General features: G+C 42.3%; 1 protein-coding gene across 1 annotated transcript; it reads left to right on the top strand.

Moving 5' to 3' along the window:
- The first annotated feature begins 20,268 nt into the window (after positions 1-20,268).
- On the top strand, positions 20,269-70,842 carry LOC126200979 (odorant receptor 85c-like). The gene is made up of 5 exons (XM_049936754.1): positions 20,269-20,421; positions 35,377-35,828; positions 50,700-50,799; positions 64,190-64,303; positions 70,660-70,842. The coding sequence occupies exons 1-5, from the start codon at positions 20,269-20,271 to the stop codon at positions 70,840-70,842; spliced, it is 1,002 nt and encodes a 333-aa protein (XP_049792711.1).
- The last annotated feature ends 50,212 nt before the right edge of the window (positions 70,843-121,054 follow it).

Below are 121,054 nucleotides of genomic sequence, written 5' to 3'. Positions count from 1 at the left end.
AGTCCACCATTTCGCCAGGGGGCCACATATTGCTTCCTTCTTCAGCTAAGATCAGTATCAACTCGCCCAGAGAAAGTTGTGAGTTTTTTATATGTCATGTGGACACTCCAGATCACGCGGTTCCCCACATGTGCAATATCTCAGTCTGTTGATTGGAACACAGCCCGTGATATAAATCATCACAGTGGATGTGTGTCAATGTACTGGCATTGGAGGAACAGTTTCTTTCGTCTTATAGAGAGAGGCTGTATGGCACACAAAGTGATGGACAATTAGGACAGGAGTGTTTTATGACTTTCCAATTGTCAGTTTTAGTTTGTTGCAGAAACTCCACACGGATCTATTCCGGAGTTAGGCAGATAGTGTGAAGGTCAGATGATGCGGTTGCAATCCATGGAAGAGAGAGGATAAGATTCCGTGGCGTACGCCAGAGAAGTGCGGACTTCATCAGGTCACGTTCCCCAGAGGAGATTTGGTTTCTCTGGATTTGGTCTGGGAATGACAGTGCATCTGAAACAGACGAGGTGGTTCTGACGTGCAGTGGGTGTATGGGTAGTAATAGACGCTAGGGAGTCCAGTGCTATGGTGCAGAGCAAATTTGATAAATCAGACAATACAGAAGATATTATACAAGGATTTTCACTGTTAAATTTATGACAACTCTTTACCTAACACCAATTTACTGACAAATGCCGTTATCTAAGGAGTCTCATAAATAAACTGCAATTTACTTGCATAAAAAATTTACCAATAATGTGTTCTCACATTTGGGATAAACATTTCTGTCCCATTTTTGATCAGAGCATTGGACTCCATTCTGGGGATGTAGCTGAACTAAAAATTACTATACATGTGTATGGTACTTTAATAGGAACCAAAGATTAGGGAATCATTGTAGAGGTTTGAAAACAGCATTTCACGCATTGCAAAAAGATGACTTGACTTTGAAATTAAAAAAAAGGTGAGAATTTGTTGGGACAGAGTCAAAATTTCAAGGATATATTGTGACAACTGAAGGAACTGAAAATGGTAAAAGCAAAAACAAGGCTTGTATTGTGAAGTTACAGTATCATGAGAGCTTCGAGAAGCTGAAAGTTGCCTTGGGTGAGGAAAGGATTCTGTCACCCAAATGTAAGCCAACATTTTGTATGAGCACTGCCAGCAGTGTGTGCGGCATTGGATGTCAGTTTTTCGAACTAACAGAAACTAATCAAAGTGAACAGCACAGAATAATAGAATTTGCAAGTAGAAAATTAACTAAATGTTTAAAGAATTATTGCATTTCACATAAGACGCATTTGCCACCTTACGGGGTATTAAAAAGTTCCATAATTTTCTTTCAGTGCATAAAATGATTATTTTTATGTATCATAAGACTTCGACCTTGGTTATTTTATGTGAGCTGGTAGCCGGCCGCGGTGGTCTAGCGGTTCTAGGCGCTCAGGTCCGGAACCGCGCGACTGCTACGGTCGCAGGTTCGAATCCTTCCTCGGGCATGGATGTGTGTGATGTCCTTAGGTTAGTTAGGTTTAAATAGTTCTAAGTTATAGGGGACTGATGACCACAGATGTTAAGTCCCATAGTGCTCAGAGCCATTTGAACCATTTTTGTGAGCTGGTGCACAGTAGACTAACACATAGGATACTTTATTTACAGTTATATCTTTGAAATTAGACATATATTGGAAAAAAGATACAGTGCTGAATGCTTCATCTAGGCAACCCGTGAGAATGAAGGAGAACGATGGGAATGTAATTATGGAGGAAATGTTGAAAATGGTTTATGTAATGGGAGTGTCTTAACAGTAGGAAATAAACAGTAGTCTGAATATTTGTGTAGGGAACAAAATAATGATGAATGTTTAAAACTAATGAAAAAATGATTGGGGAAACTAGGGGATAATAATTTGCCTAAGTACTTTTGAGCATTTGAGGGATACCATTTAGGCAAAGATAAGAACACTGAATGGAAGCGTGCAGACCAGAAAAACATGTACGAGTACTTATTGAATGTGTATATTTACAGTATGGATATAGTGGAGGTGAAAACCTTTTGGGAAAATTAGTGTTGGTAGTAATTTATGACAGCATGACTAGGAAGTGCTGGAGTATATAAAAACACGTGACAAGTGTCAAAAGGTAAAAGTTCCAAATCTGGAAAATAAAGACCTAAGGGAACCCATTTTACTTAATGAAGTGTTAGAATTAGCTGTTATTGTCTTGTTTGGACAATTATCAAACACTTCAGGATATTTGTTTATATTCTCGTTGCAGAAGATGTTTCTTAATATATATTAAACTACAGTCTTTAAGAAAAGCCACTATTTTGGTAGTAAGATAGAAAATGCTTAAAAATTACTTTGTGCATGTAGGTAAGACTAAAACGATGTTACTGGGTAGCTAGTCCCAATTTCTGTCTAAAGTATGGCAAAATACACTGATGGAATCTGGTGTTGAACTAAAATACGTAGCTGTCTACCACCCAGCCTGCAATCCAACAGGATAGTATATAAGAGAGTGGAGAGGTCTGTAGACCATATTGCTACCAACATAACAGTTACTGAGGAATTACTGTACTTTTTGAAAGTATAATTATTCGTTTCAATCATGAGAGTATGAGGTTCACACATGATGAAATTATGATGGAAGTAAGAACAAAGAACTTCATTGAAGAAATCATTAAAATCCCACCCAAACAAGAGATGTGACATAAAAGGACAAACTAAGAGTCTGCAAGTGAAGAGTCACAGGTGAATTATTTAACAAGAAATTTCTGTTACACAAATCCGAAACATAATTCTCATGAACGGTGTCTGATACGAAAAAGTGATAAAATATATTTATTTGAACAATATGTGTTGATCAACACAAGATATTGTTTTTCATGAATATATTCCAAACATATTCACTTCAAATCTGACTGATCAGTTGCGCCGTTACTAGTATATTGTAGTGTCGTGCAGTTGCCAAACGAATTCGCACAATGGGCTTCGTTACGTTTTACCGACTGAAGAAAAAAAAATTCGTTTGTCCCAGTCACCGATACTTTAAGGGAGTCGATGGTATGCGCCATGATGCGATGGTCAAGTAAAGATGTCGGCGTCGCGAAACAGTAATTTAGATCATCAATAGCAAATAGGGGTTCAGCGGCACATTTAGGTTTGTCTGTTCCAAGATTCCACAGAACGGCAGCTCTGTGAAGTCCTTATTTAACGAGTGACCTTCGTTTTTGCAGATCTGACAGACATAGACGTAGCTAAGATGGACCACCACAGTTATATGCAGAAAGAGTAAATACATCGCACTAAATTATAGAGGATAATCTGGTGCATTTTTGGATATATGAAAGTAATTTTTAACGTATACACCTACCGAATTATACTTTGTAATAGAGCTATGTACGTTTTCTGTGAAATTGTAAAGATCCTTCGAAGGGTAGTTTAGTGACATAAGTTGTGTGAACCTTGATCAAATAACAACAAGACAATAGCTTCGTTAAGCACAGTCCCGCCATCTGTAGAGGCGCCCGTCAACCGGTGCTCTGCTATTGTAGAGACTACTTCTTCGTGTAGTTATTCATATTTAACAACGCATACGGCAGTCGAAAAATTAGACGTTGGTTTAGTTTATTTATTTTTATACGTCGTGTTTTGTAGAACTAAACTGAAGAGCAAGTCTCCATTATCATGCAACGAGCCTGTACATAAAATTATAACAGAAGAGTAATAAAAGATAAAATGAAACGTATACGAATTCTATGCCAACGGCAAGTCATAAGTTTAAATCAACATAACCAACAACGTAACACGAGAATTAGTTTAATTTTTTAAATTTCCCAAGAGATCGCCGACAGACAAGGAGTGAGCCATTAGGAAACTCTTCAGTTTAGACTTCAGAGTGCGTGCACTATTGCTACGACATTTGAATTCTTGTGGCAGCCTATTGAATACAGATACAGCCTTTCTGGACAAGAGTCACGGAAGTGCATCCCAAATGCAGACTCGATTTCTGACCGGTATTAACAGAGTGACAGCTGCTAACTCAGAAACAAGCTGATGTTGTCAACAACGACGTTAAAGAAATATGTACGGAGAGGCCAGTGTCAGAATTCACACACTACTGAATAGGTGTCGACAAGAGGTTTGCGAACCTACGCCAATTACTGCTCGAACTTTGCGTTTCTGAGCCATAAGAAACCCTTTTTGAACGAGAAGAGTTATACCAAAAAATAATACCATACATCATAAGCGGATGAAAATAAGCAAAGTAGACTACTTTTGGTGTTGAACTGTCATTTATTTCGGATACTGCTCTAGTGGTAAATAAATCAGGGTTTAGGTTTTGAACAAGATTTTCAACTTGGGCTTTCCGCGCCAGCTTATTATATATCTGAAACAATAAAAATTTGAACCATTCAGTCTCACTAATCATATGTCCATTCCGTGTAATCAGAATATCAGTTTTTGTTGCACTGTGTGTTAGAAACTATAAAAACTGAATCTTACTGTGATGTAGCATCAGTTTATTTTTTATGAGCCATGAGTCTTGAAAGGCATTATTTGAGACTGTGTCAATGTTGCACACAGCATCCTGCAGTACCAAGCTGTTGTCATCAGCAAACAGAAATATCTTAGAATCACTTGTATTACATAACACTAGAACGCGTATCATTTATATAAATAAGGAACAGTAGCGGACCCAGAACCGATCCCTTGTGCATCCCTCACTTCACTGTGCCCCACAGGGACTGCAAGTCGTAATCATTCTCAGTACTGTGGAGAATGCCATGCTGCTGTCTGTTCTTAAAGTAAGAGGTGAGCCAATTGTGGGCTACTACCCTAATCAACAATGGTCCAACTTCTACAGTCATATTTTGTGGTCAATATAATCAGACGCCTTAGTTGAATAAAAGAAGACGTCTACCATTTACAGCCTTTTAGTTAATCTGTCCAGAGCCTCAGAGAGAAAAGAGAATATACCATTTTCATTTGTTAAACTACTTCTAAAACCAAACTGCATATTTGGCAACAAGTTACGTGATCCGAAATGATCAGTTACCCTTACATGTACACCCTTTTCACCGAGCGAGGTGGCGCAGTAGTTAGCACACTGGACTCGCACTCGGGAGTAAGACGGTTGAAACCCGCGTCCTGCCATCCTCATTTAGGTTTTCCGTGATTTCCCTAAATCGCTTCAGGCAAATGCCACGATGGTTCCTTCGTAAGGGCATGGCTGACTTCCTTTCCCCATCCTTCCCTAACCCGATGCGACCGACGATCTTGGTGTTTGGTCCCCTCCCACCAAATCCACCAACCAATCAATACCCCTTCAATAAGTTTGGCAAACACTGATGGCATAGAAATAGGTTTGAAATTGTCTACATTATCTTTTTCTGCTTTATTATAGGGTGGATTCACCACTGAGTACTTTAATAGGTCAGGAAGCCATTCCGAAAGAAAAAGTTGCAGATACAGTTAAATACTTGGCTAACGTATGGAGAACATTGCTTTAGTATTCTGCTCAATTCCTCATCAAGTCCATAAGAGTCCTCAGTCTTTAGTAATTTAATTATTGACTCAGTCTGCGCGTTGTCAGTATCATGGAGGAGTTATTCAGATAATAGTATTTGCAAGCTACTTTCTAAGAGAGTTATAAGCTTCTATTTAGTCCACCTGCTATATTCAGAAAGTGATTATTAAATACTGCACATATGGCCTACTTATCAGTAACTGAAACATTTGCACTGGGCACTGACTTTATATCTTCAGTCCGGCGCTACTGACAGACACTTCCTTCACTGCTGACCATTTTTAATTTTATCCTGAGAATTAGCTATTTTATTTGCGTACCACATAGTTTTTGCCTTTCCAATAATATCTGTAAGTACGTTACAATAATGTCTGTAGTGGCCTACTAGAGCTCGATTCTGCCTGCTTCTAACTTTTTAACATAGTTCGCACTTTGTTCTACATGATACTCTTATCCTTCCAGTCAGCAACTCAGGCTCTGTGTATCCTGTTTTGAACGTTCTAATGGAAAGAAACTTTCAAATAGCACGAGAAATGTATTGAATAATGTATTATATTTATCGTCTGGGTTATTAGCACTGTGGACGCTCTACCATTCTTTTTCCTTAATGAGTTTTAAAAAGTTCTCTATTGGAACTGGATTACTTTTTATAAATAGTTTACAATTATATTTAAGATGTGATTGAGCACGAAAAGCTTTTAGCGTTAAGTTACGTGCATCATGTACTGAAGGGCGATTCACCTTTTTGCTAACAGAATGCCCCTCTAGTAATGAAGAATGAACAAAAATGTTGTCTATGGTTGTGCTACTGTTCCCTGTACTCACGTTGGAAAGAATAGTTTGCATCAGATGATATGAATTAAGGGTACCTACCAGCATCATCTTTTTTGCACACTCATTTACACAATTAATACTGAAGTCACCACAGACAACTAATTTTTGGTATTTCCTATAAAATGAACCTAGAACCCTCGCCAGCTTAAGCTGTTCTGAAATCAGTGTCAGGGGACCTATAAATAACAACAATCAGAAGTTTAGTACCACTAAATTCAATCATACCTGCACAACATTCAAATACCCGTTCCATGCAGTGGTTTAAAATGTCAATGGACTCAGATGAAATTCCGTTTTTCACGTACAATGCCACCTCTTACACCGCAAACAACTCCTAGAGCAACAGCCAGCTAACCTGTATCATCATAAAGGAAGCCTCTAAATTGTCACAATATTTAAGCAGTACACTGAAACACCAATAATGACAGGGTCAACATCTATAAGGATTTCACTAACTTTAATCTAATACCTTGTACACTGAAGTGCCAAAGAAACTGGTACAGACAAGCGCATTCAAATACAGAGATATGTAAACAGGCAGAATACGGCGCTGGTGTCGGCAATGTCTTAACAGGGTGGTCCATTGGTCGTGACCGGGCGAAATATCTCACGAAATAAGTGTTAAAACGGAAAAACGACAAAGAACGAAACTTGTCTAGCTTAAAGGGGGAAACCAGATGACGCTATGGTTGGCCCGCTAGATGGCGCTGCCATAGGTCAAACGAATATCAACCGCGTTTTTTTAAAATAGGAACCCCCATTTTTTATTACATATTCGTGTATTATGGAAAGGAATATGAATGTTTTAGTTGGACCACTTTTTTCGCTTTGTGACAGATGGCGCTGTAATAGTCACAAACACATGGCTCACAATTTTAGACGAACAGTTGGTGATAGGTAGGTTTTTTTAAATTAAAATACAGAAAGTAGGTACGTTTGAACCTTTTATTTCGGTTGTTCCAATGTGATACATGTGCCTTTGTGAACTTATCATTTCTGAGAACGCATGCTGTTACAGCGTGATTACCTGTAAATACCACATTAATGCAATAAATGCTCAAAATGATGTCCGTCAACCTCATTGCATTTGGCAATACGTGTAACGACATTCCTCTCAACAGCTAGTAGTTCGCCTTCTATAATGTTCGCACATGCATTGACAATGCGCTGACGCATGTTGTCAGGCGTTGTCGATGGATCACGATAGCAAATATCCAACTTTCCCCACAGAACGAAATCCCGGGACGTCAGATCCGGTGAACGGAGGGGGCCAGGTATGGTGCTTCGACGACCAATCCACCTGTAATGAAATATGCTATTCAGTACCGCTTCAACCGCACGCGAGCTATGTGCCGGACATCCATCATGTTGGAAGTACATCGCCATTCTGTTATGCAGTGAAACATCTTGTAGTAACATCGGTAGAACATTACGTAGGAAATCGGCATACATTGCACCATTTAGATTGTCATCGATAAAATGTGGGCCAATTATCCTTCCTCCCACAATGCCGCACCATGTATTAACCCGTCCAGGTCGCTGATGTTCCACTTGTCACAGCCATCGTGGATTTTCCGTTGACCAATAGTGCATATTACGCCGGATTATGTTACCGCTGTTGGTGAATGACACTTCGTCGCTAAATAGAACGCGTGCAAAAAATCTGTCATCGTCCCGTAATTTCTCTCGTGCCCAGTGGTGCATAGAAATATGATACGTGTGCAGTCGATGTTGATGTAGCATTCTCAACACCGACGTTTTTGAGATTCCCGATTCTCGCGCCATTTGTCTGCTACTGATGTGCGGATTAGCCGCGACAGCAGCTAAAACACCTACTTGGGCATCATCATTTGTTGCAGGTCGTGGTTGACGTTTCACATGTGGCTGAACACTTCCTGTTTCCTTAAATAACGTAACTATCCGGCGAACGATCCGGACACTTGGATGATGTCGTCCAGGATACCGAGCAGCATACATACCACACGCCCGTTGGACATTTTGATCACAATAGCCATACATCAACACGATATCGACCTTTTCCACAGTCGGTAAACGGTCCACTTTAACACGGGTGATGTATCACGAAGCAAATACCGTCCGCACTGGCGGAATGTTACGTGATACCACGTACTTACACGTTTGTAGTACAGCGCCATCTATCACAAAGCGAAAAAAATGGTCCAACTAAAACATTTATATTTCTTTACGTACTACACGAATATGTTATAAAAAATAGGGGTTCCTATTGAAAGAAACGAAGTTTGACCTATGGCAGCGCCATCTAGCGGGCCAACCATAGCACCATCTGGTTTCCCCCTTCAAGCTAGATGAGTTTCGTTCTTTGTAGCTTTTTCGTTTGATGCTTATTCCGTGAGATATTTGGCCCGGTCACTATCAACGGACCACCCTGTATAAGATAACAAGTGTCTGGCGCAGTTGTTATATCGGTTACTCCTGCTACAATGGGAGGTTATTAAGATTTAAGTGAATTTTTGCGTGATGTTATAATTGGCGTATGAGCGATGGGACTCAGCATCTCAGAGGTGGTGATGAAGTAGGGATTTTCTTTTACGACTATTTCACGAATGAACCGTGAATATCACGCATCCGGTAAAACATCGGATCTCCGACATCGCTGCGGCCGGAAAAAGATCCTGCAAGAACGGGACCATCGATGACTGAAGAAAATCGTTCAGCGTGACAGAAGCGCAACACCTCCGCAAATTTCTGCAGATTTCAATGCTGGGCCATCAACAAGTGTCAGCATACGAACCATTCAACGACACATCATCGATATGTGCTTTCGGAGCCGAGGGCCCACTCGTGTGCCTTTGATGACTGAACGACACCTAGCTTTACGCCTCGCTTGGGCTCGTCAACCCCGACATTGGACTGTTGATGACTGGGAACATTTTGCCGGGTCAGACGAGCCTCGTTTCAAATAGCATCGTGCGGATGGAAATGAACATGTATGGAGACAACTTCATGAATCCAAGGACCCTGCATGTCAACAGGGGTTTGTTGAAGCTGAGAGGGTCTGTAATGGCGTGGGGCGTGTGCAGTTGGAGTAATATAGAACCCATGATACGACCTGATACGACTCTGACAGATGCCATGTACGTAAGCATCCTGTCTGATCACTTGCATCAATTCATGTCCATTGTGCATTCCGACGGACTTAGTCAGTTCCAGCAGGACAATGCGACACTTTACACATCTAGAATTCCTACAGAGTGGCTCCAGGAACACTCATCTGAGTTTAAACACTTCCACTGGCCACTTAACTCCTCAGACATGAACATTATGGATCATATCTTGGATGCCTTACAACGTGCTGTTGAGAAAAGATCTCCACCTCCTCGTACTGTTACGAATTTACGGACAGACCTGAAGGATTCATGGTGTCAGTTCCGTGCAGCACTTCTTCAGACAAGAGTACATGCCAGGTCGAGTTGCGGCTCTTCTGCGTGCTGGCGAGAGCCCTACACGATATTAGGGGGGTGTGCCACTTTCTTTGGCTTTTCAGTGTATATTTTAATGAAATATGCTAAGTCTGTCATTACTTCGAAACCTAACATTTGTCGAAAGTGGTTCCTTTGTTAGAGAGACCTCCTTCAAGCAGGTTTACTACCAGCTGACTTCAGTCTGAAGAAGGTACAGCTCTATCATCAAATACTAAAGGAATTTTCCCATGAATGATCCCACCACCACCCACTATGCTGTCACCTACAAACTTAGCCTTCCACTCTATTGAGGTTCAGGCCATGCCTTGTGAAACCCGCCCTGTTGAGAGACTCAAGTTACATCACTACAGTGTGAGCTATGCCCTCCGCCATCAGTGCCTTCTCAAGCCTCATATCAATATTCCTGACATCTGTTAAGATGAGCCGATTATGATGCTGAAACAGCTGCACGAAATGTACTTTTGCGCCATCGATATGAGTAGCTATATTTTCGATGGAACGACCTATGTCATACTTCCCATCCCTATCAAGACTATTCCTACCTCCATCCACAGTAGTTACATGATCCTCTTTCGTAAAATTTCTGCATAACTCCTCTACGTCAAAAATCATCTGAGCCAATTCGGCACTAAGCTTCACAATGTTAGTGGCCTGGTACTCATTCCCCAACACTTCCTCGCAACTGCTGGCCTATACCTCTTTCACAAAAAGTATCTAACAAAAGAACCTTCTCCTTTCTATTAGAATTTGCAACTGACTCAGGCTCCCAACAGCTGAACACTGCTGCATGTTTCCTGCACCTGCAGCAACAAGCGGTTTTACGCTGAAATGATTTCTTATAGTGCGAAGCCCTACCGGTTTGTCTTTATAAACATTCTAAAAAATGAAGCAACTGGAACACTGAAGAATATAATGCGAAAATGTAAAAGAGCAGAAATTTGTTATACAAATGCTTCGATCTAACGTGAACTAATGTGTCCAGTTAGCACCAAGTCAGCTGCAACTGTGTTGGCCTGCTACATTTTTTGCTGTTAGTTGTTTAAGGTATCTGCCTCAAATGGCCACATTCTTTCCACTTAAGTGCTTGTAATGTCTGTGATAATTTAAATATATAGAAACAATGTAATCTATAACTCTAGACACCACCGGACAACTGTTACCGCACTTTAATATACGGTGTGTCCAACCTGCCACTTTAGGCTAGCTTCAACTCTGCTAGGAGCCCTTTAATTGAGGTGTATGATTGTCTGTGGGGAATAGCGGCCTATTCTTCCTCAGGAGCCGAAATTAGAGAAGGTAGTGATGTTGGAGTCTGGTGCGAATTCGAAGTATATAACACATGTGCTCCATTGGGTTTAGGTCTGAACTCTGGCAAGCGAATTCAGTCCAGGAACGTCATCGGTTAAAAACCGTTGCCTCACAGAAGACGCTTCAGGCTGCTGACACAAACAGTCATCATCCTTAACCGTTCCTCTACTGTTTAACTCTGCATCTTACTGGAGACCAGCTTTTTCTTCCATTTCGGCTACCAGTTTTTCTTATATCATGTTGCCAGACTATTTTTCCCCTTCATAGATGACTTCAGTTTGCAGTTTCCACTCACCGCTCTCGCCGAGCTCTGTAACTGCGCGGTCTCGGGCGCCTTGTCACGGCCCGCGCGGCTCCCCCCATCGGAGGTTCGAGTCCTCCCTCGGGTATGGGTGTGTGTGTTGTCCTTGTATTGTTATGTTATATTAAGTAGTGCGTAAGCTTAGCGACCGATGACCTCAGCAATTTTGCCCCATAAGATCTTATCACAAATTTCCAAATTTCCTCACCGTTCTCTCCTCCGTTTAACAACAGAATTCATCTTGGACGCTGACGTTGATCTCTTTGTTATTAATTTGTCGGAATATTGACTTGACACATCTGTATGCTTAATCAGTCCTCCTAACGACCAACATTTTTATCGATTTCTTGCCATTTTTCCACAGTTATTTCGCCTTTGTGTTTCTTGGCGTCTCATTACCTCTACTTAAATTGGAAATTTGTGGTAAGTTCTATGGGACCAGACTGCTTAGGTCATCGGTCCATAGCCTTACACAATACTTACTCTAACTTAAACTAACCTACGTTAAGGACAACACACACTCCCATGCCCGAGGGAGGACTCGAACCTCCGACGAAGGGAGCTGCGCGGACCGTGGCTAGACGCCAAGACAGCGCAGCTACCCCGTGCGGTTTACCTCTACTTGCTGTTTATGTCTCTTCATAAAACCTGATAATACTGGAAACTCTGGACTATCGAGGTTCAAGTTGGCTGGAGACTGCGCGGATAACCGAAAAACGTGGGTACTCCGAAATACACACGTTTTTAATGGAAACTGCTGTATAATTTGTTTAAGCATGCTACACTTCAAATTCGGATGACCACTGCCTTACCTACTCTTTATTCGACTGATATAATGGGCAGAAATTTACTGCCTTTATCTTCTAGAGATAGGGGAGACAAACACATAGTCAGGAATTAAGTGACGAACATATTAAAAGAGTACAATCCTCATGCAGAACCGCAGATAACATAGTACACAACAGAAGGGAAGTCCAGCAGTGGAATTGTGCTCCAGATTGACTTACAGCATTCAAACATTCTTCACATGCGTACCAAAGTATTCGAACATTATTCACATGCACACTAAAGTATTCGTCCTAATTTTAACCGAATACTTCTTGCTTCGTTTTTTTATTTCTTTCAATACTCCCCGAACTATGCATGGTATCTGTCAGGTACTACTGAATGGAACATAAAAAGATAATATTATTATGTGTGCGACAACTAAAAGTCTTCACAATAGTATCAATAATTGCTATTGCTGCAGAGCTCTGCTTACGAAAGAATTTCAGTTTTTAATACGTGATGATTTTTAATTAATGTTATAGTGATCCATGAATTGAGGATGAAGAAGAAAACAATTCCTCACTGCATTGCACACTCTCGCATAGTTCATTCGTAATCGACACGACGATTTTTATACTATTATATCCATGTGTATGTGTTAGGAAGCCAGACGTTTTTTATCTTGTTTTTGAAACAATGTCGAGTAACAGAGGTGTTAATCGAATTCAAGAAATAATTGCACTATCTGCCACGAAACGAAGATCACGGTTTAACGTTGCGTCGACGGCGAGTTCACTAGAGACAAAGTATATTTTCGGGCGGCGGAAGATGGGGGAGGAAATATGGCGTTTCCTCTTCAGAGGGGACATCCCGTCCATTGCCTTAATCTATTTAGGTAGACGACAGAAACACTAAATCGGGATTGCCGGACGTCGATTTAGACTGTCTTTTTCCTGTGTGAGAGGGTAGTATTGTACCACAATGCTACATCGTTTTGTGATACGTTACGAGGTTCTTCCTTCAGAATGAGGGCGACACAGAACGTTAGAATATCGACAGGAGATGCAACAAGATTTAAAAGTAACAATGACGAAATACCGCCCATGGAGGAACGAGAACTCATTTATTTATGCAAATGAGTAATTTACTGTCTTGTTATCACTTATAGCCAAATTAGTGAATATCAGTTGGCTGAACAGTTGCCGGAAGTTCCCTGTGTAGGAGATGCAGCCTTACTCGCTCTGCGACAGTATAACGCTGCGATTGGAAAAGAGAAACTTCAGAGATTCGAGATTATGTAAAACGCCATTAAATGGTATTATTCATCTGGCAGGATATTTATGAGACTCTTAACAGAAGACTGAACGACAGAAGAGAATCGAGAAGGAGAGAACCACAGGTAATAAATTTATTTTAAGACTGGGACATAATTGCTTATAATGGACAGATCGCGCGCAAAACTTTGATCGACGATTTGCAATGTTTGAAAATTGAGTTTATAGGATTGTAAACCTCTTAATTTCTTTTATGTCTCTAGCGAGTTATTTCACCTCGCTAACGTTTGCGAGAATTACAATACTAGCAGAAACTGTGTCGACATTAATACCAGAGGGACGCTGAAAACATTTTCGAATAATAGCGTAGCTCGCCAGGGACCAATAAACATGCAATATAAATGACGGAAGATTATATAATCGGCTCTCTTCCATTCTGACAAGTGTTATTCTCGAACATTAACGGTGGTTCTTCATGGAATCACTGTGTTTTTCCCCAGTTGCAGAATAGACGAACAATAACGACCTACAGCATTAAACGACGGTTGCTTCGCATGTTAAGAGCTTCGAACTCACTCAATACGTATTATGACGTTCAGTCTTACGATATTAGGCAGACGTTTTCACGGATACCAGAAGCTTGTGACAGCTACTTTAAAGCCCTGTTTGCAGATGACGAGATGTATTATAAATGTCACGAGTGTATTTTTTAGATAGTGATGCAGTAGACGAATTCTTAAAAAGATAGGCTGTAAGTTACGAATTGAAATGAGGCATCGCCAAAGGACTTAAATTTCTTCAGGGATTCCATAAATTATTTCCGTCCACGTGATCCTTGTGAAACAGCTTAAATTACGGAAGCAGATGCCCAGCCACTGCGTTGCTGGCAAAGATCTACACACAGCAGGTAAGAGAGGCGAGGTGTCGATGCTTCTGAGCTCATAGCGTATCAAGAGCTATGTTCGGTCTTTGACATGGAAACTGTCAGACTTGATCTCATAAGGCGCAAATAAAATTGGGAGCTTCACAGAATTCTAAGTTCGGCCAAGTGCACGCTCTTTCAACATAGTAGGATGCGAAAGGTTGGGAAGGACGTGTTGTCTTCCACTCGAGCTTCTCTACAGCTGTAGCTGCTTGTGGTGTAGGTACAAACGTCGTGCTTCGTAGACGCAAAGTAGCAAACTGAAGTTCACTCCTTACTTTAATTTGTAAACCGCAAAGGTACAAAAGTATCAGTCGGATACAGTCTCAAGGATAATCTGCTCCATTTTCCAGTCCACCAGTAAGATTAAAACCTTGCCGAAACATTTTGCGAAAGAGCTCGTAGGTCCGTAAAGATCAGAGCAATTTATGCTCTCGAGTGTCCTCGTCATGTAGCGGCCAAAGGCTACCCCACTATCTGCCACCGGCCACCAGCGACCTCGCATAACCGCTGTCCGCTCAGGTGACCGCGACGCCGCGCTCTTGGGGCAGGTTTCAGCTCTCGCATTGGCAAACATAAATTATTCTACTAGTGCACTTCGATTTTTCTGAGCGAAGTATGTATTAAACCGAGGACCTAGGAACGACGGGGAGGCTTCGTCCCGTCGTAGCCGTCAGTGATTCATAACCCCACAACAGATAACAGTAGTCCCCCCCCCACAGTGAACCGTGGGTAAATGTGCGGTTCGGCCCTCAGTGGACCTCCCCACGCTGCCCCCCTCCCGGGGAACGTCTCATACCAGACGAGTGTAAGCCTCAAATGTTTGCGTGGTAGAATAATTATGGTGTACGCGTGCGTGGAAACGGTGTTTGCGCAGCAATCGCCAACACAGTGAAACTGAGGCGGAATAGGGGAACCAGTCCGCATTCGCCTTGAAAACCACCCACAGGCTGCCCGGCACACCGGACCTCGACACTAATCCGCAGGGCGGATTCGCGCCAGGGACCAGCACGCCTTCCCGCTCGGGAAGCAGCGCGTTAGACCGCGCGGCTAGCCGGGAGGGCTGCGCGAAGTAACTTCGATAAATCTAGTGAATACCTTGCAGTAATTCAGTGGTCCGGCCGTTCCTCACGCGCATAGTACTAGCCGACCACAATATTACTGCACTTCGGAGTGAGGGCGCTTCTGCAGTATTTCACGAGGACACGCAGAACCACTTAATAGTATATGCGTAACTGTCTTGATGTCATTCATGATACGATACGTTTTCCTTGGTCACCACTGTGTTTGCTTACTGCAACATCATTGCATGTGTAGGTATGGGAAAAACAGACCGATTAAAGCTGATACCGGTACCTCAGTTCTGAATAACCGGTATATTTCGGTATTTCTTGGTCTCTGTTATAACATATGCTCTTTTGTACTAATAACCGGCCGGCCGCGGTGGTCTCGCGGTTCTAGGCGCGCAGTCCGGAACCGTGCGACTGCTACGGTCGTAGGTTCGAATCCTGCCTCGGGCATGGATGTGTGTGATGTCCTTAGGTTAGTTAGGTTTAAGTAGTTCTAAGTTCTAGGGGACTGATGACCACAGCAGTTGAGTCCCATAGTGCTCAGAGCCATTTGAACCATTTTGAACTAATAACCGGATTAAAAGTAGGTGTATCAATTAGCCATAGCAGCGGTGCTACGACTTTTCGTTTTCATATAAGCAGATCTTTTTTACAGGATGGGCAATTTTTATTCGTAAAATTTGCATTGCTATGAAATATTGGATTATTACAGAAAATCGAAAAAGCGATCAGTGTTATTTTAATAACAATGGCGACAGAGCCCGCATCTCGTGGTCGTGCGATAGCGTTCTCGCTTCCCACGCCCGGGTTCCCGGGTTCGATTCCCGGCGGGGTCAGGGGTTTTCTCTGCCTCGTGATGGCTGGGTGTTGTGTGCTGTCCTTAGGTTAGTTAGGTTTAAGTAGTTCTAAATTCTAGGGGACTGATGACCATAGATGTTAAGTCCCATAGTGCTCAGGGCCATTTGAACCATTTTTGAATGGCTACAGAAACAGCAACAACCAAATGGTATATGAAGGGGTACAACATTACTGCGGCAATAACGGATCTGTAACCGTGAGGCGTGGTCTACTAGATGGTACACGTGTACATGCAATGTGCAAGATATGCCCTATCTGGTCTGTATGGTACTTTCCCACCGTTATCACCGGACATCGGTTGTATTACAGAATGGCGCCATTCCTAGTCTGGAACTTTTTTACTGAAGTGCGGCGTTAGTGAAGTATGACGCTCCATTTGCTTTAAAAGATTAAATGCGGAAGAAGCCACAACTAACTTGTGACACCTTGTAAAGAGAAAACTTAAAACTTAACGGTTCATTGACAATTAAAATGAAAATGGAAAGCCGTTGATCTGATGGCTGTCTCCACATAACATGGCTTTGTCTGGTTGTAGCCCTCAAAAACGGAGTATAAGTAGGAGAATACCTCAGATATATTGTAGTAGTCAACCGCTTATCGCTGTTCGAAAAAGCAGCAAATGGTACACGGTCTAAATTTTACTTTAATTGCCTATTTTGATTTTATATATCTTGAAACTGAGGGAGCAAAATTTTTCCAATCTTTGATCGGTTTCTACGTTTATTACAGGAAGTAATGGGAATAAAAAATTGAAAATCGGTTTTCAGTGATAACCGCCATTCCTATCGTGTGTTTCTGATAACGTCCACGAGAGGCCAAGTGCAGTAATATCGGAATCGGGTAATATTTGCCGAATACCTAAGCGTGTAAACTAGTACCATATTTAATAATTACCTAAAACTAAATTAGGTCGATTTATGAATCTGAAACGTTTATGACTGGCGTGCTGGCGAGTATTTTACTATGAGTGCATTTATAAATTGTAATTTTTTCCTGAATTTCTGATATTTGTATGACAGTTACGTTTTGGATTTCGAATACTTTAATCTTATAACCATTTCTCAAGTGTTACAAAATAGAGTCTCAAGTGGAAAAAGTTCTATAATTTCCGACGTAATGTTCCCTTTGGATTTAGTAACATCTGAAGGCAGCATATGGCACTCGAAACATTTGTGCCATGTGTGGGTGAAAGCCATCGGAGAAATCACGTCAGAAAACGATTTTTTGGGTTGAAGAAATATTGTTAGCACATGAATGATTTCTCACATTAGAAAGTTCCGGTAACCTGGAAACGTGGTGAATTGTTACCATTTAACATTCGTGCGATTTTCTCAACCAGTGGACAAGATGCAGAAGTCGGGTGCAACAATACTGCATTGTGTAATACGAAAACAAAAAACACCCAAAGGGGTGACTATGTCCGAATTTTTCTTTGAATATCTTCAGTTCGTTCATCGAGCCTTCCTAAGCAGTACAGTTACTGGTGACGAATTATCATACCTTTAGTTTAACTTCAGAAGAAGAAATTTACGGCTGAGCCCCAACGAAACATTTTCGTAAGCAAAGGGCAATGTGAACAGATAACATTATGTATCTGGTGGCACAATAAGCGTATTATACACTTCGTATTGTTCCCCAAGTGTGCATCAGTCGCAAGTGGCATCTGTTGCCTATAACTGAGACGCTTTTTGGACGCAATGTGAGAAAGACGACAAAGAAAACTTCATCAGATATTCCTACTTCCCTGTGTTGATTTAAAAAAGAAGCTATGTAGGAGTTTTTTGTAAAGTCATTCATCCATGCACTTATTTTTCTGCTCTTGTGCACTCAAATCTGTACCTCTCCCTCCTTACCGAACAACCTCCAACAAAATTTCCTTTCAGCGCGAAAATCACTTTTAATCTTCAGCTTCGACTCATTAGGTTTCCAAAAGCATGGAATCGCTAAACTATCTGAGAACAGTGAGACTGTGTTAAATAATGTTAGATAATAAATAGCTGACTGTTAATTTATTTCTTACTTTGAGTGATGTTTTGAATAAACTAATGTACAGCACTGACATGAATTAATTACAGTTTACTTTCCAAAATCTAGGACAAAAGTTTATTGTAATAAAACTTAATGTAACATGATCGGGGCCAAATCATCACAAATTAGAAAGAAACTACATACAGTTAAAAAAAAAATCTGACAGTGTCTACGTGCTGTCCTGTGTAGGTCTCAAGTAGTACGGAAATGTGTCAGCTGCAGCAGATGCACAACGAAACCCACTTAACAAACTACTTTGCCACAGTTGTGCGTTCACAAAAACTAAAAGTTACCCTAGGGGAAGTAGAGAAGACAGCGTTGTCAAGAGTGCAATATTACAAGCTTTTCACCATTGGATTACAGGGTAATAAAAGTGACAAGAAGAGTTATAATGGATAAGTTTTCTTATGATTTCCTCATTAATGCGCTATCTACCTGCCTCTAGATCTGTCACAAAACAGCTAAAAATCTTTTCTTTTTGAGATTGGAAACAAGGGTTCACACTGCCTCTACTTTACAATGCGACCACATTACCCCCACTTGCATGAACACCATGAATAAAACAATCCTTCATTCAACACAAATCTACGCCGCGGCTGAAGTAATCTATCTTTTAAATCATCCGTTTTCAGCTGTATATGAAATTTTACTGGAAAGCGACCTGTTTCGTGTTTTCAAATCACATCTTCAGGTATACGTACGTCAGTAAAGCACTTAAGTCGAGATACAGGAAAGAGGGGGATTCAAACTTCTCGCCCTGCACGGCGAAGCTGTTGGATGGTTGCTGTCCGCCGCTTCCTGGTATAAACACGCTTTTAACGTGTCAGTTTCTCAGCTGGTCAATTGAACTATGACGCCCCGCGTTTTGCGGGTAATAGAATTTTATTTTAATAAAGTTGATTCCCTTCTCGTTCCTGTGCCTGGACTTAAACGTTTTACTAAGTAGGTACCCCTGAAGATGTTATTTGATATCACGAAACGTTCTTGTTCCTGTAAAAGTTCACATGCAACTGAAAGCGGTACATCTCAGAATCATATAAATCTAAAGAATTACCAAATAGGGCCTCTCCTTGAAGTCCGATATGCAAGAGAGTGTCTCACTCCGTTAAGTATAGCACTGGATTTGATGAAGTGTAGAAAACCTCATGGAGACGGTAAGAACAGAAATCGCTTTATATAGACGTAGGTTCAAATAGCTCAGAGCACTATGGGACTTAACATCTGAGGTCATCATTCCCCTAGAACTTAGAACTACTTAAATCTAAGGACATCACAGACGTCCATGCCCGAGGCAGGATTCCAACCTGCGACCGTAGCGGTCGCGCGGTTCCAGACTGAAGCGCCTAGAATCGCTCGGCCACATTGGCCGGCTATAGACGTAGGAAACGAGGATCATACAGACCGATTAAAAGTTTGTCGGACAATGTTATGGAAAGAAGTATGTCCTTCAAATAAATCAGTAGGTTGGAGCGTAAATATTACCACAGTAGATACTGAAATTTCTGAGAAAGAAAACCGAAATACAGCGATTTAGAAGAGGAATGTAACAGCTCGAGGCTGCCAGATATTTTGGACACGTAGGAAACACATACTGTGGAAGGAAGAGAATGGCATATGACTGCAACGAGAAAGGTAAAGAATAATGAGCGGGGAATGAGACGGAAAAGTCGCCGTGATTCACGGACGTTCGAAACAATAAAGAGAAATAGTTTCGCCGAAAAGAGGGCTGGTTTTCTTTTTAGTGAGACTTGCACCTTATGATATATTTTGATGTTCTCCATTAATGAAGTACAATTCAGTTGTCAGATGACGAGTATGTTGAAATGGACAGACATTCGATTCTTCTCTCGTGGACAAGAAAGTCGATAATTTCTAACATACAGTGTTTCGGGTACTGTGTCGCAGGTGCGGCCATGGGCTGTTTGAGTGTGGATCGCGAGTCGCTGCTGGGCCCTGGAGAGGGTCTGATGCGGCTGGTCGGGATGTGGCAGCCACAGGAGGCTGCCTGCCGCCTGGTGCCCGCCGCTCGCGGCTGTCTCACGCTCGTCTCCATCGCTTTCCTCGCGGTGAGCGCAGCTCTCAAGCTGTGCGTGGACACTCCGCGAAAGTTGGAAGAGCTGGCACAGTGTTTTTGTATCGCCATCGTTTGCGGATTGTTGTGGATCAGGGCGAGTATTCCAGTTGTGATGGTTTCTGCTGCATGCAGTTTTTGACAGTTGTAGTCCGATTAAAATTACTCGGTAGTTGACGTCCGTCATTTGCCGCTGCAGTATTGTTACATCGTCTGCCGGCTACCGCTGCTCACTTCACAAATACTGTTAACGTGTAACGCGGAACAAGGTTGGAAGTTCTCTGTTGGTCCATTACGGTCAGGGGACATCGACTGGTACGTACTTTTCAATGTCAATAAAATTTACCAACAGCCGTACACTTTAAGATATTTTATTTTATTCTGAAAGCATCCAGTTTCGGCAATTCATTTTGCCATCTTCAGTACCCATGAGCTTTTTTCAAATTACCGTATACCGCCATGAAACTGGATCTCGTGAATTTCAATCGTTGCGCAATTGCTTCATACGAAAGCGTAACAGCGGTCCTCGTTGGCTTTAGGTTGCACGTTATAGGCGACAAAGACAGATACCAAACGAAAAAACATTCAACAACGAAGATACCGTAAATATTCTTTTATTTAAAATAACCTGTTTCTACTGACTGTGCTGTCGTTTTCAGGTGATCAACAATCTTTTCGTTATGAAACGTGCTCATTTTGCATTGGACCTCACGCCAAGTTGTCATGTGGATGTCGCTAGCATCTGTGAGCGATGTATATGTGGATATGGTCTACTGTGCAAGGTATTTTACGTTTTTAAATATTTTAATTATCACAAACGTTTTATAATATGCCAATTTTTATCCCCATGACAACTTGGCGTGAGGTCCAACGCAAATAAAATAATGAAACTCTTTTACTGAATTTCGAAATTTAAAAAATTGCTATCCACTACCTTCTGCACGCTACGGTCTTGTATTACGCCACAACATTCGGTTAATGGTTAAATTTATGACTCTGGTGCCCCAGTCGCTATGATGAAACGCAGCCTCCAAAAATTCGGCTTCAGGCAGTGTCATGTGACAATTATCTGATGTAAGCCGACGTTTGTGATTACGAAGGCGGTTTTGTGATGTTAAATTGCGACTTTTGTGGAGCTACCCAGTGGTGTTTGGTTAGTATGGCTTTTGAATGTGTGCATTTCACTAGCATCGCTCTTTGTGTGTGTGTGTGTGTGTGTGTGTGTGTGTGTGTGTGTGTGAGAGAGAGAGAGAGTGGGCGGTTGGGTGGGTGGGTGTGGGTGTTATTTTTTTCTACGTTATCATGTGTGATGAAATACGAAATAAAAGTGCGAGACCCATGATTCTGGATCCTAACAAGAAATAATTCCGGACAAGAAATTGCAAGTAAAGTCACCTATTGTTGTAGCAATCCGGCAACGGTAAGCGGTTCGGGCGGGACACTGAGAGCTCTATTTGGAGGGGACCAGCTCCAACGTGTGAAGTTCAGTTATCAAGTAATTTAATCGGACTACCATTATGTCTACATAATCAAAATGTTGTTCTCTTGTCTTCCGTATATCAGCATCCGATGAGCCACTGCTGTAATGAGATGTGCTAGTTGTAATGATGTAGCAACGCTAACCATTTTGCGACAGATGCAGGGACATGCCATTTACATCGCTCAGTAAAAGGTGAGCTGGTGTTCAGCGGAGCTGATATCTGGCGAATGCCGCAGGCCGATCAAAACCATAAATGTCCGTGCCGTTTTAATATGTACAATGTCCTGGCGCACTTAGCAACAAAAAATCAACTACAATATAGCTTACAAACACTGGTACTTGAAACAACTTCCGTGTTCTGTTGCGGGTGACGTGTGAACGTACCATATACTGTAGAATCACAGCAGCCTAATAGCTCTACAGACACCGTATCAGAAAGCCGGCCACGGTGGCCGAGCGGTTCTAGGCGCTTCAGTCCGGAACCGCGCGACTGCTACGGTCGCAGGTTGGAATCCTGCCTCGGGCATGGATGTGTGTGATGTCCTTAGGTTAGTTAGGTTTAATTAGTTCTAAGTTCTAGGCGACTGATGACCACAGCAGTTAAGTCGCATAGTGCTCAGAGCCATTTGAACCATTTGAACCACCGTGTCAGAAAGTCGAACTTTCCAACACCGTCATGGGCCCACTACTCGCAGGAGGAGGCTGCACTGGTAGCAGGGACTGTACGGCGTGGACTGGGCGGTTTTTTAGTTTAGAGGGTCTCGGAGAAATACAAGAAGTTCTTAAGTCTCAAAGGGTGCAGATCGAACGTAGGAAGAACGCAGATACAGGAACCATGGGTATAACAGTTGTAAATTGTCGTAGATGTGCTGGGAAAGTACCAGAACTCAAAGCGCTAGTAGAAAGCACTACTTTTCAAAGATATGTTCAGCCGAAATTGTTGCGAAGAATCTAACGGTAAATGAAATGAGCATATGACATAGCTGGCCGGGACGCCCTATCCGGGGAAGCTCGGCCGTCGAGTGCAAGTCTTTATTCCACTAGACACCACAGTGGGCAACTCGCGTGCCGGTGATGAGGATGAAATGATGAGGACAACATAACACCCAGTCCACGAGTGGAGAAAATCTCCAACCCGGCCGTGAATCGACCACGGGACCGCTGCATGGTAAGCAAGCACGCAACCACTCAACTAAGCAGGCGGACAACCTGATGGTGTTCCGAAAGGACGGGCTAAACACAGTTGGCGGTGGCGTGTTCGTTGCTGTTAGAAGTAGTTTATCTTGTAGCGAAACTGAAGCAGATAATTTCTCTGAGTTAGTAGGGACAGAAGTCATTCTTGGCAACCGGAATAAAATAATAATTGGATCCTTTTACCGACCTCCCAACTCAGATGATACAATTGCTCAAAGCTTCAAAGGAAAATTAAATTTAATTTCAGACACGTACCCGAATCGTACAATTATACTTGCTGGTGACTTTAAATTCCCTCGATATGTTTAAACCAGGAGGTACGCATAAAATGTCATCTGAGATTGTGCTAAACGCATTCTCTGAAAATTATTACAAGCAATTAGTTCATGAATCCACGCGAATACGAAACGGTTGTCATGACACACTTGACCTCTTAGGAACGAATAATCCTGAGCTAATAATAAGCATCCATATGGATACAGGGATTAGTCAACGCAGGACTGTCTAAGCGAAACTGAATTCTGTAACCCCCATATCCTAAAAAAAAAACAAATGAAAAATAAACTTATTCAAAAATGCAGATGAGAATTCTCTTGGCGACTTCCTGAGAGAATATTGCCACTCCTCCCAATTAACATTGCAAGTGTAGACCAGATGTGGCTTCAATTCAAGGAAATAGTATCGACAACAATTGAGAGATATATACCAAATAAGTTAACAAGCGATGAAGCTGATCCCACTTGGTACACAAAACGGGTCAGAACACTGTTGCAGAAACAATGAAAAAAGCATGCCAAATTTAAACGAACGCAAAATCTCCAAGACTGGCCACCTTTTACAGAAGCTCGAAATTTAGCGCAGAAATCAGTGCGAGATACCTATAAGAGAAATAGTTCCCATAACGAAACTTTGTCTCAATACCTCGCAGAAAATCCAAAAAAATTCTAGTCGTATGTAAAGCACGCTAGCGACAAAACACAGTCAATGCCTTCTCTGCGCGGTAGCAATGGAAATACTATCGACGACATTGCTGCGAAATTGATTGTTCATGCAACGTCGTCTCAGTTATGTGACTGGATGTGTGATTTTCTGTCAACGTGCCACAGCAATGCCTTTGCGACGTGCATGGCGACGTCGCTGGCGGCGCAGCGTACCTGTGTATCGCAGTTTGAAGGCGATTGATATTGACTTGGCTGGGCAGTTTAATAAGCAGCAATTGATTGGAGGTCCCAATGTTTTTCGTGGACTCCATCTGAACTTCACTTGTGATGTTCAAGCTGTGGTTGGAGGTAGTACATGGCTTACACTGGCTGTTGTATGGTGCAACCAAGCAGATTATGGTGGCCTTGAAGCTTTTCCAGATGCTAACATATTGGCTTGGAAAACATGGAGTACAGCAGAGACTACAGGACTGTTGGCTAAACAGCCTACAGTAGTAATTGACGGAAAGTCGTCGAGTAAAACATAAGTCAATCTGGTATTCCCCAAGGTAGTGTAAAGGCCCTTTGCTGTTCATCTATATAAACGATTTAGGAAACAATCTGAGCAGCCGTCTTAGGTTTCTTGCAGATGATGCCGTCGTTTATCGACTAGTTACGTCATCAGAAGATCAAAACAAATTGCTAAACGATTAAAAAAAGATGCACTATGTGATCAAAAGTACTGGCTGTACATGACTTACAAGTTGGTGGAGCCCTCTATCGCTAATGCTGGAATTCAGTTGGGAGATGGCCCACCCTTAGCCTTGGTGACAGCTTAAACTCTCGCAGGCATACGTTCAATCAGGAAGGTTTCTTCGGGAATGGCAATCAATTCTTTACGGAGTGATGTACTGAGGGGAGGTATCGGTGATGCTCGGTGAGGCCTGGCATGAAATCGGCGTTCCAAAACATCCCAAAGGTGTTCTATGGGATTCAGGTCAGGACTTTGTGCAGGCCAGTCCATTACAGGGATTTTATTATCGTGTAACCACTCCGCCACAGGCCGTGCATTACGTACTGATGCTCGAGAGTGTTGAAAGATGCAATCACCATCCCCTGATTGCTCTTCAACAGTTGGAAGCAAGAATGTGCTTAAAACATCAATAAAGGACTGTGCCGTGATAGTGCCACGCAAAACGAGAATGGGTGCATGAGAAACACGTCCACGCCATAACACCACAACACACGCTGGCAGATGACGTTCACTGGGTATTCGCTATACCCACACCCTGCCATCGGATCACCACATTGTGTACCGTGATTCGTCACTCCATACGTTTTCCACTGTTCAATCGTCCAATGTTTACGCTCCTTACACCAAGCGAGGTGTCGTTTAGCATTTACCGGTGTGATGTGTGGATTATGAGCAGCCACTCGACGGTGAAATCCAAGTTTTCTCACCTCCCGCGTGACTGTCATAGTGCTTGCAGTGGACGCTGATGCAGTTTGGAATTCCTGTATGATGGTCTGGATAGATCTCTGCTTATTACACATTACAACCCTTTTCAACTGTCGGTGGTCTCTGTCAGTCAACAGACAAAGTACGCCTGTACGCTTTTGTGCTGTACGTGTCCCTTCATGGTTCCACTGAAGTATCACACCGGAAACAGTGGACCTAGGAATGTTTAGGAGTGTGGAAATCTCGCGTACAAGTTATACATCACTAGGCAGAAGGAGCTGCTGCATGATAACCCTGTTACATATACTAGTAAAAAATTATCTTCTCATACTGATGGTTGCGGGAATTACTTCCAAATTACTTCCAATATTTTTATGTACAGGATGATTATAATTAAAGTTAAACTTTCAAAACGCTGTAGAAATAACACCACTGGTCAGAATGACGTCAAACTGCAACGGAATATTATCAGAGAAGGGATAAAACGTATGGCAGGAAAAAAAAAAGTTTGGAAATTGATCAGTAGATGGCACTGTATGTGTCAGAATACGTAAATGAAAACTCTTGTCATGCCCACGACCTATTGAAATTGGTGTAAACACGCCGGGTACACGGCTTTTCCTCCTTTCGCGTCTGCGACGTTCGCCATGACTGTCTCAATGGAGGATCGCGCTCTGCTTGTAAATCTTGTAACCTCCCCACAAAAATTTCATTCACATTTAGTGTAACCTCAAAAAAGAAAATTTGCTAAACCTCTCAACAGTAAAAAATATAATTATGTCGTTCACATTCAGTGTAACGTCCCAACAAAAAATAAATTCAGTAACCTGGTGATAATACAATGTAACTAACCTCTCAATTAAATTGTCGCTCATTTATAACTTTTCAACAATTGACTGTGAATTTAACCTGGTAAATTTTGGACGTCAGCAGTGCTGCGTCATGGCCCTGAAAGATCATTCTGAATAAAAAAGGAAAATTCTTACCTCAGTGAAGTCGCCGGATAACGCATATATATCTGCTCTTACAATAATTTTTTTTTGGCACAGCCCTGTGCAATGCTGGCCGATAGATTTGTCATTTATGAAAGGAAACAACTGATTTTTCATTTCCAATAATCGGGATGATCATGGATTGGAGAAATTAGTAAATTCTTTAAATTGAAATGAATGGTTGTTAAAAGTTACTTTTTATGAGAAAGATTATTATTACGAGATTTTTAAAACATTTACATGGGACTTGAGATAACATCACTACATATGCGCGAGGCTGATTTTTACCTTATACAATAATACTCAGGTTCCGGCATCGCTACGCCACGACCGGCCCAGCCAACACGATACACCAGACCAGGCCAGACTGCTCGCTAGCAACTACTTACTGCCCGCATCTCGTGGTCGTACGGTAGCGTTCTCGCTTCCCACGCCCGGGTTCCCGGGTTCGATTCCCGGCGGGGTCAGGGATTTTCTCTGCCTCGTGATGGCTGGATGTTGTGTGATGTCCTTAGGTTAGTTAGGTTTAAGTAGTTCTAAGTTCTAGGGGACTGATGACCATAGATGTTAAGACCCATAGTGCTCAGAGCCATTTGAACCATTTTTGAACTACTTACTGCTACAGCTACACAGTTCCTACTGCAGTCAACACTGCTCTCTGGTCTGAGATTCTCTTATACCTTACATATCGCAGGCAGCGCGTTAGCAATACATCGAAATTACAGCTGCTCGGACCTCTCACATACTATATTACAAGAATGATGACTATGCAAACGTCGCTCTGCATAAGTTCCGGACACTGAAGGGTTTGAAGAAACACGTTGGTCCGATTCCTGCCGTTGGTCTGGAGAAAATGATTCGGAAATTCGGAAAGACGACTTCTTTTGGTGTGCAACCTGATAGAGGGAGAGAACGAATTGATTCGACGTCAGTGGAAGCAGTGGCCACAGCAATGAAGGAAGATACGAGTGGTGGTGTGCAAACTATAGTGCACGGAGAATTGCCAGAACGTTGGACATACCCGTGAACACAGCGCGTAAAGTCTTACAAAACGTCCTCCTTTTCTATCCATTCAAAATTACCCATGTGCACGAATTACTTCCTGATGACCTGCCAGCAAGAGAGATCTTTGCTTTAGAATTTCTTGCTCGCATGGAAGTGGACATTGGTTGGCCATGGAAGATTGTGTGGACAGACGAAGCCCACTTCCATGTGACCGGAAATTTGTGGTAAGGTTCTACAGCACCAAACTGCTGAGGTCATCGGTCGCTAGGCTTACGCACTAATTGAACTGACTTAAAGTAACTTAAGGTAAGAACAACACACACACACACACACACATACACCCATGCCCGACGGAGGACTCGAACCTCCGACGGGGGAGGGGGCTGTGGAGGGAGCCGCACGAACTGTGACTGACTGCGCGGCTACCCCACGAGACCCATCTGACAGGATACGTCAGTACACAGAATTGTTGAATATGGGCAACGGAAAATCCACACCCAAAATCAATCAGTATCACTTCATCCTGAAAAGGTGACTGTGTGGTGCGCCTTTACGGCATCATTTATCATAGGTACATATTTTTTTCGAAGAGACAGGTGCTTCTGTTCCTTCTACCTGTACCGTCACTGGTAAGAGCTAAGAGTGTCTTTTGCGCAACCACTTCATTCCAGCTCTCCAACAGCGTGGATGTGTGGATGGGATCATTTTATGAAAGATGGCTCACCTCCGCACATTGCAAATCCAGTTAAGCAGTGCTGAAGCGCCATTTCGGAAATGCTAGAATTATCAGCCGCCATTTCCCTACAGCCTGGCCGTCCCTATCACATGATCTTAATCCATGTGACTTCTGGCTTTGGGGCTATCTGAAAGATATTGTGCTGAGTGTTACGATTGCAAAATTAGCTGCATTGAAGGCACGCATTGCCCAACACATTCTGAACGTGATCCTGGATGCCGGCCAGAGTGCCCGAGTGGTTCTAGGCGCTACAGTCTGGGACCGCTCGACCGCTACGGTCGCAGGTTCGAATCCTGCCTCGGCCATGGATGTGTGTGATGTCCTTAGGTTAGTTAGGTTTAAGTAGTTCTAAGTTCTAGGGGACTGATGACCTCAGAAGTTAAGTCCCATAGTGCTCAGAGCCATTTCTGATCATGGAAACATTTCGATCAGTTCTGGAACAAGCTGTTTCTCGAATTTAACTTGTTGCAGGAAACGATGGACATTATACTGAACATATTTTGCGCCAGTTACACGGTAATTAATAATCCCATGTGATTTTGATTGGTGCTTTTTATGCGGTTTTTGGCCTCAGGACTGTTAAAAACCGATTCTTTCCTATCCGATCTGATATGACCTTGCCATGATGGATGGGCTTACGTAACTAACAGTATCACACTTGTACACCCATGCACACTGGGTAGTACAGTTTGTTTAACGTCACCGCGCGGGCTTAGCAGAGCGGTCTTAGGCGCTGCAGTAATGGGCTGTGCGGCTGGTCCCGGCGGAGGTTCGAGTCCTCCCCCGGGCATGAGTGTGTGTGTTTGTCCTTAGGATGGTTTAGGTTAAATAGTGTGTAAGCTTAGGGAGTGATGACCTTAGCAGTTAAGTCCCATAAGATTTCACACACATTTCTTTAACGTCGAACGTACATCTTAGACATTGTTGTGTCATTTGTCATTTGTAGTCGACCTTGTAAAATTATGATGCTTACAGTGCCATCTATTGCTACATTTTGCAACCATTTCTTTTTCTTCTGCCATACGTTTCCTCCCTTCTCCGATAATATTACGTTGCAATTTGACGTCATTCTGACCAGTGGTGTTATTTCTACATCGGTTTAAAAGTTTAACTTTAATTATAATCACCCTGCATATCGTGAGAAAACACCTATTTTGAAAAAAATAAAAAGCCACTGGCAAATTCAAGATCTGTAATATTAACATTAGGAGCATGCCTTATTTACATCCCAGACTCCAAATACTAATAAAAATTGTAACAGGAGTAACTAACGAACAACTTTTTTCTTTGTAGTTGAATATCTGAGGATTTTCAATTTTTAATTTCATGTATAAGGGTAATCTGTTATAGACATTTGCACCACAATACGAATCCTTGATAGGGAATCTCTTGTAGACATTGGCACCACATTACGAATCCTTGATAGGGAAGCATAGTTTGCCTGGCAATTGTATTTACTTCTAGTATTGTGGTTGTAAATTCTCCAGTTGATCCTAATTTCGCTTTTGCTACTTACCCCACGTGCCACAAGAAAGTACAGTTTATGCACTGGCATGCAAGTGTAAGAACCACAACGAACTTGAAGAAATTCCTGTAAGACCTTCGGTTACCGAGTTTACTCACATCAGTATTCTTATTGCACGCATCACGCTTCCGTGGACTAATTACTTTACTGCATTGTCCCACAAGATACCATCATAGAACGATATTAAGTAAAAGTATGCCACCAATTCCATCTGCAGGTCAACTTAATTAGGATTTCTAAGTTTAAAGCAGACATAGCTGAGCTTATGCTCGTAATTTGTAACTCATTTCAGACGAAAAAGAATACGATATGGGCTACATGTCCCATTAATTCGCGAATGTGACGAAAACTACTGTTTTACAAGCTGGAGATTCTTACAGTGACATCGCAGTGCATCAACCCATTGATGAAATTACTTTTTGACAACGCTCATATGACACCAGAGGAGACAGCATATATTTCTAAGAATACATACTTGTCTACTGCTCTGATGAGTGCGCGTTCCTGAGCAGCATATATTTTAAACAGCTTCCTGCTAGAATGGAAGGCGCTCAGTAAGAAGCTGTATATTTCCATGTCACAGTAGAAAGTTTTTCTCTTCTTCTCCCAAGGTCAAATTTGCTGTATCGTCCTTACGCTGTTGATTTGTTATCCGAGGGTTTTTCCAATAAAATTTAGTCGAATTCCAGTATCGTCCCTAGTATTACATAATGGTCTTCACGTTCCCATTTTATTTCAAAATGGCGATTCCATTATGGTTAATTCTAATTATCTGCTTCAGAACTTTTCTATGATATAATAAAGCTATTTATATAGTAATAAAAAATTGCCTTTACGTCATCTTGTCACTCACAAGCAACTTTGCCAGAAATAACAGATGGAAGCGACTTCTTTTCATTAGACAGGTTGTGTACAGGAAAACACGGTGACTAAGTGGAAAAACAACGGAACGATTATTTCTGTAAATACCTTTGTGCAGAAGTTACGTGAAGCACCTGTAGATTGCAAACGTTCGGTCTTGTTGTTATCATAATAATTGGTTTGTGCTTGAAATTTCAGGTTGCCCTATTTATTGAGCATGGGACCACTTCCCGGCAGCTGATACAACTATTGATTAAGACCAGAGCGCAGCATAACGAAGTAGCAGGGGATGAGTGCAAACGACGCCGATGCCAGAGGCATGTGGAACGTCTATATTTGCTTTTAAAGGTTCGTATGTTACATTCAAGTGTATGCTTTAGGAAACTATGCCTAAAATGTAACGGTCAAGACCAAAATGTCTTTTTTCAGTAGAAAATAACAATGAAAAATCTCATAGAACAAGATCAAAGGATACTCGTAAAGGAAGCATTGTCTGTACCCATAATGTGACTGTACATGTGCTTGCTTTACCTGGGAACCTAGAGAGACATCCCGTCTAGTGGTCGCGTTAGGTGGCGCCAGTCTGTATTACTCAGATGTGGTGCAATTTATGTTGTGACCGATAGTCAGCACATACAGAAGGGTTCCTCTTTCCAGTGTGGCAATGACCACTCTGAAATTTCTGGGTTGTGGTCAAGTGATTTACTATAAGAAATGGCCATTCCATAACAGCTGATATCAATACTGTTGTTTCAAACAACCAATAGCGCCTACTTCGGCGACACAGGTGAGCCCCTGAAAGGTAACACATCCACTCGAAATATATACACGTATCTAACCGTTCCTGGACATTCTACGTTTTCCTTCACTTTTAATTTCTAGCATATTAAAAAGAGTAATTAACATTCTGGTATTGAAACGAGACTGCTAATGATATGTCTCTGAAATCTTGCATCGGTTAGAATCAAAAATGTTCTGAACAGTTTATGGTAATTCATCGCCAGTACGTGCTTCGTGTAGTTTTTACTCGACTACCCCCGAATCGCCGCTGGCACACGATTATAACGACACAATGTTGTGCCGCTGCTGTTACCCGCGACTCAGCATCTCGCCCCACAATGCGTATGTGTCCACTCAGGTACGAATCTAGAAATCGTATTTGTAACGAAACAAAATAGTTTCTCATTGCACATTTTCCAGGCTAAGAAATTCAAATAACCGTAAATAAGATAATGTGACTTGAAACGCCGTATACGACATTCTCGGTTTTTTTCCAAAGTATAGATTTTATACAAGGTATTAACTGAGCACCCTTTGACGCACACTTTCTTCCGAGTTGTGATATTTATTACACTGTTAGGCAAACACTTCCAGCTAGAAAATCGAGCCAAGAAATGTTAAAAACAAGTGATTATCGAAATAAATTGAGATTTTCACTAGGCTAGTTTGAGTTTCGCATTACGCAAAAACTAGTTCCCTCAGCGATACTGTATGACTCTGTTCAATCCTCTCTTAGTATGTGAGTCCCAACTTACATCAACTTCACACAAGCTGCGCCTAATTCTGACCAAACAGGCATTTTTATAATTTTATGATTTTTGTAATTTCAACGGCTCCATTTTATAGCTTGAATCAGAACATTCTGATACTTTTGCAAGGAAAGTAAAACGAACAGACCACATCCCTCTTGTTCTTGCTTTTCTTCCCAGCGTGGGCACTTCCTCTTACAATGCCAGAACAACTTATCAGTAAACAATGCAATTTTATTAACTTTTGTCGAGCACTGACGTTAAATTCATCAACATATATGCTACCCTAAAAGTTGTGAACCACTGTCTCCTTTGTGTTTTTCTCCCATCGCTTTACTTTCTCCTCTGTTAGTATTTTGTAAGTTACTGAACGCCAACTCTCACACTGCTTCTGCATATTAATTCTCATCTATATTCCTCATTCAAGTATGAGCGCAGGTCACAGAATACGTCCCATTGTATCAGCTGTTTATAGGCACTCTTCTCATTCCATTCACGTAAGGACTGCAGAAAAAATGGTTGCTTAGAAGGCTGTGTGCACGTTATAATTAGTCTAATCTGGAAACTTGCTGGCATATTAAAACTGTGTGTCAGAGCAACACACACCGACACACACTTGAGGGTCTTTTGCTACCATAAAAGCGACCAGACAGCTGTTTCAATTTCTTAGCCATTATAGAGAGAAGCACGAGTATTTGTGCGATGTAATAGGCCTTGCACAATATACACTGTCCAAAACTAGTACTTCTGAAGAAGGGAAAGAGAACGTCGTTCATATTCCAGTAGTGCTCCCTGGATTCACAACTGAAAGTCGCCATATGGAACGGACAACGGTCAAAAACAGGTCCTAGGGACGTATGACGATCCGCAGCAGTGGACCCCTTAATGTAAGGAGTTTGCTCTTGCACTCGTTAAGTGCCACTCGTGAGACACGCCAATAACCATCGATGATCGCCTTCGGTAGAGATATATCTGCTTGCCGATGTAGTAAAACTGTTACATTATTAGCGAGTGCGTGAACAGCGAGGGTTCTTTCAGAAAGCGTCCAACTCTGAAGCTGGGACGCACCTTCCCAAGTAGCGGCTCTCTCCATAAGACGAACAAAGATATCGAGAGGGAGCTCACCTGTGGCACTCGCAGACGGATGGCCGTCAGTTGCCCCTTCACAACTACCGAAGGTGAAATGCTTGTGAACATGTTCGATAGCCCCCTACGAGGTTCAACAACAACAAACCCGATCATCTCCAAAATTCATACAGAACGTCCTAATTTACAAGATCGAATGCTTCCTTAAAATACAAGAAGACAAAGGCAACCGAAATCACACCATAGAATTCGGCTCCAGAGGTAAGAGCAGAGCGGCCAGATAGACAACTCTGTTACTCGTCGACAGCAGCTCCCAGCAAGGCTGACATCCTGCGGTTTACCGCCTTCACCACTGTCTTATAACCAAAATTCAGTAACGTGATAGGACGAAAATTTTCAACTCTATTACAACCAGGATTTTTAGGTATTAACACAGTTTTCCCCACCATGAATGGAGCGAGCAAATCTGCCTCCACTCCCTTGCCCCCCCCCCCCCCCCACCCTACCTATCACTCTCTTCGACATGAATGTGATACCCAAGTGGCGTCAAAACGCACATAAAATTCCTTGGGGAGCCCATTCATACCTGGCAGTTTGTGAGAAGACCATAAACGTCATCTGGGTGAAAGGCGGCCAAGAATTCAATGTTTTTGCTCAGGCCTGTGTGGCGTACCTAGGGTCCCATCTGAGCTACCCAAGCAAGACTCAAGCCCCGTCCTCACAGCTCTACTTCTGCCAGTACCTCGTCTCCTACCTTCTTAACTTTACAGAAGCCAGAAGCGCCGGCCGGTGTGGCCATGCGGTTCTAGGCCCTTCAGTCCGAAACCACGCTACCGCTACGGTCGCAGGTTCGAATCCTGCCTCGGGCATGGTTGTGTGTGATTCCTTAGGTTAGTTAGGTTTAAGTAGTTCTAAGTTCTAGGGGACTGATGACCTCAGATATTACGTCCCATAGTGCTCAGAGCCATTTGAACCATTTTTTTTTATTACAGAAGCTCTCCTGCGAACTAGCACTCCTGAAAGAAAGTATATTGCAGAGACATGGCTTAGCCACAGCTTGGAGGATGTTCCTAGAATGAGATTTTTACCCAGCAGCGGAGTGTGCGCTGAAGTTTCAAAAAAATGTTCAAATGTGTATGAAATCTTATGGGACTTAACTGCTAAGGTCATCAGTGCCTAAGTTTACACACTACTTAACCTAAATTATCCTAAGGACAAACACACATACCCATGCCCGAGGGAGGACTCGAACTTCCGCCGGGACCAGCCGCACAGTCCATGACTGCAGCGCCTGAGACCCTCGGCTAATCCCGTACGGCGCTGAAGTTTCATAGCAACTTACTGTGAATAGGCGTAGGTACTCGAAAGTGTTTCGAACTGCAGCTGCCTAAGATGTCTTGTGTCTCTCCCCTCCTTATACGAGGGTTCCCCAGAAAGTAATGCACTGCATTTTTTTCTTCAACAATTAGTTATTGAATACAACGAGAATTACACACACGAAAACATGGTGTTTTATCTACACAGCCTATTTTTCAGTTTAATCTCCATCCCGTTCTAAGGTTTTCCTCCAGCGCAAAAGAAGGAAATGTGTACCATGTAGGTGCCAATCTTCATTCTGGTGGCGGCGGAGCTAGTGCTTCACTGTGTGAATCACCTCCTCATCGCCCGCGAAATGTCTTCCACGAATGGTGTCCTTTAATCGCCCAAACAAGTGGAAGACCGACGGGGCTAGGTCAGGTGTGTCAGGTGTGACAGCCGTGCAAGGTCTCCCCGACCGCTGCAAATCGTGGAGCTCCTCCGAACTGCCTTCTGATACCATTACCCTCCGTGCCTAGCTACTAACTGTACTTCTGTCGACAGTGGATGCTCCATAGACTATACAGAAGCGTTTGTGGTATTCCCCACAGTTTCTTTTCCTGTAGTGAGAAATTCAACGACGGCATGTTGCTTGTAACGTGCTGCAGCTACGCTATCTGTCGCAAGCGACGGAAGCTTGGCGCGCTCACTAAGGAGACTTCAAACAATACATACGTAACGTTTCGCATCGTAGCATTGTTTTCGGCTGAGAAAAAAATGCGGTGCATTACTTTCTGGGCGCCCCTTGTAAACGAAAAGTACCCTGGCTAATGACATGGATAACAAGATGTTCATTTTGCTCGCAAGGTGGCCGTCGTCGCCGGTTTGATTGACTGGTTGTCATCACCGCTGGTGTCCAGAGCTCTTCTGGGGGACGACGAAAGCAGCCGGCAGCTGCCGCTGCCACTCTGGCTACCTGGTGATCTCTACGCGTCACCCACTTACGAGATTCTGTACGCAGCTCAGTGCGTTGCCCTGACTATCGCGAGCGTGTGTTCATTCTGCACGGACATTTTTCTTATCCACTTGATGCAGGTGATTGGGACTGAGTTTGAAGTTTTGAGCGACAATTTTTCTGCTGTGCAGAAGAACTACGAGCAGCCTGCTAGAGCAAGAGATCGAGGAGAACTTAGCGAATATCAGACAACCAAGGAAACACTGGTTTTATCTTGTGCTAAGATTTATGCAGACTGTGTCTCCGGTGAACAGATGCATCGACAATTGGCGAAGAACATTCAGCATCATCAAATACTTCTCAGGTTAGTAAGGAAAATAACCTACATTTAGAGAATTGTTGTATTTTCTACTAATGTTTGTTTTGTTTGTGGTAATCTGAAGAGGCTTTAGGAATCTTGAATGCTCTCCGAAGTGGATGAGGTCACAGTAATTTTGCCAGAGAGGGAGCAGCGATGGATATGTACAATTCACCATAGGTGATTTGGCTGCAATAACTAGTGATCGATTCTAGACCACACTACAGTATTTTATGGAGCAACAGCTCTAGATACAGCTGCTGACGATGAACCAGATGTAAATTCCCTGTACATAAGCGACTCCACATATTGTAGTGGAAGGAACCTGTTGTTCTTTCATTTCATATTCTGGTCACTGCACGCAATTCACTGGCGCTGCATTGGTACATTTCCTTCGGTGCCCTCCTCGTATTTGCGCTCCAGTATTAAGACAAAACACATATTCGTATATAAAATGAGTGTATTCGCGCAACATTTTGTAACGTTCAAGAGGTTCCCACGACCTATGGTCCTTGGCTGGTCAAGACATACGTCTGCTACTGGGAGACTCTTCACGCTACCAGGCACATGCGCTCTCCGTGGTCACTCACCAGTACCTACGTGCACAAAGAGCCCGGAAGGTTCCATTAGACGCACACAAAGTTACAACATTTCCCGACAGGAAGAAAAATATACTGGACCAGCTGATCTCACTAGTTTGCAGGATCCCACTAGATGGTACTAGGAGTTCCAAAGTGAGTTGCAGATCTCAGCACACTCCCACTCTGAAATGATTCTTCTCATTTTGCAAGGCCAACATAAATTTTATAAACAGTAAGTGATAAAGTTAATTCCGGATTATGGAATAAAATAAAATTTGATGTTAGTAGACACAATATCAGGGCATATAAATCTCTACCGATAACTGTCATTCAATCCATGAGAAAACATTTACAGCTTCCCAGATTGACATTGTGAGGTACGGTTCGTTGCATAGCAAAGTAGCTATGAGATTTCATTGTGTACTACAAAGCGAAAGAGAGAGAACACATCAGTGGTTCACTGTTTAGGCAGAGGGGACAGTTTTGTTACGAGCCTGTTAATCTGCCCATTGGCAGCTTTCACCATCACTACACACACAGGCTTAACATAGCCGAGAAAGAGCTGCTCCACAACAACGCTCTCCAAATCATGAGAGGCAAAAGTTATCCTTTTCGACCAGCACATGATGCAGATCTGGGGGTGCTTCTGATGCTGATTACCGCGTTGCTACAGCTGATACAGGTATTCAGTGGACCATCTATTCCAAAAGTACTGATGAACCTGGTGCTCAGGTTGCCACCTGTGCAGCCTGTTGTCCAGAATCTCAATGATAGAGGGGTCAAGGTGGGCGCAAAGTGGCTGCCCTTTCCGGATATGTCAGTGAGGGCAGATGGGGAATCTAAGTCATCAGAGACAGCACACAACGGCCTTGAATTTAAGGACACTTCTGTCTGAATTAGCATCGTAGTTAGTTCTTGAAATATCACAACTGCATTCACAGTGACACATTTGAAGTCTGAAATCATAGATTTCGCCCACGCTTCCCACGATCGACCAAAGTGAGGAGCACAAGGTGGACAAAAGTCTTGTTGATTCCCTTTGAAGTCGAAAAGTTCACCACATTTTCAACTATAGCATCATCACAAAAGCTATTAAACGCATTGTGTGCAACTAAAAATGTAATGACATTGTCACTGCACAAGTGAGAAAATTTTTTTTCTTCTCGCAATGAATCTCCTGAGGGCAGCGAGAAATGAGCTTGTTACTAAGTCACTAACTAAATCTAGATGGATGGCCTTGGTTGACAGTGAAATGAATGAAACTACACTCCTGGAAATGGAAAAAAGAACACATTGACACCGATGTGTCAGACCCACCATACTTGCTCCGGACACTGCGAGAGGGCTGTACAAGCAATGATCACACGCACGGCACAGCGGACACACCAGGAACCGCGGTGTTGGCCGTCGAATGGCGCTATCTGCGCAGCATTTGTGCACCACCGCCGTCAGTGTCAGCCAGTTTGCCGTGCCATACGGAGCTCCATCGCAGTCTTTAACACTGGTAGCATGCCGCGACAGCGTGGACGTGAACCGTATGTGCAGTTGACGGACTTTGAGCGAGGGCGTATAGTGGGCATGCGGGAGGCCGGGTGGACGTACCGCCGAATTGCTCAACACGTGGGGCGTGAGGTCTCCACAGTACATCGATGTTGTCGCCAGTGGTCGGCGGAAGGTGCACGTGCCCGTCGACCTGGGACCGGACCGCAGCGACGCACGGATGCACGCCAAGACCGTAGGATCCTACGCAGTGCCGTAGGGGACCGCACCGCCACTTCCCAGCAAATTAGGGACACTGTTGCTCCTGGGGTATCGGCGAGGACCATTCGCAACCGTCTCCATGAAGCTGGGCTGGTCCCGCACACCGTTAGGCCGTCTTCCGCTCACGCCCCAACATCGTGCAGCCCGCCTCCAGTGGTGTGGCGACAGGCGTGAATGGAGGGACGAATGGAGACGTGTCGTCTTCAGCGATGAGAGTCGCTTCTGCCTTGGTGCCAATGATGGTCGTATGCGTGTTTGGCGCCGTGCAGGTGAGCGCCACAATCACGACTGCATACGACCGAGGCACACGGGGCCAACACCCGGCATCATGGTGTGGGGAGCGATCTCCTACACTGGCCGTACAGCACTGGTGATCGTCGAGGGGACACTGAATAGTGCACGGTACATCCAAACCGTCATCGAACCCATCGTTCTACCATTCCTAGACCGGCAAGGGAACTTGCTGTTCCAACAGGACAATGCACGTCCGCATGTATCCCGTGCCACCCAACGTGCTCTAGAAGGTGTAAGTCAACTACCCTCGCCAGCAAGATCTCCGGATCTGTCCCCCATTGAGCATGTTTGGGACTGGATGAAGCGTCGTCTCACGCGGTCTGCACGTCCAGCACGAACGCTGGTCCAACTGAGGCGCCAGGTGGAAATGGCATGGCAAGCCGTTCCACAGGACTACATCCAGCATCTCTACGATCGTCTCCATGGGAGAATAGCAGCCTGCATTGCTGCGAAAGGTGGATATACACTGTACTAGTGCCGACATTGTGCATGCTCTGTTGCCTGTGTCTATGTGCCTGTGGTTCTGTCAGTGTGATCATGTGATGTATCTGACCCCAGGAATGTGTCAATAAAGTTTCCCCTTCCTGGGACAATGAATTCACGGTGTTCTTATTTCAATTTCCAGGAGTGTATATAGATTTTGATATTAACCTTACTCCGCCTTCCACCAGGCTTCGCAGTAATAGGCCTACATATTCCTCTTGACAGTAGTGAGGAGAACGAGTCTGGCTTACGTTATTTACTGGTAATTAACCCATAAGTTGAACTTCAGTCTTGGACTTCAACGTAAGGCATTTTGTACATTTCCCAGTAACTGACTAGCTTGTGTTAGGCCTGTTGGGAATCCAAAACCTAGGCAGCATAGACAGCAGAAATTTTGACCCAGCATGCAAGAGATTTTCGTGTTCATAAATGGTGAGAATTGAGAATTTTCGCCAAACTATGCTGAAGAGGTATGATTATAGGATGTTGCTCGTCATACAGTACATCGACCTTCATTCAACTCTCTCCCACCTGTAATATATCTATTGTGTCAACAAATGGGTGCAAATCCCTTAACCTGCTATTATATTGAATAGCAGAACTGGCCTTTAACAAAGCGATCTCGTTACCATACTATGTTGAACAGCGGCAAAGGTGGTTTTGATAGCGTTATGGCGTTCCTGTGTGGTGAGTGGCTCAGTTATCTAGGCTGCTTGTTGCTACCTAGAGTTGCGAGCTAACCCCAGTGCGTATACCAAGGCCCTGTTAAGTTTTCTTGAATGAGTAATACAAACACAACAATACAACATCAAGATTACTGACTCACACCAAGGATACTTGCACAGATCTTCTACCCGGTGCATCTTCTACAGCAAGTAACGGACAAGTGCCACATTTCAGATCGTAATTGGGTAGCCATTAAGGGCCACGCCCTCACTGAAGAAGTGAACTGAAAGATGCGGGATTAACACCACGTAATAAATAATCAAAAGGGTGCTCTTTAAATTTGATATTTCTGCAATTGGAAGCTGAACTCAGTCTCTAAATATCACAGAGTCTACTGGGAACGAAGGTTTTGCGATGACTGGCTCTATATTTCAGCAAGGACAAGACTAATTTAGAGTTCATTCACAGATAGATGTCACTATTGTTGATGATGTCTAAGGCGCTGATTCGCGTGAGAAGCACAGCACCACATAATGTCAGTCGTGGAAGAGATCGTTGCTGCTCAGGTCTACACGAGACTTGGCTGCAGCCGAAGAGACTAACACATTGGTATTTTTCAAAGAGAGCGTCTCATGTGTATACACACACACACACACACACACACACACACACACACACACTCACACACCAGATGCACTTCTGAAGCATCACAAAAAGCATGAATTTTCAATTTAATGGAATAAGGACAAGGAATGGTTTTCCTTCCTATCAAGATACCATATAGGGAAGGGAATGCACATACAGATAATTCCATTTCTAAATCAGACTGGAAGGAAGAATTTCATGTCAATCAAGGCTTAATTGTCACTGGCGCCGTAACAACTTATGACTGCTTGGCCCAGAGGTCTCAATGGGTCTAAAAGAGATGCCATTGTAGACAGAACATTAGGCTTGCTAGCCTTGGAGTATTGGTGACTCCTGAGTTGCGCATGGCACTACAGTGCATCAGAGTCACAGTGCCATAAGATGCCTAATGTTTATGTAGCTTCTTCACCAGTGAGACGGCAAGGCTACGAGGTTTCTGTACTGGAATTTGTTCCGTAACCGTGTGGCTACTGAAACACCACTTTCTCAATGTAAATCCCGAGAAGCAAGTAGTTGAATCAAATGACTCTGAAGATCGTGAAATTTAGTTTCCATAGCTGCCTCATCTAAAATTTCGTCCACTTAGAACCTAGGCAGCAAAACATTTGATGCCACTGTAAACCACGAAATGCAGCAGGAGCGGTTCCGTAAGTGGCTCGGCACAGTCGTGTTCGTGTATCGGTACACATTGTGATTCCCGCCAGAGTCCTCTGCAAGTTCCTATTACTGAAATGGACAGACACTAGGTGCTACATTTTGCTATTTCAGCTGATCGAGCCACATTAAAGGAGAGATTTTTTTTATAATAACGAAAAATAAATCTAGTTGGATAGTAGAATCTACCACCAATGCACGATTGCGAAATATTCCATTAGAAGCGGCAGAAGCAGGGGAGCTGCACACCTCCAAGAGAGCATGATGTGAGCGATAAAATCTTGGAGAGGTCCTCACGTTTTATAGTTCAGTAAAGTCATGCATGAACATCCCCTTTTCAGATTAGGTTGCCTATTAAATCTCCTCTCTAGATGCTCCAGTCTTCGAGGGACCTGTTGTGATTCACCTAAGGTTTTCAGTCAAGCTTCACTACTAACCATGTTTACTTTTGGTTTTGGTAGTCAGTTTCTTTGCATCCCAAAACCTTTGCAGACTGGCGTCCATGTTGTCGTCTCTAAATCATGTGGTGATAGCAGACCGAGGCTCGTTGTATGAAGCTGAAGGAATCCTCAGAATCCATCTACGACCAGTGTTGGATGATGTGATTTCTCCAATCTTTCCGTACCTACGGCATCACATGTTTGATGGACTATGGATCATCAACTGTTTGATCAAACGGGACAGTCTATCTCTTGTTCATACAGGTCGCTGTTAAGTCACTTCTGATATTAGCCACAACGGCACAACAGGTTCCATAGTGAAAGTAGTAAAACCTAGACGACAGTTCAGTGTTACAGGTATACGACACTGAGATTGCAACGCTATTGTTTATGCCATTCAAAGGAAATAACTCTTTGCCTCGTTTCAGTTTCTCTACCATGCACTTAGATATAAAGGATAGCTGGCTCGCTGTATCTAGCAGCGCCCTACAAGATTCTCTGTGTTGAGTGTTGACAACAGCTGTTGCCAAAAAAGCATTACAGTTAATACTCACCTTCGTAGCCTGACGTGCCAAGGAATAGCCTGCAGATTCGCCACTGTATCTATTCATTGAATCATCTGGGTTGTGGAGCAGAATACTGCGCTTTCACTTAAGTAGCTCTTGAAGTATGCATTTTAGAGCCCATGTAGACTTGTTTCTTCTTCTTCTTCGCGGATGGATCACTTAGGACCACGCGTAATCAACATTTGTTGGCCTTCCTTTTCGCCCAGTATTCCTTCATAAACAACGAATGGGCTAGCGTTCGTTGCGTAGACCATGTATGTCGGTTAGTTTTTCTCTCTTCTTCCTCAAAACCTCGTGTGTTTGTGATTTTTCTGATTTCATTCCTATCATGTAGATTTGGAGACCCTAATTCTCTCAGGTCTTTTTCCGTCTGTTTGTACCAGTTCGGTCTTGTAGTTTTGTTCTTTAAAAATGTATGGATTTTGTGCTTTAACCTGTTTAGAGTCCATTCTTTCTAAGTGCCCGATGAATTGGATTTTTCTCATGCGCATTGTGTCTGTTATTTTGGAGATATTTTTATATATTTCTGCATTGGGTTTTGGATAATGTACCCCATCTTTAGTTCTTGGTCCTAGGATTTTCCTCATTATCTTACGTTCTTTCACTTCTAATTCCTCTTTTAGTGTTCCGTGTTGAAGGTTTAGTGTCTCAGATGCGTAGAGAGCTTCGGGTCTAATTACTGTTGTGTAGTGTCGTATTTTGCAGTTCCACGAGAGACTCTTTTTGTTGTATATGTTTTTTGTTAACTGAAACGCCGTCTCCATTTTCTGGACTCTTGATCTGACAGATTTCTTTTCATTACAATTTTCTGCAATCCATTCACCTAAATATTTAAATTATTTTACTCGAGAGATGTAGTTATTACCAATTTTGAGATCAGAAGGTGCATCTTTGACGTCAGTCATAAATTTTGTTTTTTCAAATGAAATTTGTAATCCTATTTTAGTTGCCTGTTCTTGTAATAATTCTAGCTGTTTCTGTGCATCAGTAATGTCTTGTGCGATCAGTGCCATGTCATCAGCAAATGCTAAACAGTGCAATTCTATGCCCTTATGTCTTGGTCCCAGTCTGTGTGCTGGTGCACCTGCTTTTTCCCATTCTCTAAAAACTTTTTCAAGAGCACAATTGAAGAGCACTGGGGACAGTACGTCCCCTTGTCGTACTGCTGTGTCTATTTCAAATTCTGTGCTCAATTCTCCCATAAATTTTACTTTGGATTTGGTCTCCGTGAGTGTTTCTTTTATGATGTTTGTTGTTTTTTGATCTAGTCCAAATTCTGCTAATACTTCAAAAAGGGATTCTCGGTCTATACTGTCATATACTTTTTTAAAGTCGACAAACGTGATGACATAACTTTTGTTTGAAGTACTATGTAAATATTTCATTGAGTTTTTCAAGTTAAGGATCTGTTCTACGCAAGATCGACCTTTTCTGAACCCACCTTGGTATTCGCCTAGTTTTGAATCCAGCTGAGGTTCTGCGCGGTTTAGTAGGGCTTTAGACAGAATTTTGTATGTTATTGACAATAAAGAGATTCCATGATAGTTGTTGGGGTCTCTTTTACTTCCTTTTTTGTACAGAGGATGTATGATTGCAGTCTTCCAATCTGTGGGGATTTTTTCAGTTTTCCAGATTTCATGTATAATTTCTTTGAGTTTTGCAATAAGATTTTCTCCTGCATTTTTCCATAATTCTGCGGTGATTTCGTCTTCTCCTGATGCTTGGTTATTTTTCAGTGACTGAATTATCTCTTTAATCTCTTGTAAACTTGGTGGCTTTGAGTCTGGGTTTCGTTGTGTACGATGGAACTCAAATTTTTCTGCAGGCTTTTCACAATTCAGTAATTTAGAAATGTATTTTGCAAGAATTTCACAGTTTTCGGTGTTGGTATGAGCAATTTCCCCATGGTCATTTTTGAACTGGAGTGATGGAGGAGAGTACTTTGTTAATTTTTGTTTGAATACTTTGTAGAAATTTCGGGAATTGTTATTCTTGAAATCATTTTCTATGTCTTGCAATTTTTTGTCTTCGTGTTGTTTACGGACTGTTCGTATTGCTTTTGTGACTGTTTTCCTGGTATCTTTGAGACCTTCCAGGGTCTTTTCATTTTTTTTTTGCACAACCAATTTTGCCACGCCTGTTGTCTGAGATTTATCAGTTGGTCACACTCATCTGTCCACCATTGGTGTTTACGTGTTCTTGTTTGCGGTGCTACAGTTTCAGCTGCATTTAAAAGTCCTGCTTGCAGTGGGTGCCAATTTTGTGGTTTTAAATATTGCGTTTCTTTTGTAAATTGTTCACTGCCATTTATCTTTTGTACATCATATTTACGGTGTGGAGATTTATTAGTGAATTTTCTTTTTTCTGGAATGACATCTAGGGAGAATTTTGTTGGGTAATGGTCGGAATCTAGGTCTAGTCCATTAAGGACTTTAAGTTTCATGATTTCTACTGTATTTACGCGGGAGATCATTACATGATCCAACTGATATTCACCTAGTAATGGATTAGGTGAGATCGAAGTTTTCGTTTTCGAGGCTCTTTTCTTGAAAAATGTTGATTTGAAAAATAGGTCATGGTTTTTGCAGATTTCAATGAGTCGCATGCCATTCCGGTTGGTCTGTGTATGCCCTGACCATTTACCTACCCAATATCGATATTTCTTTTCTTTACCGATTTGTGCATTGAAATCGCCCATAAGGATTTTGACATACTTGTTTATTTTTATTTATTTGTTTTTTGCTTCGAATGATTGTTCCTGTCATACCTCCGAATTTTGACTGTTCCTGCTGGAACACCCTGAATATATCGAAACAAACTAAAAACGCATATAAGTGCTAAAGGAATGTATCGTACAAAATTACCATTCACATTACTATTATAATAATTTTACTGTGAACGCATTATAGGGGATTCAGTTTCATTGCAGTCTTCGCAGTTTTGGAAGAATTATTTAAATGATCTTATTATTATGTTGCATAGAACAGATGACAATAATGATAAAAAATACATTTGGAAGCAGCAAAAGGAAACTTCATTTCATCCACCAAAGCATTTCAAACAAATATAATTGCGAGCAGTGAGATCGCTATCAGCCACAATATTCGTGAGGAAAAACTAAGTATGAGGCAAGGCGACTCGGTGTCCATGATGGCAGCCCACGAACATATTACAGTAGTTGTGATCCTTGTTAAACAGTTTCTTCGGAATTTTAGCCCATCTGCCCCCGTTTTGCTTCATGAACCGTCCTATTAATAGACATATTTCTACATTGTTCTCTTGTTGCAGCATTTAAACTAGTGCGTGGGAGATCAAATCAAGCTGCATAATAATTCAATACATTTTGTGATTTTTGTAGAGTCCACAAACAGCAATTAATATTCTGTATGTCAGTGTTTCCAAATTAACTATCCATTACCGTCCACTGGCCAACAACCAGCCTTCCATAACTGCTCTCCTCCTAATGATATACGGAAACTCGCTGGTTATTAAAACACATCTAAACTCTCGTTCTCATAGAATATTATCAGAATTAAATACTATTAAACCTTTCCTTGTAAATACGTAAAAATTATTTTTAGATTTAATAAAAATTAACCAAAACATAAAATACAGCAAAATTATATGGGTTCAGTCTCTGAGAGTGACGCATTACATTGTAAATAAACATTAGTTTGCGAATCAATCTTACTGACATATGTACAGGTCTACAGCGTTATCATCATGTTCTGTAGAAGCTCTCAGGACGAAATGTCTTACCAAATGTGAGGCATATTGTTCTGTGTGTGTGTTAATCGTAATTGTTAATATTAAATTAATTGTTTAATTACCTTAGTATATAGTATAATTCACAACAGGTTGTATATAAAACATATGTAGAATAAACAGGAACAGACAAAGAAACCTGAAACTACCAAATTTAAAAGTTATTTAACAAGTATTCCCACTAAACGTTTCTTTTCCCTTAGAAACTTTTCAGAAGAAAAAATATATAATGTAACGACCTATAACGATTCAACAAAATGAATTCTCATTTCATTTTATAGTAGGTGAGCCTAGTGAAATAATGCCGCTATAACTTTCCTCTTTAAAGCCGTTGTTTGGTGCAGAGATATGATAAATTACATTCTCGTGGGGTGAAGCGTTGAATCCATATGGGACGACGTAATGTTTACCAACGTCATTGTATGTAATAATTTCTTTTAACTACTCTTTAAATGTTTTAGTTTTGGTATGTGGTACACTGTTCGGAATATTTGCTCAGTATTGGAAGTAGTTCGTTTGGTGATTGAAAAATGATACAGTCACTGCATTTACATTTCTCCATGATGTATTAGTCACGGTAAGAGGCACACAAGTGCCTCCATTATAATAAGAAGGGTTCTGGGAACCCCGTGTAGCAGTACTGAAGCATATGAAAATTTTTGTGCACGTTAAATACAATCTGAGGAGTAAAATTAGTTTTGCGTTATTTCATTATCTCAAAAGTAAAGTACTAAAATTTTAGTGATTCATAAAGTTCTTTTCACATAAGTGACATTTCCTGCTGTGTCAGGGAAAAAGAAGCGAGCCAGCGGAGAAATATTCTTATCGGCGAGCAACAAAGGCGAATATACTCCAGTTTAAAAGACTGACTGAAAAATGAGGTACCAGCTGCCTCATTTACTTTCTTAATCACCTTAAAATATTTTCTCAAGAATTTTTCCATGCGAACATATGAGCGATTAGTTATACGAGACGGATGGTAACAGTGGCAGTGGCAAAGAGACAGAAAAGTAACAAATACTGATAGCATACAACAGCTCTAATATAGAAAGTGAAGGGGTCAATAGCAGCTCGAGAGAAAGAGAGGAACGCAGTGGTAGTGGAACGTAGTTGATAGCAAGAGAACAGTGCTAGCAAAAGAGTGAAGAAGGCAGTGCCAGTGAGAGAGGAGGAGAATATGGAAGTGGGTGAGAGCCAGTGACAGTGAGAGACAAAATCAGTGACAATGACAACGAGGAAGAGAGAGATGGTGAGAGTGAGCAGAGGCAGCAGCAGTGGGAAGACATTAGTAAGAAGAGAATACAAGAGGGAACAGAGACAGTGAGAGGAGACAGGAGTAGTAGGACAGGGCGAAGGAGGCTGTCACTGTGGGACAGGAGACAGCGACATATAGATAGACACAAGGACATAATGACAATGAGTTTGTTTGAATGAGTGAGTGGTACTGGACAGGAAGGTGTGGAAGGGCACGAGCGACTTACAGCGATGGACTAGGTTGTGTGACTGATTAGCTGTTCAGGGAGCTTATAGCAATGATAGGTGAGTTGCATGTTAAAAATAGCAGAATATGACCGCATGCCAAAATATTTGGGAAAGTTTTTAAATATGCTGAAGAAGGTAGAATGAGGCAGATGGTATCTCACACTTCAAGAGTCCTTTAGACACGAGCACATTCGTATTTACTGTGCTTCAACAGGAGGATTTTTCCTCTGGTTCTACTGTACACCGTTTGATGTTATTTAATTCCGAATCCAATCCACATCTACATCTACATCTATATGGTTACTCTGCAATTCACACTTATGAGACTGGCAGAGGGTTGTCCCTACGTAGGTGGGTGTCAACAAAATATTTTCGCATTCTGAAGAGAAAGTTGGTGATTGAAATATCGTAAACAGATCTCGCCGCAAAGAAAATCACCTTTATTTCAGTGACTGCCACCCCAACTCGCGTATCAAATCAGCGACACTCTCACCCCTATTCTGCGATAACACGAAACGAGCTGCCCTTCTGTTCAGCTTTGGATGTCCTCCGTTAATCCTACCTGGTAAGGATCCCACACCGCGCAGCACTATTCCAGCAGAGGACGAGCAATTGTAATGTAGGCTGTCTCCGTAGTGGGTTTGTCGCTTCTTCTAACTGCTCTTCCAACAAAGCGCAGTCTTTGTTTCGTCTTCCCCACAATATTATCTATGTGGTCTTTCCAATTTATGTTGCTCGTAATTGTAATTCCTAGGTATTTAGTCGGATTGACAGCCCTTAGATTTGTGCGATTTACGCCGGCGGTGTGGCCGAGCGGTTCTTGTCTGAAACCGCGAGACCGCTACGGTCGCAGGCTCGAATACTGCCTCCGGCATGGATGTGTGTGCTGTCCTTAGGTTAGTTAGGTTGAAGTAGTTCTAAGTTCTAGGGGACCGATGACCTCAGATGTTAAGTCCCATAGTGCTCAGAGCCATTTGAACCATTTTTGTGCGGTTTATCGTATACCCAAACTTTATCGGATTTCTTTTAGTACCCATGTGGATGACATCGCACTTTTCTTTGCTTAGTGCCAGTTGCCACTTTTCGCACCATACAGAAATTCTCTCTAGATCATTTTGTAATTGGAATTGGTCGTCTGATGATTTTACTACATGGTAAATTACAGCGTCATCTGCAAATAATCGAAGGGGGCTGCTCACATTATCACCTATATCATTTATGTAAATCAAGAACAGCAGAGGGCCTATGACACTACCTTGCGGAACGCCAGATATCACTTCTGTTCGACTCGATGATTTACCGTGTATCACTACGAACTGTGATCTCTCTGAGAGGACGTATCTATGAACTATAAATAAGATGAAGTTGGAGTCTAAGGGTCACATTATTGTACACTGGGCGATCAAAAAGTTTCTGTTCGAAGTCCGTACAATCCAGAATCAGTATGCCAATCGGAAAAAAATCGTCCTGAAGAATTAGGCTCTCATCCAACCGACTCAGCAGGTTGAAGGTAATCTTTCGGTAAGACATCATGTTTCGCTGCATAAAGAAGTCCGTAAATACCTGCTGCACATCCTCGTCCGACAGGAATTGTCGTCATTTAAATGAACTTTTTAAGGGGATAAAGGCGTGGTAAGCGCGTGGGGAGAGATCAGGTCTACAGGGAGGACGCTCGAGTATCTCCCACTTGCCGGTAATGGACGACGCTTGCCTCCCAAATCGACCGGCCTCTTGTGTCGAACCGCGATCAGCGTTCAGCGGCCAACAACGGTGGTTTTCGACAGACGTGCTACCCCATACACATTCTTGATTCTCCCATGGATGTCTGCTGGTTTTTGTCCTTCGGCAGCCAAGAAGAGAATAACAGTACATTAATCATATTTGCAAATTTGATAATAACATCGCCGTAGTTAACGTTCCGAGTTTATCGCACACATGTCGGAAAGACATGCATGTCACACGTATCCGTTGTCTACATGTCGGTGCTTATATACCCCCGACGGAGGCTCGCTACGTTTCGTATACCCTACTGCAACATCCTCAAAAGGAAACAGGAAGGTCAGAAACAGTCTGGAAAACTTTTAAGTCTTGTAAGTGCGTTCAGCGTATGTAGCGCCGAGAAATAGTTATTTAAAAAAATGCAATAACTTCACACCTACTTCGCAGTACTGACAACTTCCACATGTGTAACAACTGTCTTACTTACTATCTCTGACATCGGAAAGATGCGGTAATACTTCCCTTGAAACAGGTATTGGCATGACTAGTCGTATAATGGAATAGCTGCACATCTGTCATAAAGTGAAAGCTAGCCAAAATTCTAGAGCAGATGATCAGGAATTATAATTTTAACTGAGAAGAAATTGTTTAGCATACAGATTAGTGAGATACATCTCCTACATATTTACTCATACAAGCGCCAATAAATAAATGAAACCGCTTACGCCTTTATAGGCGCAAAATGTTTATTTAACTTCGCAGTTTGTATCGACTGTCACTACTGTCAGACTAGAGACAGCGAATTCTGGTGGCCAGCGAAAAGATAAATGTAATCACACTAAAATTATTACTACCGCTGTGAAAAATCTCTGAAAATACACTTAACAAATCTATGTCATCCATTAGCCTTTGCCATGTTTTGCTTTTGTACAGCGTGTTTCATAAATGATGGTCAATATTCAGGGATAGGACAGGAATGAGGATTCGGAACAAAAAAGTCAAGTAAACATCGTCTCTAAAACGTATTCCTTAAGAGCTACGAGCAAATCTTGATTTTCGATACTGTGAAACAAATCTATTCTACTGCATGCTCTTTGCTGTTCATATTTTGGGAAGTTGTAACACGGACCAAAACAACAAAAGGTATACAGTAAACATACAGTCTCAAAAGCATATTTTCAGGGCTATGAGCGCTTGTTCATCTTTTCTACTTTGAAACACAACCCTCCTAATGAACAGGTGCTCATAACTTTTAATGTATGCATTTTACAACACTTTTTTTCTAGTTTTCCCCCATGCTACCACTTCCCAAAATATGGAAAGCAAAGATCTTGCAGTAGAAGAGATTTGTTTGACGGTATCGAAGATCACGAATTGCTCATAGCTCTCATGATATGCGTTTTAGAGCCCACATACTTGACTTTTTGTTTCGTATGATTCCTTTGATATCCCTGAATACTGACCATTAGTTCTGAAACATCATGTATAAATTATGTGCTTGATATAGCTTCGTAACCTTAAGCCAAGATAATTAATTTCTGTGGCCGTAGATAGTTAGTGGAATAAGCAAGCGAAGAATTGTGTGCGAGGTAACTGCCATAAGAAGGCGCACGTTCCTAGGGTAGGGGAATTTAGGAAAGCAATAGAGACTCTAAGAATTCTATGACGTTCTACCAATGTGTCATGTATTCAAATAGGACAAAATGAAGACGTTACCAAATCATCAGCAAGACACATGACTACAAGAGGGAAAACTGAAGGAAATTTTGGCGCTTGTTTGATTACTACTCACTTACAAATATTGCAATAATTTTGTTGCAGGTCCATCTCTCTCCTGCAGACGACAATGAGCGTGCCAATATTTTTCGTCCTTGTTATCAACATCGTTAACCTGTGCGGAAATCTATTTATTTCCATCGTGGTGAGTAAATAAGTAAATAATTTCTGCATGATAAAGAGCAAAAAAAAAATTCTCAGGAACCGCACAACATTGTCCTCACAACAAATTAGAAGAGAATTTTATAGAATGCATTTGACAAAGATTACTACAAGATAACAGAAAAAACTTTCCTGTGAAACACACTCGCGCAATTGACGTAATACTATCCTGTATTTTGAAACGTTGCAAACAACTGCTGTCGTTGTATGAACGGCAGGAAAGCTGCTTTCCCTTTACTTCCTGTTTCTGAGTTTCATTCGTTCTTCCTGCTGTGAAATATTTGATTGTTGTTCAGGTTTGAAGAGGCAGTAGAGTAAGAGCTTCTTGTGTACATACATCTCCCGCTCCTAATTGCATCCTACTTTAATTGACCAGCATTTTCACTGCATCTAATATTCCAGAAGAGCGAATGTTTCTTCCAGAGATGTGGAAGAATCTCCTAGCGGCTGAAACTTTCTTCCTTTCATAATTTATGAACTGAAGACAGTCCTTCTATTGCGATCTCCCATGTCCATGTTTGAGTCACTGTCTATGGCAGAGTACAACCTACCCACCCGAATCACAAGTACGATGTTGCTCAGAACTATTCACAACCACAGATTTTTGCTGGAGCGACATACGTTGCGCCACGAAAGATGTAGTAGGATGATACAGCTTCTTGCTCCAAGAGCTGGCATGCAATCTGGTAGCTGCGTTTGAACACACAATGGCCACAGATGCTTCAACATTATTTTAGAAAATGGCTGATAACGAAATGAGAATGACAGTTGCCATTTATGCAGTCATTACCGCAGTGGACGTGGACGAAGAAAAGAAGATGGTGAAGTAGACCTTGGACTTTAAGACGTAATGACGGCGGTCGCGAATTTCCCAGTCCATTGCACGATGAAGTGAGGTGTGTCGACACGCAGTGCTACAAAAATAGTTTAAGGATGGAGGAGACGGAATTCTTGACATTGTACAGTAGGTCCACGAATAAGGAAGAAAACCACAGTTATGCGAGAACGTATCTTAGCTTCATAGAGGTAAGTAGCTATCTTTACATATCAATGTACCGTATTACTAGAATGCTGTACGTACAGTACATATGTGTAAACTTGAAACTATTTCCACAATTTTCTTTAGCTTAACGTTAACACTGAGATTTTCTCCTACTGCAGAAAACTAAGGAAGCCTAATGTTTTCATTCAGAATCTCTTTAAGCAGGAGATTTTTAATTATTATTGAAACTTGTGAAGTAGTTACGAGTGCTTGAAGGATTTATAAAAAAAAGGTATGTTGATTTTCTTAAATTCCTTGAGAAAGTAATTTAACACAAAGAACCCGTGAAATAACCTTTTTTTCAGCAAGAAGCATTTTTAAGGTGTGCTTCCGCCACACATTTTTCATTCAGTGCTCATCTTTATTAGTTACGTTTAGTTAACTCTCAAAGCTATAGCATTCCATTTATTCTGCTTACTTCATTTGAAATAGCAGTGGATTCTTTAAAGTGGAATACTTAACAATTTCCAAAAAATATCCTACCCACCTCTCAGCTCCACCCATGTACAAGCATAATCACACATTTTTTATAGTCTGGCAATTGTATTGAAAATCTCGGCATACGTTGTAAAAGTTTATGATCAGAACTGAACCTTAGAATTTATAGGCCCGAAATGCACCCCCCGCCCCTCTCCCCCGAGAAATTTTCCCACAAAATCAGTCCATTTCATAATTCATAATTTTCTCTTGTTTGAGATAAATGTGTCTATCACACAGTGATCCCAGAGTTAAAGATCACACTTGTTTTTCAGTTGAAGTGTGTATGAAAGTCCTAGTGACATATTCACATCAGATTTTCTCTGTTTCTGGCATCAACAGCTGAAAATGAATGGAAACATGTATCAAAACAGTTGGAAGACATACAGAACTTTCCAAGTCGTCTTGGTGCTCTAGATTGGATCAATGGAATTCCGACCAGCAAACTGTATGGCATGGTTGGTTGCTTGGGGAAGGAGACCAGACAGCGTGGTCATCGGTCTCATCGGATTAGGGAAGGATGTCGGCCGTGCCCTTTCAGAGGAACCATCCCGGCATGTGCCTGGAGTGATTTAGGGAAATCACGGAAAAACTAAATCAGGATGGCCGGACGCGGGATTGAACCGTCGTCCTCCCGAATGCGAGTCCAGTGTCTAACCACTGCGCCACCTCGCTCGGTACTGTATGGCATGATGCTACCACAATTACAAAGGAGGTAGAGTTCGTGTTACTGGCTTTAGTTGACGTAGAGGGTAAATTTACATGTGTGGCTTTAGGTTGTAAGCGAAGGGTTGGTTATGACGGAGTGTTTCGGAACGGTACCCCCTGTGAAAGTCTCACTGGTACTGAATATTTAATGAACATACCTCCACCATGATGTTATCAGGATTTGAAACTGCAGTGCTTCGTTGTAGCCGAAGAAGCTTTTCCCTTATCAGACCATGTAATGAAGCCGTATACGAAAATCTTTATGCGCCAACAAAACAATTAATTGTCTTTTGGAAGAGTGAGAAAAAGTTCTGAAAATGCTTTCCGGATACTGAATAACATGTTCAGGATTACCCTTTTGAAAATAGAGCTATCTGCTGAAATTGTAGAGAAAATAACGCCCTCTGCTTGTGTGCCAAATAATGTCTTACTGGACATATGTGGAAGTATTTACGTTGAACAACTAGAAGAGAAAGAGGACACAAATCAAAGTGTTATCATTCTAGGAGAATGATAGTGAAATAATCTGAGGGGTATACGAAGATTAGGTCAACAGAGGTCAGTCAAAGAAGCTAGGAAATTAAGGGACGCTCTTCAGGAATATTTAAACACCACCGTATGACAGTGGCAGTGGAAACTGTAAAAAAGAAAAAAATCAGCACTGACACAGAGCTACTGCTTAAAAGTAATAAATGTCATTTATGATTCAAAAGTGAATATGGTATGCAGTAGAGTCATGTTATTCATAAATTAACTCAGCTGGTACTAGAAGTAGATTTTGTAATTTAATTTTGCTGTAATTACTTTTCACAGTAAAAATAATGCACTGTATTCAACTTGTATTTTATGTATATTATGCAATGGCATTTTAATGAAAATAAACAAAGGAATATGTTGTTACTCATTATTGCTCAACTCTTATTCTTGCACATTATAAATCGCGTTAAATATCTCTCTCTAATCTTTCATCACCTGTGCTTTACCTTTAATTTTATAGATAAGCAGTTACAAAGACTTCAGCAACAGCTGGAGCGTTTCCGTCTTCAGAGGAACGATTCTTCCTTTATGTCTGTTTGATGATGACACTTCAATGTGAACTGCTGTATGGTGATGACGATGATGTTGTTTTAAATGGATGGCCATTCACTCCCCTACAATTATGAAATCCTCACTAACATCAACGGGAGTGTTTGGGATCTCAGTGAGATGATAGTCATCCTGAAGGAAACTCTACACAGCTCACAGTGTTTGCTTTATAATTTCTTTGGTTGGATATTTATGTGCAGAACGAGACATTGTGAACTACCATAGAGTCCGACCTTAGGTACACATAGTATCTTGTTCAAAGTTGCAAAGGAGAAAAAGACGATACGAGAGGGTTTCGAACCCGCATTGTTTAGAATGAAAACTAATGTACAAGACAGCTGTGGTATTCAGACACACAGCAGAGCTGAGTGTATAGCTCGTAAAGAGCCCGTAGTCAAACCCTAGGTATTGGTTTAGTTTTTCTCCTGCTGTACTAATCACAGGAGAAACTGGAGGGGAAAACATTACATACTGTGAGGTTAGTAGTTTTACTGTAGTCCACGTTTGTGAGAATTATATGCTGCCAGTCCCTTTCCTTGTGTGGACATGGTCTTGCAAAAACCGAAGTTTCTGAAAATACCACACCGTGGATTCATACATGTAAGCACATCCCATACCACTCTTCGTCGAATCATTTTACTTTATTAACTTCTGTCACAAGGCTTGTTCGTAAACTTATCACCCTTACTACAATCTCGGCATGAGACGAAAACCTAACCTCTTTCAGTGAATCAACTATTTTGTCGACTGAGTATTTCCTGTCTCGTTTACTGTGATATGAGGATGATTCTGTGTCGTAAAGACATGTTTCGTGCCTATATGCCTCAAGAAGAATGTCTATAGCGTCCTTGGACCACTCTATTACTACACACTGCACTACATATAACAAAAACAGACAGACCTACATGTTCAAAAGGCAGCCATATGGCGTGGAAGCCCCCAAATGGAACGGTGGGCAACCATTCACACGAAGCAATTCACTCGGTACCTATGTCGCGACGCAAAAAATGTCTCCGCCTCTACAGGGCTAAAGCTAGTATAAGGTGTAAATACGCAATTTTTCGGATAGCTTTTCTGACCTAAGTTACAGCCTAGGTACGACTCGAACTATAGCTTTTTTCGAATGCTAATACTTTCTGACTGCACTGTGGCAGTTAAAATAACGTCCGTTAGTCAAACTAAATTTGTGACGAGTCGAGAATCCCTGACATCTCACTCGATGACTGCTTAAATTAAACTGATATCGAATATCAGGATGTCAGTGGTCTCTACCACTGATCATACGGTCTTGGTGAGCAGACAATATTTATACTCCATACGACTCCGAACTGTACAGTTGCAGTCATTATTGACGTCGACAGAGTCTTCGGTGATGTACGGTGGTCTGTGATGTATGTGTGCCGGGACCCAAAATGTCTATACCAGCGATACTAAAAGAGTTCTCTGAAGAGCCCTGGGGATTTCCAAAGGTTCTCCGAGGGCCCCACAAGACAATATCAACTTAAAGAACAAAGTACATCGTGTCTTGTCATATAAAGAAAAAAACAGCTCTTATAAATATCAGGTCGGTGTGGGTTGTAAAAAGGTTATTTTTTTCTCGGTGCGACAAACACCACAATAAATCTCAATACCGCTACACTACTAACAAAAGAATTTAGCTTGTACGAAAAGTTATGTGGTGACTTGATACACGTCACTACACATATTCTTTCTCTCTTTCTCTCTCACTTCATTGCTGACAAGGCACATCTCTCGGCTAGAACAAGAATTCGTATTTAAACATTTGTACACAGACCACTCTCAGACTTCTAACCACGCCCGTGACAGTGTATGATTGTGCTGCTCTTGGTCTGTTCACAATAGCACTTCGTGTCTTAGAGAAGTACTGGGGTTATCACGCCAGTCAGTGATACCTCATCAACTAGTATATGTTTATCATTATTGTCAGACATAAACAGCAGAAATGAACGAAACCATTAATGCTTGGAACGTTTTAAATACTGGGGCCTCCAAGTTAACAAGACGTTATCCGAAGAAAGACGGTGTAGGACAGGATTATGTCACATTCGCAATGTTTTCAGTGGCTCTGGTTATTCAGAAACAAGAATATTCATTTGAATGCTCAACCGAAGTTAACATTGGGCAGGATAATGGACGAAGAAAATGTCTTTATAGGCGTTAAATCGGTTAATAGTGTTGAGATTGTAGTGCTAACAGAAGTGGCGGAAACAGTACTCTTCGAGGAGATGTTAACAGATCTGGTGACTATGAACTTGCCCAGAAAACAAACCTGATACTAGTATTTTAACAAAATTTTCGGAAGAACGTCTTGAACGTATATGTGACGATTATCATACACCTCCACTTAAAGTTGCATTCTACAGCTATTTATTGGAGAGGAATATAAAAAAAGGAATATATAAACTATATAACAAGGAAAATCAATGTCAAAGGGTATTGGATTATGTTTAGGAAAAATTACGTAATGAAAATCCATTTCGAGGGAAAAAGGCAATCAAAATTCGTCCATTAATGGCACCTGAAATTCTTGGCAAATCAAACAGCAAGAGAAACTGGGCACACAGAATTTAAATGTTCCGCAGCTTTCATCTCAAGAAAGAGTACAGAATGTGTCGTAGATTCATCACAGCTCTCATGACAGAGAGAAATCTACAGGAATATCAAGATATTCGCCAGTCGGGGGCTCTTTATGCCGAAGAAGAAAACCAGAAAGCTGCAGCTTTTCAGATACAGCCACAGTGCCCTTGGAACACTGATCAAAGTGGACTCAATTACAAACTATCTTCTGGTGCGATACTGCATAAAAAAGGGGAAAAGTCAAGTTACCCTGGTCCACTCTGCACGCAATAGAACTCGCAGTTATACGATAGACGTTGAGCTTTCAGTGAGCAGACACGTTACAAAAACTGTATATTTGTTTTCAGGAAAAATTTGTGGCCGAAAGTTAAAAGCGTTATTGAAGACAATCTTGCACCAAACATATGTTTGGCGGCTAGCACAAATCGAAATGTCAAAGGGTTATTTAAAATCCTTTCTCACGAATGCTGTTAATGACAGTGTCGCAAATAACCAGGAGAGTATACTACTTTGTAATTCTTGGAGTGCTCACAAGGACACAACAATACTAAATGATTCATTTACGGGAAAAGACATAGAATGTATGATCATTCCGTCAAAAACAACTAAGCAATTACAACTTTTGGATGCAGATTTCTTCCTGCAATATGAAATGTATCCAAGAATAACAACAGACTTTATGCGGTGACTTCGAAACTGAATTAGGGAATAGTATTTTCGTAATGAAATTGAATTCCATTTTTCCTAACCAGGTGCCTGCTCCAGTGTATCATCCTACGGTTCAATGTTCCTGGCAAGCGGTTAGATACAATACTCCCACACATTGATGGTGGAAAGAATGTGATTGAAGTGACACTGGATTTTATAGCTCAAGAATGTGATTCTGAAGATTATCCAGATACTGCTTTCGCCAAATGTACCTGCTACGATTTTGCATATTTTTCGTGCATAGCCCGATAGTGGGCAAATAGAGGGTAGCAAAATCGAGTGCTCTCACCGTCCTAATGTCAGTGGTACGTGAAGCTTCTAATAGAATGAGAACACCGAATTCCTATTCGAGACGAGACGCGTTCCATTATGGTCTCCTCTCCATCTCTCTCTGATCCACATACACCTCGAACCATATCGAAGGAATTTGTCGCTTCACTATCTATGCTGTACTGCCAGAGGCTATATAATGCAGGGCAACACAGCACAGAGTACAGTTCCTACTGAATTTTGCGATTCAAAGTCCAATTTGGCAAAGTGAAACCGCGTACCGCGCTTAGAACAGAATATATTTATTCGTGTTTGATACTGACTACAGTTGTAACATTCTATATTTCGTTCTGATAATGTTTAACGTCTATCATATTTAGCTGTTAATTTTAAAGGATGTTGTTGTTGTTGCGGTCTTCAGTCCTGAGACTGGTTTGATGCAGCTCTCCATGCTACTCTAACCCTGTGCAAGCTTCTTCATCTCCCAGTACCTACTGCAGCCTACATCCTACTGAATCTGCTTAGTGTATTCATCTCTTGGTCTCCCTCTACGATTTTTACCCTCCACGCTGCCCTCCAATAATAAATTGGTGATCCATCGAGTCTCAGAACATGTCCTACCAACCGATCCCTTCTTCTAGTCAAGTTGTGCCACAAACTCCTCTTCTCCCCAATTCTATTCAACACCTCCTCATTAGTTATGTGATCTACCCATCTAATCTTCAGCATTCTTCTGTAGCACCACATTTCGAAAGCTTATATTCTCTTCTTGTCCAAACTGGTTATCGTCCATGTTTCACTTCCATACATGGCTACACTCCATACAAATACTTTCAGAAACGACTTCCTGACATTTAAATCTATACTCGATGTTAACAAATTTTTCTTCTTCAGAAACGCTTTCCTTGCCATCGGCAGTCTACATATTATATCCTCTCTACTTCGACCATCGTCAGTTATTTTGCTCCCCCAATAGCAAAACTCCTTCACTACTTTAAGTGTGTCATTTCCTAATCTAATTCCCTCAGCATCACCCGACTTAATTCGACTACATTCCATTATCCTCGTTTTGCTTTTGTTGATGTTCATCTTATACCCTCCTTTCAAGACACTGTCCATTCCGTTCAACTGCTCTTCCAAGTCCTTTGCTGTCTCCGACAGAATTACAATGGCATCGGCGATCCTCAAAGTTTGTATTTGTTCTCCATGGATTTTAATACCTACTCCGAACTTTTCTTTTGTTTCCTTTATTGCTTCCTCAATATACAGATTGAACAACATCGGGGATAGGCTACAACCTGTCTCACTCCCTTCCCAACCACTGCTTCCCTTTCATGCCCCTCGACTCTTATAACTGCCATCTGGTTTCTGTACAAATTGTAAATAGCCTTTCGCTGCCTGTATTTTACCCCTGCCACCTTCAGAATTTGAAAGAGAATATTCCAATCAACATTGTCAAAAGCTTTCTCTAAGTCTACAAATGCTAGAGACGTAGGTTTGCGTTTCCTTAATCTTTCTTCTAAGATAAGTCGTAAGGTCAGTATTGCCTCACGTGTTCCAACATTTCTACGGAATCCAAACTGATCTTCCCCGAGGTCGGCTTCTATCAGTTTTTCCATTCGTCTGTAAGGAATTCGCATTAGTATTTTACAGCTGTGACTTATCAAAATGATAGTTCGGTACTTTTCACATCTGTCAACACCTGCTTTCTTTGGGATTGGAATTATTATATTCTTCTTGAAGTCTGTGGGTATTTCGCCTGTCTCATACATCTTGCTCACCAGATGGTAGAGTTTTGTCAGGCCTGGCTCTCCCAAGGCTGTCAGTAGTTCTAATGGAATATTGTCTATTCCGGGGCCTTGTTTCGACTAAGGTCTTTCAGTGCTCTGTCAAACTGTTTACGCAGCATCATATCTCCCATTTCATCTTTATCTACATCCTCTTCCATTTCCATAATATTGTCCTCAAGTACGCCGCCCTTGTGTAGACCCTCTATATACTCCTTCCACCTTTTTGCTTTTCCTTCTTTGCTTAGTACTGGGTTTCCATCAAAGCTCTTTATATTCATACAAGTGGTTCTCCTTTCTCCGAAGGTCTCTTTAATTTTCCTGTAAGTAGTATCTATTTTCCCCCTTGTGAGATAAGCCTCTACATCCTTACATTTGTCCTCTAGCCATCCCTGCTTAGCCAGTTTGCACTTCCTGTCGATCTCATTTTTGAGACGTTTGTATTCCTTTTTGCCTGCTTCATTTACTGCATTCTTATATTTTCTCCTTTCATCAATTAAATTCAATATTCCTTCTGTTACCCAAGGGTTTATACTAGCCCTCGTCTTTTTACCTATTTGATCCTCTGCTGCCCTCACTATTTCATCCCTCAACCCTCAAAGCTACCCATTCTTCTTCTACTGTATTTCTTTCCCCCATTCCTGTCAATTGTTCCCTTATGCTCTCCCTGAGACTCTGTACAACCTCTGGTTCTTTCAGTTTATCCAGGTCCCATCTCCTTAAATTCCCACCTTTTTGCAGTTTCTTCAGTTTTAATCTACAGTTCATAACCAATAGATTGTGGTCAGAGTCCACATCTGCCCCTGGAAATGTCTTACAATTTAAAACCTGGTTCCTAAATCTCTGTCTTACCATTATATAATCTATCTGATACCTTTTAGTATCTCCAGGATTCTTCCAGCTATACTTAGCTATGATTAAGTCATGCTCTGTGCAAAATTCTACAAGGCGGCTTCCTCTTTCATTTCTTCCCCCCCAATCCATATTCACCTACTATGTTTCCTTCTCTCCCTTTTCCTACTGACGAATTCCAGTCACCCATGACTATTAAATTTTCGTCTCCCTTCACTACCTGAATAATTTCTTTTATCTCATCATACATTTCATCAATTTCTTCGTCATCTGCAGAGCTAGTTGGCATATAAACTTGTACTACTGTAGTAGGCGTGGGCTTTGTGTCTATCTTGGCCACAATAATGCGTTCACTATGCTGTTTGCAGTAGCTTACCCGCACTCCTTTTTTTTATTCATTATTAAACCTACTCCTGCATTACCCCATTTGCTTTTGTATTTATAACCCTGTAGTCACCTGACCAAAAGTCTTGTTCCTCCTGCCACCGAACTTCAATAATTCCCACTATATCCAACTTTAACCTATAAATTTCCCTTTTTAAATTTGCTAACCTACCTGCCCGATTAAGGGATCTGACATTCCACGCTCCGATCCGTAGAACAGCAGTTTTCTTTCTCCTCTTGATTAGTCCCCGCCCGGAGATCCGAATGGGGGACTATTTTACCTCCGGAATATTTTACCCAAGGATAGTATGGAGAATTGCCTTAATGATGTTGCCACAAAATCTTCCATCGACAGTTCAAAGATGGTTCGCCCTCAAGATGCGGCATCAAACAGTTGCATCACGACTATGAGATTCGGGAAGGTGATGTAACGATTTCAAGCTCCATGGATTCAAATAGTAAGATATCTGACAAGTCACTAAAGGTGAAAATGGAAAGTAAGATCAGTCTTACATCATTAGAGTCTTACAAATGTTGACCCAAATATTTGGGTCAACATTTGAAAAAAGTGTAGAATGCAAAGTTGACTATTTTCGAGGAAGGCATCTGCTGGTGCGACAATTAACCCGCCACCCCAGCCCCCTTGGAGTGGGGCAGTAGGCAACTTTAAAATTTCAAATGGGAACGCACATCTTTTATTGCTGAATCAGATTCTGTATAAAAAAACTACGTACATTTTGTCTTAAACATTTGTTTTTGATTCTTGGTAGTTGGCGCTGTAATTCAAGAAAACCCATGTTATCATTTTTTCGTGGAAAATGGTTAAGGGTAAATAAAAAATGAGTTCACTCGTTAGTAAGAAGGATGTTTGGTTAGTTAGTTAGCTAGCCAGATGATTTGTTTAATAATTAAAAGTAGTGTGGCCTCATGACCACGAAACAAACAAAACTTATCCGAATCTGCGGAAAAAATAATATTTGGGTCAACATTTGAAAAACTCTAATTCCTTTCTCTCAAACCCCACCCTAAGGAGAGAGAGGGAGAGTTTTAATTATAGCGAATAAAAATTTGCGAAGTAAATAAGTATTTTTTATTTATCCGTAAACATTTTCCACGCAAAAATGAGAACATGGTTTTTCTTGAATTACAGCGCCCACTACCAAGGATCAAAACAAATGTTTAAGACAAAATGTACGTAGTTTTTTATGTATAATCTGATTCTGAAATAAAAAATGGTCGTTCCCATTTGAAATTTTAAAGTTGCCTCCCGCCCCACCCCCAGGGGGTTAGGGTGGCGTGATAATTTTAGCACCGGCAGATGTTGTTGTTGTTGTGGTCTTCAGTCCTGAGACTGGTTTGATGCAGCTCTCCATGCTACTCTATCCTGTGCAAGCTTCTTCATCTCCCAGTACCTACTGCAACCTACATCCTTCTGAATCTGCTTAGTGTATTCATCTCTTGGTCTCCCTCTACGATTTTTACCCTCCACGCTGCCCTCCAATGCTAAATTTGTGATCCCTTGATGCCTCAAAACATGTCCTACCAACCGATCCCTTCTTCTAGTCAAGTTGTGCCACCAACTTCTCTTCTCCCCTATCCTGTTCAATACCTCCTCATTAGTTCCGTGATCTACCCACCTTATCTTCAGCATTCTTCTGTAGCACCACATTTCGAAAGCTTCTATTCTCTTCTTGTCCAAACTGGATATCGTCCATGTTTCACTTCCATACATGGCTACACTCCATACAAATACTTTCAGAACCGACTTCCTGACACTTAAATCTATACTAGACGTTAACAAATTTCTCTTCTTCAGAAACGATTTCCTTGCCATTGCCAGTCTACATTTTATATCCTCTCTACTTCGACCATCATCAGTTATTTTACTCCCTACATAGCAAAACTCCTTTACTACTTTAAGTGTCTCATTTCCTAATCTAATCCCCTCAGCATCACCCGATTTAATTTGACTGCATTCCATTATCCTCGTTTTGCTTTTGTTGATGTTCATCTTATATCCTCCTTTCAAGACACTGTCCATTCCGTTCAACTGCTCTTCCAAGTCCTTTGCTGTCTCTGACAGAATTACAATGTCATCGGCGAACCTCAAAGTTTTTACTTCTTCTCCATGAATTTTAATACCTACTCCGAATTTTTCTTTTGTTTCCTTTACTGCTTGCTCAATATACAGATTGAATAACATCGGGGATAGGCCACAACCCTGTCTCACTCCTTTCCCAACCACTGCTTCCCTTTCATGCCCCTCGACTCTTATAACTGCCATCTGGTTTCTGTACAAATTGTAAATAGCCTTTCGCTCCTTGTATTTTACCCCTGCCACCTTCAGAATTTGAAAGAGAGTATTCCAGTTAACGTTGTCAAAAGCTTTCTCTAAGTCTACAAATGCTAGAAACGTAGGTTTGCCTTTTCTTAATCTTCCTTCTAAGATAAGTCTTAAGGTTAGTATTGCCTCACGTGTTCCAACATTTCTACGGAATCCAAACTGATCTTCCCCGAGGTCCGCTTCTACCAGTTTTTCCATTCGTCTGTAAAGAATTCTCGTTAGTATTTTACAGCTGTGACTTATTAAACTGATAGTTCGGTAATTTTCACATCTGTCAACACCTGCTTTCTTTGGGATTGGAATTATTATATTCTTCTTGAAGTCTGTGGGTATTTCGCCTTCATTCATCTTGCTCACCAGATGGTAGAGTTTTGTCATGACTGGCTCTCCCAAGGCCATCAGTAGTTCTAATGGAATGTTGTCTACTCCCGGGGCCTTGTTTCGACTCAGGTCTTTCAGTGCTCTGTCAAACTCTTCATGCAGTATCTTATCTCCCATTTCATCTTCATCTACATCCTCTTCCATTTCCATAATATTGTCCTCAAGATGTCCCCCTCGAAAATAATTCACTTTGGATTCTACATTTTTTCGTGTGAAACTTATTTTTCGAGTTATTCTGGTTTTTCAACTTAATATTTACACCCTGTATATTTCCCCAAGTATTTCAATTATTCTGTGCAAATGTGGCTGAATTTCTTGCTTTACGAATTAAAGAATGTGTTTTCTCCAGTTTTAAATTCTGATCACTATCGATACGTAAAACTTTTGAAGTTTCCATCCTAGTTATTATTTCCTCAGTATGTCTTACATTTATAGTTCTTGTGGATACGGTAGACGTTCAGAACTGGACAGGCTGAACCGTTTCACTTTAGAGTGAGAGCATTTGAAGAAGACCTCTCAATAATACCATTGCAGGCATTATTTACCATTTCAGCTGTTGCATCCTTTAAAGTAGATTTTATTTCATGGCAGTGTAAAATTTCCTACCCTTACGTATGTAACTGTGTATTGCTTCATAAAGAACCTATTATTGTATGTGATACCATTTATTATTGCGTTTGCGTGAGAGTGAATTACTGTAAACCTACTAATACTGTGATATTTGTCGCACTGACAGCTGTTACAGAGAGACGGAAACCTTTCAAAAGCTTCGAAAGCGCTTCTGACGATACCTCCTCTCCTGTGCGAGACTGGAATGTTTTGCATATTTGGCCATGCCTTAACCGATCAGGTGAGTAGCTTATATTAATTGTCAACAGTGGGGAAATACTACCCTGTCACCATCGTTAGCTCTAGGTCGAGCTACTTTCACGTCATTTTACTCGCGAAAACAGTCCTAATTATTCATAAGAAATAATGTATTTTGGGAATTCATATGCTGTCAGGTTTGCGAGAGAGGATGTGAAAGGGAAGTACTAATAAGCACTTCTTGCTAGTTTCTGCTTCTACATGTAGTCATTTTTCATGTTGGCTACCACGCCTAATTACCACATCACCATTTAAAAAATCACACCACTGAAAAGGTAATGCCTCGAAAAATTCGAAACGCAGACTTGAACTTCGATCTCTCACATTTTCTTCCGGCATGCACAGCGTAATCCAGACTGAAACCTTCCTACTGCGAGTTTGCTAGTTGCTGGGGTTCAACTACAAACCATGCAACCTGGAAGTCACCGGTCACAAAGGCATTAGACATAATTATTATAGCTGAACAGCACTCTAACTCAAGTCCCATTAATAATTTGTTAATAATTAGCTCATTACGCTCTCAAATGTAGCCCCACTGTCAGGCTGAGATGAATATGCGCCCGCCTCCGTAGCCAATCGGTAAACATCTCTGACTGCTCTGCGGTGGATCAAGATTCAACACCCGGTTGTGCCAGTAGTTCTTGATCGATGAAAAGGTGCACTCAGGATTGTGAGGCGAACTCATAAGCTACTTGAATGAGAAGTAGCGGCTGTAAGGACTTAAAGACTCACAAAGGCTGCGAGAACAGTTTGTTAACTCCAGTCCGCAGCTCATTGTCTTGTGGTAGCGTTCTCGCTTCCCAAGCCAGTGTTCGCTGGTTCGATTCCCGGCGGGGTCAGGGATTTTCTCTGCCTCGTGATGACTGGTCGTTGTGTGCTGTCCTTAGGTTAGTTAGGTTTAAGTAGTTCTAAGTTCTAGGGGACTGATGACCATAGCTGTTAAGTCCCATATTGCTCAGAGTCATTTGAACCATTTGTTAACTCCATTCCCCTCCGCACGGTACCCAAATGACGCCATTGGGCAGGTATGGACGTGCTATCAACATATATTCGTCGTCTGGGAATGATCTCGACACTATGTTTTGTCATTTGTATTCGAAGCACACAGCGATGGAATTTTTGGTTCAGTGATTATTATTTCGGGTTCTTTCCAAACCGTTTCCTCTGGACAGCTGTCAGAAGACGTTTAAACACTACAGCTATGTAAACGTCATGCGCTCCGGCACATCCCCATCTCCGGAGGGTTTCGTGAAATATAGAACGGTAAGAAAGCTTCAGCGTACGTCTGTAGCGCTTAGGTCGAGTCCACGTGCATCAGATGGAAGACACAGCAGCTTTCCCCGCACGATATACATTTGTGACGTCTCAGTATCTCGCCTTGTTTAATGTGGCAAAAGGATCCCGATCCTTCTTGACAAACTTTCCCTTTCTCTACCTTCCCATTCAATTTACGCTAAGCTCATAACACATCAGTTATCGTACTATAATAGGAGCTCACTATCTCATAAACGTTGGCTCCTTTTGCTGAGGATACCTTCCAGCCTCTGCGCAAAAATGAGCTATATATTCGAGTTACTTTATTTGTCATATGACGTTTCGCTTCTTAAACTTGTGTTAACAGCTCTAAGGCTTTCTATGACCAAGTGAATTATGTACCAGCAATAAAATAATCGTGGAAATATATTCTAGTTGTCTTTTCTCTGTTTATCTGATTTATATCCTTTACTGCAATTTGGGCGTACCATGTAGACAGTGAGGATATCAAGCTGTTCTTCTCTACTCCTATCGAACCATTTTTAATATTATTTGATAACATCCTTATTTGCAATGTTACTTATAATCCGTATTAATTGCAAACATGTCACATGTGACGCAGCATGTGTGGAAGGGTTACACCTGTAACCGAAATTGCAGATCTGAAGATGGTTCTAGAGGAACCGAAACCGATATGCGAATAAACATTTTTACAATCAAGACGGATTATAAGTAACATTGTATAACCAGTGATTGCTGTGTGCCATCAGACTTTATGTCTGTTTTTGCAAATTCCCCTTATTTACTACAATTTAATATTTCTCCTGTATCGTACAGTCATAAATTTTCTTTGATTCTGTAAAATTAAAAGAAAAATCATTTTGTTTCTCCTTACGACATGTGAGATATACCAGAGTTTTCCCCTGAATACCTACACTCTATTTATCAAACGACCGTAACTGCCTAAAGACGGGTAATAATGGCATGTCACTCGAAACTGCTACGTATAGCAGCCCTTTTTCTGTTTTCGCTTTTTCGCCTAATAAGTGAAAGTTTGATTTCATTTCTTACACATTGACTGTCATTGAAGGGTTTTACTTTTATTTAATATTGTCACGGCTAAGTATCAGTTTGATTACTTTTAAAACTCAATGTTAAACGTGGGTCACTACACGTATAGTCTTCCCAACTCTGAGAGAAAAAATCTTTAGTAGCTTTACTACCAATGTTTACAGAAGACGATACTTTAACCTTTCCTTCAATTGTTTTAGTTACGAATCGCTAGTTTTTTCTAGGCATAGATCACGTAATCTTAAAGTTTATTAATCTAAGTTAAATTAATGTTCAAGACTTGTATTATGTTTCAAATTAACAACGTCAGTTTATTGACAAGAATTATTAATAAATAGGTCCACTCATACGATCTCATTCAAAGAAGTTCTTTAATTAGATGTCTAAGTAGGAGTCCCGCTAGCATCAGAGATGTTAGATAATATCCTGTCACTTTCGGTAAATAAGTTATATCTATTTAATATCCGCAAACTGTCATTAACTATGATCGCTAGTCGCGTGAAGTTAAAGTTTCCCACTATCACAATTCAAAGCCCGAATCCGGTTAAAATTCTCAATTCAGTAAAGCGTTTAAATATTCACAGGGATTGATATTAAAGCCAAAGAGATTACTATTCACCTTCCCGTTTATCTAATCTGAAAAATGTCCAAATTAAAGTCTTTAATTTACAATCCTCAAAAACAATCTCGTCACGATCTATTCTTGATCCCCGTTTAATAAAGTCCCAATTGTTGTTCTCTAAAGCTGTACGTCCTAAATAACTTCCGAACTAGAACAGACTAGAGACTGGAGTTTCGTAATTACAACGTATGGCTATTTATACTTTAATAAACACTATCTTTGGTGTCCCAGACCTACGTTCTGTGACTATAATATTGATTTTCTTACGCATTGGAATAACAAATATTTCAATATTTTCTACTGTTTTTCCCCCTTCCCATGTTTCTAAAATTTATAATTAAATTTTCCTTTTCTTTTCTTTTGCTTTCTATACTAGATATTTCCCTCTATTTGTTTTTTATTTATTTTTCGTAATTACTACTTGTGGAGGGACTTGTGTCATTTTATGAATTGATATTTTAATGACATGGGAGCTAACTTGGGAGCTATTTTTGTTTTTTCAGCACCGAGAGGCGCTATAGGTGTTACATACTATACTAGTCATTGGCGCGTGTGCAGAATTTATCAGACGTGCGTGTGCCGAAGTGTTGCCTATCTTCGCTGACCTAGCTCCAACGCAGCTTGTTTTCAACTTCCTTCAAACGCCGATATCTTCATCGTACACTCTTCGTTTGGTTTTTCGCTTTGGACAGTAACTTAAAGGCCACACTCCGAACAAAAGGTTTTTGCTTGCCCAAAGAATTCTCAACAAAACTTTTACCCAAATGTTGTTATTTAATTTGGTTCATATTGTTGGAGTTATATTGTTCAACTTCACATAAAAGCAACTCTTTCAACATACGAAGTGTTTGACCGATTCTCATTGTGAGTGAGTGCTTAAGCAGACCAAACAGCGAAACTGCTATTCTCTCCCTGTACCCCGGCCCTGCTCTCCGCCCACCCAAGGCAGAAGTAGTGTACCCATTCTGTTTGTGTGTGAAGTAAATTCTATGTGCAAGCGTAAGAAAGTGTCCAAAATATCTGGATAGTGTGTTTCTGAGGGGCAGCAGAGGATCCAGCCCGTATTAAGGCAGTGAGAGGTGAGATGCCGCCTAAGAACCACATCCGGGCTCGCCGGCATACCGGCCCATCCTCACTGAACAACTGGGTGAATTCGATCCGTGGCCGTCGTACCTCCCCGTTCCGGAAGCGATTGCGTTAACACGCGAGTGTTAGATCGATCGTAAAAAAAAAGGTCTGTATTCAGCATTCCAAGCTTCAAGTACTTTCCACTAAGCACGAAACTACTGTATCTCTGCATCACTGTTTCTGCTTACACCTGTAATCTATTTTAATATAACGCTAAACATATTTTTCTGGTAGTTTTATCTAGTAGGTGTGTATGTTAGATGGTGAGATGGCAGTCAGTGGCAAAAACTGTGGTATAGTACTACTACTGAACTGTACCGAGTCGGCTTCGAATCCCAGCACAGGACACAGTCTCAATCTGCTGAGCACTTAATTTTTAGTGTACACTGTTACGGACTGGAAAGAAGGGTCGTAGCGTTTGCAGTTTTGGGACGGTCAGAATCAAATGTCACGATGGTTAAAAGAAAGTCGTGAGTATCCCCATGGCCCCTTTGAAACATAGAATAAGCCAGCCATTCATCTGTAAAAATACAGGACGCTGTCGAGAGAACGTTACGTTAACGCGCTGGGTAAACGTTATGGAGATGCAGTCCTAATTTACAGTAATCTTGTATCAGCGTCGTGTGTCCAGGCTCAGTCCAGGCCGGCCGGTATGGCCGTGCGGTTCTAGGCGCTTCAGTCAGGAACCGCGTGACCGCTACGGTCGCAGGTTCGAATCCTGCCTCGGGCATGGATGTGTGTGATGTCCTTAGGTTAGTTACGTTTAAGTAGTTCTAAGTTCTAGGGGACTGATGACCACCTATGTTAAGCCCCATAGTGCTCAAAGCCATTTGAACCATTTTGAGCTAAGTCCAGACTCAGGAGTTGTCAATCTTCGCACTACTGCTACCGCCATCGCGATACATGGAGCAATCCCATGGTCTACTGCTGGGCATAAAGCTGGGAACGCAACCTTAATGAAGGAGTTCTCAGGGAATCGACAGTTTCCGGTCGGTGATATATTTGATTATTGAAGAAATCATTCTTTAGAGATTGTGCAGTTCCCTCGTTGACAGCCTTTGGTAGTTACCGTGAAGCCGATTGGACTGTGCAAAGACGGAATGATGTACAAATGTATATGCATATCACATCTCTTTGTGCTCAGTGATGATATTTTATAAAAATGGCTCGGAGCACTATGGGACTTAACTTCTGAGGTCATCAGTCCCCTAGAACTTAGAACTACTTAAACCTAACTAACCTAAGGACATCACACACATCGATGCCCGAGGCAGGATTCGAACCTGCGACCGTAGCGGTCGCTTGGTTCCAGACTGTAGCGCCTAGAACCGCTCGGCCACTCCGGCCGGCGGATCATTTATAGGGGGTATCATAGGACTTCAGACTTTCTATAACAAAAACCATTTGAAACAAGAGTCTATGAAATAAAAGAGAGATGGGATGCATTCCTGGGGAATGAGAATCGACAGAACAACAGTGATTGCTTGAGAATCGTGACGAAAAAGATAATGATCAATAGACCTTGAGACAAGTACGGTGTGTGACAAGCGAGACATTGGCAAGGGTCGATGTTCGAAGGAGCTTTGCAAATTCATCACATAACGCAGTTCATTTTTCTGCTAAAATTTGCTTGGCTGTGGAATTCCAGCTCATAACTGACTGTTTGCCATCAACAGAATGGAACCGAGTTCAGGTATTGTATCATAATTGGCCCTTGTCCCAAAAGGCGCTCAATAATGCTTTTTTGTAGATTGCAGTTACCACGATACAATTATGCATTAAGCACTAATAGTTGAGGTTGAAGCGGCATTCCTCCGTCAACATGACCTTCTGCCCATCGATTCATTCAGTCATTCATCTAAATAGTGCAGCATTGGAAATGTCAGTGTATTTCTGCTCCGCACTATGTACGAACGAGGTGACTCTGTATGGCATCAACAAAAGTCTTTAGACATACTAGCACGAAAAAAAAAAAAAAAAAGAAATGTTCGTCTCGTCGTTGGAAAAATTGCGGGTAACTTTAATAAAGTCAAGAAAATGAACCCTAGGTAATGTGGATGAGAATTCTCTAAATACGATCGCACTTATTTGCGATATTAGAAACTAATTTCTCCCAGTACTCGTTTAATGCGAGCGAAACGATGAATATGAAATGTGACTCTATGAACCTGATTAGTTTAGAGAACCTTTAATTTCACGAGGAAGTTATTAGTTCTCACAAGGAAGCTCTTGCACTCCACAACAGTCAAATGTCCGTGTTTCAGAGCGAGAAGCTGATGCAGTCGGCTTTCAGCTGTGGCTGGACAGAGAGCGACGTCCGCTTTAGACGCAGCCTGCTGCTCTTCATGACGGCGTCGGTTCGACCAGTCGAGATCACAGTAGGCAAGACGACCAAGCTGTCTAAGGTGACGCTGGTCCAGGTCGGTATTCATCCATTCCCGTACTAGAATAAAGATGGTCCCATTCTACTGAACAGTCATTGTACTTGTGTGTTGAAACTTAGGAAACAGCTTTCCTAAAGGTATAGAGTTGCCATCGGTCTATAGAAGAACAGCACACTGGCTCAGTGAAAAATGTGCTGCCCGTCTCTAATTATTAAGCTTCCTTCCGTCTTACAAACAGTCTACATGGCATCATCTGCCTAGCAACACTTACTGAACCAGTAGCATCAACATATAGCTATTGAATTACCTCAAAGGACCGCGGAACCTTTTGGTGTTCAGTTGAAGTTATATGAATACTTCGAGGCGCCCAGCAGAGGCAGTGTCGCGCAATGTTGGAAAGCGCATCCTCATCATCGCCATATGAAAGGCATATGACACCGCTTTGATGTCAGTGAACATCCTCCATTTCGTTTTCGTTTCATTCCACGTAGTGTAAATTGTCGTTATAGAAGCTTTCGACGATGTAAAATGGTGTAAGATGTTCGAGATTCTGAGAAAAATAGGGGTAAGCTATAGGGAGGGGGTAAAATACAATATGAAGAAAATTTAAGATGTGTTAGTTGACGATCAGTTTGACTTTAGGAAAGATAAAGGCACCAGAGAGGCAATTGATAATGGAAGCAAGACTAAAGGAAAATCAAAACACATTCATAGTGTTTGTCGACCTGGAAAAAGCGTTCTACGGTGTAAAATGGTGTGAGATGTTCGAAACTCTGATAAAAAGAGGGATAAGCTGTAGGGAGAAACGGGTAATATATAATATGTACAAGATCATATAGGAACTAATAAGAGTAGATCACAAAGAACGGAGTGGTCGGATTCTAAAGCGAAGTCGTCTTTCGCCCCTGCTGATCAACCTGAACATCGAAAAAACAATGACGGAAATAAAAGGAAGATCCAAAAATGGAATTAAAATTCAAGGTTGAAGGATATCAATCACATGATTCGCTGATGACATTGCTATCCTGAGTGAAAGTTAAAAAGAATTACATGATCTGCTGAATGGAATGAATAGTCTAACAAGTACAGAATATGGACTGAGAGTAAATCGAAGAAACACGAAGGTAATGAGATGTAGCATAAATGAGAACAGCGAGAACCTTAACATCAGGATTGATTTCACAAAGAAGATGAAGTTCAGGAATTTTACTACCTAGGCATCAAAATAACCAATGACGGACGGACCAAGGAGGACAACAAAAACAGATAAGCACTGGCAAAAAGGGCATTCCTAACAGTGAGAAGTCTGCTAGTATGAAACAGAGGCCTCATTTTAAGGAATTAATTTCTGATAATGTACGTTTGGAGCACAGCATTGTATGGCAGTGGAACACGGACTGTGGGAAAACCGGAAAGAGAGAGAATCGAAGGATTTGAGATGTGGTGCTACAGACAAATATTGAAAATTAGGGGGACTGATAAGATAAGGAATGAGGAGGTACTGTGCAGAATCTGAGAGGAAATCAATGTGCGGAGAACACTGACAAGTAGGACAGGATGACAGGACATCAGTTAAGACATGAGGGAATGACCTCCATGGTACTAGAGAGGAGCTATAGAGGGCAAAAGCTGTAGAGGAAGACTGAGATTGGAATACGTCCGGCAATTAAGAAAGAACGTAGATTGCATGAGCTACTCCGAGATGAAGAGATTGGCACAGGTGAGGAATTAGTGGCAGGACGCATCAGACTCGGACGCCCAGTTTTGCTGTCACGAAGTGGACGTTGTCAACCACAGTGCTGTTCTTTTAATTTTTTTTTTATTGAAATGGAAGTAGGCTAACTGGTCCTTCAGGCAGCAGAAAGGTTTATTGGGAATTTGAATCTTCCATTTATAGGGGTAGATCACATATTAACGAAAATTTTTTCCACCTATCGTTTTGTTGCTGCTTTCAAAATCATCACAATTAGGTGCATATCGTGCAGCTATAGACTAGATAAATGACAACATCTATATAAGTGTGTGGTACAGCCAAACACGATTCCTTCAGTGCAGGTGCACGTAGGGTTTCGTTTCCCCTCATGGGAATACAGGGCGCGCTGCAAAGTAGGGGACGCCGTCGGAAAAATTTCCGTGAATATTGACTTCAGTAAAAGGACGATACACTAACACTGAAACATTTTTGATCAAAAGTAGTATAAAAGAATTTTGTGTTTTGCTCAAACAGGTACAATCCTATTCCCATAACTGTTTTATAAACACGGCTGCTGTGGCACCATGTAAAAACCAAACGATGGTGAGTTCAGGAGACATATTCTGGCAGTTACATGCGTGTTCGTAGAAACAAAGATAAACTAGTATGATGAGCACTGTCTTTGAGGAATTAAACTTAGGATGACATGTTAATGGCATTTGAAGTTTTGGTAAGAAATAGCGTATTATGTATATGTACTTGATATGTTATTGTCAGTATATACTGCATAACTGTTTAAAACTTCTGTTGCTTCTAATTCAAATAATGAGATCAATGTTTAACCATCCTACTTTTCCAGAAATCTGAGGCAGACGTTAGAATATCTATTACAAGTTGTATTATTTCCAATAGCTCGCTACCACTTGGCTCTCATAAATGTAGGACAATAGTCATATACTTAACTTTCCCTTCAACAAGTAAAAGCTAAATTACCAGAATCTAATTTTCTTTCTTCCACAGGTCCTTAACGGAACGTACGGGCTGTTGAACCTGCTTTATCATTTCCATAGCAGTGTATGAAGGATTATCAGCACAATAGGCACTGCCAGAATTCCAGGTCCGTGTTTCTGTAAAATCATACAAACTATAATTTGTTCAAAGATTGTAGATAACTTATATTACATAAATTTAGTAACATGTATAAGCAAGATTTACTTCGTTAAAAATACATCGCAAACTATTAAAGTGAGAAAATAAATTTGCTCCACATAATATTTACACCTTCTTCTGTCCCCTGCCTCGATGGAGCGTAGTGATTCAGTAATGAAGATACAAGGCTGAGGATGACCGACTTTTGAATTGCTTTCGTATCACATCATTTACGTGTGTGCTTGGCGACATCTTCTTAAAAACGTCGATGGTGATCCTTGGATAGAATGACGTTAACTGCAGCAGCCTTTTAGTACTACTCGATAAAATAAGAGCATATGATGAAGTGTTTCACCAGTTCCACATTTATGGCTCTATATCATTATCATAAAAGGTACGAAAAGACATACTGTACACACTTGTCACTCCAATACTCGAAACAGTCATTGTTAAGGAACAATACTTACACTCGGTAGTGAAAAAAGTAAACTTTCTTAGGAGGTTTCCCAACAAATAGTTTTACCTACGCTAGGTGGATATTCTTCAGAGATGTTCTCAGGGAAACTCTCCTGGAAATCGTTTGCCATCATTCTTCTGCGAAAGGAGACGGTGTTTCCTTTGTGATCTTTGTTGTACCAAGAAAATTAACAGACAGCTTAGGAAGAAAAAGTATTTAGGCAGTACCTCATACAGCTGTACAAGGAACAAAGAGAAAACAGCGACCAGCAAAACAACGTATCTGTTGCTAAGAGTGACTTTCCATAGGACTTCAAACTCCGGAACATAAAGCGACATGCCAAACATTATGATCACTGCGGTCGCTGTGCGAGTGAATGCCGCCTGGTGACCTATTGCGTTCCGATTGCGCAGGAGTAAACCGCCAGAACAAAGGCGATCAGCTTGTTGTTTTCGTTAAGTTCCGTAATCGGTTCCATGATTACGTCTGTTGGGTGCACACCTGTCTTTGCGGTGCCCTCTCTGTTGTTGAGGACTGTCTTCTATATTTGTCAGCGTTACAAGAGTAAATGATATCAGTTTAAAAATGAACATTGTCAAAGAGGTCAGTTACTTGTTGCCATTAGATCTAACATATCTCCATCATGAGTGGGCTTCTGAACTATGTGTTGTAGATAGTTTTCAGAGAAGGAACTTAGTAACGATTCTTGATGTTTTCGCTAAAGTATGCAGTGGCATTTGGGAGTTTGTCCGGAAGTCGATAAAATGATCCACTTACACGTTTAGGCCCAAACAGCCTTGCATGGAAGCTTATTTTCCATTTTGGGGTGTTTGCGTTGCTTGTCTACTGTTGCAAAAACGCAACCTCCAATTTCCATTTATCCTATCATTTCGATATACACTTACATTTACACCAAAATTCTCACTACTGTGAGTCTATGAAATCAATTATCTTCCTGTATCCAGTATCATATGAGTCCATTGCTTTTAGGACTGCTTCAGACTCCAGGACTATGTTGTGATTGTTTCAGCAATTGATCACTAAGATTTTAAACATGTCGTCTGTAGCGCAACTGCATGGGGTGTTATGCTAATGCTATTGGAAGAAGAGTTGCCTATGGCAGAAAACCCATCTGAGCAGTCCACGTAACGTCATCCACCTGGATAGCAGTCCAATGTGCGGTCCATCCCTGACCCGTGTAGGGGGACCCTACAGTTCTCAGCCCTCTGACGTAAGTCGGGGTGCACACAGCCAGGCTTGTCCCAGAGAATTCAAAGTCTGGTTAAGATCTGCTCGGCTCATAGCAGAGGCCTCAGACCAGTTCCGGAAACAGTACTACAACCTGTGAGCTGTATTGCGACCCTGCTACCAAGGCTGATCTTCTCAATCCCACGTAATAGTGCCTGAATCATAGAAGTATGCACCTGGAGCCCAAACAACTGGCACAGTTAGTTCTAATGCGCGTGTCAAACTGCAGTGTATTGCTCCCTGCTCTCTGAATGGCTGCCGTAACAGTCTCTTCAACATGATGGATGAGGATTCAAGGCATTCACACAAAGTGCCATCCCAATAAGAAGAACCATTATTCGCCATATGCTCCAACCGTAATGATTAACTGATCCCCCTGCACTTTAGCGCTTCCTTCTCTCTGACACAAGTCACACAAAGTTTCTAAACTTGTGAAGCATATCTCCCTGGCACAGTTTAAATTTCAATTGGACAGAGAACTTAAAACTTGTTGCATACAATGGTAGGTATAACACCAGAAGTTCTACAAGGTCCTTTCCTCTCGTGGAAAAGACTTTGGCACGTACCACTGACACCCCACTCACAGTCAACTGGACGAGCGGTGTCAAGCCCTGTACTTTCGACAGAGGACACAGTATCTACTGGAAAAGATAGTGTTAGAGGCACCTTTTGTATCTGTGGTACATGACCCTTGGCATTTTGTCCAACATATTCTACGCCATTTACGACTACCTGACGCCAATCGGAACGATTGACAGCTGCTTACGAAGAACAATTAACTCGTCTCGTGCCTGAGAATAGCATTAACAGTGGGTTGCATTATGAATGGTACAATGTTTATCTGAACACTAGAAATATACTTGCTTATTCGTGCTCGCTAATTGTTTCGTTCTGTTGAAGTCACTCCCTATAAAGTATCGTCTTCGCTGGCCTTAAATAAAATTAATTAGATCATATGTATATGATCTAATTCATTATACATATATGTGATCTTGATTTAAGAATAAGGCGCTGCGGTCGGCAACCAAAATATAAGGCAACAAGTGTCTGGCGCAGCTGTTATATCTGTTACTGCTGCTGCAATGGCAAGCTAACAAGATTTAAGTGAGTTCGAAAGTGGTGTAACAGTCGGCGCACGAGCGACGGGGCACAGCATCTCCAATGTAGCGATGAAGTCGGGACTACGACTACGACTATTTCACGAGTGTACTGTGAATATCTGGAATCCGGTAAAACATCAAATCTCCTGCACGCTGCTGGCGGAAAAAGATCCTGCAAAAACGGGACCAATGACTACCGAAGACAATCGTTCAGCGTGACAGCAGTGCAACCCTTCCGCAAATTGCTGCAGATTTCAATGCTGCGCCTTCAACAAATGTTAGCGTGCGAACCATTCAACGAAACATCATCGATATGGGCTTTCGGAGCCGAAGGCCCACTCGTGTACCCTTGATGACTGCTCGACGATACATGTTCCCTGGTCGGACGAGTGTTATTTCAGACTGTATTGAGCAGATGGACGTGCACGGGTATGGAGGAAACCTCACGAATACATGGACCCTGCATGTCAGTAAGGGACTGTTGAAGATGGCGGAGGCTCCGTAATGGTGTGGGGCGCATGCAGTTGGAGTGATATGGGACCCCTGACACGTCTCGAAACGACTCTGACAAGCGACACTTACATAAGCATCCTGTCTGATCACCTGCATCCATTCATTCATATTCATTGTGCATTCCGATGGACTTCGGCAATGCAAGCAGAGCAATGCGATATCCCACACGCCCAGAATAGCTACGGAGTGACTGTAGGAACACTCATCTGAGTGTAAACACTTCCACTGACCACCAAACTCCCCAAACACTAACGTTATTGGGCATATCTGGGATGCCTTGCAACGTGCTGCTCAGAAGAGATCTCCATCTCCTCGTACTCTTACGGATTTATGGGTAGCCCTACAGGTTTCGTGGTGTCAATTCTCTCCAGCACTACTTCAGACATTAGTCGAGTGCATGCCACGCCGTAGCAGTTTCTTTGGCTCTTCAGTCTGTAATAAGTGCTCAGTTTAAGGAATGCTCAACGGGTAAAATGATATTTCAAACAAGATCCAATGACATGACACTACAGAAAGGAGAACATATTTAAAGCATGGAGCATTCTTTTAATTCAGCTCCTTTTGTGACAAGTAGGGTTGCGATAATTTACTTCTGACAAATCGAGACATTTCTCTTAAACTGGCCAAAAGATGGACGTAATTTAGTAAGTAGAAGCTGGGACAAACCAGGACACTTCATTTAAGTTTAAAACAGCGAAAGATGCGAGCAAATTGAACCTTTTATTTGGGAGATAGCGAGCCGCTGCAGTGAGCTCCTCACGGTATGAGACAAGTGGCTCACACAAGCAGGTTCGCTGCGGAGGCACCTCATATAACAGTAGCTGTACTTCAGTCAGTGAGTCACGCTATGTTCGGGGGAGAAGCGGCCGCAGGAAGAACAGACGAAGCAAGTTGAGGAGTCACCAAATTACTCTCAGAAGACTGTACAGCATGTAACTGGATACAGGACTTAATGCAAAGCTACATTTGCACATTTATTGTTTTGACGGTCAACTGCACTCAGAAGTACTCAATTTCATGGCGCACAACTTCAAATTTTTTGGTGAACTAGTAGGCCTAAGAATATTTTCCCACTTCTTTTCCAAAATACAAGAGACGTCTAGCTAATCAGACTCACAAAACTTTACAGGTTCGAACGTGACTGTCTAGAAGCAACTCTCTGATACCCCAAATAGCACGGGACTTAGAACTAGCATTATTACTTTATTGCTAGAATTATGACACTAGTCACACTAGCGAGTTCGTTACTACATATGGTCAACATTGGAACTTGTGATCAGTCGATTACAAGCTCGTTTGGCGAGTGTAATGCAAGTAGCACGCTATTCACTTCATCGGCAGAAAGGTAAACATCAGAGCCAAAGCACTGCTGACGCGTGCTCCTCTGAACGCTCTTATAAGGCTCAGTACATTGAACCAAATGCGCCGGCCAGTGTCCTCCCATGTGAAAGACCCAAAGCTACATTCAACTGATGTAGTAAAATAAATGAATCATAGTTAATACTACGTGTAATTAATTTAATAAAACCAAAGACAGAAAGTTATACTAATAATACTTATTACCACATAATAAAACACCCGGCTACTTTTTTAACATCTTTGAGTTATAAGACAGAAAATTAAATATTTAAATATTCAGAAATGCATAGTTTTTGGATTATGTAACTAAAAAAATCCATTTTAATATTCTGCTCTCTTGTTCATTTAGTATTTATCGGATTTCTGAGCCTTATAGAAAATAATCTGACACTGATTTCACAATTTCTGTTGACCTTGTACTTTCCAGCGTCACACTATTTGCTGCTTCGGAATCATTAAAAAGTCTGACGGTTAACTTAGAAGTGCAGTCCACTGATTTCAAACACATATTATGTTTAACGGTATGATAGCACATTTTAATTCCGCTACTATCACTAATTAGCCCTGTTCAAATGAAATTGGAATAAAATGATGATTTATTTTTAAGCGCTTGCAGAGTACACGTTTGATTTGTGCTTTATGCTAGCTAAATGATATTTAACATCCGATTTTCCCGACTTCCGCCATTTGCAACGGCGCCCATATGATAATCTGCATGGGGAAGGGAGGAAGGATGGTGTCTGGACCTGAGCTGTGGAGTATTTTTAATATTTTGGAAGACAAATGGTGAATTGCAAGTAGCCATAAATAATTCCCAATTCCGACCCTATTAAAAAGTTTTAAAAAACTCTGAAATACTTTCCTTGAAAGAAAAACATTTGACTACACTGTATTTTTCCCCTTCGCCGAGAGAAAGGGGTGAGGGAGATAGGGGAGAGCTGCGGGCACCCCGTGACCCTTTGTATTGCCGTCTTTCTCATGTGCAGTGGAAAAATTAACACTTAAAAAGTACACATATGCTTCACAGTCACTTCTCCCTCGTTTTATGAGGAGCCAATTCTTCTAATATTTTTCTTGGAATGAACACACCCTCTTTAGCATTCTGAGTTCACCTGAAACAATCAAACACTTTAATAACAAACCAACGCGATTCTGCTCCAACAGGGAACCAGGTAATTTCCAAGAATGATTGCCTATCGAAGTCGCGGGGTCCAAATTATACATATCGTATGTGGGATCGTAAATCGATCATGTGACTCCGGTGGCGGGTGTTGTGATAAATTATTTGTAGTCGTCATTTTTTCTGTTTTCCGTCGTTCCGGTATTTGCTCTAAATTACAAACCACCGTGAATTATTTGTGAGTTGCTAGGGAAACCAAGACGATTTATGACGTTAGTGAGAGGGATGTCTAGTGTTCTTGACGTTTCTTCGGCGGATTCTCTCACATGGAAAAATCTAATTCCATGTTTATCCGGCGTAGAAAATTGTTCGACTTTTTGTCGCAAATATGGAGTACTACCGGACGAGGATAGAAGGTACTCTGTAGATTGTGGTGGTGCGATGTGTGTAAAATTCGTAAGAACATTTTCGATGCTGAAATACCGTTACAATTTCATTGCGGACAGTGCGGAAAACGAACAGTATCAGGATGAATACATGGTTCGACTCTTCCAAATTATCCATCCAGATCTCCGTAGTGGACTTCCACATGGCAACAACACCGACGACGAGTAAGGTAAGTCGTCTCGTTTGCAATTACAAGTATTTTCGTAACGCTCTTCTTTTGTCGTTGCTGCAGTGACCTCGGTTAAACATACACACCCACCACCGGAGTCGCATTATCGATATACGATCGCACGGACCCCGCGACTTCGATAGGCAATCATTCTTGGAAATTACCGACAACTATGTTGTCCCAAAGCTTAAACTGAACTGAGATACGGCCACAGCAATAATACTCCTTAAGGGATTATGTCAGGTGCGATAGTAAAATAATTCCGCTATCCAGCTCCAGGCTAGAATTAGGATAAAAAATAGTTAGTATGGGAACATTTCTCTAAAATCCGAAATCCATAACAAACTGCTGTATTTTTTGGGACACCGATTTCTTTGAAATCGGGGCTGTCTCAGAAAACCGGGACATATGGCAATCCTACTTACACTCAACGTCCACCTGAGCAGCTATTACCGATATGCACGTATGAATTCCGGGAATGGGACAGTATATTCCCTGGTGTAGCTTGTTCTAAATGGGGTGCTTTTACCCCTTTATATATAGTTTTGTTATTCCAATCTTGTAATGGATGATAAAACTTAAACATAGAGTTAACATTATCTTATTAACAGCACATAAAAGCATATGACCAGCTTAGTGGTCCCTACTCGTCTGAAATATATATCGATAGGAGCCATTAATAAAAAAAAAAATACTACACGCAAAATGTACCTACAGTCCAACTGCTTTAAGATGATTCCTCACAGCTACAATGGGCTGGGCACATGAGCTTCGCGCACCTACTGGAGCCGATCACGTTACGCGATTTTGTAAACGTCTCTATAGCAACGCCTCGAGTGTTGCCGGAGCGCTTTACACTCCTACTGCTTTTGCCTGCAGCCGTTGGCACTTCGTAATTGAAAGCTGGCAACAACATTACCAGCTGTCAGGGATCAAGTTACGCCGATTCTACTGTAGGTGCTTACGACGTGGAGCAGCACCGTAAACTATGGGAAATTTGGGAGGATGTATGAAAGGGTGAAGCGATGGACAAAACAGAACGACCCACTCATTAGTTCGTACACGCAATATGAGAAAACAGCTCTGTTCACTACGATGAAGAATCACATGACCATAATAAATTATGCAGATAAATTGTGTCCTCATTACATGGGCAGGTACGAGCTTACAGAATACGTTAAATCGAATTTTAGACGAAGTGGAGGAAATTACACAGGCGCATAGGTATTAACCCGGTATGGAAGGTCGCTTATTATTCGCTGCATACACTGATTCAAGCACTCAGTAGCAAGATAGAGAAATACGTACACCCCTCTCCATGTAGACGTCACACAAAAAAGGGGCAGTAGATACAACAGTAGGTATTCGTTAACCTGATTATAAATTCTTGCTAATGGTGGGAAATATATAGTAACACAACCTTAAACCAAAAGAGAGCCTGAAGAACTTGTGATTGCATGTGGTGGCCATGAAGAAGAAAGAAAATTCATCTATTAGGAAGATCCGCAAAACTCAATTAGAAATTATGAATAAACGCTTTGTTAGACAATCTCTGAACGCGCGTATTCTGATTGGAGGAGCAGAAGTCCCGGGTTCTGTTCAGCAGGATGTGGTAATTCAGCGAACTAAGCACCAAGCACTAAGCACATCATAGTTTCGTTCAAATTATACATAGGCAAAATAGAATTATTGTTGCACGAACTGCTGTGCAAACAGTTCAGAAATGTGTGAATCCGATGCACTACTGGTTCACGTGACAGCAGCTGAGATTTGAACCAAACACCCTTTAATTATTTATACTCGCAAAAATTAAAATAAGAGGAACGGTAACAATTTCTCCCTTACACCAAAAAGCTGAGAGAAAAGCTTTAACCGTTACGAATGTTCAAGGATAAGACATGCGAATATCTAAACGCTACACCCAGGAAAAGTACTCGTAAAAAACATCCGCTGATACTCACCACCGTTTAAAGAAGATCTTCATCCGTTCGCAGCAGAGTTTTTGGGGTTGCAGCAATGGAACAGTAATGCAGGTAACGCAAAGAGGGTTCCTTAATGCCAGTGGTCAACCAAACAGTCTGAATGCTCTATCACGTGTGCCCTATCTACCAGGTGTAGAAGTATGAAACCGGAATTTCCCTATCGGTGGTCCTAGCCGTCAGTGTAGGGCCCGTGAGACCACATCTGCAGCGCCTTCTGCTTCCTGTAACAGCTGACGACGAATGTCAACACACAGTAACCCAATTTCCATACATCGGTATCTGTTTCAAACCCGTAAACATGCCGACTTTTGTGCCTACGAATTACGATTTGCGGACAGTGGTGGTTTTCTGTTATCAGTTGAAGAAAACTGCTCCAGAATCGCATTGAATGCGTGTCGAAGCTTTCGGCGAATATGCTCTTGGGAAAACACAGTGTTTCGAGTGGTTCAAAAATTAAAAACTGGTGTTTTTGACGTGCGAAACGACGAGCGCGGGAAACCACCGAAAGAGTTCGACGACAAACGATTGTAGGCTTTATTGGAAGAAAATGATACTCGAACTCAACAGGAACTCCCGGAACAATTGAATGTGACGCAGAAAGCCGTTTGTCTTCGGTTGAAAGCCATGGAAAAGGTGCAAAAAGTGGGAAAATGTGTTCCTCATGAACTGAATGAAAGACAGCCAGCAAATCGAAAGACCACTTGTGAAATACTGCTCGCCAGGTACAAAAGAAAGTCGTTTCTTAATCGTATAGCGTTCAGGTGACAAAAAACGCATATATTCTGAGAATTCTAAGCGTCGTAAATCATTGGCGAATTCAGGCAAACCATCGACATCCACTACAAGACCAAATAGCTTTGGAAAGACGACAATACTCTGTGTTTGGTGGAATCAGAAGAGTGTCATATATTGTGAGCTGCTAAAACGTGGTGAAACAGCTAACACTATTCGCAACCAACTGCAAATGATCGATTTGAATCGAGCATTACGAGAAAAACGACCGGAGTATGAAAAACACAATACAAAGGCATATTACTCCATGATAAAACATCATCGCACAAAACAAAATGGGTCAGGGAAACGATCGAGGCGTTCAGTTGAGAAATATTAGGACATGCGCCAGGCTTGGCTCCGTCCGATTATCATGTTTGCAGCAATCTGACACGCTCTCGCTGAACACCGCTTCAATTCGTATGAAAATGTACGAAAAAGGCTCGCTGACTGGTTCTCTTAAAAGAAGAACTTTTTTTTTTTTTTCGCGTGACATTCATAGCGTGCCGGAGAGGTGGGAGAAATGCATAAATTGCAATAGAGGTTATTTTGAATAAAATATTGTTTTTCAGTTTCAAACAACAGACGTATGATTATTGCAAACTAATTCTGGTTTCATGCTTCTACACCTGATATATGGACAAACGTCTCTGCTCTTTTCCTCCACCAGTTCAATTTGCGAAAACTATTACAACAGGATACACGTCACAGTAGCTCGAAAGTTTGATACTAGACTTAATCGTACGCGCATTCGCCCTTGGCTTCATATATAGAACGGCGTATGGGTACATAAAATTTGTACATAATTGGTGGGTACTACAGGTCCTCTCCCTTCCAGAGGCTTGTTACCATGAGAAGCAGGAGAATTGTGATGTAGATTATTGAGAAGAATCATATGGAGAGCCTTACCGTATGAAATGGTTCTGACTTACCTGTTTCACGCTAAACCATTAATCTTAAAATATCGTCACTCACATTTCCAAATAAATAGTTTGATAGCTTCACGAAAATCGGACATTACACAGAAAGAGCTGCTAATGCACAGCACATAATGTAGCTGACAGAAATACGCAATGTTACGAGCACAAAAGACTGTTTTATTCAAAGACAAGAATTACGCAGAAGTCATCGCCGTTTATGATAGTCCCCTGGAGATTACAAAAGGCGGGGGATAGTTCTTAACAGCATTTGTGATTACCGTGGACGGCAGTGCAAGCTCGTAAAGTGCTCTCAAGCTGACCACAAGGTTGACTGGGAGTTGTTGTGACAGGGCGTTCCATTCCCACATCAGCGCTGATGACGAACGCTGGGTAGTCGATGGTGGATGTGGACGTGCAGCAAAAGGTCTGCCCAACGCATCTCACACGTTCGCTATGGGATGTAAGTCGGGGGAAACGCGAAGGCCAGTCCATTCGCCGAATATCCTCTTTCTGCAAGAGCACTTCCGTCTGATTATCTCTACTCAGTCCTGCATTGTCCTACATAAAAATAAAGTCAGGGGCTCATGGAGAAGAAGTAGATTGTCTTCACACCATAACATCTGGACCACCAAAACTATCATGTTCGACAATGTTCCTGGGCGGACTGCGTAGCCTCAAACGGCAAGATGTGAGAACAAGTAATACACCCAGGAACAACGTGTAGTGGAACAAGAGGATACTCGGTGAATGGACTGGCCTGCCCGCTTCCCCAACTTAAATCCCATCGATCACATGTAGAATGCGTAGGGGAGACGTATCACAGCACGTCCACACGCACCAGCGACCATCCAGCAATTGTCAAACGCACTGGTGCGAGAATGGAATGCACTACAACAAGAACGCCGTACCAACCTTGTGGCAATCATGGGAGCAAGTTCCGAGCATGCGGTGCCTTCCGTGGTGATCAGGTCCCTCCTTTTGTAATGTCCAGGGTCCATCACAAATCGCGGTGATTTCACTTTGATTAGTGTCTTTGAATAAAAGTATCCAATCTGTTCGTCTCTCTTCGTATTTATTTTAGTTCATGAACTAGATTGTAGCAGTTCTTTCTGTGTGTGGTCAAAGTTTCATCGAGATACGTCACTTTCCAGTGACCCCTGACGCGAAAGTTACTTTCGTCCTTAAGTTTTGCACAGTAGTGTAGTATCTATCACATTACAAGGAGAGCAAGTTCTCTTTCACATCTGAATCTACAACACCCAAGCAAGTGGTTTCTGTAATAATAAGAGAAAAACCTTGATCCCATGAACCTAACTTAATGTCTCGAATTTTATCCAGATTGTGATGATTAACACACTAGTGTATCAGCGCAGTGGTTAGCACACTGGACTCGCATTCGGGAGGACGACGGTTCAATCCCGTCTCCGGCCATCCTGATTTAGGTTTTCCGTGATTTCCCTAAATCGTTTCAGGCAAATGCCGGAATGGTTCCTTTGAAAGGGCACGGCCGATTTCCTTCCCAATCCTTCCCTAACCCGAGCTTGCGCTCCGTCTCTAATGACCTCGTTGTCGACGGGACGTTAAACACTAACCACCACCACCACCACTAGTGTATCAATACAAAAAGCAGATATAATGTGAGACAAATGTCGACATGTACCACTGTTGGAGTGGTAACCTAAATGTAAAACGATAAAAAAATTGTGTGCGCAGTGCATAACAGCATTACAATGTTGCGGTTTAATTCGTAAGAGATACAGGATGACAATTATTGAACTACATGAAATAAAATCGTCATAAAATGATAATTAAATGGACACCCTAGCTGCAAAAAGGCGTTTATATACTTCATTGGGGACATGTTGAAAATGTGTGCCCCGACCGGGACTCGAACCCGGGATTTCCAGCTTCGAGTCCCGGTCGGGGCACACACTTTCAACATGTCCCCAATGAAGTATATCAACGCCTGTTTCCAGCTAGGGTTTCCATTTAATTATCATTTCATTCTAGCAAAGCTGCATGTTCATCAACGGTAACTGTTCTTTCGGGAACAGGTACTACCGTCATATATAGTTTTACTGACAACAGGACTCGTGCATGTGATGTGATTTATATGTATTTGACGATGCTGGTGCTGATTCCTAATTTAACATTTGACGATGCCACTATGGCTGCAGTACATTAGGACTTTGTTTTTATGAAACAGATCTGATGATGGTCATTAAAGTTCGAAACCGGTAATCTGTTAAACAAAAAAGATTGTGACCATAGACGTACACTCTTTGACATAAAACTTGACCGGCGGCCGGCCGCTTCAGAGGCAAAGTCCGCGCCGATCGCGACATGGGACAAAAAAACTGGCCAACTCGCTAATTCTCTAAGTCCGGTTATCTGCACAATATGGCAACACTGTAGACTGCGGCACTTCCTGGAGGAAAACTTGTCCCATGATAGAGAAACTCTAGGCTGATTACGCCTGTGGTCTAGCGGTAGCGTGCGTTGTTTCTGTTCGTAATGGCAGTGGATCGAGAGCAGCTGGCATAAAATATTTTTATAGCCTCTTCTGTCTGAATGCTGAAGACGTGAATGTAATGGTAGCGCAGATTCAATCTATTTCGCTTTGTGACACAGCGATATCAAAATTTTATCCAGTAACGATTTTGCGGCAGATTTCCTGCAGACTGTCCTCCTCTGGACGCCGTATGCGGCAAAGCTCCGGGATCCATTTGCTGGCTACTGGCAGCGGCCGTGGCGACAGCAGCGGCGCTGCACTCCCCCGTTCTTTATCGAAAGCGCCTGCTACCGCTCATCGCTTTTGATGATTTAAAACGCTTTATTATTAAATGTTGCTCCACAGAAAATTTCTACAATTTCCATTCACGCTCAAAAGCAACGGAGACAGACGCCCTGATTAGTAGGCGGGTATTATATTACATTAATCGGCAAGAGCTGAGTATGGCCCGAAATTAATTTTATAGACTGGGACGAAATTAAACCACCTCACTACATTCGATGAATTTATAAATGCTTCATACCTCGTTTCTTTTCCTTTCAAACTCAATTATTTGTGCAACTTTTGGTCAATGTTTGGATGTTTTCGTCAAGCCAGAGTGAGCGTCTGTGGTGTAAAGTGTATTACAGTTCTTGTTTCATTCCTTATGGTAAGTCTATGCGATAAACTGTGTGTATACCTTGCAATGCATGCTCTGCAGCAGTGCAGGAACACTGCACATTTGGAGTTCCATGTATGGGTTCATGAAGTATTTATTGTTGATCGGAAGTGATAGTTAAGGTCATCAGATTTAAACCAGAAAAATTTGTCGTTTTGAAGGTTTCAGAGAACGGAAAGGAATTGCTAACGCCGGTGTTAGAAAACGTCTACAGTTAAATGCTATTGCAAAAATTTAGAAGAAGGGAACTATATTAATGAACATGTGCACTTCATAAACAACCTTCTGACATGTTAGACCTATATGACGAACAAAGCTCAAATTTATATCGTTGACAGTCGGTTTGAATCTTTTCAGGGTCTATTTTACAGTGAAGCACCTTGGAACTTGCAAAGCAGAAATCCATGATATTAACTTAATTTACTAAGTCGAAATCGGACGAAGATTGATGTTTAAAGGCATTCTTCAGATTTCGCATAAGAAATTTTTACTAGCAGTTTGCAACTCCATTAATTAAAATGGAAAATAAAAGGTTGTAGTCAGCGGCTTCTACCGTGATTCGAACTGCTATGTCTTATAGTACAAGCACTGCAACGCACAAGGGAACCTCTGAGCTAACGACACACTGGCGGCCAGAGGCGGAATATAGTCACTGCGATTTTGCCTGAGCCTCACAACGCAACCTTAAACACACGAACAGAGGAGGTGGAGATTACTGTTTTAACGTCCCGTCGACAACGATGTCATTAGAGACGGAGCACAAGCTCGGATTAGGGAAGGATGGGGAAGGAAATCGGCCGTGCCCTTCCTAAGGAACCATCCCGGCATTTGCCTGAAGCGATTTAGGGAAATCATTGAAAACCTAAATCAGGATGGCCGGGCGCGGGATTGCACCGTCGTCCTCCCGAATGCACACACAAACAGGTGTTACTTATGTGAAGAACGCCGTTCTTGGAGTCCAGAAATTAAATATACTTTCTAATTGTGTCATCTTGCAGTGGATTATATCGTACGAGTCTTCGATGTGGAAAACGAATGTCAAGTGAATTTAGCGAGGTAACGCCGACCTACACCCGGAAATAAATGCACTATCAGAGTGTTGACAAATACTTGCTACGACGCTGCCATTTCTAGGCTCTCTGACGAGGCAGCTCTTCAGCGAAATGCTTGCCGTGATTCTCCGATACGGTTCTTCAGAGTGGAGACGCGCGCGCACGTTTGGTTTTTATGCGGCGTTCTCCCCTGATGGTTTCTGACGTCGCCTTGTGGGCTATGTATACATATGAGACATTCAATTATCATTAATCCAGAATGATACAAGTTTCAGCTTCCGGCGTGGAAGAAGGATGTTGACGCCGACATTATATCATTTCAACGTAGGGAAAGCAAAACGGATCATTCAATGTTTCTCATTCAACATAAAGCATGTGAGATAATTTTCCGTAACGTTCATAATCATCTAAAAATACAAACGAAGTAAAAATACACCGGAAGCTTATTCGAATTGAATATAACGCTTTGCACCTCGATGTCGAATTTGTCCACTTGCAATTTTTTGCAGCATACACACAGAATGTCATGATTACCACGAGAATGAAGAAATATGTTGGTAAGGATGGAAGCAAGAAGAGACGCAGTCAACAAATATTCTATTCCTCATGGCATTCATTTCATTTGACACGTAAGAAGAGGTAAAGCGGGAATTTACTTTCGTTAACACGAAAGATATGCCGCACATATTGATAACGAGGAAGTCTGCGTCTTCATACGTTTCCTCCTTGAAATCTGTATGCTCTATTATATACTAAGTAGCCCGATCATTGTTTCAGTAATGTTACCCTCTTGTTTGACCCCGTAACGATGAACAGATTCCAAATGCATGCCTCACTTCCTGGGTTGTTTTTTGTGTTTTATTGCTTGGAATTCCTGAAGCAGACCACTGTGCCTTCCCCCCTCGTGGGTTAGGTCTCAAAACTAAACCGCTTTGTATCCAATGGCATAATTTATTCAGACAGCATCAGCATAAGACTATCAAACAAAGCCTTCCATTTACAGTTGCAGCACTCTAACCAGCACTGACCAAAGTGTAATCCACGGTCATGGTCCTAAATTACCAGCTGTCTGCTACTGTGGCAAAGTCCGTACTACACTTTCGATTCCGCAGCACCATTTTATCTGGTAACACTGTGTAGTTGCACAGTTGTGCTACCAGGTCTGTCCTCACACTGTCAACTTTATGTATCTCACTTCTCCTGTAGCGTAGATCACGAGGAGCCGAAGTAAATGAGTGTATTCTGCATAACGTAACATTCAGTATTCCCTTCTTTCATAGCCACTTTTCATGTGCATCGATACCAAATACGAATGCGAAAACTCTTGCGAGTGAGAGAATGACAATAACAATCGTAACAAGAACAAGCAAATAATGAATGATGTTTATTCCAACGCAGAACGAGAATGGCTTTAAATATAAAAATCTGTATCTATATCTATATCCAGATCTATTGATCTTTGAGTTGGCACAATGCAAATATATTTTTGGCATTTAGTTACTGAATTTAGTTCTGGATGTTTGCAGAGAAAAGGAAAAGTCGGTACTTCTCGCTAGTGTAATATAATGTGAACCAGCAACTACCCTTTCCTTAGAACACGACTCAAGCAGGTCCTCAAGTAGGTAGCAAGGCACTGCTGCATTCTGTTCCCTGACATTGCTCTGATGACGGTTAATGCAGATAGTTCCGATTATGAAATACAAAACGTATTGCAGGTTAGTTCCTAGGATAGTAACATTAAATTTGCGTTGTAGACGGCACATGAACGTGACGACTATCCATATTACTCATCAATATAAAAAGACAATATTTTGGGAATTTAGCAGGATTACTCAAAATGAATTCTGAAATTGGGTGACTGACTGCACAGGTGCTAAACGTCGTCAAGAGTATACGATGTCCTAATCGCATTAGGAATATGAAGATCGTCTTCGACAGCTCGCAATTTTCACATTGCTATCTCCACCCTACTCCAGACAGCCCTCGGTGGAGTTGCACTACGTTGCCGATGTTATGGAAGGCCTTCAAACCGACAACAGACCACATATTGAAAAATACAAGCGAATTCTCTTGCAGCGTAAGCTTATTGTAACTAATCTAAAAATTATTGGAGAGGAACATTGTCCTATTCAAAAAAAGTAAAATGTTACACACTGTTGACGTCAAACGGACATTATCTATGTCCTGTCTTGTGTCCTACTCATCTATAATATCAAGTGTACTATGAAAATGATTATATATAATGGATGATAGGGTAATGCATTGATACCAGATGGTGGGGGCCGGCCGGTGTGGCCGTGCGGTTCTAGGCGCTTCAGTCTGGAACCGCGTGACCGCTACGGTCGCAGGTTCGAATCCTGCCTCGGGCATGGATGTGAGTGATGTCCTTAGTTAGGTTTAAGTAGTTCTAAGTTCTAGGGGACTGATGACCTTAGAAGTTAAGTCCCATAGTGCTCAGAGCCATTTGAACCATTTGAACTATTTAACACAAAATGACATTAAACATTAAAGTTATTCACGAGCAGCTAGTTGAGAATATGTATGAACATTAAATGACACGACGATCTGAAATAATATGACGAAGAGTTCACCGCTCACTGGGAATAGAGCCCCACACATATCGTTGTTGACTACACACAAAGAGACGTCAGCTACCGAATTTTTCTCCACCAGCTGCTCAGAATAGCATCTTGAACTTACAGTCATCTCGCAAATAGTTCTGTGTCTCACTGGGAGTTAAAAACGTCAGATATCGTTAGTGTTGACAACGAATGAAAATACATTAAAAATCAAAATTATTATCCACCAGCAGATAGGTGTTCTCATGATAGAGCTTGATAATACATAATTAAATCTTTAGTGCCGGGCCAGGATTCGATCCCATTCACGCGTAATATGTGAAGGTGTTGAGGAATCTGCAGTTTTGAACAAACAACAAATTGTAGCCGAGCTGTATTGCCACGAAGGGATCAAATTCCGCGTTAAGGGCGGTCTGAGTAGCATTCCCAGTTTCGAACCAATTTTATCGACATACAGAAGCTCAAATAAAAGATGGAATAAGTGTCCTGTGACCATACATAGCGTTTGTGTCGTCACTTGAAATAAATAACTAGTATAAGAAAGGTTACTGGTGATAGAGTTTCTACATGTCGCCACTCCAGACTTTATTGTGGTTCAACCTACCGTCTACTTGGTAAAGAAGGAATATCATCTTTAATGTGAATTTTCAGACCACGCAGCCATTATATCTCCTTCACTTGGTGTAGCCAGGAGAGAATGGAATCTGTCTCTCCCTATCTAAAATCATTGACGGAAGTGGGAATCGAACCCAGACCATAGGTATAACAACCTACCATCCGTCCAACAGACCACGAAATCCTCTTCTCTGCGAGTCATTTTTCTATCGTAACGCAGCTGCGCCACACTGGATGAGAATTCTGACACACAGGCTCCCTGTAGTAATTTGCAGCATGTTCAGTATATTCATTTACTTGGTTGACCGAATTACCATGAACTAGCTGCCTCGGCTACCCAGTGCATACATTCGACTATTTTGTAATCACAGAAATAAAATCACGTAACTGCCACCTACACACAACTGCCAACAGTGTAGGATGCAGAAGTTTAAATAGGAAGTGTTCCTTTCCACTTGAGCTATTCTATTGCGCTATCTGTTACTAGAAAACGTCGTTCAGTCCAAAAGAAAAGCTGTAACTGTTTGTCTCTCAGAAGTCAAGACCTGGCCATATGCATAATCTCACAGTGCTGTGGAATCCAAAAGTTCTGGAGGAATAGTTGCCAAGCTCTGGAGCTGCTGTAGCTATGTGTCAGCTTGTAGCAGAGATAAGATGTCGCGAGTTCGGATACATTCAGTGCTACATTTTTTAAAACGCAATTCTGCTCTCTGCTGAAGGTATCAATCTAATGGAACTTTGAACATAATTCCCTTCAATTCTCAACCCAAAGTAGTCGCATGTGGAAAAAGGGCTAACTACTGTGACATTTTGTTCTATTCAGGTTTAATAGACAGCAGGCAGCAGATGTATCTCGAAGATGTGCAGGGAGAGCGCATCGTGCCATAATATGTCAGAAAAGTATTTTCTACATTAGCCGTCGTGTGGTAGTGATATTTTATTCTTCTTCAAACTTTGTTTGACAGCTTTAACTCAGAACAAGTTTTCTACATGCATGTAATCAATAAACTGCATGTGCATTGTCAGACTGTCATAGGTAACATCAGAGAATTCGCATATACCGTTGATGATTAATTTCTCTCTCATGTTTACTATTGTTTTAACAACACTAAAGGAAACCTTACGAAAATTGTGCACTGTATTATAAGAAATGAAATAAAACTAACCATGATAACCTTACGACGAAAGTATCTGTACACAAGCATGCCTCTATCGACACGAATTAGTAAAATACTACTCACTTAGATTTTGATTGGGTCTGTGTTTAATTGGTATGCTGTGTCATACTCAAGAGGTATGCAAATGTGGCATTTCATAAATATAGTTACGTATTCGTAGAAACCCAAAATTCGCTTGTCAGCAGCGGAAAGAGGCCTTACCTGTTGTGCAGCATTGTAAGTTTTTCAACATTGCACTATGAGCTGAAAGCATTTTCTTGCGATTTCCTTATTGATGTTTGATCTGACTGCTTGTAGCTCTTTCACAGAAGGGATAAAAACGTTACAGTCAGTGAGACTGGAACTGCGAACCGTAACAGACGCTTTTTCACAGGTCAGCACGTTACCACAGAGCTGTCAAGGAGGTATGGGTCTTAGTTTCCTATTACGAGGACAATAGTAACTAGAACTCGTAAACCGCTATTTGAAGGTCGAGATTAGTTGCGGTTTCCACCTGCAACGACTTTCCTGGGCTGAAAACCGTAAATTTTCAATCTTTTTTTACCCTTCAAGCGATAATAACTCAGATTATTCAATGGAAATGACAGGTAAAATCAAGTGAACTTTGAGGCTTAATTCCGTGCACACCAGGAAGTAACTCGTCGATCACAGAGTTGCCAAACATACGTTGCCTTGTTGCCAAATCTCAGTTACAGTACCAGCAGGAAGAAGACGAACCGATGTGATCCTACAGCGGTCTGGGAAGTGACCATAGCTGGTGTCTCCAAGTCGCGGCTGCTACGGCCTGGAATACGTAATGCGTCTGATTCGCTTTCTGTAACTAGGTTTAGGGACTGGAGCGTAGTTACTAATAATACTCAGAACTGACTGCAAAGTGAGCATCATAAATCAGTAACTCTCATTGTTGTTTTTATATTTCTTTCGTAAGTGTACTCAAAACTAAGAAAGTCATTCACAGGCGTTTTCGTGCCTCGCCGATAGTCGAGCACAACATACAAATAACAATAAAAAAGAATGTGTGTGTGTGTGTGTGTGTTTGTGAGAGAGAGAGAGAGGGAGAGAGAGAGAGAGAGAGAGAGATAAATAAAAAGCAATGAGAGAGAGTGTAAAAAATTGTTGTAAAGAAATTGAATCATGGTATTTAAAGAAATCTTTCATTAAAATGACACGTTCCACATCATTACGAAATGTCGTATTCATGATCTATGGAACAAGAGTTAATCTAATGTAATCTAATCTAATCTAAGCACATCATATTGATGATTAGCCATGAAGAGTCATGAATTACCGAAATTTTGGCCAATACCAGTAACCAAATCTAAACTTGAAAATAAAATAAGCACAATTTTTGTAATAAACCGTGACTCCTATCAAGACCCTTTCGTCCCTGTTATCTAACCACGAAAGATGTCTGATATACCTCCATTCTGAAGTAACAAAGTGTGCATGCATTTAAAGATGAAGTGCATGATGTGAAGTTCTGTGACGGAGATACGAACCCAACACGTAATCCGATTGTTAACTAAGAAAAATCAAATGTGACGTATCGGTTTTTCTTACGAGCCGCTAGGTGTCTGAATCTAAAATAAGGATACAAACTTTTGTGCCTAAGCGACAATCGAACTGCACACCTACCGTGCATCCACGAATATTTGTGCACCGCCGCCGTCAGTGTCAGCAAGTTTGCCGTGGCATACGGAGCTCCATCGCAGTCTTTAACACTGGTAGCATGCCGCGACAGCGTGGACGTGAACCGTATGTGCAGTTGACGGACTTTGAGCGAGGGCGTATAGTGTGCATGCGGGAGGCCGGGTGGACGTACCGCCGAATTGCTCAACACGTGGGGCGTGAGATCTCCACAGTACATCGATGTTGTCGCCAGTGGTCGGCGGAAGGTGCACGTGCCCGTCGACCTGGGACCGGACCGCAGCGACGCACGGATGCACGCCAAGACCGTAGGATCCTACGCAGTGCCGTAGGGGACCGCACCGCCACTTCCCAGCAAATTAGGGACACTGTTGCTCCTGGGGTATCGGCGAGGACCATTCGCAACCGTCTCCATGAAGCTGGGCTACGGTCCCGCACACCGTTAGGCCGTCTTCCGCTCACGCCCCAACATCGTGCAGCCCGCCTCCAGTGGTGTCGCGACAGGCGTGAATGGAGGGACGAATGGAGACGTGTCGTCTTCAGCGATGAGAGTCGCTTCTGCCTTGGTGCCAATGATGGTCGTATGCGTGTTTGGCGCCGTGCAGGTGAGCGCCACAATCAGGACTGCATACGACCGAGGCACACAGGGCCAACACCCGGCATCATGGTGTGGGGAGCGATCTCCTACACTGGCCGTACACCACTGGTGATCGTCGAGGGGACACGGAATAGTGCACGGTACATGTAAACCGTCATCGAACCCATCGTTCTACCATTCCTAGACCGGCAAGGGAACTTGCTGTTCCAACAGGACAATGCACGTCCGCATGTATCCCGTGCCACCCAACGTGCTCTAGAAGGTGTAAGTCAACTACCCTGGCCAGCAAGATCTCCGGATCTGTCCCCCATTGAGCATGTTTGGGACTGGATGAAGCGTCGTCTCACGCGGTCTGCACGTCCAGCACGAACGCTGGTCCAACTGAGGCGCCAGGTGGAAATGGCATGGCAAGCCGTTCCACAGGACTACATCCAGCATCTCTACGATCGTCTCCATGGGAGAATAGCAGCCTGCATTGCTGCGAAAGGTGGATATACACTGTACTAGTGCCGACATTGTGCATGCTCTGTTGCCTGTGTCTATGTGCCTGTGGTTCTGTCAGTGTGATCATGTGATGTATCTGACCCCAGGAATGTGTCAATAAAGTTTCCCCTTCCTGGGACAATGAATTCACGGTGTTCTTATTTCAATTTCCAGGAGTGTATAACAGAGCAATAGAGACGGTGAAGAGTAGTTACGTGAGATGCTAGTCAGCTGCAGTAGACTGCTCATAACAAGCTTATTTCATGTCTGTTTCAGTCGGTCGTAATACTTCATAAACTGGTCGACCTGTGCTGCAGTCATAGTACGAGTAGAGACTACTACTAAAAAAAATAAGGTCACTAGATAGTATCACTCAAGATGTATGCAGTTTACTGCTAGGAGAAGTTTCATTCTTGCATGCTCTTCCTGTGACCTTTGTATTGTAGACTGTAGACCAGTACATAAGGGCGAGAAAGGTAGTAGCTATGTAAGGGTCACATACACAGTGGGTGATCAGTCGTTGGTGGGAAGGTCAGAGAGAGCAGCAGCAGTGAAAGAAAACTCACTAGGAATGTTATGTGATACGAAACAATGAGTGCAACATTTTTCAGTGCCAAGGTCACAATATAAATGGCGATAAGGAAGTATGACACAAATATCAAAGTTAATGTACAGAACATAGCCACATTATGTTGATGGTGGTACCAAGTGGTTATTTGACTTGTAGCTTGTTATCTTTTTTTTTTCTTTCTTTATTGAATTTCAATTCCCAATCCAGAGCGTGCTGGCAGCAGCATAGGCGCCGCTCTGCAGCTGAGATACAGTAAGTACATAACAGGAAGACATTTAAAACAACATAAAGGAGAAAATATAGCGAAACAGAGATATAAAAAGGAGGAACATAATGGAAGCTAGCATACAAAATGGGGTGACTAAAAATGAAGATAAAAATCTAAAAAATAATGCATACAAAACAGCATGCACAGTGATAATTAAAAGAACGCAAGTCTGTGTATGGCTGGAGCATGAAAGTGGCGATGGGAGCCACAGCACACAACAATGATGGAAATGATTGAAATCACAGCACTTGACGTCACTGTAGAACAGCACCTAACACAACACTTACATAGCACACTGAAGACGAAGAACAAACTGGGAAGCCGGCCGCGGTGACCGAGCGGTTCTAGGTGCTTCAGTCTGGAACAGTGCTACTGCTACAGTCGCAGGTTCGAATCCTGCCTCGGGCATGGATGTGTGTGATGTCCTTAGGTTAGTTAGGTTTAAGTAGTTCTAAGTTCTAGGGGACTGATGATCTCAGATGTTAAGTCTCATAGTGCTCAGAGCCCTTTGATCAAACTGGGAGGTTCTGCCAGGGGTATGGAAACGAGGGAGAATGGAAGAAAGGGGGAATGTGTGGTGGTAGAGAGGGGGGAGAGAGACTGGATGGGGGCATGCCGAAGGGGGCTGGGGAGGGAAGACAGGAGAGGGAAACAACTGAGGAGGGCGTGCACAGACAGGGGGAAGGAGGAAAAACCACCATGGGAGAAGGAAGGGAGAGGAAAAGGGGGGTCCCTGGGGAGGGGGGGGGGTCGAAACAAGGCCAGGCTACAGTTGGTAGGAAGGGTAGACGTCATGACAAAGTTCATCATCTGGAAGGGGGAGGTGCTAGAAAATCCCTTGATGGAGGGTGTGGAGATGCAGAGAGGGGGTATACAGCGATAGAGGCGTGGCAGTTTGTTGGGGGTGGAGAGAAAGGAGGTAACCAGGGGGTAGGGGTTCAAGCCTGCTGACAGTGTAAAGGATGCAGATATGTTGGACGAAAAGGAGGAGGTGGGGGAAGGAGATGATGTCATACAGGAGCCATGTGGGGGACGGAAGGTAGATACAGAAGGCAGTGTGTTATCAAAAGGGCTACATCTACAACTGATTGCTGCACATTAATCACAACAGTCACTGTGTCCCTGCAGTGCCTGTGATTCCAAAAAGCAAAGGATTACAGTACATTAGAACCCAAAGTGAATTCTGTACATTGGTAAATTTGTAAATCAAGATGCAGTCAAATTACGAACTGCACCTGTTAAAACATTTTGCTTCACATAATGGGGCTGTTTATAGGCGCCGCTTGAACATGATTCTATAGCATTTGGTTACGAAATTTCAATCAACAGCATAGCACCAGACACTGAAACTGAGGAGGGCGCTTTTGAAACGTATGGTGAAGCACTACAAAATGAAGCTGCTCAGCAAGTCCTCTCACATGAACTCATGATGAAAGATATCTGCTTAAAAATCTTGAACAATTAGTAATTTTACGTGCTCCAAGACCAGCATACGAAGTGGGCAGTTTACTTGCTATTCAAGTAGCCCATGATTGGGCAAAATTTCCATGTAGAGTTGTTATGTCAGTCTTTGAAAAATCGACGAACACTTTGAGACTTCTACATCTACATGTACATCCATACTCCGCAACCCACCTGACGGTGTGTGGCGGAGGGTACCTTGAATATCTCTATCGGTTCTCCCTTCTATTCCAGTCTCATATTGTTCGTGGAAAGAAGGATTGTCGGTATGCCTCTGTGTGGGCTCTAATCTCTCTGATTTTATCCTCATGGTCTCTTCGCGAGTATACGTAGGAGAGAGCAATGTAATGCTTGACTCCTCAGTGAAGGTATGTTCTCCAAACTTCAACAAAAGCCCGTACCGAGGTACTGAGCGTCTCTCCTGCAGTCGTCCACTGGAGTTTATCTATCATCTCCGTAACGCTTTCGCGATTACTAAATGATCCTGTGACGAAGCGCGCTGCTCTCTGTTAGATCTTCTCTATCTCTTCTATCGGTACGGATCCCACACTGCTGAGCAGTATTCAAGCAGTGAGCGAACAAGCGTACTATAACCTACTTCCTTTGTTTTCGGACTGCATTTCCTTAGGATTCTTCCAATGAATCTCAGTCTGGCATCTGCTTTACCGACGATCAACTTTATATGATCATTCCATTTTAAATCACTCCTAATGCGTACTCCAAGATAATTAATGGAATTAACTGCTTCCAGTTACTGACCTGCTATATTGTAGCTAAATGATAAGGGATCTTTCTTTCTATGTATTCGCAGCAGATTACACCACAATTGTTGGTTAAATCTCTCCTGGGAACAATTTTAAATGCGACACGGGCTGATGTTGAAGCTGGCTGTTCCAGGACTTGTGCCGAATGATTCTTTAGTTGTGCAACCGACTTTTTTCTCTCATTAAACACCTTCCACAATTTTTCCTGTTAGTATATGGACTAGTAACATGTTAACTGCAGAATAAAGAAGTGTGTCATCATTTTCAAAGGGATTAACAATTTATATATACAAACAATATAACACTTCTTAACTGACAATTGAGTTGGCAATGACATTGTTTACTCTCTTCGTCACGCTCACCGCAGAATGCATTATGCAATCCCTTGGTCTTCACCAAACTTAGACGTCGATTGCTGTTAACTTAGCTCGACACAAAATGTATTCTTACCTCATTTTGCGAATGAGCCATGTAGTTTTTACTTCATACTGTGTGTGTTATTCTAAGGTTAAAATTCATCGTAGCTCTAGACTGGTTAATACTGAAAATTAATAGAAATACCTTTTGCTCTTATTCAGAGAATAATCATGAAAGGAAGACTACTGAGACATGACATTTGATGTGGAAAGATATTGTTATGACGTTGCTCGAGAGACTACTCTGACCTGTCACACCAATGTGACGACCTTTCAAAGGCCCGAACAACCACATTTTGCAATGCGGTCCACGTGTACCACGTAAGAGTGAAGGGGAATATCACAGAGGCACCACTGATCCTACATCATCACTCTTCTCCTCTTTCAGTTTTTGTACCTTGACTTTTACTCTTTCCCTACCCGGTGGGTTGTGAAAAAATTATATAGGTCTCACCACAATTCTTGGCTAAATCTCTCCTGGGAACAATTTTAAATGCGACATGGGCGAATTCTTTACAGACGAATGGAAAAACTGGTAGAAGCGGACCTCAGGGAAGATCAGTTTGGATTCCGTAGAAATGTTGGAACACGTGAGGCAATACTAACCTTACGACTTATCTTAGAAGAAAGATTAAGAAAAGGCAAACCTACGTTTCTAGCATTTGTAGACTTAGAGAAAGCTTTTGACAATGTTAACTGGAATACTCTCTTTCAAATTCTGAAGGTGGCAGGGGTAAAATACAGGGAACGAAAGGCTATTTACAATTTGTACTGAAAGCAGATGGCAGTTATAAGAGTCGAGGGGGATGAAAGGGAAGCAGTGGTTGGGAAAGGAGTGAGACAGGGTTGTAGCCTCTCCCCGATGTTATTCAATCTGTATAATGAGCAAGCAGTAAAGGAAGCAAAAGAAAAATTCGGAGTAGGTATTAAAATTCATGGAGAAGAAGTAAAAACTTTGAGGTTCGCCGATGACATTGTAATTCTGTCAGAGACAGCAAAGGACGTGGAAGAGCAGTTCAACGGAATGGACAATGTCTTGAAAGGAGGATACAAGATGAACATCAACAAAAGCAAAACGAGGATAATGGAATGTAGTCAAATTAAATCGGGTGATGCAGAGGGAATTAGATTAGGAAATGAGACACTTAAAGTAGTAAAGGAGTTTTACTATTTAGGGAGTAAAATAACTGATGATGGTCGAAGTAGAGAGGATATAAAATGTAGACTGGCAATGGCAAGGAAATCGTTTCTGAAGAAGAGAAATTTGTTAACATAGAGTATAGATTTAAGTGTCAGGAAGTCGTTTCTGAAAGTATTTGTATGGAGTGTAGCCATGTATGGAAGTGAAACATGGACGATAACTAGTTTGGACAAGAAGAGAATAGGAGCTTTCGAAATGTGGTGCTACAGAAGAATGCTGAAGATTAGATGGGTAGATCACATAACTAATGAGGAGGTGTTGAATGGGATTGGGGAGAAGAGAAGTTTGTGGCACAACTTGACTAGAAGAAGGGATCGGTTGGCAGGACATGTTTTGAGGCATCAAGGGATCACAAATTTAGCATAGGAGGGCAGCGTGGAGGGTAAAAATCGTAGAGGGAGACCAAGAGATGAATACACTAAACAGATTCAGAAGGATGTAGGTTGCAGTAGGTACTGGGAGATGAAGAAGCTTGCACAGGATAGAGTAGCATGGAGAGCTGCATCAAACCAGTCTCAGGACTGAAGACCACAACAACAACAACATGGGCTGATGTGAAGCTGGCTGTTCCAGGACTTACCTTACATGTTATTCTGCTTTGGATACACAACTGCCGGCCGGGGTGGCCGATCGGTTCTAGGCGCTACAGTCTGGAACCGCGTGACCACTACGGTCGCAGGTTCGAATCCTGCCTCGGGCTTGGGTGATGTCCTTAGGTCGGTTAGGTTTAAGTAGTTCTACGTTCTAGGGGACTGATGACCTCAGAAGTTAAGTCCCACAGTGCTCAGAGCCATTTGAACCATTTGATACACAACTGACGTATGAGACACTCATTTCTTCATTTCCCTTCGAATCTTTCTGTGTTTACCCTGTGTTACTTACGATGTCATAGATGCAACTGATTTGTGGTTTGGATGTAGTTGCTAGGAATGTAGTGGGCGAGTTTGGTATCAAGCTCGGTTCTGGATATTTAGATTTCTTCGTTCATATCGAAAGGAAATGTTACGTTGACGGCCCTGATCAAGTATTAAATGGAAAATACGAAATATTGTGTTTCAGAACTAGCAGACTTGATTAATTACTCTGTTACTGTGAATTTCAAAAAAATTGCTCTGAGCACTATGGGACTTAACATCTGAGGTCATCAGTCCCCTAGAACTTAAAACTACTTAAACCTAAGGACATCACACACATCCATGCCCGAGGCAGGATTCGAACCTGCGACCATAGCGGTCGCATGGTTCCAGACTGAAGCGCCTAGAACCGCTCGGCCACAGCGGCCGGCGACTGTGAATTTCAGATATTTTAAGTGAGCCAATCTTGTTCCCACTGATGCACTGGATTTCGTGATTACAAAAAATAAGCTAGTTCTATACAACTACTATAGTTCGTAGTTTTCTCAATGAGATAGCCGTAATGCCACCCAAACATACCACGTCCAATGCGGCTAGTTCTGATCATAAAACAAGCTCACAGTTCCAAAACATAGGCTTTTAAAATACAAATACACCAGGAGTGTGAAGGTGATAAGCGCAATGCAATGTGTCTGTCTGATTGCGCTTACTACTGTCCAGAATGATAACATACATAATTATATCCATACAGATAGAGGCTAGGAGGAGAATAGATAACGAACGAAGTGACAAGACAGGGTAGCAAGACAAAAAAGAAGATATTCCCAGAGTAAGCAGTGTTGCTGGGTGGATTTGAAAACGCAGCCAGTGATTGGATAGTTGGACTTCGCCCATCGGCAGCGTTTTTACAAAGTTATTCTTTAACTTCTATGCAATTTAGAGATTATTCATCCTCGTCTGTATCGACAAGACGATGAGTTTAGCTTCACACAGTCAACCTGCTACAATCAGTGGCACAGTCTACTACCACCTCTCACGCCTCAGCGTCGGCGTCACCACCTTCGACCATGTTTACTGCGGCCACAGTGAGACTGCAGATGCCGATGCGCGCTTTCAGTTCCACGTTACGGAACGAGATGCCAACCTCAGTTGAGAGAATATCGATTGTGGTGTGTGGAAGACATGTTTGCCTGTTCTCTATACATGGGAGAGACCTAAGTTGGCTTGTAAATTGTAGGAATGATTTGGCCGACGTCGGTATTCGAGAGTGGAAATATTAGTTTACTCTATTTGTTTCTAGTTACTGAGTGGTTTACATCACGCTGGACCTCGCTAAAGTTTGGCGGTTGTATAGAAATAATTTCCAGTCTATATCTTGGGAATTATGTTGCGCTAGCAATCGGCAGGATGCTGCCTAGCGCTTGATATCGAGAAGTACGGCGAAAATGGTATAATATTATGATGGAAGTAAGTGTGTTGTTGTACTCCCCGAGTCTGGAGATGTCTGTAGAAAAGGGTTGAGGTTCGTAGCAGAAACAGTAACGCGTTTGTGCCGAGGTGAAACGATCTCGAATTTGTAGAAAGAGTTCTGAGTGAGGCTTCGGTTCGCTGAGGGTGCTCTGATGTAAAAGGGATGATTTTGTATGGCGCTGAATGTCACGTCTGTAGAAAGAAATAAAAGGACTGGAGGCATCGTGAGTGTACGCATATGATAATTTTTTCTGGTGCTGTACAGATATAAAAGATAGCTGCACTGTTTGTGTAAAATGTGTATGTATTGTAAAGTTACTGTGGTTTATGTTGTGTAAAATGTGTATACACTGGATTGTAAAGTTACTATGGTTTATGCTATGGCAAGAGTAGAGAGGATGAGTGTGTGTCATTCGTAAGAGTCTTTGCTTATTTGACGATGTGTAAAATAAGCGCTGAAAGTCTCGTCTGCAGAAGGAAAAAAGGCAGACAGTGTTTCGATATCACTGGTATCAGTAATTCGGCGGGTAAATTGGATAATAGCCAATCATAAGGTTCGGTTCGTTCACATGCTTTGTACTGGGCTATAGGAGCCTCTACATAGATGTGAGAACATTTGCGTATGTTGAGAGCAGGAAGGGTAGCACATGATGGAGTGGGTACCACACTAGGTCCGCGAGGAGGACTGCATTCGCCGTTATTGTGCGTTATTTTCGTAAAGAGGTTGTGTTAGGGGAAAAATTTCCATGCATAAAAGCTGAGACAAGACGAAAACTCCTACAAAAGCGCACGTTAAGTATTTCCGGGGGACTATGAAATTTACTAGAGTTCGACTTGGTCATTATTTTAGATAGCAATGTGGCTTCATTATAACATTGAGAACATTGCTAGATGCACGAAGCATCAACCACACCACACATATGGTCCGTTAGAATTGCTAAGGAGAAAGCAGCTTGTGCTATTCTGGAATGGATTTCTGCAGCGTCTTCGCCGGACCGCGGTTATAGCGAGGGTAGCGACGAAACCACGCGTGCGGCCAAGCTTGGAGCATCTGTGATCTGTAAATAAGTCTTCACTCCCATCCAATCGCGTCATCAACGGCACCAAGATGCAACTTTCACCTGCATTCAGTGGGGGCTGCGCGACTGTGACAGCGCTCGAGTCCCTGGCTGGTCATGCCAGGACCTGTGTCTAGGTGAACACGTATTTGGATAGGAATTTCTCAGAAATAACGCATGAAAGGGATGTGGCCGCCTCATGTTTGCGGGACCTGAGTGGAGGCCTGTGTGTGATTTGACATCTGACGGGAGCATCACTTCACGGTCCGGTGGACAAGGTGTGGGGGGTTGGTGCTTGCAAGAGTTGATTGCATTATTTTGCGAGCTGGCCTGTAGGCTGTGCCATGAGCTATCTGGACAGTTTACGAGTACTGAGCATGTATATACATCACTGCGCTGCATTATTAGGGAGCAGTTTGCAGGCGGGCCTCTGTCGACAAGCGATTCTAGGCATTTCAGTTTGGAACTGCGCGATCACTACGGTCGCAAGTTCGAATCCTGTCTCAGGCATGGATGTGTCTGATGTCCTTGGTTAATTAGGTTTAAGTAGTTCTAAGTTCCAGGGGACTGGTGACCTCAGATGTTAAGTCCCATAATGCTCAGAGCCATTTTTGAGCAGTTTGCAGGTCTGTACCGAAATTATTTGGTTAATTTAGGAGTTGTTTGCGTCTCTGGAGAGCGTTATTTAGAAGTAGTTTGCTGGTCTGTGGGCTGTGTGAGATGGCCCCAAACATGTGAGAGCATGTGTTTTGTGTAGGTGTGATAATGTACTCGATCGGTAAATAAAATGTTCAAAAATAGAGTGCACACCTTCCTTACTCTCGCCAGCAGCCCAGCGCTGCCTTGGTCATTTTCCCGCCATTTTCCCACTACAGACCACCATCTGGGTTTCTGTGATGTAGAATCACATGACTAATGTATTAGCCAATAGGAATGCAGCATTGTAGGGGTGGGGGGTGCTACGTAATGAATGTGGGCTCCTAGTGCGATCTTGGATTACGTAATGGGACCGTGCAGTGGCTGTGTCCTAGAGCACAAGTCGAATAAAATGAATGCAGCCATCTTAAATAATGGTACTTGCGTCATCACGTGACGTCATGAGGACGTCCTCTACTAGTGGCCATGTGTACTAAGCCAGTTGGACCCAGTGGCGAACACCCCTACATGAAATTGTTTAAATAATGAAAACAAGTCCTTTTTTCCCACAAATCATTAGGAAGATGTGGCGAGTGAGGTTAGTACAAGTGTGCTTTATTTCCCACCATTTTTTTACCTTAGCAGTGAAACCCCAAGTTAACTTTGCTTACTGCCAAATTCAAAGTTGACACCAGTTCGTAGGAGGAGTTGGCGGTCGGTTGACTTAGGTTAGTGGAGGTAGCCGAAGTGAGCTATCTTCCCGCTTTTATATTTGCTTAGTAGAGATAACAGGGGTGTGGTGCTTTATCCTGTTGGAATTCAAACTTGGCGCCAGTTCATAGGAGGAAGTGGCAGTCGAGTAACTTAGGTTACTGGACGTAGCCCAAGTGAGATATCTTACCGCGATTTTCTTTGCTTAGAAGAGATACCCATGGTGTGGTGCATTATCCTGTTGGAATTTGAACTTTGTGCCATTTTTCTGGGGGAGGGGGCGTGACACTTCCTGCCAAATACAAACTTCCCACCATCTTGAATGACGTCATGGCTGCCATCTTGGATGATGTCACGCACTGTTGCCAAGTCTACATGACGCCATCTTGGATGACATCTTAGCCATGATCTCAGATACATCTGGCAACAATGCAGAGTGGTCTCGTAACAGCGTTGTCCCAACACTTACACGTCCTGCTTCCCACGCAGATCCTCTACGACCTGATTGCTTTCCTCCATCTGCTCCTTTTCCTCACACATATCCGTGTACTCTTCACCTCCTGCTGCCTTGGTCCCCCTCATCCCCTGGTTGCTGCTCTCCTCTCTAACCCCTGCACTCTGCTGAGCCTTCACTGTTGTGTCTCCCCTACCCTCCACCTGAACATCCTTCATTTCCTATCCCAAGTAGGCTTCTGTCGGCTCCTCCTCCTGGATAATACCCTCTCTCCCACCATTTATCCCTCCTATCAGCTTTGATCCTCACCTCCACCTCCCTCCCTCTGTCCTCTTCCTGGGCTCCCTCTCGCCCCCTTCCATCCTGTTTTTTCCCCAACTACCCTCTCTCTCCCTCCCTTCTCTCCCCCCAATTCCTGTTTGCTCTCCCCTCCACTGCCTTTCCCACTCCTTCTTGTGTCTGCGCAGCCGTGCCCCCTTTTCGTATGTCCCCTACCTCTGTAGGCTACCCGTTTTTTTTTCCTTTCCTCTCTTCCTGCCCTCCCCCCTCCGCCTTTTCCCCATCATCGGTCCAGCTTGTCCCCCCCCCCCCCCGCCGTTTCTGCCACCGTGTCGCCTGTATCGTGCTGTTTCAAGTGAGTGTTTAGTGTAGTGTGTCCCCTGTTAGTGTTGAGAACAGCCACCATACTGTCGCTAGTTGTGTTTTTTTATCTCATGCTTACAGAAACCAGACTGTGGCCATGTATTTTAAATTGTGCCTGTCTATTTACTACGTGTTTTAATCAGCATCACCGAACTTTTTTTTTCAATATTTTCTTCGTATCTTTTTCTCCATGATTCAGTTTCTTGCAGTCGCCGTTTTATCGCCTGCTTTTGTTTGTTTTTCATATTTCCTGATTCTGTTTTTTAACTTTTCGGTAGGCTGCAGAACGGCGTATTGTGCTGCTGCCACCCTGTCCCCCCTCTAAGGGGGGGGGGGGGAGTGGGAGAATCGAAATCGAATAAAGAAAAAAAAGTAATCAAGGCAATACATTGGCAAACAAAGCAAAGTAGCATTGGGCAAGAAGTCGCTCTGTCAGTTAAGCGGTTTTGTTGGTTCTTCTTCTTTGCTTTATAAATTTCAAGCTCCTCTAAGAAATTAAGAACACTGTATATATTGTTAAGATGTACTATGCAATGTTCCCTACTACGGGCGTCACGATATGTACGAGAAACACATAATGTGCACCAGTGCAGGTTGTGACGCATGAACCGCGAAAGTTCGGGTCTGAAGTTACATTGCATAGTGCGTATTATCGACACAGGAGCTGTCATATCGTACTTGATCAAAGAGTAAAAAGACATACCAGCGCAGATCACAGTCTCTCTGTCAGTGGAAGCACCCATGTATCAGAACTCTGCTGTTGTAGCGATGAGACAAATTCTTCGTGAATTTACTCATACTTTCACATGTTGGTTTAGATGCCAAAAACCTGTTAGTACAGCGTTGTAGTTTTATACTGAAATGAATCCCAATAGTTAAAATCCGTTACGGTATGGCTACACAAATATTACAACATTATAATAAATAAAACAGCTGGAATACTGAACTATACATCACGAAAACGGTACAGAAAAGCCATTTATTATGCAAATCCTCGATCTAACGGGAATAAACGTTTCCTGTCAGCACCAAATATGCTGGAACAACGCGTGGTTGCTAATTTTTTTTTTTTTTGTCTCTTACTTTTCTAGGAGAAAGACTTCAGATGGTCACACTCTGGTCACACTATGTTTCATTTAAATTCCCAGTTTCCACAGGTAATGCCTGTGACAATTACAATGTAATAAGATGACAAAAGTCATGCGACAGCGATATGCAGACATCGAAATGGTGGCAGTATGGCGTACACACAGTATAAAAGGACAGTGCATTGGCAGAGCTCTCCGGGGGGGAATTGAAAATCAATAAAGGAAATAAAAAGAAAAAAGAAGCGGAGCTCTCACTTGTTCTCAGGTGATTCGTGTGAAAAGGTTACGAACTTCATTACAGCCGCACGACGTGAATGAACGAACATCGAATGCGGAATGGTTCAAAAAGGTTCAAATGGCTCTAAGCACTATGAGACTGAACATCTGAGGTCATCCCCTAGACTTAGAACTACTAACCTAAGGACATCACACACATACATGCCTGAGGCAGGATTCGAACCTGCGACAGTAGCAGCAGTGCGGTTCCGGTCTGAACGCGGAGTGGTTGTTGGAGCTAGACACATGAACTATTCCCTTTAGAAATTGTTGTTGAATTCAATATTCTGAGACGCACAGTATCAAGAGAGTGCCGAGAATACCAAATTACGGCATTACTTCTTACCACGGACTACTCAGTGGGCGATGGCCTACACTTAACGATCGAGAGCAGCGGAGTTTGCGTACAGTTGAGCGCAAACAGACATCATAAATCAGTGTGGTACGTACGACAAACATACCCGTTAGGACAGTGCTTTGAAATTTCGCGATAGCGGGCTATGGGCAGCACTCGACGAGAGCAAATGCTTTTTTTAACAGGATACACCGACAGCAGCGCTTTTCCTGGCCTCGTCGGCCCTGGGCGATCACAATGCCATGGCCTGGTCTGATGAGTCACGATTTCAGTTGGTAAAAGCTGATGGTAGGTCTCGAGTGTGGGGCAGACCCCATGAAGCCGCAGACACAAGTTATCACCAAGACACTGTAAAAGCTGCTGGTGGTTGCATAATTGTGAAGGCTGTATTTACATGGAATTGACTGGATCATTCAAATGGCTACGTTCGGCTACTTGGAGACTATTTGCACCCATTCATAGACTCCCCAACCATCGTTGGAACTTTTATGGATGCCAGTGCTCAATGTCACCAGGCTACCCATATCAGCCGACATAAATTCCATCTGACTTTCATGGGAAATAATAGAAAGAGCATTGTCACAATTCTGAACGGCTGCAGAGGCAGCACGACTCAGTATTTCTGCGGGGGACTTCTAACGACTTCTTGACTCCACGCAAAGTCGAGCTGCTGCACTATACCGGGCGAAAGGACGTCCAGCACGATAACAGGGGATATCCCACGACTGTTCTAGCTCAGGATATAGGAAGTGCATAATATAACACACATGAGGATTCGTTTGACCAGTATAAGCAACTCGAATCAGCAAAAATATCGTCAGTGCATTGCTCAGATTGCTGTCTGGTTCACGGTATCTGGGTACCTTTTAATGCATATCGATTTGTTTCTTGTCCAACCATCGCCTTTATAACGGCTTGAACTCTGCTCCGGATAATATATGTTAGCTGTATGAATGCCTGTGGAGGAACGGCAGCCCATTCTTCGTCAAGAGCCGAAACCAGAGAGGGTGATGATGATTGCTGGGGTCTAGGGAGAGTTAGACGTTGTAAGTCATCCCAAATGCTTTATTACGTTCAGGTGCGGATTCTGGGGGGAGGGGGGGGGGTGCAGTCCAGGTTAGGAATGTTACTGCCCACGATCCATTGTGTCGCAGAAACCGCTTCATGACAGGGTTCACTGTAACGATGACACAAATAATCACCATCTTGTGTTCCTCTACTGTTAAACTCTGACTCTTACTCTTACTCTTCCATGCTGACTCCCATTTAATCTTCAGTCATGTTGTTAGATACTTTCTCCCTGTACTAGCCTTCAATGTACGCTTTCCACTTATCTTCTCTGTCCTCTGCGCTTAACAGCGGAAATCTTCTTGCACTCTTAATGTTGACCTCTTCGCTGTTACTTTTTCTGGCGTTTGTCCTGACTTTTCTGCATTTCGAAATTACTTCGCGGACTGCGAATTCCTTGACATCAGCTGTATTAGGTAAAGACGATAATTGTATGTAGACAGTGTGACACATGGAATAGGGTTGGTCTGGGAGCTTGCATCGATAGCAGAAATGGTTAAGGTGCGATAAGCAGGAAGTTCGGACTCGAGCCCTGGTCTGGTACAAATTTTAATATGTCATTATTGGGTAGAAGATATATACCTAATCCAGCTGATGTCAAGGAGTTCACAGCCTGCAAATTTATTTAGAAATATTGCTGGGGATCGTCAACAGTGTCTATTCTTTCAGACGTGGATATAATAAATTTTCGGCATGTTAAATCAGTGCTTCTGACGACCATTTCGTTTTTGTGAAATGTATTTGCATTTTCGAATATGGACAACCATCGACTGCATAATGTAATGGCAATGAAAATTTGTGCCGGATCGGGACTCGAACCCGAAGATTCCGCTTATCGTGAGCGATCGCCTTGCCATTGGACTACCCAAACACGTCTCATGGCCACATCCGAACTTCCATATGTCGTCAACCATGTATCTATAACTTGTACTCTTACATCCATTATGTGCATTCCCATACATTGAAAGTCCAGTGCATGGTGTTGGCGGATAAATACCATGTTGTTGTGTTTTTCAGAGATGCATGTATCTCCGAAGGGACAGGCCCTGCGGCGTGTACAACCGGTTTGAAACACATGAAATGTATTCACATTTTCGAATATGGACAACCATCAGCTATGTAATGAAACGAGGAGAATGAAAATTTGTGGCGGACTGGGACCGGATCACGGATTTCCCGTCACCGAGCGAGGTGGTGCAGTGGTTAGACACTGGACTCGCATTCGGGAGGACGACGGTTCAATCCCGCGTCCGGCCATCCTGATTTAGGTTTTCCGTGATTTCGCTAAATCGCTCCAGGCAAATGCCGGGATGGTTCCTTTCAAAGGGCACGGCCGACTTCCTTCCCCGTCCTTCCCTAATCCGATGAGACCGATGACCACGCTGTCTGGTCTCCTTCCCCAAACCAACCAACCAACCAACGGACTTCCCCGTGCATAGCGAGCAGTCGCCTTCCATTAGGTTATTCAAGCACGCCTCACAGCCAGACCCAAACTTCCATATGTTGTCAACCGTGTGTCTACAACCTACACTCGTACATCCATTATGTATCTTCTCGAACAGGATCATTGCACCGTAGTTCTGAGAACAAAGGCACTGTAATGTCGCGTGTATTCGCCGACCCGGACTAGCGACTTCAGTTAAATGTTTCTGTACTTGGATATATATAACGGATTTACGAGTGCAAATTGTGGACACATGGCTGACGACATAAGGAAGTTTGGGTCTAGCTGTGAGACGTGGTCGGATAGCCTATTGATAAGGCGACCTCTCGTGATAAGCGGTAAATCGTGGTTCGAGCCCCACTCCGCCACAAAATTTTTTTTCTCGTCATTCCTTCATATAGCTAAAGATTGCCCATATTCGCAACTGTGAATACATCTCGTGTAATTTATGACAGATGTAGTCACCGAAGTACCTATTCCTTCGGACATAAATGCTTGTTTGAAGGAACATTGCGTCGTACTTCCGAACACCACAGGCACTGCAGTATCGTATTTTTTTCATCTTTTCCATTTTCCTACAGCCATTTCGCCTTTGCATCCCTTGGCGTCTCATTACCCACTCTGCTTCTCGACTGTATCTACCCTGAAAGTTCATTAGTACAGAAGGCTCCTGATTAGTCAGTTTAATGTGGTCTAGTGACTGCACGGGCAACCGGAAAACATGAATACTCCACGATACACCTTTTTTTACCGGATATTGCTATTTCATTTTCTTGCAAATTATGTTACATATTACATCTGAAACACCACAGCAGAAGTTTCTGTATAGTCGTCGGAGATGTTGGGTTGGAAACTATCGACCACATCTCCTGGACAGAAGGGTAGGGAAACGTGCAGGAATTCGGTGACGAACGAGTTAAAAGGATACAGTCCTCACATATGGCACGAGATAAAATCGTCACAATGGAAAAATATTTCAGAGAAGCGGTAGAGTGGGACTGTGCTCCAGATTGATTACCGGCGGTAAAACATTACTCACATGCATACAAGTGTATACTTAGCCTTTCTTTCTAACTGTAACAGAAACTTCTGACTATGCATTTTATTTTTTCAGTAATCGCCGAAGTATGCATGGTATTTGTCATTTGTTACTGAGAAACACATAAAAACAGCGAAAATATTGGCATGTATGCAATAAATCAATTCTATCAAAATAATGTCAGTAACAGCTATTTTCCACTTACGGAAGAATTTCTGTTTTTAATAGATACTGATTTTTAATAAATACTATGACGATCGATACTTTGGGAATGAAAAGGGAAAAAATCCACACTTCTTGTGCACCCTCGCATTGAGCATTCGGAATTGGACAACCATATCTTTTATGCCACAATTTCGCTAATTTCGTCGTCATTACGGTTGCGTTGGTGTATGTGATAGAAAGTCACATGTTTCTTATCTACTTATATGGATTGATGACCTGCAGCCGTCTAGAACGAAATCAGAATTATTAATTAATACCTTCAGCTGCTGACGGGCGTTGATATATACCAACGGGAACAGTCTGAAATGTGTGCCCCGACCGGGACTCGAATCCGGGATCTCCTGCTTACATGGCAGACGCTCTATGCATTTTCACCTTTCCCCGTTGATATATATCAACGCCCGTCAGCAGCTAAAGATATTAATTACAATTCTAATCTGTTTCTTATCTAGTCTTCGAACCAAGTTCGACTAGTGGAAGCGGCAATGAAGATTCAAAGAATATCTGCAGTATTTGTTTCGAAATGAAGAGAGCGATTTAACGTTTCGACGACGGCGGGGTCGTTAGAGATAGAGTAGTCTCGGGTGGGGTAAGGTGGGAGAGGAATGTTCCGTATTACCTTCGAACCGGCATTCCGGGCCACTACCTTAATAGTTTTAGGGAAACCAGAGAAACACCAAATTTTGAAGTCCGAACGGGAATTTGGACCGTTATCCTCCCTAATGCAAGGACATTGTCGCACTACAATGTCACGTTACTCCGTGTTTCGTTACGAGGTACTTTATTCAGAACGAGGGCGCCACAGAACGTTACAGTATCGTCAGGACGTGCTGCAGGAATTAAAAGTGACGATGACGTAATTCACTCACGGAAATATGAGGCCAATTACTCATTTATAAATCAAGGGAATCATTTACTGTTTCATTGTCATAGGTGGACATATAAGTGCGTATCAGATCACTGTACAGTTTCTGGGATCTCCTTCTGTTGGAGATGCAGACTTACAGGCTCTGCGCGGGTATATCGCAGTGACTGGAAGACACAGCGATTTGAGACAGTGTAAAAAGCCCCTAAATGGTATTATTCATCTGGTAGGGTAAGTACGAGACTCCTTACCAAAAGTCTGAACGACGGAAAAGAAGTGAGAAGGAGAATGAAACACATATTAAATTTAGAAAAAGATAGGTCGAAGAATTTACGATACTGGTATATACTTGATTATAACAGACAGGAGGTGAGCGAAACTTCTATTAGTGATCATTTGCTATGTTTTCAGACTGTGTTTACTGGATCGTAAACTTCTCAATTTCTTTTATATCTGTAGGGAATTATTTCACTCTACGAACGTCTGCAAAAAGTACGATACTAGCAACAACCAGAGACGTGCAGTAGGCATTTTCAAATATGCGCGTAGTCGCCAGGAACCAATAAACATGCAAGATGAATGATGGAGGATTATATAATCGTCTCATCTCAATTCAGAGGAGTGTTATTTCCGAATATTAACAGTGGTGCTTCTTCGAATCACTGTGTTTTTCTCCAGGTAACAGTAGCAAATTAGACGAATAGTAATGAGCTATGGCATGAACCGATTGCTGATTTGCATCTTAGTTTCGAAATGACTTAATACGTGTTATAATGCGCAGTAGTATGATATAAGGTAGAAATTTTCATGGATGACAGAAACTTGCGACAGCTGCCTTACCGCCCTGTTTGCATTGGCTGTATGTATTATAAATGTGTCACATGAATTATTCGGATAGTGATATAGAGACGAATTTGTAAAAATAAGGGTTTAGTCACGAATTGAAATGAAACGACACCAAATAACTTAAATTTTTTGAGCATTTCCTTAAAATATTTCCGTCCACGTGATCTTCGGGGTATAGCGTAGAAGAAGATGCTCAGCCCCTGCGATGCTGAGAGAAATCTACAGACATCAGGTAAGAACACAGCTCAAGGAACAGGGGCTGCGTATCAGTGCTGAATTCCTAACGAGTTGTTCTCATAAGGCATCAAATAAATTGGGACCTCTCAAAGTTCTAAGTGCAGCTATGTGCAAGATCTGCCAATGTTGTAGCATGGAAAGTTTTTGAAAGACGTGTTGTCTTCCACTCGATTTACTGTAAGACTGTGTTCTGATCGTGGTCTAGGTATTACCGTCGTGTACTATAGAAGCAAATTCGCCCGTTCCAATTCACTCTTTGTATTGCATTGTATTGTATGCTAACCAGGGGCGTAGAAACGACGGAGAAGCTCCGTCCCCGCCGCAGCAGCAGTGGTCCACAACCCCACGACGACTACCGCAGTCCACTTCACCCCTCCGCCGCCCCATACCGAATCACTCTTTCAGGATTATTGTGCGGTACGAACCCTGGTGCCCCCCCCCCTCCCCCTCCGCCCGCCATAGGGACCGTCTCACACCAGACGAGTGTAACCCCTATGTTTGTGTGGTAGAGTAATGGTGGTGTACGCATACGTGAACTTGTTTGCGCAGCAATCGCCGACATAGTGTAGCTGAGGCGAAATAGAGGGAAGCAGCCCACAATCACGGAGGCAAATGGAAAACCACTTAAAAATCATCCACAGAGAGGCCAGCTCGCCGGACGTCGACCCAAGTCCGCCGGGCGGGTTCGTGCCGGGGACCAGGCGCTCCTTCCCACCGGGAAAGCCGTGCGTTAGACCGCACGGCTGACCGGGCAGGCTAGTTCACATTTACTTCAGTTTTTTTTAAACGACATTTCGCTTCTTCACGAAAAGTACCAGATCAGTTACCTCAAAGGCAATTTGATTTACTCTGGAACCCGTCAGTAAGAACAAAACTAAACAGGGGACGTCCATAAATTACGTTACACGAATTCCATGATTTTTTGAGTCCCCCCCCCCCCCCCTTCATACTTCTTGCCACAGGTGGTCGCATTTCTGTGAACTCCTCTTCAATTGATGTGATGTAACATATTTTTCAGTTTTAAATTAAGAAACTATTAAATTAAAACAGCGCTCCCAACATTATTTATACAATTTATACAAAATCATTCTTTCCAAAAATCAATAATAAATCAAAGATTTTAGAAAATTTACAAAACATAACAAAGCGAATGATGGCTACCAAATTCAAGCATGTTGTGTCCAAGGAATTTGAACCCATCCCTGTATTATTTGTGACTGGCGTAGCAGTCCACAACCACATAGCATCGTTTACTTTTATCAAACAAGGAACGTCCCTGGTACCTCTAGCTGCAATTGTTTGAAGATGGGCTTCGTGATGGGCAAAACCTTCTGTTGGCTCTGATGTGATTGCATGTGTCGGTTAGTGGATCTGTATGACAGAAAATATACGCCACAGATGCTACACGACCGTTTAAATAAGTGTGCCTCAACACTTCGTACGGAACTTACTTGAAATGTGATGACGTTCGGAGATTCAAATATAGCTGTAGTAATGGCGGAGCAAATATATCTCCAAAGTCATCATTTCCTACGGTTACATACCCACCTGAAGTCCATTTAATCAAAACAGGTGGTGGTAAAACCCCTCTCGCAATTATCACTGCAGGCAAGGTCGTCGCACACCGTAACACGCGAAAACCTCGAATTTTACAATTAATAAATAATATTTTGTTTCACGTACGTGATTTGCATACCAAGTGGCACCATTTTTCAATAACCTAGCCCGCACTATATCCAGTCTGGTATCTGTTGGCACAATGTATTCAACAGCCACCGAAAAACCGACGATGACCAATTGGCTCCAAAAATTAACCGCCACCATGCCTGCTCTCGCTCAAAGTCTCGCTTTCTATCTTCAGCTCAGTAGTTCGATTACTGGAATCAAGATATGAATGGGAACTGTCATGCTTTAAGACAACAGCAGGAAGTTTGCGACTAAGAGACGTTATTCGTAGTTCCACTCTGTTAAATGGACTTTTCCCTTGAAGATTTGTGCCAATATAAATAGCATAAAAGTCAAAATCTTCAAAATGTTGTACAGCTGAAACTATAACTCACTCGTATCGTGGGTTTTCGTAAGGACAATCATCGCAAGTGAAAAGAAACGATGATCATAGAAAACCTTCTGGAGTTTTCATTAACTTTTCGAAAGCTGGTGATTCAGAAAGATTGTGTAAGTCTGTGGCATGGCTCCTTGCACTAGAGGAATAATGTTATCCACTTAGAATCACTACGAATGTAGGTCCACAATGATGCACAGTTCAGGTTTCCTTTCACTATTTTTCTTTATTACAACACCTGCATAAACATAGATTATGCTTTCCAGCGACCACGAAATCATGATCCGGTAATTTTACACGGTAGTCAACGAGCATTAATATTGGTGCTTGAGCATTTGCTGCTGTAATAAAAAAAAAAAGAATACTTGACCAGGGCCCCAACTGAGCTAAATATTCCATGTTCCTTATAGTAGCTGTGCAGACATGAAGCGTAGAGTCTAGTTAGCACAGTTCAGCAGGAACAGTTGCCATGTGTGGTTTTCCTAGTTCTGTATTAACTCGTGTGGGAAGGAGTCTTAAATATAACCGTAATCAACTGATAGCATAGGCTTGTTTACCTTGGTCGGCTTGTGAGTCGTCCATTTTTTTCAGCACCTTATAATTTCAGTGCGACGTCGGTCATCAGCTGCTCCACCAAAAACTGCAAACTCCTTTATGAATTCAGGTAAACAGGATGGCCGAGCAACGGTATATCAGATTTTAAGAGCTGCTGTTGTGTCAGAATTACTTTCACAAGTTTCTAATTTTTGTTTTGTTTTTTAGAATCACAACTTTTTTCTGTCATGTGGCTGCGCTAACCTTTTCCTTCAGCATGTTTCTTTCTAGTTGAATGTCTTTCCATAGTGCACATATACTTTTTGTTGTTCCATCTGTCGCTATGCCAGCATGGCAAGCTGACAGCAGGCTTTTAGGCTCAGATTCTGGTACCAAAATTTTATTCCTAGAAGTTTTTTGACTAGGCGATGATGTTTGAAAGCAAGTGGTTTCCATTTCCTTTAATTAAAAGTGCGCATGCAAAATGTTGAAATGGGCATTGCACGCAGTGTGTATAGTAAATAACCCTGAAGAACCCAGCTACACGACAGTGAGAACTGCTCTGAAATCGACCCTGTACCCTCAGAGATTAACTTCAGCAGACAGACAGAATGATGTGGTTTCCGATTTTGCTATAAAAGAAGTAGTTAATGACAAGTGTACATAACTGAGTGGGTTGCTCTGCTTTTCAGTTTTTTCGGAAAAACATCTAAAAGCGTCACTTTCCTTATTTATTTCAATTTTTTTGATTTTTCAACTCCATTTCATCTTCAGCATTGTTACTACTTATAAAATTCCTCCAAAAGCTGTTAACTTCGTTGTCTCTCTCTCTCTATCTCTCTCTCTCTCTCTCTCTCTCTCTCTCTCTCACACACACACACACACACACACACACACGCGCGCGCGCGCGCGCGCGCGCGCTTACCACGGGACCACGGCGCTCCTTATCTCACACTCTCCTTGATGTTGCTTATGTTGCTCATGGACTACTCAGTTTGTATATTTTGCTTATTTTTTTCATACTTCCACACAACTTCTTCCTGTTTTCTCGATTGATCTGTGTTCAGTTTTTCAAGGCCTATCCACTGTGCCACCTTATAACTAAATCTGAGGGGGGTGCGATGGGGAGGTTCCCTTGTTAGAACTACTTAAACCTAACTAACCTAAGGACATCACACAACACCCAGTCATCACGAGGCAGAGAAAATCCCTGACCCCGCCGGGAATCGAACCCGGGAACCCGGGCGCGGGAAGCGAGAACGCTACCGCACGACCACGAGCTGCGGACTGATAGCGGCTATCGAGACGAATCCATTGATGTGGAACAGTAAGGTCTTAGAAGGTCACAAAGGTGGCATGAACGTCCTTTCACAGAAGATGTTCGAAGTGAAGACCATTGACATCAGTGCAGTGTTGCAATCTTCTTATCATGGATTAAGTGGTATTCCTTATCACTTAGGCACTTGTCGAAGCACACGCTCTGACAATTCTCCCTCGTATATCGCGAAAGTAGTAAATATTCGCCGAATACAGCGTATCCATCTAATATGCCATTGACATGTAAAAACCATTCGACGGTTTCGCAATACAACACTAATAGTTAAAAATGGTTCAAATGGCTCTGAGTTTTATGGGACTCAACTGCTGTGGTTATCAGTCCCCTAGAACTTAGAACAACTTAAACCTAACTAACCTAAGGACATTACACACATCCATGCCCGAGGCAGGATTCGAACCTGTGACCGTAGCAGTCCCACGGTTCCGGACTGCGCGCCTAGAACCGCGAGACCACCGCGGCCGGCTAGGAAAGTTAAGGCTAGTATTGTCGAATCAAGCGAATGTGAATGATGTATTCCTTCGAAGAACAAGTCGATATGCTTCTCATTTATGGAGGATGTCAACGAAATTCAGCGAGAGCTAGAGACTTATACGGTGAAAGATATCCTCAACGTACTCCACCTACACGTCGTACATTTAAATACGTGTACGATAAATTGAGAACAACTGGATCTTTAACACATCGGAAACACATACGGCAAAGGAAAGTTACTAATGAGCAAACGGAAATTCGTACTCTTGCCACTGTGGTTCGGGATCCTTGTGTTAGTTCGCATCGAATCGTAAGGGAATCTGGCATTAGCCAGAGTAGTGTTGCTCGTGTTCTGCATCACCATAAATATCATCCTTACCATATCAGTCACCACCAGGAATTAATTGGCGCGGATTGTAGGCGTCGCACTGAGCTCTGCCGATGGGCTCAACTTCAGATTCAGAGGGATGACACATTTATTAATTTGATTTTATTTACTGAAGAGGTTACATTCACGAACCATGGAAATGTTAATTTGCAATAACATGCGTTATTGGGCAACTTAAAATCCATGTTGACTGCGGCAAGTTGCACACCAAAAACGGTAATCAGTGAATGTATGATGTGGGATTCTGGAGGACAGAATTATAGGCCCCTATTTCATCGAAGAAAATCTTGTGGTAGGAAGTACTCCACATTGCTGCAAGAAACATTAGGTCTGTTATTGGAAGAAATACCTGTAGGAACAATGAACAGAATGCGGTATCAAAACGATGGGTGTTCGGCACATTTTTCGCTGATGGCTAGAAATGAGTTGCAGAGATAATTCCGAGATCGTTGGATTGGATGCGGAGGAGATATGTCATGGCCAGCTCGTTCGCCAGACTTGACACCACTGAATTTTTTCGTGTAGGGATTCGTAAAAAACATTGTTTATAAAGACATTCCAACTACACCTGAAGATACACGAGAGATGTGCTTCGGTAAGTGGCGATGTGATAAGGAATACCACTCAATCCATGGTAAGAAGATTACTGCAGTGCATTGATACCAATGGTCATCACTTCGAACACCTTCTGTAAGCTGGCCGGTGTGGGCGTGCGGTTCTAGGCGCTTCAGTCTGGAACCGCGTGACCGCTACGGTCGCAGGTTCGAACTCTGCATCGGGCATGGATGTGTGTGATGTCCTTAGGTTAGTTAGGTTTAAGTAGTTCTAAGTTCTAGGGGACTGATGACCGCAGATGTTAAGTCCCATAGTGCTCAGAGCCATTTGAACCATTTGAACCTTCTGTAAATGGACGTTCACGCCACCTTTGTGACCTTCGTTGACTTTCAAAGACCTTACTGTTACACATAATTGGATTCGTCTCGAATGCCGCTGTCAGGAAATGAGGACCAAATTACAGCATCTCATTTAAAAAAAATCAAAGTTGACATTGATATATCTGAAGGGACCCCACCCAGCAACAAAAAGCCAACGTCATATTATGGCCCCCGTTGTCCCATGCAACTTTTGTCCCACAAACTTTTCAGCTGCTATCATACTTTCGGAGTTATTCTTGGTGGCAATAGTTAGTGACTCACCCAGTATATACAGGGTGAGTCACCTAACGTTACCGCTGGATATATTTCGTAAACCACATCAAATACTGACGAACCGATTCCACAGACCGAACGTGAGGAGAGGGGCTAGTGTAATTGTTTAATACAAACCATACAAAATGCACGGAAGTATGTTTTTTAACACAAACCTACGTTTTTTAAAATGGAACCACGTTAGTTTTGTTAGCACATCTGAACATATAAACAAATACGTAATCAGTGCCGTTTGTTGCATTGTAAAATGTTAATTACACCTGGAGATATTGTAACCTAAAGTTGACGCTTGAAACCTCCGACGTTCAGTTGCGTGTTGGAACAAACACGGGCCACGGTCGGCGAGCAGCATCTGCAGGGACATGTTTACGATGACGACCGTGTTTACGAGTGTGGCTGTAGTTCACTGTTGTGGTTTGGTCCAGCTGTCGCAGTGTCCGCATGTAGCGCTTGCTGCTATTGTTATTCTGCATTCGTCTCCGCACGCAGACCAACTGTAGTACACCGTGTTACCAGACGTCTGTGATAGTGTAGTGTTGTAGGAACTGTGACCATGGTGTATTCGAACTCTGAAAAGGCGGAGATGATACTCATCTATAGCGAGTGTTGACGAGATGCTGCTGAAGCCTGCAGGGTGTATGCAGAACGGTACCCGGACACAGAGCATCCAACGTGCCGCACATTGCAAAACATCTACCGCCAACTGTATGCAACAGGTATGGTCGTAGCACGCAAACGGGTCCGTAACAGGCCCGGCACAGGAGAAGCGGGTGCAGTTGGTGTGTTAGCTACTGTTGCCATGAACCCACAAATGAGTACACGGGACATTGCGAGAGCCGGTGGACTGAGTCAAAGTAGTGTCATGCGCATACTGCATCGTCACCGCTTTCACCCGTTTCATTTGTCGCTACATCAGCAATTACATGGTGATGACTTTAATCATCGAGTGCAATTCTGTCAATGGGCATTAACAGGGAATGCGTTGCAGTTCTACCTGTTTACCGATGAAGCGGGTTTCACAAACCATGGGGCAGTGAATCTACGGAACATGCATTACTGGTCCGTGGACAATCCTCACTGGCTCAGACAGGTAGAGAGACAGCGACCGTGGACTGTAAATGTATCGTGCGGAATCATTGGCGACCACCTCATTGGTCCTCACTTCATTGCAGGGGCCCAGACAGCTGCAACATACATTGCGTTTCTACAGAATGATCTGCCAACGTTGCTCTAAAATGTCCCACTGGAAACGCGTCGACGTATGTGGTATCAGCATGGTGGTGCACCTGCACATTCCACAATTAACACTAGGCTGACCCTTGACAGGATGTTCGACGGGCGTTTCATATGACGTGGAGGACGCATAAATTGGCCAGCCCGTTCTCCTGCTCTTACACCTCTGTACTTCTTTCTGTGGGGTACGTTAAAGGAGAATGTGTACTGTGATGTGCCTACAACCCAGAGGATATGAAACAACGTATTGTGGCAGCTTGCGGCGACATTACACCAGATGTACTGCGGCGTGTACGACATTCATTACGCCAGAGATTGCAATTGTGTGCAGCAAATGATGGCCACCACATTGAACATCTATTGGCCTGACACGTCGGGACACACTCTATTCCACTCCGTAATTGAAAATGGAAACTAAGTGTGTACATGTACCCCACCCCTCATGGTAATGTACATGTGCGTCACTGAAAAAGACCAATAAAAAGGTGTTAGCATGTGGACGTAATGTGCTGTTCCAGTCTCTTCTGTACCTAAGGTCCATCACCGTTCCCTTTGGATCCCTACGTAATTCGGTGCTCTCCGATACACACGATCGAACAGAGGAGGAGTGGTACTCAAGCATCGACTTTAGGTTACAATATCTCAGGATGTAATTAACATTTTACAGTGCAACAAACGGAACTGATTACGTGTTTGTTTATATGTTCAGATTTGCTAACAAAATTAACGGGGTTCCATTTTAAAAAAAACGTAGGTTTGTGTTAAAAAACATACTTCCGTGCATTTTTTTATGGTTTGTATTAACCAATTACACTATCCCGTCTCCTCACGTTCGGTCTGT

This window comes from Schistocerca nitens, chromosome 1 (genome assembly GCF_023898315.1).
Source record: "Schistocerca nitens isolate TAMUIC-IGC-003100 chromosome 1, iqSchNite1.1, whole genome shotgun sequence".
Classification (NCBI taxonomy): domain Eukaryota; kingdom Metazoa; phylum Arthropoda; class Insecta; order Orthoptera; family Acrididae; genus Schistocerca; species Schistocerca nitens.
Note: the sequence above shows the minus strand (reverse complement) of the source record. Positions and strands in the feature narration are given on the sequence as shown.

Coding starts and splice junctions, on each gene's coding strand:
- LOC126200979 (XM_049936754.1), top strand. CDS start 20,269: ATGGGCTGTTTGAGTGTGGATCGCGAGTCGCTGCTGGGCCCTGGAGAG. Junction 20,422..35,376: donor TCTCCATCGCTTTCCTCGCG/GTGAGCGCAGCT, acceptor TTTGCTCGCAAG/GTGGCCGTCGTCGCCGGTTT. Junction 50,800..64,189: donor ATCTATTTATTTCCATCGTG/GTGAGTAAATAA, acceptor TCGCACTGACAG/CTGTTACAGAGAGACGGAAA.